This window comes from Trichomycterus rosablanca, chromosome 13, assembly GCF_030014385.1.
Source record: "Trichomycterus rosablanca isolate fTriRos1 chromosome 13, fTriRos1.hap1, whole genome shotgun sequence".
Classification (NCBI taxonomy): domain Eukaryota; kingdom Metazoa; phylum Chordata; class Actinopteri; order Siluriformes; family Trichomycteridae; genus Trichomycterus; species Trichomycterus rosablanca.
Window position 1 is genome coordinate 5,476,953 of NC_086000.1, and position 144,179 is coordinate 5,621,131.

General features: G+C 39.2%; 4 protein-coding genes across 6 annotated transcripts; 3 read left to right on the forward strand and 1 right to left on the reverse strand.

Annotated features, from left to right (window-relative positions):
* The first annotated feature begins 3,157 nt into the window (after window positions 1–3,157).
* Window positions 3,158–26,898, forward strand: prox1a (prospero homeobox 1a). The gene is given in 5 exon segments (XM_063007892.1): window positions 3,158–3,192; window positions 8,506–10,177; window positions 16,542–16,652; window positions 19,614–19,808; window positions 26,361–26,898. Coding segments are annotated over 5 exon segments (2,199 nt in total). The 3' UTR covers window positions 26,547–26,898.
* A 1,715-nt stretch (window positions 26,899–28,613) lies between these two features.
* Window positions 28,614–41,846, forward strand: smyd2a (SET and MYND domain containing 2a). Its single transcript, XM_063007206.1, has 12 exons — window positions 28,614–28,903; window positions 28,991–29,054; window positions 30,227–30,337; window positions 33,335–33,395; window positions 34,480–34,604; window positions 36,238–36,305; window positions 36,404–36,506; window positions 36,792–36,902; window positions 37,702–37,825; window positions 39,641–39,815; window positions 39,912–40,020; window positions 41,651–41,846. The coding sequence occupies exons 1-12, from the start codon at window positions 28,731–28,733 to the stop codon at window positions 41,732–41,734; spliced, it is 1,308 nt and encodes a 435-aa protein (XP_062863276.1). The 5' UTR covers window positions 28,614–28,730; the 3' UTR covers window positions 41,735–41,846.
* A 7,904-nt stretch (window positions 41,847–49,750) lies between these two features.
* LOC134325649 (golgin subfamily A member 6-like protein 2) lies at window positions 49,751–55,092 on the reverse strand. Its single transcript, XM_063007897.1, has 5 exons — window positions 55,021–55,092; window positions 53,532–54,030; window positions 52,834–52,880; window positions 51,592–51,884; window positions 49,751–49,776 (listed from the first exon to the last, which is right to left on the reverse strand). The coding sequence occupies exons 2-5, from the start codon at window positions 53,976–53,978 to the stop codon at window positions 49,751–49,753; spliced, it is 813 nt and encodes a 270-aa protein (XP_062863967.1). The 5' UTR covers window positions 53,979–54,030; window positions 55,021–55,092.
* Window positions 55,093–57,632: 2,540 nt separating this feature from the next.
* Window positions 57,633–63,417, forward strand: eef1akmt2 (EEF1A lysine methyltransferase 2). 3 transcript variants are annotated; one of them, XM_063007463.1, is made up of 6 exons: window positions 57,633–57,728; window positions 59,718–59,783; window positions 60,111–60,225; window positions 60,691–60,798; window positions 61,700–61,916; window positions 62,917–63,417. In XM_063007463.1, exons 3-6 carry the CDS (start codon window positions 60,127–60,129, stop codon window positions 63,012–63,014), a joined length of 522 nt encoding a protein of 173 aa, XP_062863533.1. In that variant the 5' UTR covers window positions 57,633–57,728; window positions 59,718–59,783; window positions 60,111–60,126; the 3' UTR covers window positions 63,015–63,417. The 3 variants fall into 3 exon arrangements, with proteins under 3 accessions (XP_062863533.1, XP_062863532.1, XP_062863531.1); XM_063007462.1 differs by having other exon boundaries at window positions 57,642–57,773; XM_063007461.1 differs by lacking the exons at window positions 57,633–57,728; window positions 59,718–59,783 and having other exon boundaries at window positions 59,824–60,225.
* Window positions 63,418–144,179: the final 80,762 nt, after the last annotated feature.

The following is a 144,179-nucleotide window of genomic DNA, read 5'->3' on the forward strand; positions in this document are numbered from 1 at the left end:
GTCCAACAAGGTTGTTTAAGAAATGAGAAGCTACCCACTGCATTAGTTCAAATTAAAAGATGTGATGCCACCTAAAACATATTAATTACTGCAGTAATTACAGGCTCTTAGACGTTTGATTAATTATATCCAAACTGTACCTTTTTTGACTAGGCAGTGTATAAACACCACGAGAATGCTTCTATTTAGTACTGTTCTTTAGTCTAATACAATGAATTATATTAAATTATTTATTAAATATTTTATTGCAATACACACGCAGTTTGAGTAAATACACATGCACACATTTTTTAAAAAGTCCTAGTATTTGGAACCACATAAAAGCAAGTAAGCACATTTGTGCTGATTTTCCATTGAAGCACATTCTCAGATGACAAGCATGTTGATTTGATCTACTCATGAGAAGCTTAAGTTGATACATGTTTAAACTTTAATCACATATTATAAATACAAAGTAAATACTAAAGAAATGTGATATATACATTTAAATAATTTTCATTTAAATTTCATTTCATGAAAATTCATTTTCATTTATCCTATTCACAATTCACTGGTTGAAAGGTAGGAAGCACCCATACAGGTTGCCAGTCCATCACAGAGCAAATACACATTCACACTTAAGCCAACTTAGTATCTCTAATTAACCTGACTGTATGTATTTGGACTGTTGAAGGAAACCGGAGCTCCCGGAGGAAACCCACGCAGACAGGAGGAGAACATGCAAACTCCACAAAGAAAGGACACAAAGAAAGGATCCAATTGGGAATCAAACCTGGGAGCTTCTTGCTGTGAGGCGACAGTGCTACCCACCGAAGCCACTGTGCTGTCCTTAATATGATGTTGGCAAACAGCAATTTTACTGACAGCAGCAGCATATAATTTGCATAAACAGTAGTAACAAATATATATTTTTATTTATTTGAATGAAACTGTACATAATTTCAACATAAATAAACTGTATTACATAATAACATAATTGTTACACTGATTATAGGATTTGTAATGAAAAACACTGTATTTGACTATTTTAATGTATTGAAAAATTTTCACTGGTGTTATAGAAAAAAGCTACATTTATACAAACATTAAAGGATGGAATATCAGTCACCCTGGAACATCAGTTTAGATAGATAGATAGATAGATAGATAGATAGATAGATAGATAGATAGATAGATAGATAGATAGATAGATAGATAGATAGATAGATAGATAGATAGATAGATAGATAGATAGATAGATAGATAGATAGATAGATAGTTACACTTCAGCAGATAGTATCTACTAAATCAAAGTTCAATTAAATTATTGTAGCAAATGTTTAAAATATATAGACAGTGCAGAAGCATTCTACACGGTAAAAATAGCACTTGGTTGCTCTTTGCTAAAAAATGTAAGGACTTATTTGTAGCTAACAAGTAATACTAAAGTGTATTTATTTACTGACACCTCAGTATTAGAATTGCGTGTTGTGTGCTGTGGCATCACCCAAGTAAGACAATGGAATCTAAGTTTTAAAAAGGCATCTTATGTGGTGTCTCCATGCACTGATTTAAAAGTCTGATCATTTCTTGTGCCTGAATCTCTTCTGATAGCTTCAGAAATACTCATTTATGAGTAGAACTGATGAAGAACCTGATTTAAAATGCACTTAATTATAGTTAAAGAGATAAAAGGTTTAGGATATGAGTATGAGAAATGCAAAGATGTACATAATTCAGTCAAAAGATTGGAAATAGATTGTCTGTCCCCGTTTTAGAGTAAGTTTACTATGGTTACATTTAAGAGAGGGACTGCCAGTAGTTTAAGTCATTTTGTCATCTAGTAACAAGGCAAAAAAAACATCTGGATGTCAAACAGCGAAGCCGGTGTGCTTAACAATTCTAGAGACCTTCATTCCGAAGTCATTTTTATACAGATACTCGCGTCTTAGCACAAACTATCATATCACATGTGCGCTAAATAAGAATTCCATTCAAATCATATAATTGGTCCTGTGTGTTTAAAAACAAGACATGGTCATCTATCATTTAATATCTATCTCGAAATGCTGTTATTATATTCATTTTGCAAAAGACAAAGATTTGGCAAAAGATAGCGGTAAAGCTTGCAAATAATAATAATAATAATAATAATAATAATAATAGTAATAATAATAATAATTATTATTATTATTGTTATTATTATTATTATAATGTGCTTGTAAATTTATTGATTTATATTTTTTTTATAAATATTTTATTATTTTATAATAATAATAATAATTTTTATTATTTAATCATGAGAATAATTAACCCTGATAAATGCGCCGCAAAAACAGCCAAAAACATGCTTTAGAATTAATTCATTTATTATTTAATGTGAAATGAGTATAAAAACGCCTGTATTCAGTAAGAAAAAAAACAAATCAGCCTAATTATTGCATTTTATTTTTAAATTTGTTTGCAAACGTTTAGAAATCCGCTTAATAAAAAAAAATTATAATAATAATAATAAATAAATAGTAAAAATCGTTCTACAGTTACAAATTTATTTTTAAAAAATGTGAAAACACTATGTATGTATTACATTAAATCATAATAAAATCTAATAAGGCCTATAAATAAAATAAACCGCAGAATTCATCTTTACCCGATTAATAACATATTGCGTTTGCATTGCTTAACTGGTCTTAAACCATAGAAGGTAACTAGTATAATTCTAGTCACAAAGATATCTACTAAATAGCATATAATTTACTGTCTAAAATAGTTAAATATAGTTAATATGTATATATATAGTAGGGAGCTTGTGTCGTCGTTTCATAAAGAATGCTCATAAAGGAGGAGAGTTTCTACCTAAAGATTCAGAAGTTTTAGGAACCCAAAAACAGTTGTCACACCATAATTTAAGAACTGATATAATATTTTATATATTTTTAATGCTGGAACATCTGTAGTAGTTATAGCAAAATACATTAAATAACAAGAACAAGAACAAATAGAACAGAAGGAGTTTTTTTTGGTGATCTAATTTTATAGGATATTGGTTGTAAAAAATAAGCCTAATAAAATATACTAAAATTAGTGTGGCTCACACATTTATACATCCCATCTTATAAATAATAGATAAATAACAGGTAGAAATAGTATTAATTCATTCATTCAGTCTGTTGTACCAATGCTTCATCTTATTCACAATTCACCTGTCGAAAGGTAAGCAGCACCCTATACAGGTTGCCATTTCATTACAGAGCAAACACACATTCACACACATGTATTTGGACTGTTGATGGAAACCGGAGCTCCCGAGACGAGAAGAACATGCAAATTCTGACGGATGATATTTTCCCATACTGCTCCACCTGGGGATCGAACCCAGGAGCTTCTTGCTGTGAAAGCCACCGTGGCCACCATGTAGTTTTCGTTAACAGTAGGACAATATTTATTTTAAATGTAGTTCAATAAAACTGTACATAATTCGTACATCAGTAAACTGTATTAAATAATAATACAGTAGAAGTAAAGGGAAGGAGGAGATATTATAAAATAAAGTAGGACAGAAAGGGGAGGTGTTTTAAAAGTTTCTGGTGGTCTAAATATATAGGATTATATGTTTATAATAAAATAGTCCTAATAATGAGTGTGGCTTACATTTTTATACTGTAGAAATAACAGATAAATAACAGGTAGGTTCTGCTGATTAGTTTAGAGTGGTATGGGTCCTTTCGTTGTGGAGTTTGCATGTTCTCCTCGTGTCTGCGTGGGTTTTCCTTCGGGGCTCCAGTTTCCTCCCACAGGCACAGTCCAAATCCATGCAGTCAGGTTAATTTGAGATACTAAGTTGGCTTGTGTGCGATCTGTTCAGGGTGTTTCCTACCTTTCGACAGATGACTTGTGAATAGGATAAAGCACTGGTAAAACAGACATTGAATGAATGAATGAATGAATACTACTGAGTACTGTTCCTACCTGTTATTTATCTATTATTTATGAAACAGGTTGTATAAATGTGTAAGCTACACTAATTTCAGTATATTTTATTAAGCTTTATTTTAAAATAAAGTAAAACACAAGGAGGAGGTGTTTCTGGTGGTCTAGAATATAAGTTAAAGTATAGAATATAAGTTATAATAAAATAGTCCTAATAAAATGATGCTGAAATTAGTGTGGCTTACACATTTATACTGTAGAAATAACAGATAAATAAACAAATCGAACAATATATAAACAAATAGAAACAAATCCCAAGAAAATTTGAGTACAAGTAGATGATCCCCAAGTGGAGCGTTTGCATGTTCTCCTCGTGTCTGCGTGGGTTTTTCTTCCCACAGGAAATTATGTGTTTGCTCTGTAACGACTGTGTTGCTACCTTTCAACAGGTGACTTGTGAATAGGATAAAGCATTAGTATAACAGACATTGAATGAATGAATTAATACTACTGAGTACTGTTCCTACCTGTTATTTATCTATTATTTATAAAACAGGTTGTATAACACTAATTTCAGTATATTTTATTAAGCTTAAGGAGGAGGTGTTTCTGGTGGTCTAAGTATAGAATATAGATTATAATAAAATAGCCCTAATAAAATAATGCTGAAATTAGTGTGGCTTACACATTTATACTGTAAAAAATAACAGGTAAATAACAGGTAGGTTCTGCTGATTAGTTTAAAAAAAAAAAAAAAAAAAAAAATCCCAAGAAAAAGTCAAGTACTTAAACTACAACTCGTTCTTTGGTGCCTTTTCTTGAAGGGGTGTCTTCATCCACAGAGGCCAGGGGTTTTATATTCCCTTAGATCCAACCGACTGTTCTTATTGGTAGGCGAAACCATTACATCACGATGGTTATGACGCTCCGTCTTCTTGCTTCCTTCAGTCGCTTCTTAAAGTCAATCTTGTACGTGCGACCTCATACCATTCTGATTCTGCCAGACGCTCCGTCGGACGATTTCCATTTAGACAGTAGAGCGCCGCCCAAGTGCGTCTCTCTCTCTCTCTCTCTCTTTATCTCTCTCTCTCACACACACTTACACACACACATACACACGGATATATACACACACTCTCTCTCTCCTCCTTCTCGCGATCCAAGAAGTTACAAGGAGCGAATTATTAGGGTGTTTTGTCCTTTGCTATGAGACTCAGTCCACCTTCATCTTCAGAGTAAGTAACGTTATCCTCTTATTATCCTTAATCTTATCCTTATCGTATATGCAGTCTGGGTGTATGCAGACTATATAACTATAGCCAAAGTGTGTTAAATGCATTCTGTTTCTGTTTGTCAGGAATGTTACAATTATTTAGTTACTTTATTGCTAAATAAAATACAGTATGTGTTGCAAAGTGTACTTACTGATGCTGTAATGTCATGCTTTCATTAGGCACCTCGCAATAATAACTGGTTTTATACCAGTGAAACGTTTAATTGTTTAATCTAAAACGTGTCTCTTTTTTTTGGAATCGGATGCAGGGATGCGCCTGTTATTGCCGTTTACTCTGAGCGTTCGTGCATCCCTTGTAGTCTATTGTAGCTTAAACTTCGCATGTATTTGTTGCCTTAATTGTCTCACCAGATGAAAAACGTGCCACCATGTTGGCAAAGCTAACTGACAGCATTTCCTTTTGTTTCTTATGTTAGACTACATGTTTAGACATACAGTTGCATATAACAGTAGTATTCATTCATTCGTGCATAGGGGCTAAGTGGGTAGCACTGTCGCCTCACAGCAAGAAGGTCCTGGGTTCGATCCCCAGGTGGGGCGGTCCGGGTCCGTTCTGTGTGGAGTTTGCGTGTTCTCCCCGTGTCCGCGTGGGTTTCCTCCGGGTGCTCCGGTTTCCTCCGACAGTCCAAAGACATGCAAGTGAGGTGAATTGGAGTGTTTGATGTAACCTTGTGAACTGATAAACCTTGTGTAATGAGTAACCGTTCCTGCCATGAATGTAACCAAAGTGTAAAACATGACATTAAAATCCTAACAAACAAACAAGCATTCGTGCATAGTCTGTTTTACCATGGCTTCATCCTATTCACAATTCACCAGGCGCCAGTCCATCACAGAGCAAACACACATTCACACACAAGCCAACTTAGTATCTCTAATTAACCTGACTGCATGTCTTTGGACTGTGGGAGGACACCGGAGCTCCCGGAGGAAACCCACACAGGCACAGAAAGGACCCATATCGCTCCACCTGGGAATCGAACAATGGAGCTTCTTGCTGTGAGGCGACAGTGCTACCCAGCGAGCGACCATGCCGTCCATGATACAATTTAAAAATAATATTAAAAATCACTTGAATAAAACGGTTCATAATTTCTACATAATTAAACTGTATTATGTAAACACAGCTATGTCTTCTAGGTTATTCTTTTAGGCAACAGTTGTGGTAATGTAATATATACAGTATTTCTTCATACTTAAATTACGTACACATTTATAGAAAATAAAAAATCAAGTGTACATTTGACTTTTGTGTTTGGCTTATTTGATTATTAGGGAGCTGACATCTCTATTGAGAGAGAAAACCTTCAACTGTGATATTAGTGTCTTAACATTTTACGACAGGAGAAAATAAGGGTTTGTTTACTAATTTAATAAGTTGTTTTATTGGTAAGCTGAAGTTGCTTGGTCAAATGAAAAGAAAATTAGAGTATTTAAAAGTATTTATATGTCAAAATATATTGGGTCCAATTCATCACTGATTTGACGTTAATACTCCATGTAGTCATGCCAATGAGTGGAATATTCATGCATTTATTTATTCATTGTCTGTTTTACCACTGCTTTATCCTATTTAAGGTCGCGGTGGGTCTAATCCATTAAGCGAAAATGCAGGAAACACCCAGAAAAGGCTGCCGGTCTATTGGAAGTCTACAGGGAACACACACACATTCACTTGGGTGGTGACTGCATGTCTTTGGACTTGTTGGAGGAAACCAGAGGACCTGCAGGAAACACACAGAAAAGACCCACACCACCTAGTCAAGGAAGCAAATCCAGACCCTTCTTGCTATGAGGTGACAGCCTTACCCTCAGTGCAACCGTGCCACCCCTGGAATGTTATACATATATTATAATCAGATTTATACATAATCAGATTTGATTATTATAATCAAAGTTATATAGAGAGACGATGCAGCTGTATAAGTGGGTACCACATAGCAACATTGTATTGGTAAGGATGAATTGAAGTTGCTTGGTCAAATTACAAGAAAATGCACTGCGCCAAATCACTGCACCGAATCATCATTGATTTGAGGTTAATACTACATGTAGTCATGCCAATGACTGGTATATTAATTAATTCATTTATTCATTGTCTGTTACAGGGTGACACACTCAGTCATTGTGCAATTATTTACACCTTGGGTCAATTTCCATTGCCAGTTTATCTTTTGAATGCTTTTGGGAGGTGGAACAAGGATAGCATACAAAACCTCTCACAAACAGTGACCCAAAGCAAGGATTGAACCTCTGAAATATTGTTGCTGTGTGGCACCCACTTATACAGCTGCATCGTCTTTCCATATAATATTTCAATTCAAGTATATGTATATATCTAATATATGGTGGCACAGTTGTTAGTGCTGTCATCTCACAGCAAGAAGGGTTTGAGTCCTTGACCTGCGGCAAGGATCCTTTCTGTGGGTTTCCTTTAAGTCCTCAGGTTTCCCCCCCACAAGTCCGAAGACATGCAGTCAGGCCCTAAGTGTATGTGTGTTCCTTGTAATAGACTGGCAGCCTTTTCTGGGTGTTTCCTGCCATTTGCCCAATGAATTAGACCCACCGCGACCCTAAATAGATTTGATCCCCAGGTAGGGCGGTCCGGGTCCTTTCTGTGTGGAGTTTGCATGTTCTCCTTGTGTCCGTGTGGGTTTCCTCTGGGTGCTCCAGTTTCCTCCCACAGTCCAAAGACATGCAAGTGAGGTGAATTGGAGACACTAAATTGTCCATGACTGTGTTCGATATAACCTTGTGAAGTGATGAACCTTGTGTAATGAGTAACTACCGTTTCTGCCATGAATGTGACCAAAGTGTAAAACATGACGTTAAAATCCTAATAAACGCCGCTCAGGTGGCACAGCGGTAAAGTACGCTAGCACACCAGAGTTGGGGTTTCGAATACAGCGTATCGAACCTCAGCTCTGCCTTTCCGACTGCATGAACAACGATTGGCTGTTGTTCAGGGTTAAGGGTAAAAAGTCAGATCATAGGTCCTCATAACTGGTGCAACTGATGGCGCCTGCACAGGGCTGAGGAATAATGCTGATGGGGTTGTGGCCCTCTGTACACAGTGCCCGACGGTGTATGAACTTGACTCGTGCAGGTGAAAAATGCAGTATGTACTGACTGTATGTGCCGGAGGGGGCGTATATCAGTTGAGAGGCATCCGCAGTCAGCGGTGAAGGGTCGAATCAGTATAGAGAACGCATTCAGGGTAATTGGAGAAAGTTGGGGGAAAAAATAATAAACAAACAAACAAAATCCAGTAATGACCATATACACACCTCTTTCTCATCTAGACAAACTAAGAGAAGAAGAATTGACATTGGAGTGAAAAGGACTGTAGGTACCATCTCTATAACTTTAAAAGCAAATATTTTATGTCACATGAACCCCTACGATCATTAAAATAATGTAAAATCTTCTGTGGTGCAGCATGAAAACAGTGAAAAGTCCGATGTGCTTCGCAAGCTGCTGAAGCCAGAAATCTCTTATGAAGACACCATGATATCCTTTCCCAGAGCCTCCATAATATCCCAGCTGCTAAAAAACAGCTTGACCAAAAACAGACCCGGCGACTCAGACTTCCAGGGTAACGGCTTCTCCGGGACGGACTCCGAGACCCACCAGGAAGATTCCTGCAGTACCTCGTCACGGTGCAGCCCTCAGGAATGTTTGCCTCCTTTCAAAGGATCGTCATCCATGGCGCAGTTCGATATCGATCGGTTCACAGACGAGCACCTGAGGGCTAAACGCGCCAGGGTGGAGAATATAATCCGTGGGATGTGCCACTCTCCCGATGTCGCCCTGTGCACTGGGGAGAACGAGCGCGAGGCGGCGCATCAGCCGCCCAGCCCACGCGAAGGGTACAGGGAAAACAAGCGCAAGCAGAAACTGCCCCAGCAGCAGCACGGTTTCCAGAGGCTCGTCACGGCCTGCGAGGGGCGTAAGCACGAAGATCGGGAGCATCTTAAACTGCAGCTGGAGGAAATGCAAAGACAGCTCCGCCAGCTGCAAGAGAAGTTCTATCAGATATACGACAGCACCGACTCCGAAAACGACGATGGGAACCTCTCGGAGGACAGTGTGCAATCGGACAGAGTCGACAATATCCCCCCGTACTCGGCTCTATGTTGTTCAGACAACGAGATGTCAGACCCAGATCCGGGACACATCTCGGACAAAGCCCAACTCTTTCACGAACAAACTTCTGTCTCAGAGAGAGAAAATCCAAAGCAGGACAACTCTCAGGGGAAAGGTCAGGGACTGACCGTCTTGCACGCGGAAGGGAAACACCTAGCGGAAAGGCTAAAAAAGGAGCTCAACACTACCATGTCTCAGGTGGTGGATGCAGTGGTAAAGGTCTTTGCGAAGCCACAGTATACACCTCCTCTGGGATTTCCCTCGGTCCAGATGCCCTTGGACCACTTTCCAGTAAATCACGAGAACTTTCACACCAGTAACCAGCACTTGCAGTGTTTTAGTGATCTCATCATTCCTAATCCCATCGATTCGTTCGCCAGCATGCAGGTTCTCGGCTCAAACGACCAAACGGAAGCTCTGCCCCTAGTGGTGAGAAAGAACTCGACCGAAAAAGTGGGCACTCAACACACGACAGGCGGCCACCAACACCCCGCTCTTCACCCATCGCCGTTTTCCACAACTATGCCCTTTAGACCTTCATCCTTCCGCCATCCCTTTCCTCTTCATGTCATGGGTTACCCTTTCCAAAGCCCGCTAGGTGCACCAACCGGGCCTTATCCAGTAAATGAGGGATCCTCCCCTGAATCCATGGACCTTTCTAGAGAAACCAATAGCCTACGGATTAAGATGTCGTCCAAAAGTCTTGGTCATCATCATCCAATCTCGCCAACGCATCCGGGGAATTGTGGCAGCCTTTCTTCATCACTTATTAAGTCTGAATGTGGGGACATTCAAGATCTGTCTGATATTTCTCCATTTTCAGGAAGTACAATATCCTTTTACAAAAGGTGAATAAGGATAAATGTATATACAGTATATATATATATATATATATATATATATATATATATATATACAGTGTATCACAAAAGTGAGTACACCCCTCACATTTCTGCAAATATTTCATTATATCTTTTCATGGGACAACACTAAAGACATGAAACTTGGATATAATTTAGAGTAGTCAGTGTACAACTTGTATAGCAGTGTAGATTTACTGTCTTCTGAAAATAACTCAACACACAGCCATTAATGTCTAAATAGCTGGCAACATAAGTGAGTACACCCCACAGTGAACATGTCCAAATTGTGCCCAAATGTGTCGTTGTCCCTCCCTGGTGTCATGTGTCAAGGTCCCAGGTGTAAATGGGGAGCAGGGCTGTTACATTTGGTGTTTTGGGTACAATTCTCTCATACTGGCCACTGGATATTCAACATGGCACCTCATGGCAAAGAACTCTCTGAGGATGTGAGAAATAGAATTGTTGCTCTCCACAAAGATGGCCTGGGCTATAAGAAGATTGCTAACACCCTGAAACTGAGCTACAGCATGGTGGCCAAGGTCATACAGCGGTTTTCCAGGACAGGTTCCACTCGGAACAGGCTTCGCCAGGGTCGACCAAAGAAGTTGAGTCCACGTGTTCGGCGTCATATCCAGAGGTTGGCTTTAAAAAATAGACACATGAGTGCTGCCAGCATTGCTGCAGAGGTTGAAGACGTGGGAGGTCAGCCTGTCAGTGCTCAGACCATACGCCGCTCACTGCATCAACTCGGTCTGCATGGTCGTCATCCCAGAAGGAAGCTGACGCACAAGAAAGCCAGCAAACAGTTTGCTGAAAACAAGCAGTCCAAGAACATGGATTACTGGAATGCCCTGTGGTCTGACGAGACCAAGATAAACTTGTTTGGCTCAGATGGTGTCCAGCATGTGTGGCGGCGCCCTGGTGAGAAGTACCAAGACAACTGTATCTTGCCTACAGTCAAGCATGGTGGTGGTAGCATCATGGTCTTGGGCTGCATGAGTGTTGCTGGCACTGGGGAGCTGCGGTTCATTGAGGGAAACATGAATTCCAACATGTACTGTGACATTCTGAAACAGAGCATGATCCCCTCCCTTCAAAAACTGGGCCTCATGGCAGTTTTCCAACAGGATAACGACCCCAAACACAACCTCCAAGATGACAACTGCCTTGCTGAGGAAGCTGAAGGTTAAGGTGATGGACTAAACCCAATTGAGCACCTGTGGCACATCCTCAAGTGGAAGGTGGAGGAGTTCAAGGTGTCTAACATCCACCAGCTCCGTGATGTCATCATGGAGGAGTGGAAGAGGATTCCAGTAGCAACCTGTGCAGCTCTGGTGAATTCCATGCCCAGGAGGGTTAAGGCAGTGCTGGATAATAATGGTGGTCACACAAAATATTGACACTTTGGGCACAATTTGGACATGTTCACTGTGGGGTGTACTCACTTATGTTGCCAGCTATTTACACATTAATGGCTGTGTGTTGAGTTATTTTCAGAAGTCAGTAAATCTACACTGCTATACAAGTTGTACACTGACTACTCTAAGTTATATCCAAGTTTCATTTCTATAGTGTTGTCCCATGAAAAGATATAATAAAATATTTGCAGAAATGTGAGGGGTGTACTCACTTTTGTGATACACTGTATATATATATATATATATATATATATATATATATATGTGTGTGTATGTGTGTGTGTGTATACATATATATATTTGGCATCCTTACCTTATGCAGCTTACATTATTAACAAAATAAAGGCAATTTATTGCAAAAGCTGGGATTAAACAACCTAATATATTTTTCAAATGGGCAGTTTTAGCCTAGCGGTTAAGGTACTGGATTCGTAATCAGAAGATCGCTGGTTCAAGCCCCACCAATGCCAGGTTGCTGCTGTTTTGCCCTTGAGCAAGGCCCTTAACCCTTAATTGCTCAGACTGTCATTGCCATAACATTAAAACCACCTCCTTGTTTCTACACTTACTGTCCATTTTATCAGCTCCACTTACCATATAGAAGCACTTTGTAGTTCTATAATTACTGACTGTAGTCCATCCTTTCATGCTGTTTTTCAATGGTCAGGACCCCCACAGGACCACCACAGAGCAGGTATTATTTAGGTGGTGGATCATTCTCAGCACTGCAGTGACACTGACATGGTGGTGGTGTGTTAGTGTGTGTTGTGCTGGTATGAGTGGATCAAACACAACAATGCTGGTGTTTTAAAACACCTCACTGTCACTGCTGGACTGAGAATAGTCCACCAATCAAAAATATCCAGCCAACAGCGCCCCGTGGGCAGCATCCTGTGACCACTGATGAAGGTCTAGAAGATGACCAGCTCAAATAGCAGCAATAGATGAGCGATCGTCTCTGACTTTACGTCTACAAGGTGGACCAGCTAGGTAGGAGTGTCTAATAGAGTGGACAGTGAGTGGACACGGTATTTAAAAACTCCAGCAGCGCTGCTGTGTCTGATCCACTCATACCAGCACAACATACACCAACACACCACCACTATGTCAGTGTCACTGCAGTGCTGAGAATGATCCACCACCTAAATAATACCTGCTCTGTAGTGGTCCTGTGGGGGTCCTGACCATTAAAGAACAGCATGAAAGCAGGCTAAAAAGGTATGTAGAGAAACAGATGGACTACAGTCAGTAATTGTAGAACTACAAAGTGCTTCTATATGGTAAGTAGAGCTGATAAAATGGACAGTGAGTGTAGAAAGAAGGAGGTGGTTTTAATGTTATGGCTGATCAGTGTATACTGTCACACTACTATATATAAGTCGCTGTGGATAAAGGTGTCTGCTAAATGCCGAAAATGTAAATATAATCATATTTTTAATCCTAAATCCATGCTGTTTTTTAAAAATGGTAAAAGATCTTTGTGATCGTGGGGCTTTCAAGTGCACGCCGCAGGCCAAAGTACTAAAAGGCCCCGGCATTTTAAAGACACCTCCTATCTTCTGTGTTCTCACACTATCACAGAGAGACTAACAATACCTCAATCGCTTTTATCACAGAGTACTTTGTACATAAATGCTCAAAGCTAATCGTGTTTCAAAGCCGGGAAGTAGCATGACAAGATCCTTTTTCCAAGAGATTTTGCATCATGTGATCAAAAAGCTAAGAACATACATGTATCAGCATAGGAAATATAATAAGATAAGCAATCAAGCAATACAATTAATATATTGAATTGTTTTTAAAGGAACTCTCTCCATGTGTCTGCCTGTAAATCACATCTAGGAGCATATCAGCGAACGATCTCTACCTTGGTGATCATAAAGAGCTTACTATAGCCGGAAACACGTGCGGCGCTAATGGCCGTTGCCTGGCAGCAGGTCTTTTTTTTCTTCTATTGTTTTTATGTGAACAGGTGTTTGCAGGTAGCTTTTTATCTTTTATTCATTCCCCTCTCACAGCCTTCGACCGAAAAGCTGGTGAATCTCAAGTCTCAGTGACATGCTTTTAATGTCAGCTTTATCTGAGCCGGAGATATATTACGTGACTAAATTATTAAGCTTCAGATTTATTAACACTTGGGGTTTAGGGTGACATTAGTCACAATTAATTTCTCCCCTTTAAAAATATATAAAATAATGGACATACAGTATATATATAAAAGTTATTTGTACTTTGGTCAGTTATATAAAAGTTTAAAAGAATGAACAAATCACTGATTCTTTTTCAAATAAATTGGGTTTAGTATATCAATCCATTCAACAAATGCGTATATCAGAATCAGAATCAGAATCAGAATCAGAATCAGATTTATTGGCCAGGTATGTGGATACACACAAGGAATTTGTTTCCGGCTGATGGTATCTCTCTAGTAATGGTCCGATACAGTGTACAAGCAACGTATACATTAAACATTAAACACAAAATCACAAAATTATCCAAACTATAAGATTATATACACACAATATACAGATATGTAATTTAGCAGCATCTGAAATATTTACAAAACAGTAAAGTGCACAACATGTAGGATGAGTACTACAGTGTAGTCAATTTGGCAGCAGATGAATATTTTTACGCTTACGTGTTATGTATTATCAGTCATTTATTTATTTAGTATATATATGCATAGTGTTGCTCTTAATTCAATAATGAATTATTAAAGAATTGTCAAACAAACAGGCAGTTCATTTCTTTTAACACAGATTGAATGAGCTTTTTGTTTTCTGAGAAAAAAAAACCTTGTTTATTTTTTTTTCTAAGATTTGCATATAGACAAAGCAAACAGCTCTGACATGGTGCGCTTGTCGAAACGCACATGGTCGGGGAGTGTTAAAGGCACTTTGCATGTCTGATGTTTCAGGCTGAAGTCAAATTATGTCTTATAATTATTTAAACCCATTTAAATGACAGTGAAATGAATGTGTGTTTAAGCAGCACTTCATTGTAGTAGTTTTCCTATTTATTTTTATACAAAAAGTATAAACCTGTGTATATGTTAAAACTGATAGTATTTCATAATATCATGTTGTTTTAATGAAATATTAAGCTTATCTGTAGGCTTAGCCGACTGCATTTATCGTCTTCGATGTTCCTGAGCAGATGTCCAGCATTAATTTATGGATTTATCATCCCTATGTTCTCTCTCGTTACACCTGGTGCTTAGATCAGATTTCAGTAGTTATTGTCCCACTTTCATGGAACACATGGAATCTAAAACCAAATTTTAAAAAGGCTAATGGTGCAGAACATCCGTGATACTGCTGTTTATGCAGCATCTTGTTTGCCTGTATACCTTAGCAAAACCCCCACCCCCCTTACCCATACATACACACACACACACTCAGACACACACACCTTTTGAGGAAGACAGACAGACCATGCGACATTCTTGCATGTCACGACAGTGTGGCTCCTTAGTCAAAGAGTGCAGGCAATAGACTGGCCTGCCTGCAGTCTGCTCCAGTGCAGTCCTGTTTCCCTGTAGAACGTTAGCCTTAGTGCTTATACATCTTCAATCTATTGCAATTTCAGATTTCTGTTATTTTAATTGAACATCCCAAATTAATTGGACGTGTGCTAGTATTTTACCAAACCTCAGCATCAACATACACTCTATCCATGGCCCCTACTCTATCCTAAAAAAATCTGTGACTTGCTAATTCTCTTAAACTTTTAACTATTTGATTTACAAGTTGAGCGACTTGTAAATATAAACAAATTAAGAATTTGATGCCTGCGGCACTCTCAAAAAAGTTGTGACCAAGGCATATGGGACTGTTATCACCTTTCCTATTAATTAAAATTACTCTTTTGTTTGGGAACTGAAGATACTAATTATTGCAGTTTTGGAGATGCTCTGACCAGTCGTCTAGCCATCACAATTTGGCCCTTGTCAGACTCGCTCAAATCCTCACAGTTGCCCATTTTTCCTGCTTCTAACATCAACTTTGAGGATAAAATGTTCACATGCTGCCTAATATATCCCCCCCCCCTAACAGGTGCCGTGATGAAGAAATAATTAGCGTTATTCACTTCACCTGTCAGTGGTCATAATGTTATGCCTGGTCAGTGTATATAGACACATTGAGAGCTGGTTGGGGTTCTAGCTGGGATGAGTATATCAACTTTAATCATTTAGGATCAAATGCCTTTTAACTGGCTGGAAATAAAAACAAAGATTGATGGATTTGGGAATTTTTAAATTGATATGTTGTACTGTGACTGTGAACTACACTGTATAGTCAAAAATATGTGGACACTAGCCATAGGCTTGTTCGACATCACATTTTAAAACCAGAGGTACAGCAAGCCGTAGCCTAGAGGTTAAGGTACTGGACTGGTAATCAAAAGGTCGCTGGTTCAATCCCCACCACTTCCAGGTTACTGCTGTTGGGCCCTTAACCCTCAATTGCTCAGACTGTATACTGTAACTGTAATGTAAGAGGTTTGGATAAAGGTGTCTGCTAAATGCAGAAAATGTAAATGTATGAATAATGTCCATCGTTTTGACAAAGCTTTCCACATGATTTTGGAGTTTGTTTGTGGGAAATTTGTGTTGAGGAACACTTGTAAGGTCAGGAATTGATGTTGGACTTGGATTCCGGACTTGAATTCCAATCTACATTTTGTCAAGGCTCTGTGCAGACCACTTGAGTTTTTATTTACCATGCCTTTATGGTCCACGTTTTCCAAACATTTTTCACAACACTTAAGTCAAATAATTGGTTAAACGTAACTGTGAGGAAACTCAATAGGGTTGTACACATACTTTTGGCCATATATTGTACACACTATACTTTACTATGCTATGTGCTATACTATACTATACCAAAGCACTTTCCTTGACCTCTGCAAATTCAAGAAGGACTCTCTCCCAACCATCTAAAGAAAGCCAAGCTGATGTTTTTTTATGCACGTTACCCCAGTTCCAACATGCTGAAGATGTTCTTCTCTGATGTGAAGGTGAGTCTGTTTTTAACCATTAAGCATGTCATAAAAATGGCTGTGGCATATGGGTTCTGACTTTATTCCTTCTTTTTTTTCCTTCTTTTTCTTTCTCCGAACTAAGATAACTCATCTTAATCCCTATAATTATGACAACATAGCTACAATTATTAGCCTTTATTTTCACTATCATAATGTTTGGAGAACACAGACTGAATTGTTGAAACCTGCTGAAAGAGACCACATATATCAGGGAATACCGTTTCCATAAAAGCGTGTACATGGTCTGCAACAATGCTTAGGTAGGTGGTACGTGTCCAAGTAACATCCACATGGATGGCAGGACCCAAGGTTTCAAGCAGAACATTGCCCAAAGCATCACACTGCTTCCGCCGGCTTGCCTTCTACCTACAGTAGTTCATCTGTTGGATCAGACCACACTGGCGAGCCTTAGCTCCCCACGTGCATCAATTAGCCTTGGCTGCCCATGACCCTGTTGCCGGTTTACCACTGTTCCTTCCTTGGACCACCTTTGATAGATACTGACCACTGCAGACCGGGAACACCCCACAAGAGCTGCAGTTTGGAGATGCTCTGACCCAGTCGTCTAACCATCACAATTTGGCCCTTGTCAAACTGGCTCAAATCTTCCTTCCAATCCTTACGCCCATTTTTCCTGCTTCTAACACATCGACTTTGAGGATAAAATGTTCACTTGCTGCCTAATATATCTCAACAACTAACAGGTGCCGTGATGAAGAGATAATCAGTGTTATTCACTTCACCTGTCAGTGGTCGTGATAGAAAGGTGTCAGAATACACAGAGCATCGCAGTTTGTTGCGTATGGGGTAAAAGGGGGCCAACACAATGTAAGAAAGTTGGTCATAATGTTATGCCTCATTGGTGTATATAGCCAAAAGAGAAAACATGCTCCCAACCTAGTCTAAAAGAACAGACTTCCTGTGGATTTAGTGGGCATATTTTGTTTAATACAAGATTTTAAGATTATTTTGTTTTAATAAAAAATGTTTTATTTATTTTATTATACCATTTTAATTATTGTGTGACATTTAAATACATTTAACAGCAGTTTAACAGCTTTTAAAAATCTGTTTTTCATTATGAATTTAGATTTGATTATATTATTTTGTTTTTTTATCCTTAAAAGGGGTCCAAGAGAGTGACCAGTTTGTTTGACAAGTAGATGACACAATCCTTAATTGCTAAATTGTCACATTCCTGCAAAGTGGCTTTTTGTAAACAACAATGCAATTTATTTATTACAACCCCAAATCAGAAAAAGTTGGGACAGCATGGAAAATGCAAATAATAAAAAAGTTTGTTACATTTACATTTACTTTGACTTTTATTTGATGTCAGACAGGATGAACCTGAGATATTTCATGTTCTGCTCAACTTCATTTTATTTATTAATAAACATCCATTCCTGCATTTCAGTCCTGCAACACATTCCAAAAAAAGTTGGGACAGTAAACCATTTGTTTTTGCAGTTATGTTTTTGCATCTTTAATCACCATGAAAAATAGTCGCCTAAAATACACCAAGTGCTTAACTAGAGTTGATTTACAGCCGACGGTGGTAACAGGTGCTCTTTCTAGGAAACAGAATAGATATATTCAAAGTAGTCCAGTGCAGAAAGTATGCAAAGTGCAATGCATCATTCGTACATATGGACAGGTAGTAGAAGGATCCTGGTATTAGAAAGCTCCCAGTTTCCATATGAGGTGTCTTGTGCATTAGTAGCGAAGCAATATAGAAAAAAAGGCATTTATTTTTCATATGTATATACAGTATATATACAGTATATGCCATAACATTAAAACCACCACCATTTTATCAGCTCCACTTACTATATAGAAGCACTTTGTAGTTCTACAATTACTCACTGTCACTGCTGGACTGAGAATATACCAACCAAAAATATACCAGCCAACAGGGCAGCGTCCTGTGACCACTGATGAAGGTCTAGAAGATGACCAACTCAAACAGCAGCAATAGATGAGCGATCGTCTCTGACTTTACATCTACAAGGTGGAACAACAAGGTAGGAGTGTCTAATAGAGTGGAAAGTGAGTGGACACGGTAAAAAACTCCAGCAGCGCTGCTGTGTCTGATCCACTCATACCAGCACAACACACACTAACACACCATCACCATGTCAGTGTCACTGCAGTGCTGAGAATGATCCACCACCTACGTAAATAATACCTGCTCAGTGGTGGTCCTGTGGGGGTCCTGACCATTGAAGAACAGGGTGAAAGCAGGTTAAAAAGGTATGCAAAGAAACAGATGGACTACAGTCAGTAATTGTGCTTCTATATGGTAAGTGGAGCTGATAAAATGGACAGTGAGTGTAGAAACAAGGAGGTGGTTTTAATGTCATGACTGATCAGTGTATATACAGTATGTATAGGCACGGAGGTGTACAGTGTAATTTGTCAATCACTCTTGATTGACAACCACATGTGCTTCATGAATGTGAATTCATTCCAGGTGAAAGTTTACTGTTTATTACAGCTTTTTTTTTAAATCTTTGTTGGAATAATTGCATTTTCTCTGAAGCCATGATGCCAGGATGCTCGGTTACTGGGAACTGTGGGGAAAGGGGTCTTGCAGTGTTTTAAGGCACACTGGAAGAGCAGCTAAAATAACAGCGCTATTAGAGCAGATAGAGTTCTGATAGTTCCCTGTCTGTTCTGCACTATCTCTTTTCTAAACGTTCTCTAATGAGGGTTGTGGAAATTTTCATGTTTTTTTATGTTACTTTGTTTCTAATAATTTAGCCACCATATTCCTTCGCTATTGCCCCCCACACATTTTGTTAGTGTCTTTAAGCCACAGTATCATTCTACCTCGATGAAATATCCGCAAATGGGTTAAATAATATATAAGTCTACATTTTGAGCAAATATTCTTGCAACAAATTAAATCTGGATGTTTCTGTTTCCTTTGCAAAGTTCAACCGCTGCATCACATCTCAGCTAATCAAGTGGTTCAGCAACTTCCGTGAGTTCTACTACATTCAGATGGAGAAGTTTGCTCGGCAGGCCATCAATGACGGCGTAACTGAATCTGAGGAACTGACGGTCAGTCGGGAGTGCGAGCTTTACCGCTCTCTCAACATGCACTACAACAAGGCTAATGATTTTGAGGTAAGATCTTTTGCATTGTTTAGCATGTTTGCTTTTAGGTCAAGTTATAAATTAGTTTAAGTTAATCAGCTATTTAATGACCCAGCTGAGAAATGACATTTAAAAAGAGGTTTAAAAAACCTGAGAATCGCAGCTCTGCAACCGGCAGGCTGGGCGCCTATACATAAGGACAATGATTGGCTCATCCGAGGGGAGGAATGCTGGAGGAAATTTCTGATGACTGCAGCAATTATTACCTCTCCGAAAAGTCAGCCGTAATGAAGTCTCACAACAAGCTGCATCACATTTGGAGATACATGCTAAGCTCTCCAGGAGTCATAAGTTCCTGCTACCGGCAGAAATAAGTACACAATGATTGGGCCGTCCGAGGGTGGGAATGCCAAAGGGAGCAAATATGACCTCTGCTGGCTGATCAATGGCGTCTGCACAGAGACGGCAGATAATGGAGACTTGAATAATATATATAGAATATATATAGACTGGAATATATAAGTAGCCTAATCTCATACTGCTATCACCACCCACACACTGGAAGGTTTAAGACCATCAAGCGCCCTCTCCAAGATGCAAGTCGCTGCTCACATTTGGAGAGACATGCTAAGCTCTCCAGATCTATTACTAGTGCAAGCGCCAAGACCAGCAGCTATGAATTTCTGACCTTTTTCCTCGCTAACAGATGCACAGCATATCATGTCTATGATGGCGCCTGGTTGGCTGAGAGCAAAAGAGTTTGACGTGCCATTGATTCTGAAGCGCCTGCCGATGGTTGCTGCACTGGCATCAAGCACCCCATTGAGACCCCAACCCCTAAACACCGTTTACCAGCTCCAGAACAATAACAATGGTCTCTCTGCTTATAGGCAGAGCCCTCATTTGGGCATCCTTGGTCTGGGTACACTAATCGGCACTAACAACTCACTGTCCATTTTATAAGCTCCATATACCATATAAAAGCACTTTGTAGTTCTACAATTACTGACTGTAGTCCATCTGTTTACCTGCATACTTTTTTAACCTTCTTTCACCCTGTTCTTCAATAGTCAGGACCACCACAGAGTAGGTATTATTTAGGTGGTGGATCATTCCAGCACTGCAGTGACACTGACATGGTGGTGGTGTGTTAGTGTGTGTTGTGCTGGTATGAGTGGATCAGACACAGCAGCGGTGCTGGAGTTTTTAAATACCGTGTCCACTCACTGTCCACTCTATTAGACACTTCTACCTAGCTGGTCCACCTTGTAGATGTAAAGTCAGAGACGATCACTCATCTATTGCTGCTGTTTGAGTTGGTCATCTTCTAGACCTTCATCAGTGGTCACAGGACGCTGCCCATGGGGAGCTGTTGGCTGGATATTTTAGGTTGGTGGACTATTCTCAGTACAGCAGTGACAGTGAGGTGTTTAAAAACTCCATCAGTGCTGCTGTGTCTTATCCACTCATACCAGCACAACACACACTAACACACCACCACCATGTCGGTGTCACTGCAGTGCTGAGACTGATCCACCACCCAAATAATACCTGCTCTGTGGTGGTCCTGTGGGGGTCCTGATCATTGAAGAACAGCATGAAAGGGGGCTAACAAAGCATGCAGAGAAACAGATGGAGTACAGTCAGTAATTGTAGAACTACAAAGTTATATATATATATATATGGTAAGTGGAGCTGATAAAATGGACAGTGAGTGTAAAAACAAAGAGGTGGTTTTAATGTTATGACTGATCAGTGTACTGTAGTGCGAATCATTAGTTCCATGCCTGAGCTGCATAAGAAATGTTATTACCTGCATTACTTAATGAGTTTAATTGATGTTAATGAAGTAAAAGTCACTTTTAATCTTTTGTGTTCTTACGCAGTAATATTAAGCTGCAAACGCAAGTGAAATGTTCTTTTAATGCTTTATTACACTAATTAAGTAGGGTGTGTAATATCTGTGTGAAAACTAAAATGTAAAAATACAAAATGCATTACGTACAACCCCAAATCAGAAAATGTTGGGACAGTACGAAAAAGGCAAATAATTAAAAAACACAGTTTCTTACATTTACTTTGACTTTTATTTCATTGCAGACAGGATGAACCTGAGTTATTTCATGTTTTATCTGCTCAACTTCATTTCATTTATTAATAAACATCCATTCCTGCATTTCGTTTTAAAATTCTCCACACATTCTCTATTGGGGACAGGTCAGGACTGCAGGCAGGTACCCTCTTGTTCCGCAGCCATGCCTTTGTAATGTGTGCAGCATGTGGTTTTGCATTGTCTTGTTGAATAATGCATGGACGTCCCTGGAAAAGATGACGTCTTGAAGGCAGAATATGTTGCTCTAAGATCTCAATGCACTTTTCTGCATTAATGCTGCCATCACAGAAGTGTAAATGACCTTTACCAAGGGCACTGACACAGCCCCATACCATGACAGACCCTGGCTTTTGGACTTGTTCCTGATATTAGTCTGGATGGTCCTTATCGTCTTTGGACCTGGAATGCTGATTCATCTGACTACAATACACGTTTCCACTGTGTGATGGTCCATCCTAGATGCTTCAGAGCCCAGAGAAGTCAACGCTGCTTCTGGACATGGTTAACATAAGGCTTCTTTTTTGCACAGTAAAGATTTAAGTGGCATTTGTTCATGTGACTCTGTATTGCAGTGCTCGACAAAGGTTTGCCAAAGTAATCCCTCACCCATGTGGTTATATCAGCTATTGTTGAGTGGCGGTTCTTGATGCAGTGCCGTCTGAGAGATTGAAGATCACGGACGTTCAGCCAAATTTCCAAACCTGCGTGACCCTAACCACTACAGAGCGATGGCAACACATGAAATCTTTGGTTTGGTTAAAGGAATGTTACCAACATAACTGTGTAACTGTCACTGTACCCCAACGTGCTTATCCCTATACTACTGGGTTAGACATACATACTTCCTATCACTTTTTGTCCCAGACCAAATTCCACCCTGTCCACCCTGCCTGATTTTGGCAGGTCTAGTCTGTAGGTCATTCTGTCTCTTCCTCCCCTGTATTTCCACCCAGTGTAAGCTTTATAGCTGTTTACTAAATGCAAAAATATGCAAATACACACACAAAGAGCACAACCATCATCAGAAATATTACCATATGGTGCCTGGTTAAATAATCAGCTTGCTTTATGGAACAGGGGTGCAGTCATAGTGGAACAGAAAAGAGCCTTTCCAAACTGTTGCCATAGAGTTGAAAGCATGTAATTGTCCAGAAATTATTTAATTTGTAGCATTACCGTTACCTTTTACAGGAACTAAGGGGCCCTGAGAAACAGCCCTAGACCTTAATTTCTGCTCCACCAGACATTAGACACAAGGCAGTATTATGACGAACGGCTTTATTTGTCATATATACCTGTACATATACAGGACAATAAATTAATTTTTCTGCATATCCCAGCTCATTTGGAACCTGGGGTCAGAGTGCATAGTCAGCCATTGTACGGCACCCCTGGAGCAGACAGGGTTAAGGCCTTGCTCAATCTGTACCCACTAGGCTACCACTGTCCAGTATAATGATCTCGGCTTGTGTGTAGCCATGGAAACCCATTTCAGAGGGTTAAGAGCTTGCTGAAGGGCCCAACAGTTGCAGCATGGCAGAGCTGGGATTTGAACCCACAGCCTTCTGGTTGGTAACCCACAATTCTAAACATTAAGCTAACACCATCCCAATATATTTGGAACTTTGTAATGAGTAATTCAACAGTGAAGGCAATTAATGCACCTCTGTAAATTTAGGTAGCTAACCACAGTGCGGCTGAGCTGTTGTTGCTCCTAGACACTTCCATTACACAACAATAGCACTGAGAGATCTAGCACAGGGCGGATTTAACAGGGCTATGTGCTTGATTTTATAGATCTTAAGGAAATGGGTGAAGCTGTAACACTCAAACTCAAAATGAATATAATCGAAAGCATTTTGGGAGTGCATCAGGTGCAGCAGTGTTGTTGGGATGAATCTTTTTCCAGTCTTTTATCAGGGGACACTTTCATATAGGATGCTGTTGGCTTTTGGTTGAGCCAATATTTTTCTCCTTGCATTGACACTAAGGTGTTTCAAAATGCCAACAACATGTACAAGTACTACAGTGATGTGAAATAGTATTGACACATTTGGCAATTACTTCTATTTTTGCTGATTCGACTTTTGTAGACGTACATGTTTCACATCATCAAACTACTTTCAATATTTGACCAAGATAACCCATGAAAACACAAAATGCTCTTTTGAAATGATGATGGCCCTATCTGGCCCTATGTAAATGCTCTATGCCACGTTTTAACATCCAAATAAAGGTATAAAACTAATTCCTTGGAATCTACCAGTCTGGAAAGGGTTACAAATGTATTCTACTTTTATTATACTCCAGTGAGCTTAGTCTTATCCTAAGCTTGGTGGACGTCCAATTTCAAAAACATGGTGTTAGAGTGACCTCTATGGGATCTTTTCAGCTATGACAACAGCCACTCTTCTGAAAGGAGTTTGTGCCCGTTTAGTTGAAAGAGTATTTGTATGGCTGGTCACTGATGTGGGTAAAAAATCCTCAATTGATGTTTCAGTTCGCCCCAAAGCTGTTCAGTGGGGCTAATGCTTTGTGCAGGCCACTGGAGTTCCTTTAAACCAAGCTTTTCTTCATGTCTTTAAAGATCTTTCCCCAAAACGTCCAATATAGTGTACTTGCTAACAGTTTGTGTTTTATGACTTCGATGTATTGTTGGGACAGTGATTTTTGGGAAGTTTTTTTTAAATATACTTCTAGTGCATACAGTGGATTTAAAAAGTATTCAGACCCCCTGACTTACTGTACACTTAACTGTTGTGGATTTAATTTTAAAGAGATTTAATTGCCATTTTTAACGTCAGTCTACACAATCAAAGTGAAAACTTTGTACAACCCCTCTTGGACAGCAAGATAGATTCAGTTATGGATTCAAAAGCTTAGCACACCTTATTTTGTTGTCCTCATTCTTTATGGCAGATTGGATGTTGAGCATCTGTGAACTGCCATCTCCGGGTCTCTCCACAGATGTTCGACAGGGTGTAGATCTGGGTTTTGGCCGGGCCACTCGAGGACATTCAGAGCCTTGCCATAAAGCCACTTCAGTGTTGTTTTTGATGTATGATTTAGACCACTGATTTTTTCAAAGATGAAGTTTTGCCCAATATCCAACCATCAATTTTTAAGGCTCCCTGTTCCTGCCATTTAAATCACACCCATAGCATGATGCTACCTTCATGCTTTACTTTTACCATAGAGATTTTATTAATAACTGTTTTTCATTATGTACCCAGAGATGTTTACATGCTGTCATATGGCTTTTGTTAACAGAGGCATCCGTCCTGCCATTTCTGCCCTAATCTTTTGGAACCATTAGGGTCCTACCAAGGATCTTCTTGTCCAGATGCCCAATTTGGCTGGACGGGCAACTCTAGAAGTGTTTAAGGTTGTTCCAAGATTCTTCCCTTCAATATTATTGAGGTCACTGTGGTACTGGAAACACTTAAAGCCTTCGATGTTGTTTTATATCCTTGACTTAACAGGTGGACTTCAGTTCTAGACACATCTGACAGTTTTATCCATTGTAAATTAAATCCACAACATAATATAACAGAAAATGTACAGAAAGTTAAGAAGTCTGATACTTTCTAAACCCACATACCATTTAAACAACAAGGGTACAGTCAAAGAGCCAACACAGCCTTTCATAGAAAGACCATTGGTGTGGGGTTGCTTTGCTGCATGAGCTGCATCCGAGACAACTTGGCGTTACTAAGAGAAGAATGAATTCCACTATTTATTAGAACTGTTTTGGTGTTTATATTATTATTCTCCATTTTTGCAATCTCCTAATTTGGATAAACTCAATTTATCCAGAGATGTGCTCAGGCGACCTGTCGGCTGCACGAAAACCAAACTGGCTGTGAAGCTCATGCTCATGGGAAATTAAATGATTCCATGATGAGTGTATATTGAAGGTATACACCGATCAACCATAACATTAAAACCACCTCCTTGTTTCTACACTCACTGTCCATTTTATCAGCTCCACTTACCATATAGGAGCACTTTATAGCTCTACAATTACTGACTGTAGTCCATCTGTTTCTCTGCATGCTTTGTTAGCCCCCTTTCATGCTGTTCTTCAATGGTCAGGACCCCCACAGGACCACCACAAAGTTGGTATTATTTGAGTGGTGGATCATTCTCAGCACTGCAGTGACACTAACATGGTGGTGGTGTGTTAGTGTGTGTTGTGCTGGTATGAGTGGATCAGACACAGCAGCGCTGTCATTTTTTTTGCTGCTTCTAACACATCAACTTTGAGGATAAAATTAATTTATTCATTATCTGTTTTACCGCCGCTTTATTCTATTTAGGGTTGCGGTGGGTAAACACATTTATATGACTGCATGTCTTTTGACTGTGGGAAGAAGCATTAGGAATGTTCCTTGCCTACTGGTCCTGCCAGTTGAAAAATACCAATGTTATATTGTTATTAATATTATCGTCTTCTTGTGTGTATACAGGTCCCGGAGCGATTTCTGAAAGTGGCCCAGATTACATTACAGGAGTTTTTCAACGCCATAGTCGCAGGCAAAGATGCCGATCCTTCCTGGAAGAAGGCCATATACAAGGTCATCTGCAAGCTGGACAGTGAGGTCCCGGAAATATTTAAATCTTCAAACTGTCTGCAGGAGCTTCTACATGAGTAGCAACTGCCTACATCTGCGCTCTCTTCTTTTTAGATACAGTATATTTATCATTTTTAAAGATCCAAACTGTTTGTTATTTATTTGTGGTTAATTTGATTTGATCCTTACTGAGTTTCGCTGTGCTGCCTGTAAACAGGGCATTATTTTTATCACAAGATGGATAGATGATAGAGTTGATAGCGAGTGTTGTTATGATTAAACCATTTTATTTTAGCCTGTATTGAACTAATTCAGATAGTTATTATTATAATTGATGTATTATTGATTACAGAACAATTGTTGTATTCTTATTTGTCATGAACGTTCTGCATAAAACACATGAATAAATCGTTTATTATTATTTAAACCAAAATAGCCTCTTGTAACTGATTATCCATACAGACAGTCAGTAAATTGCAGCAAGAACATCTTGGGTTTGATTCCCAGGTATGGTGGTCGGGGTCCTTTCTGTGTGGAGTTTGCATGTTCAACACAGGTTTCCTCCCACAGTCCAAAGACATGCAGGCTGGTTCATTAAAGGTATAAAATTACCCTTGGTGTGAGTCCATGCGTGTGCGAGTGTGTCTGCCCTGTGATGAACTGGCAACCTCTCCAGGGTGAATTGAACCCACCAGGACCCTGAATAGGATAAAGTGGTAATAAAACAGACAATGTATGAACAATCGATTATAAAAGCATTGGGTTTGTAAAAACTTTGGAATAGCCCTATTAGCTGCATTAGAATGAGCTACAATGCAAGTAAGACTTCACAATGCAAAGTAAATAAAATGCCTAAAGGGTCAAGCTCATCATGATCTGTGCTAACTGCTATGCTAAATGCTAATGTAAACACACATGAAACATGACTAAACCATCCTCAAACCTAAGCTACACTTTAAAAGCAAACACAAATGCGAATGCAAAACATGAACTAGGCTATAACAAAACTAGACATGATTCTCTAAACCTACATGGGCAAGAATACAAGACATGATTCTCCATGCAAGACAACCACCAAACAAGAAGACATCAATAAAAGAAGTCACCAAAAAAGTGTCACAAAAAAGTTGCCAAGAAGTGTCACCAAAAAAAGTGTCCCCAAAAGTGTCACCAAAAAGTGTCACTTAAAAAGTAACCAAAAAGTGTCACCAAAAAAGTGTCACCAAAAAGTGTCACCAAAAAGTGTCACCAAAAGTGTTACCAAAAAGTGTCACCAAAAAGTGTCACTTAAGTCACAAAAAAGTGTCACTTAAAAAGTCACCAAAAAGTGTCACCAAAAAAGTGTCACCAAAAGTGTCACCAAAAAGTGTCACCAAAAAGTGTCACCAAAAAGTGTCACCAAAAAGTGTCACTTAAGTCACAAAAAGTGTCATTTAAAAAGTTACCAAAAAGTGTCACTAAAAGTGTTACCAAAAAGGGTCACCAAAAAGGGTCACCAAAAAGTGTCACTTAAGTCACCAAAAAGTGTCATTTTAAAAGTTACCAAAAAGTGTCACCAAAAAGAGACCGAAAAATCACCAAAAACAAAGTTTCACCAAAAATTTGTCACCAAAACAACAGACAAATAAATGATCAAAAACAAAAAAGTGTAACAAAAAACAGTTGTCACCAAAACGAGACCAAAAAATCACCAAAAATAATAATTATAATTATAATGTACATTTTACTTCATATAATAATAATAATAATAATAATAATAATAATAATAATAATAATAATAATTACCATTCATTCTACAGTACAATAATTAATTTAATGCACTAGATATGAATGATGCTATAAGGTATTTTCAATAAACACTGACTGCACATGACTTTGCATACTGCCCAATGACGCTGCATACGCGTTTGTTTGGAGGTGAAATAAAGAAAACTTATTTTTAAATCCAAATCTACAGTATAATTTATATATATGTATTTTTTTTACCTTTTAGTGTGGTAAATGTAGTCAGTTAAGATGAATCAGATCTTAAAATAGCTCGGGAGACGGACTTTAGGACCGCGCGGATCCCCACACCAAATAAGGAGCTAGTTTTGTCTTTCGCTTACCACGTCACGTGACTCAGGGTGAATACACATGGTGCGGTCAGTATCGTGCAGCGCTAACGTAAATGATCACGGTTCGTTTTTAAAGGGACGTTTGTGTCAAACCTGGGAAAGAAACTTAAGGACGCGTGTGTGTGGAGACCCAGTAACGACGACGGAAATGAGGGCTGGGGAAATAGAAGGGTGTGAGAGGTTCGTGAGCCCTGGGAAAGGCCGAGGGATGAGAGCAACCGAACACTTTGAAGTGGGTGACCTGGTGTTCGCCTGTCCGGCGTATTCGTGCGTGTTGACGGTAAATGAGAGAGGAGCGCACTGCGAGTTCTGCTTCAGGAGGTACATTCTGGATTTTGTAGCATGTCCATGATTTACCACGTTTAAGTGAGTCTGTCCTAATGCTGGAATATTTCTCTGTTTTTACAGAAAGGACGGATTGTCGAAGTGTGGAAAATGCAAGCAGGCCTATTACTGTAATGTAGAGTGTCAGGTAAAGTGATCTATCTTTCAGCCATAACATTAAAACCACCTCCTTGTTTCTACACTCACTGTCCATTTGATCAGCTCCACTTACCATGTAGAAGCACTTTGTAGTTCTACAATTACTGACTGTAGTCCATCTGTTTCTCCGCATGCTTTGTTAGCCCCCTTTCATGCTGTTCTTCAATGGTCAGGACTCTCCCAGGACCACCACAGAGCAGGTATTATTTAGGTGGTGGATCATTCTCAGCACTGCAGTGACACTGACATGGTGGTGGTGTGTTAGTGTGTGTTGTGCTGGTATGAGCCTACCTAGTTGGTCCACCTTGTAGATGTAAATTCAGAGATGATCGCTCATCTATTGCTGCTGTTTGCAAGTAAATAAGAACAAGCTTAACTAAAACCTATGCCGTTGCCATCTAACATATGAATCACTGTATTGACGGGTGTGGCAACGGTGTCTTTTGTACTGGAAAGAATAACAAGTCAATCAAACTTTTAACAACAGGTTAGATATGTCTAAATGATTATAAACCAGCCAAAGCGTTTTTTCCCACGCCAATTTCCAACAAAACCCACCCAATCTGGCAACACTGCAGAAAACTCAGGTGAGATCACTTTTAGCTCCACGGACAGAACGAGTCTGACTCAGTTACCGCTCTGTGGTAATAACCAGTTTAATTAAGCCTCCGACCAGTAAGGGAAGCGAGTCACACAAGGTGTTCTGTAGTTGCTGGTGTTTATTTGGAACTGCAGCGTTCATTAATGACAGTAAAAAAAAAATTCAGAAATGACTGAGGAGAGAAACTTACGCTTCACTTAATAGGAATCGACTCCTGATTCACTTAGAGCGATACTGTGAACAGAGCATCTCCCACTATACACCTCACACACGTCCTATAACTGCAGTCACTGTTCATCTTCACTGTTCGCCCTACTTTTAAGTTTAGCTAGCCAACTGTTTTTTAATAACAAAACAAAATTGGTATTTTTTTATCCATCATGATTTAATGCAGTCTTGGAATAATTAAGAGTTTGATTGAAGTGCATTGAATCAAACACTTACACATATGATGAAATAATTGAAGGGTTTTAAGTGATCCTACATATTCATTTATTTATTAAGAGAGAAAATTGTCTATTTTTGTCTGTCTAAAATATATATGTATATTTTTTCTTTAGAAAGGAGATTGGCCCATGCATAAGCTGGAGTGCTTCGCCATTAGTTCATATGGAGAGAACTGGTGTCCCTCAGAAACGGTCAGACTGGTTGCTAGAATCCTCATGAAGCAGGTAAGTTTTACTAGTCAACATTTGGGCTGGAACAACACATGTACACTAATCAGATATAACATTAAAACCACCTCCTTGTTTCTACACTCACTGTTCATTTTATCAGCTTCACTTACCGTATAGGAGCACTTTGTAGTTCTACAATTACTGACTGTAGTCCATCTGTTTCTCTGCATGCTTTGTTAGCCCCCTTTTACCCTGTTCTTTAATAGTCAGGACCCCCACAGGACCACCACAGAGCAGTGACACTGACATGGTGGTGTGAATTAGTGTGCTGCTGGAATTTTTAAATACCGTGTCCACTCACTCTATTAGACACTCCTACCTAGTTGGTCCACCTTGTAGATGTAAAGTCAGAGGCGATCGCTCATCTATTGCTGCTGTTTGAGTTGGTCATATTCTAGACCTTCATCAGTGGTCACAGGACGCTGCCCACAGGGCGCTGTTGGCTGAATATACAGTCGAATCCGGTTAATTGGACCACCGGTTAATCGGACCAGCCGCTTATTCGGACCGAATCCTAAAGTACCGAAACAAATCCTATTATGTACGTGTAATGTTATTCGCTTATTTGGACCAAAATTCCGTTTAATCGGACCAAAGAACGTGAGAGCGAATAAGAAAAAGGAAGCCACAAGTCGCCACTTAGAGCGGATGCAAAGCGGGTCAGCTAGATATGGGAGGATTCCTGGGCTCCCCGGGAGAATTTATGCTTTTATCAAAGGTCAGGAAATCCGAAAAGTTGTGTTGACAAGAGCAAAACCAGCGGGAGGTGAACACGCCCACCACTTTCTTTCCCACAACGAAGCACCCAGTAGCCAGCAGCGTGGTTATTGGATCCATCTGCATCTCCGCTTTTCGGCGAAATGAAGTCAAGCGTAAACAAGAGTGTCCGGCAACACGTGCAAGGAATTCCCTCCTGTCAATCACGATTAAAGTCTACACGAGAAAGCTATCATTCCACTATCATTCCTTGTAACATAGGACATGTTCGTGTAATCGGACCAGCCGGTTATTAGGACCAAAACGATCGCGTCCCGATGTGGTCCGATTAACCGGATTCGACTGTATTTGTTTGGTGGGTGATTCTCAGTGCAGCAGTGACAGTGAGGTGTTTAAAAATTCCAGCAGTGCTGCTGTGTCTGATCCACTCATACCAGCACAACACACACTAACACTAACACACCACCACCATGTCAGTGTCAGAAACGGACAGTAAGTGTAGAAACAAGGCTTGGTTTTATATTCCTTTTGTTGAAATAGTGTGCAACCCCAGATCAGAAAAAGTTGGGACAGTATTAATGAAAATAATAATAATTATTGGAAAATTAATTGTCATTTTAAAAACATTTATTAAAATATGCTTAATCGAAAGAGCCAATCAGAAAGACTATATTTTAAAGACAGCTATAGTGTGCCATCTACCGGCCATTCTTGGTATTACATAAACCTGAAGCCTATTTAAACAACAAAACTTTTAGGCGTTCACCTCAGCAATTGCTCCATTGACAAACATTTGAAATGTAATGTACACCCTTGTCTGCAGTAAAATAAAAGTCAAAGTATATATAAGAAACACTGCAGTTTTTTTTTGCATTTTCCATTCTGTCCCAACTTTTTATGATTTGCGGTAGTATAAAAAAAGAAACACACTGTAACAGACTTGAAATATTAGTATTAAATCCTACACCTTGTCATTTAGATCAGTGGTTCTCAACCTAGGGGGCCTTAGTGAGACGTCATATATATATATAATATATATATGACGTCACAAGATCGAAATCTCCCCTATGCCAGTATTGATTTTATCATCCCATCCTGTTTGATTCTTTTTTACTTTTCTCAGTTAAATGCAACAGGACCCCCTTTAGGCTTACTTAGGCCCCTGGTTGAGAACCAAACCCATCTATACTACACTTGAAATGTCAACATGACAGTTTTTTTTCTTGTTAAATCTGGCTTTAACAAGGTAAAAAATCAAATAGTTTTTTTTATTTGGACTGAAATATATTTTGATTTTATAAATATAAAAAATCTGCAATCAAATGCAAAATACCCATGAACTTTCTGGAAAAAGAAATCCCCTTGATGGCAACATATGTTTCTCTTAAATCCCAGTACACACCTCTGTCAGTGGTACCTTCACACATATGCATGTCATCCATGCCATGACATGTTGACTTTTGCACCTTTAGACATTCAGTACAGTATATTTGTCTTAAAAACAAGCCAAAACATGAAATGGAATTTCTGGTTGCCTTTCTTGGTGAATTGTGTGATAATGAGTTTTGGGAGCACGTTTGGTTATATTTATAGCCAAGGGTTATAAAGGTAGGGGGTAGAAGGTCATGCACAGTAATTTCTGGTCTTGCCTTGCAAGTAATAGGATTTCTCCAAATTCTCGAAATATGTTTACAGTATTATGTGTGGTGGATGGATAAGACCCAAATTATTTGCAATGTTTAGATCTGATTAAGTAAGGTATAACCCATATTGCTTGCAAAGGCTTTGGTGGATTTTCCTTTTAAATCCAGTCATGATATTCTCACCTTTTGCCATTTTATTTGTTTTTGAGTGTGTTGCATTTCGTTTTTTAGAGTAGTACCATAGCAAACCATAATTGCTGACCATAATAGTATTTCTGAGTACAGATCAGATTACATAGTAGAAGTCACATTTTTCTATTTATAACAGAGACGTACTAAGAGAATGTTATTTTACCAAAAGCAAAATCACATTAGTGGATGTCAGTTAGCAAGCCGGTATACCATCAGTTCATTGGGAGCTGCGAGTCCAAATCAATTTTCATTTTACAAAATACCTCAATTTGGAAATGGGGATGGGTAGTTTTACCTTCTTAATGTTTTTCCCATTACTACAAAAAAACCCAGTTGAATCGACCAATGTTTAAATTATTTTACTTAATGTTCTGAAGACTATGACATGTGAGAACACTTGCATCTGTAATTAATATATACATATTTTTTCTTCTGACAGAAATTCCAGACAGAGAGTACGCAGTCAGAAAGATTGCTAGCCCTCAAAGAATTTGAATCACGTAAGTAAGGCTTCTTACGGTATTATAACCACACGGCTATAGTTCAGTATAATACCATATTCCTGTTTGTTATATGTAAGGCCAAACCTAATTTACGGCTGTGAAAATCGCATCATGAGTGCGAAAACTTTTTGAAGAACCCTTGTGTGTGTGTGTGTATATATATACTGTATATACACCGATCAGCCATAACATTAAAACCACCTCATTGTTTCTACACTCACTGTCCATTTTATCAGCTCCACTTACCATATAGAAGCACTTTGTAGTTCTACAATTACTGACTGTAGTCCATCTGTCCATCTGTTGTTAGCCTCCCTTCATGCTGTTTTTCAATGGTCAGGACTCTCCCAGGACCACTACAGAGCAGGTATTATTTAGGTGGTGGATCATTCTCAGCACTGCAGTGACACTGACATGGTGGTGGTGTGTTAGTGTGTGTTGTGCTGGTATGAGTGGATCAGACACAGCAGCGCTGCTGGAGTTTTTAAACACCTCTCTATCACTGCTGGACTGAGAATAGTCCATCAACCTCAAATATATCCAGCCAACAGCGCCCTGTGGGCAGCGTCCTGTGACCACTGATGAAGGTCTAGAAGATGACCAACTCAAACAGCAGCAAAAGACGAGCGATCGTCTCTGACTTTACATCTGCAAGGTGGACCAACTAGGTAGGAGTGTCTAATATAGTGGACAGTGAGTGGACACAGTATTTAAAAACTCCAGCAGCGCTGCTGTGTCTGATCCACTCATACCAGCACAACACACACTAACGCACCACCATGTCAGTGTCACTGCAGTGCTGAGAATGATCCACCACACAAATAATACCTGCTCTGTAGTGGTCCTGTGGGGGTCCTGACCATTGAAGAACAGCATGAAAGGGGACTAACAAAGCATGCAGAGAAACAGATGGACTACAGTCAGTAATTGTAGAACTACAAAGTGCTTTTATGTGGTAAGTGGAGCTGATAAAATGGAGTGAGTGAGTGAGTATATATACATATATTACATACAATATGCACATTTTTAATTCTTTATTCTTTTTAGATGTGTAATAATAGTTTCTCTATTATTTTGTCAGACTTGGACAAGTTGGACACAGAGAAGAACGAGATGTACCAAGTTGATATTTGTGCACTTCATCACTTTTACTCTCGTTATCTGGATTTCCCTGATGATGCTGCTCTTGCAGAACTCTTTGCCCAGGTAAGGATCACGTTTCTCATATTTTTTTTCTTTTAGGATTTTTATATTTCCTTTTTTTTGGATTTTTAAAATAGCATTTAAATACCTTGACCAAAACAACCACATGGGCTCAGGAATACTTGGGCAGTTACAACATCTATAAACACCATTTTCGGAAAAGTTGGGGCATTTTGTAGAATCAGTACATTTTAGGGATGTAACTATGTACCACAAACAGCAGAGGGCACCGGCGCTGTTCACCTCGTCTGGTTGACATCACTAAATGTATTTATGTGAGGATACTTTCTTTATTTGTATTATTCATTTATTTATTTTATGTGGGATTTATTTTAAAATGTCATTTCAGTTTTTTTTACACATAAAGGGGAATGTGCAGCATTGTTTTGCATAGTTTGTACCTACCTCAGAAATAAAAGGGTGATCATTATTTAGATAAATTAAAGATAAGCACAAATATGGTATTTTATTTTTAAAGAGAAATAATAAAAAGAAACAAATCATATTGTGAAGCCAGTATCGTGAATCGCATCGCATCGTGGGTGGAGTGTATCATTACATCCCTAGTACATTTACATTTCCACCATTTAGCAGACGCTTTTATCCAAGGCGACTTACAATAATACTGTGGCAGTATATTGTCTAAGCAATTGAGGGTCAGACACTGATGTTGGACGAGAAGGCCTGACTCGCAGTCTCCGCTCTAATTCATCCCAAAGCTGTTCTGTCGGGTTGAGGTCAGGACTCTGTGCAGGCCGGTCAAGTTCTTCCACACCAAACTCTCTCATCCATGTCTTTTATGGACCTTGCTTTGTGCACTGGTGTGCAGTCCTGTTGGAACAGGAAGGGGCCATCCCCAAACTGTTCCCACAAAATCTCTTGGTATGCTGAAGCATCAAGAGTTCCTTTCACTGGTACTAAGGGGCCGAGCCCAACTCCTGAAAAACAACCCCACACCATAATCCCCCTTTCACCAAACTTTACACTGAACACGTCTCCACTGCTCTAGAGTCTTTAGAGTTCAGTGGCGGTGTGCTTTACACCACTGCATCCGACGTTTTGCATTGCGCTTGGTGATGTAAGGCTTGGATGCAGCTGCTCGGCCATGGAAACCCATTCCATGAAGCTCTACACACTGTTCTTGAGCTAATCTGAAGGCCACATGAAGTTTGGAAGTCTGTAGCGATTGACTCTGCAGAACCCCTGACTCCGCACTGTTATTTTACATGGCTAACACTTCATGGCTGAGATGCTGTCGTTTCCAGTCGCTTCAACTTTGTTATAATAGCACTGGCAGTTGACTGTGGAATATTTAGTAGCAAGGAAATTTCACGAATGGACTTGTTGCACAGGTGGCATCCTATCACGGTACCACGCCGGAATTCACTGAGCTCCTAAGAGCGACCCATTCTTTCACTAATGTTTGTAGAAGCAGTCTGCATGACTAGGTGCTTGGTTTTATACACCTGTGACCATGGAAGTGATTGAAACACCTGAATTCAATGATTTGGATGGGTGAGTGAATACATTTGGCAATATAGCATCCCTGTGCACAAAGTAAGCTAGTAGTTGACTTTTATGTACATGAGAAATGTGCTTAGAGATATTCAGCTCAGATTATTTTGCTTTATCACAGGTAAACTGTAATGGATTTACCATCGAAGATGAGGAATTGTCTCATTTAGGCTCTGCAGTCTTTCCAGAGTAAGCATATAGTTAAATTTTACTACATTTATGTTGATATTTCAATGTTTTTATTTAGAACTTGTTAACACTCCTACTAATTTTTTATTTTATCGCAGTGTTGCTTTGATGAACCATAGCTGTATCCCAAATGTAATAGTGACCTATAAGGGCACAGTAGCTGAGGTCCGTGCTGTTCAGGAAATCAGCCCTGGAGAGGAGGTGAGACTGTTAAAGCTTTTACACATGAAAGCAGTTAGGATTACCAGGCACACCTGAATACTAAGCAGATGTATAAACAGGTGTCAGTAGTGCTGGGTGATAAACCTGTTGCATTTTTCATGGGTGTTCAGCTTAAGCTTGCGCCATTGGCCTTTACTATCATGATAACTTTTTTGGTCGCATCGCCCAGCTCTATGTGTAAGCATATCTACCAATAGTACCATAGGTATATATATTATTATTACATTAATTGTCTGTAATTAACCCCTTTCCTTTTCCTTCTAGATTTTCAACAGTTATATTGACCTCCTTTATCCAACTGAGGACAGAAACGAGAGGCTAATTGATTCATACTTCTTCAGCTGTGATTGCAAAGAATGCACCACCAAATCAAAGGTAATTTTAATGATTTTTTTTATTGCTTCCATCCCTTTAAAGCCGGTGTCAAACTCATTTTCACTGAGGGCCACATCTGCATTATGGTGGCCCTCAAAGGGCCGATTGTAACGTATCCTGCTGTGATTGCAGTCTGCCTTATAAGTCTTGGACAATTTGTGGTTTTTCTTGGAGGCAAAATTTTGTGTTTGGTGTCAAAATGCCAAATTGATACTAGGGATGTAACGATGCACCACAAGACAGTTAATAACCGATTCAAAAATTCCACGATTCAAATCGATTTGACATGTGAAATGAATCGATATTCACTTTAGGGCACTGGCACTATACACCTCACCTGGTTGACGTTTAAAATTGTTTTGCATAGTTTGTACCAACCTCAGAAATAAAAGGACATTCATTATTTAGATAAATTAAAGATAAGCACAAATACAGTATTTTATTTTCTTTTCTTTTGTTAAGAGAAATAATAAAAGGAAATTTTGTCATCATTTGTCTTCAATTTCATTTTGTTTTAAAAAATCAGGGAAGAAAACGTATCGTGAACCCAGTAACGTGAATCGCATCGTGGGTAGAGTGTATCGTTACATCCCTACTTACTAATGCTCTTATTCATTTCTTGCACCAAAAAAGGGTTTTTAGCTGATTTGTATTGTTTGACTGTTGTCTACTTAAACTAGAGTAAGGTCAGGTTCACTATGGAAGCACTTCTGTTAGTCTATCCAATAGCTACCTGTCGGGTCATGAATGTAACCAACCATTGTGTGTAATTTTAATATATTAAAATATGACTTTATAGGACAAGAGCAAAATGGAGATTCGCCAGAAGCTAAGTACATCCCCAGGGCCTGAAGAAATTTCTAAGATGGTGGGGTATGCCAAGAATGTCATTGAGGAATTCAGGAGAGCGAAGCACTACAAGAATATCCTTTATTAGAAATTTCTTTTCTGTTGTCATTTGTTAATGTGTCTGTGTGTGTTGTTATGGTAAGAGCCACACAGTGCCTGGGTTCCGGTGGTTCGAATCCCAAGCTGGGCTCACAAATATACAAGGTGCACGGTGTTACATAAACATACTGCCGGTTACATGCTGTTAAGCAAGCCCCAACTTCACAGTTGCTTCCATCCTGCCAATCGTTTATAAAGGCTCGATTTATGGAGTGCTGCAGAGACAACTGTCCATCCAACTGGGTTACAATCTTTTGGAACCTCTTTTAGAGGTTTAGCCTGCAACACATTTTAGAAAAAGTTGGGACAATTTAGGGCTAGTAATGAGTAAAAAAAATAATTATGTGATTTCAGACAGGTGATTGTAATTGTGATTTAGTACAAAAGCATACACCAATCAGCCATAACATTAAAACCACCTCCTTGTTTCTACACTCCACTTACCATATAGAAGCACTTTGTAGTTCTACAATTACTGACACAGCACTGCAGTGACAATGACATGGTGGTAGTGTGTTAGTGTGTGTTGTGCTGGTATGAGTGGATCAGACACAGCAGCGCTGCTAGAGTTTTTAAATACCTTGTCCACTCACTGTCCACTCTATACCGAGCTGGTCATCTTCTTGACCTCCATGTGGTCACAGGACGCTGCCCACGGGGCACTGTTGGCTGGATATTTTTGGTTGGTGGACTATTCTTAGTCCAGCAGTGACAGTGAGGTGGTTAAAAACTTCACCAGCATTGCTGTGTCTTATCCACTAATACTAGCACAACACACACTAACACGCCACCACCATGTCAGTGTCAATGCAGTGCTGAGAATGATCCACCAACCAAATAATACCTGCTCTGTAGTGGTCCTGTGGGGGTCCTGACCATTAAAGAACAGGGTGAAAGCAGGCTAAAAGGTATATAGAGAAACAGATGGACTACAGTCAGTAATTGTAGAACTACAAAGTGCTTCTATATGGTAAGTAGAACTGATAAAATGGACAGTGAGTGTAGAAACAAGGTGGTGGTCATAATGTTATGGCTAATCGGTGTATATAGAACCAAAGATTGGCAGAGGATCTTCAGTTTGTCAACAAATGCTTGAGAAAATTGGACCATGACAGAGCCTGGCTTTTGGTCTTGTTGCTGATAACAGTCTGGATGGTCTTTTTTGTCTTTGTTCTGGAATACTGATTCATCTGATCACAATAAACGTTTCCACTGTGTGATGGTCCATCCTAGATGCCTCCAAGTCTACGCCACTTCTGGACATGGTTAACATAAGGCTTCTTTTTTGCACAGTAAAGTTTTAAGTGGATCTGTATTGTAGTGCTTGACAAAGGTTTGCCAAAGTAATGTGGTAATGTGGTTATATCAGCTATTGTTGAGTGGCGGTTCTTGATGCAGTGCCGTCTGAGGGATCAAGGATCACGGGCGTTCAGCTTAGGTGGGATACATGCAGCGCTGATTTTAAATCTGACTGAAGTGTGCATATTGTCCCTGAAATGGGTATTCTAGCAAATAAATAAATAGTTCCGCTAGCGCACCAGCGCTGAGATTCTGAATTCGCCAGTTTGAATCTCAGCTCTGCCACCGGTCAGCTGGACGCACTCTAATGGGCACAATTGGCAGTGCCTGCAGCAGACAAGTCTGATTAGTGGGTGGGATCGCCAAACGCCGTGTTAGGACCCTGGTTGCCAGCCCGAGGCGCCTGTGCAGAGGTGGAAAGGCGAAAAAGAAGGGGTCAAAGGACTGTGCACGAGTCGGAGAAATAACGTTAAACCTTAACTCCGCTGCACCACCCAACGAGTTGCTAGAGATCTGCGAGTTGAGCCTGGAGAAAATGGGATCCATTTTTGAGGAGACCAACGTGTACATGCTTCACATGATGTACCAAGCCATGGGTGTCTGCCTCTACATGCAGGATTGGGACGGAGCCATGAAATATGGAGAGAAAATAGTGGAACCTTATAGGTACAGTCGATTATACGATTAAATCGATTATATTATAAAGCCATTGATTGAATCTGTTGTATGTTTAATAGTTTTTATTTTTACCTTTTTTGCTAGTGTGCATTACCCTCCTTACTCTCTTAATGTGGCCTCCATGTACCTGAAGCTTGGAAGACTTTACTTGGGACTTGAGAAGAAGCAGGAAGGAGTTAAAGCTTTAAAGAAGGTATTGCTGTTTAGCATTATTAATTTAATCTGCTTAAAATTATTTAATTATTTAAATTACTGTAATATATAATATGTTTTTAATAGTCTGGGATTGCAAAATTAACAGTTACATTTATTTTCAGTAGTTGTTAATCTATGCATTTCTGGAAAAGCCAGATGTTTTATAACATGCAGTAAAAACAAGGATCTGATTGGTTCATTCAGCTGACCAACCTGATTCTACTTTGTAAACGTAATCACATTTAGAATTTGATGCTTGTAACACTCAAAAAAACGTTATGATTGGGTTAAGATTAATGAGTAAATAGAGCAATCAGAAAAATTTGGGACAGTGTGGAAAATGTAAATGAAATAAAAACACAGTGTTCCTTACATTGCTCAAATTCATTTCATTTATTTATAAACATCCGTTCCTGCAATTTAGGCCTGCAACACATTCCAAAAAAAGTTGTGATGATGTGATTCCAAACAGGTGATTATAATTATGGTTTGGTACAAAAGCAGCATCCAGGAAAGGCTGAGTCCTTGATGAGCAAAGATGATCAGAGGATCTCCAGTTTGTCCACAAATGTGTGAGAAAATTATTGAATTGTTTTAAAACAATAAACCTCAAAGAAAGATTGAAAGGGATTTGCATATTTCTCCCTCTACAGTGCACAATATCATTAAATGATTCAAGGAATCGGGAGGAATTTCAGTGCGTAAAACCCAAGGGCGCAAGCTTAACCTGAACACCCGTGATCTTCGATCCCTCAGACGGCACTGCATCAAAAACCGCCACTCAACAATAGCTGATATAACCACATGGGTGAGGGATTACTTTAGCAAACCTTTGTCCACCACTACAATACAGAGTTACATGCACAAATGATACTTAAAACTTGACTGTGCAAAAAGAAGCCTTATATTAACCATGTCCAGAAGTGGCGTCGACTTCTCTGGGCTCTGAGGCATCTAGGATGGACCATCACACAGTGGAAACGTGTATTGTGGTCAGATGAATCGGCATTCCAGGTCTTTTTTGGGAAAAATGGACCCCGTGTGCTCCGGACCAAAGACAAAACGGACAATCCAGACTGTTATCAGGAAGAAGTCCAAAAGCCAGGGTCTGTCATGGTATGGGGGTGTGTCAGTGCCCTTGGTTAAGGTCATTTCCACTTCTGTGATGGCAGCATTAATGCAGAAAAGTACATTGAGATCTTAGAGCAACATGTGCTTCCTTCAAGAAGTCATCTTTTCAAGGGACGTTCATGCATTATTCAACAAGACGATGCAAAACCACATGCTGCACACATTACACAGACATGGCTGCGGAAGAAGAGGGTACATGTACTGGAGTGGCCTACCTGCAGTCCTGACCTCTCCCCAATTAAAGCTGAAACACTAAATCACTTGGTCTCCTCGGTGCCAAAACGTCTTTTAAGTGTGGTGAAAGGGAACTGCAACATTACAAAGTGGTAAATGCTTTACAGTCCCAACTTCTTTTGGAATGTGTTGCAGGCCTGAAATGCAGGATTGGATGTTTATTAATAAATGAAATGAAGTCGACCATTCGATTCGAGGTTGTATATTCTTATTTGAACTTTTACCATCTTGTTTCTTTGTGTAATGTGTGTTTCATTCTTTAGGCTCTTTCTATTATGAATATTGTCTTCGGAAAGGAGCATCATTACATCGCTGAGATTAGGAAGGAGATGGAAGAACAGAAGTAATGGACCTCTGTAAATGCACCTGGTTTACTGTTAAATGGCTTTATTATTACAAAGGAACGTGTGAATGTAGGCAGAATTTAAGATCAAATAAAATAACCTTGAAAAAATACAATGATGCAGTGTTCGTGAAGATACAGGCTGGTATTCGCCATATTGTAGCCACCAACAGAACAGTCCAAAAATATACTAGCTCTATGTACAAGCTCCATTAATGCACACGTCAGAGGGGACACCAACCAGGCATAACATTATGACCACTGACAGGTAAAGTGAATAACACTGATTATCTCCATCACGGGGCCTGTTAGTGGGTGGGATATATTACGCACCAAGGTTGATGTGTTAGAAGCAGGAAAAATAAGCGTAAGTGTAAGGATTTGAGCGAGTTTGACAAGGGCCAAATCGTGATGGCTAGACGACTGGGTCAGAGCATCTCCAAAACTGCAGCTCTTGTGGGGTGTTCCTGGTCTGCAGTGGTCATTGATGCACGTAGGGAGCGAAGGCTTCAACAGACAAGCTGTAATGTAGCTCAAATTGCTGAAGAAGTTAATGCTGGTTCTGATAGAAAGGTGTCAGAATACACAGCACATCGTAGTTTGTTGCGTATAGGCCTGCATAGCCGCAGACCAGTCAGGGTGCCATGCTGACCCCTGTCCACCACTGAAAGCGCCAACAATGAGCACATAAGCATGGGAACTGGACCATGGAGCAATGGAAGAAGGTGGCCTGGTCTGATCAATCATGTTTTCTTGACCGGGTGCAGGTGCGTCACTTACCTGGGGAACACATGGCACCAGGATGCACTATGGGAAGATGTGATGTGGGCAGTGTGATGCTTTGGGCGATGTTCTGCTGGAAAACCTTGGGTCCTGCCATCCGTGTGGATGTTACGTTGACACGTACCACCTACCTAAGCATTGTTGCAGACCATGTTCACCCTTTTATGGAAACAATATTCCCTGATATCACATGGTTCAGGAACGGTTTGAGGAGCACAACAACCAGTTTGAGGTGTTGACTTGGCCTCCAAATACAGATCTCAATTTAATCGAGCGTCTGTGGGACGTGCTGGACAAACAAGTCCGATCCAACTTACAACTTAGATGAGTTAAAGGATCTGCTGCTGACATCATGGTGCTAGATACCACAGCACTCTAGCCTTGACGGGTCAGGGCTGTTTTGGCAGCAAAAGGGGGACCAACACATACATTATTAGGAAGGTGGCCATAATGTTATGCCTGATCTGTGTACACAGTTAGAGAGCCAACAATTCTCCAGAATATCACAGCATTTTGAGGTTCTAAAGTTTTCAAATACACTGTTAGATGCTGCCTTTATGCCAACAGAACATCTTTACTTTTATCTAACCATAAATAAGTGCCTGCAGTTCGCACCCATTCTTACCAAAGGTAAAACCAAGGTAGATCTAGAGTTTAATCTGGAGTCATACTTGTTTTTTTTTTTATGTTTGGTCATTTTTTATTATATTCTAACAGTATGCAAGCTTGCACTTGTTACGTTTTAAACCTGCCTGTAATTACCTGGATCTTGGTCTGCTCTCGAATTTCTGGCCTCACTGTAAATGACTAACGAGTTCAGTGTTTCTGATTGTTCCCCTTCTTTACCGTACTGAACTATGTGCTACAAAGTATACACCAGAGATGTATACACACAGCGACTTCAGACTCGACTCGGACTCGTTTCAAATGACTCGGACTCGACTCATGACTCGCAAAAAAATGACTCGTGAACAACAAAAGTCGCTAGCTTCAGCATGTGTTAACATTAGTTACGTGTGACAATTATATTAACATTAAAACCACCTCCTTGTTTCTACACTCACTGTCCATTTTATCAGCTCCACTTACCATATAGAAGCAATTTGTATTTCTACAATTACTAACTGTAGTCCATCTGTTTCTCTACAAACCTTTACTCCTGCTTACACCCAATTCTTCAATGGTCATGACCACTACAGAGCAGGTATTATTTGGGTGGTGGATCATTCTCAGCACTGCAGTGACACTGACATGGTGGTGGTGTGTTAGTGTGTGTTGTGCTGGTATGAGTGGCTCAGACACAGCAGCACTGCTGGAGTTACCTAGTTGGTCCACCTTGTAGATGTAAAGTCGGAGATGGTCGCTCATCTATTGCTGCTGTTTGAGTTGGTCATCTTCTTCATCAGCGGTCACAGGACGCTGCCCATGGGACGCTGTTGGATGGATATTTTTGGTTGGTGGACTATTCTCAGTCCAGCAGTGACAGTGAGGTGTTTAAAAACTCCAGCAGCGCTGCTGTGTCTTATTCACTCATACCAGCACAACACACACTAACACACCACCACCATGTCAGTGTCACTGCAGTGCTGAGAACGACCCACCACCCAAATAATTCCTACTCTGTGGTGGTCCTGGGAGAGTCCTGACCATTGAAAAACAGGGTGAAAGCAGGCTAAAAAAGTATGTAGAGAAACAAATGGACTACAGTCAGTAATTGTAGAACTACAAAGTGCTTCTGTATGGTAAGTGGAGCTGATAAAATAGACAGTGAGTGTAGAAACAAGGAGGTGGTTTTAATGTTATGCCTGATTGGTGTATATCTAATTATTATAAATATTCTGCTCTCTAATAATGTTCCGCCACCTTAACCCGCAACACACGCTCCGGCGTGGTGATGTAGCATCGCTCCCTACTCCCTACACAGTTTAAAGTTCACTTAATTTGAACATTTTCGTCACCTTTGGATTGGAATCTCACTTAAAATGGTGGAATACCAATACGTAGTGCACTTCACAGGAACAACTGGGGTGAATGGAACGCTCCTACAGAATTGGCGCTAATGGTTGGAAGACTTTGGCTTTCTGAACCAATCAGACTTTCTGATTTAAATTTTTTGTAAGAAATGCTGTTATTTGCATTTATTCAGTTTGCGTCACACAGATGATTGTCAATGAAACGCTTGATCGGCTTTCTAAGGAGTTCGTGTTTTACTTCACAACCGGGAAAAGTTTGGAGGTTTTTAATTATAAGCACATTAACAAAATACCGGATTCTATTCCTAATGGGACACACGGTTATGAATTTAATAGCATCTGGAAGAACATAAGCTAAGGTAAGCAGTGGTTATGATTTTTTTTGGCCGCTGTGCCGTGATTTATCGCGCGCTATTTCTACGCTATATTTCCAATATACAGTATGTTTTGTGTATATTATATTGACTCGTGACTTGACTCGGACTCTAGCCTAAAGACTCATGACTCGACTCTGACTCGCATTTTGTGACTTGTGAACATCTCTGGTTTACACTGGCTTGTCGATCACATAGATAACACAAAATAGTGTATTTGCCAGCACCATGTATGCATGTGGTTGTTTTATGTGCTTTGTATTGTTAACAATATTGTCAATAACATCTATCATTACGTTTATGAATTAAAAATACACTAGTTTGACACACCTTGATTAGGGTAGGGGTGTTTCAGTCAATAGAGAAGTTCCAGTTTTTTTAAATTGGAATTGACGCTTCACTTTTTCCACATTTTGTATTCACAGCCTTTGCTCAATACTTTACAGCAATTACAGCCTCAAGTCTTTTTGAGCATGATGCTACAAGCTTGGCACACCTATTTTTGGCCAGTTTCTCCCGTTCTTCTTTGCAGAACCTCTCAAGCTCCATCAGGTTGGATGGGGAGTGTCTGTGCACAGCCATTTTTAGATCTTTCCAGAGATGTTCAACCAGGTTCAAGTCTGGGCTCTGGGTGGTTCCAAACTACTTAAATTTATGAATGATGGTGGCCACTGTGCTCATTGGGACCTTCAGTGACCTTCAGATCTGTGTCTCGATACAATCCTGTCGGAGGACAGTTTCTCAGACTTTATGGCTTGGTTTGTGCTTTGACATGCACTGTCTAGTATGGGACCTTATATAAACAGGGATGTGCCTTTCCAAATCATGTCCAATCAACTGGATTTACCACAGATGGACTCCAATCAAGTTGTAGAAACACCTTAAGAAGAAGAAGGCTGTGAATACTTATGTATGTACATGTTATATTTTTGGCGGTAACATAACGAAATATGGAAGAAGTGAAGTGCTGTGAATACTTTCTGGATGCACCGTAGTAATCATGTCCAGTTCTAAATCGACAACTGCACTACCCCCAGCCTGACCAAAGAGATTCTTCAAAGTGGTGTACTTTTAATTTGTTAATGTAATGACATAAACAAATGCAAAAGAAAAATGGTGCATTAAACTTTTAAGCTCTTTTAAGTTGATTTACAATGATAATGCAGTAATTGTGGTTTGTAGTTGGGTTGGATGCTGTTGTATCATGTCTGATAATTTACACAATAAAATGGAATGAATTTTTGTAGTGTCATTTACTGTACACAGCAGTGCAATAACACTTGCTTGTACGTCCTACATTTGCACATTAACGTTATTATACATTTGTCGGAACGGTCGACCTGCTCTTACTGTAAAATAGGAGCTTAAATTCAGGCTTAGTAAGGATCCACTTATAACAAAATGGGTTTGTGTGGTATATAAAATTCAGAGAGCTCAAGTCAAGTCTATTTTATTTATATAGAGCTTTTTACAATAGACATTGTCTAAAAGCAACTTTACAGAATCCTGGACCAACGGACAAAAAAAACCCTGTTGAGCAAGCCGAGGGCGACGGTGGTAAGAAAAAAACTCCTTTAAAATTACAGGAAGATGCCGCTCAGGTGGCGCAGCGGTAAAGTACGCTAGCACACCATAGTTGGGGTTTCGAATACATCGTATCGAATCTCAGCTCTGCCTTTCAACTGGGCTGGGCGGCTGCATGAACAATGATTGGCTGTTGTTCATAGGGTTAGGGGTAAAGATGGATCATAGATCCTCATAACCGGTGCAACTGTGGCCCCTGCTGGCTGATTGATGGCGCCTGCACAGGGCTAAGGGTCGAATCAGTATAGAGGACGCAATCGGGGTGATTGGACACGACTTGATTAGGGAAGAAAATTGGGGGGAAAAGCTGAAAATTCGAGAAACCTTGAGAGGAACCAGACTCAGCAGGGATCCCCATCCTCCTTGGGTGGCCTGGAGGATACTTTAAATAAGTACCTACACAAATCATACAAACACAAAATTACTTTGAACTGAAAGTCCTTCATTGTTCAGTCCAGTCTGGGATAAAGTCCGTTGTAAGTTCTGGACATTTTCGTTGCAAGCACGCCAGGTTTCCATCCCATCTAGTAGGAGCAGCATTGTTGGCACTGCAGTCTCTAAAGTAGCTCTATGTAATAAGTATGCTGAGGTTTACTCGCACCTTGTTTTATGTAATATGTTTGTATGACTCGAGTAGCTCAGCTTAGGCTTGTTTAAATGAAAAATTAATTTAGCTGTTCAGTACACAGTTAAGCCGGAACACGCCTTTAACCTTCTCCATGTTTTATTACATTACGGACTCATTCTAGAATAGATTAAGTGAGCTAAGGTGCATTTTGTTGTCACTGATCATCCTTCAGATGTCACTGATCATCCAATTCCTACAACTGAATTGGAGTCCACCTGTGGTAAATTCACTCGATTGGACATGATTGAGGATTGCCAACACCTGCCTATATAAGGTCCCACACTTGACGACAGTGCATATCAGAGCAAACTTCAAGCCATGGGGTCAAAGGAATTATCTGCAGACCTTAGAAACAGGATCATCATTCATAAATGGAAGAAGTTTGGAAGCACCAAATGTGTGGTAAAGGACAACAATATAAATATATTATATTATAATATAATATATTATAAATATACAGAATAAATTTGCCATTTTTACACCAAACACAGAATTTAGCCTCCAAGAAAAACAACAAATTGCCCAAGACTTAAAAGACGACTGCAGTCACAGCAGGATACGTTACAATCGGCCCTTTGAGGGCCACCATAATGCAGATGTGGCCCTCGGTGAAAATGAGTTTGACACCCCTGGTGTAGAGGTTTGAATGCTTTCACGATACATTATAACATTAGATAGAATTTAAAACACTTTCATATTTTAAAGTCACCTGATTAAATTTTGTCAGTTTGTTGCTGATATTCGCTGATATTTTCATAGCGATGAACTGTGTGATATGACGTGGTAAAAGTGACCCGGACAGTACGAACAACATTTACTCGGCTTGTTGTACTAAAACACTGAGGGATGAATTTGGGCAGCACAGAGCGCTTATAACCAGTAATAACGGAGAGTAGTGTCGTACTTTTAGTACATTAAGCCACGTTACACTTTATTTATTACACAGCTTTTTGCGGAATCAGAACCCCGACCTGCATAAACACCATACGTGAAGTTAATACGGCTAAACACAGACACATGTGGAGCTTTTAGACTGGATTCGATGGTTATTTTACACTAATGTTTGTTCATGTTGTGGAACTTTAGTGATGTTTTATCACTCAAGTCGAGCGTTGAGCAAAAACGTCTTCTTATCACCAATAGCTGAGCACTGCTTTTTGCATAAGAACGAACATCTGTAACAACTGCACAAACACTTCCAGGTGATCTACACGCCCCGCCATCATGATACTACTCTTTACTTTTGTTGTGTAACGCCCACCGTTGATGACGCAGCTTGGTTCCCAAAAACTGGTGGAAACGTGGGTCGGTTCTCTAGAAAACACCAAGGTTCCAAGAAATCTGGTTTCAAGGTTCCAAGAAATCTGAAAAGAACCGGTTCAAGAACCAGTGTTCTTCTGGTGGAAAAGCAAACAAATCCAGATACAGATCCGCTCTTAGTGATGATCACCTCTCCGCCATCTTTTGTTCAAGCCCTACACAGGGATCAAAGCACAGGGTCAGCCTGGAGCTGAGAGTGTAAAGAGCCAAACAAGGGTTTCTTGGTAAAGCTGGGAATTCGAACCCCCAACTTTCTGGTCGATAGCCCAGAAGTTAGGATCGTGAACCCCTGTCCTAAGGTTAAAAGTGTTATATGATCTGAGGTTTCTGAAATCTGAGATTTCTCCCTGATAATGGTGGTAAAGGGTAGTTATTTTAGTTAGTGGGATTGTTTTAGCTTTAAATCATTCTGGATTCCGTTGAACTGCCAATCACTGGATGTTAACAATTTGTCCCTCTACTATTCTTTGGACATGTTGAACTATACCAGCATAAAAATCCCAGGAACTTATTTTTACACCATCAGAGTTAGTTTGTTTGTTTATTAGGATTTTAACGTCATATTTTACACTTTGTTTACATTCATGACAGGAACGGTAGTTATTACACAAGATTCATCAGTTCACTAGATCATATCAAACACAGTCATGGACAATTTAGTGTCTCTAGTTCACCTTGCTTGCACATCTTTGGACTGTGGGAGGAAACCCACGCGGGCACGGGGAGAACATGCAAACTCCACACAGAAAAGACCCGGACTGCCCCACCTGGGGATCAAACCCAGGACCTTCTTGCTGTGAGGTGACAGTGCTACCCACTTAGCCACTGTGCCGCCCCAATAACGGATAGATGGATGGATACTTTATTAATCCCAAAGTAAATTAAGGCCTCAGTAGCAAGTTACATTAATCAAAAGGTAAAAGTAATAGTACACACTACAGAGACTCACATTATACAAACAAGTATCTGTATAAGCACAGCAAAACTCAGACAACACACTACAACAGGACCTGAGGGTACATGTGGAGGTGTTAGTTCGGTTTACATCGTAAGGCTGGTATAGATTGTGAGTAAAAGCTGTAAAATATCAATTATAAAGTAAATTATAAAGTGAACCACGGTTCAAATCTAAGTAAATGTGCAGATCAATGTACAAAAGGTGCGGATGTGCCTGACATGGATGGATGAATGGATGGATGAGTAGCAGAGTAGCAGAAAGAACAAGACCCAGACACAAACTATATATAGATTGTACTGACCTTTTATTTGAATAACAATTGAACAAAACTGATATTTATGGTACAATCTATTAACAATAGATTAACAATATGAATTTACTTAACAAAAAATATATATATTCAAGGGGCTCTGGGCTTAGGTGGTGCTAAAGCAAAGACAAGAATATAACACAATGAATCTTCCCTGCTCTGCACACCAACATTTCTAACCCCCTAACAAACAAAAGGCAAAACAAAATCTAACTACACTAGAATTACCTGTCTTAACAAAAATACATGGGGTGGCACACACTTCTTACCTAATGTATCTACACAGATGGCTTCCTACGTGTGGCAATATGTATGACCGTGCCCTTATTTACCTGCCCAGGCCCCGAAATACAGTCACATATATATTTATTATTTATTATAATTAATAATAAAAATTATTTTTTTAATGAAAAAAAAAAAGATTGTTCAATACATTCATCAGAGGATTATTTCTAATAAACACATTTATAAAATGTTTCATCCAGTATATCAACTCCAGACCAGCATTATATTTATTCCAAATTACCTTGATATTTAGAAACAATCCAGTGAAAAAAACAAATTCAGAATTTCTCCTAAATGCACAATTGAGAGGGAAGGGTTTATTCCCTGGTCCTCCATGTACAAAACATGTGTTTGTTTTTTAATCTCATCACTCACATGTTTATTAAAGGACTGGTTTAGAAGTTTAGTGAACTTCTGTATAAAATTTGATTTAATATTAGATTGAATGTTATATAAACCTTTAGAAGCACAAGGTTTAAGTTTTTCATTTATTTCAGTTTGAAGTGATTCTGTTTTACTGGCTCTAATATCTTCGAATTCTTTATAAGTGTGAGCAGTGTTTGGTAGATCTATTGATATATTATCTTGGAAATTTTTCTTTGAATATTGGATCTTGGAACTTGGGGGTAATGTAAATTTTAAATGAGGTTTAAATGATGCTTTCACCTCGTTAAATACCTGATTGTTTGATTCAGATTTGTTTAAATTGGTTTCGATGGATCCTGTGCACCCAAAATAATCTGTGAAACCGATGTGCAGTTCAATATTATACAGTGAATGTAAAATGAGTGACAGAATCTCTAAGAGGTACCTGCAGGGTACAGGATGTTTTTCTCTCCCCATACAAGGAGACTTTGTGGTGTAAATATAAATTTGTTTGTAATCTTTAATTTCTTTAGTTTGTGCTAATTGTAGAATAACAGCAAAGATTTTTTCTTCACTGTGGATCTTTGGTCCTGATTCATAGTTCTCTTGATAAAATGGACCCATTATCTCAAGAGTTCCATCATTCTTTACAAGAAATAAAACCCCAAATTGATTGTTTTTATTTTCAATTTTTACTAGCCTGTAAAAAATTTTCATCAAATTCTCAAACTTAATCTTAATATTGTTGTTACTTTTTATATTAGGGCTCATTAGGGGCTCATTTCTGATTCGATTTAGAATGAACTGAGTAGAATTTTGGCGATTGGACAGACTCGGGTATTTTAAACTCTGTGTGTCAGGACAATAATAAGAAGTCAATTTTGATCCTTTTGTTGATTTCCACTTTTCTATATTAACCTTGGTAAAAGGTGGAAATCCTGATTTTTTTAATCGAATATAGAGTACATTGTCTTTCTGATATGGACTAGTAAGGTCATTCAATATATTTTGAACATCCTCAGATAAGCTGCAGTTTAGATCCTTAAGAAATTCAGCAGTATTTGTTATTTTGGACAGACTGTTATAATCAGGACAATCAGAATCAGTTATATAGAATTTCCATTCTGTTTCCGTTATACATTCCCACCATGTTTTACACTGATTAAAAAATTCTGAATTACTACAGTTTAAATCATTATGAATTACTGACACAGGGATTGTATTTATGATAAAGTTATAAATCTGATTGTTATGATTCGGAGTGATCAGAGATATTTTACATGTTTCACTGTCATACACAGCTGAGCTTGGAAGTGCAAAATAATACATTGAATGATTGACATTTTTTCCCTTTTTAACTGTTTTCGGTTCAAAATTTATTTGTAAATATTCAAAAAATGAATCTTTTTGATTTTCTAGGATTTGAAATATATTACTACAATTTATCTCACTGGGTTGATCAGGATCATCCAGAATGTCTTTGTTGTTTCTGTGCTGGGAGTCTTCATTACTGTTTGGTTTTATGTTCTCTTCTTCTGAATGTCTGACAGGCTGCATGACTGTGTCTACAGATCTGTAACACAAACACAACTTACAATAATCAATAAAATCCTGAAAAACTTTACTTATAACCAGTTTAATAACCAGTTTTACATGTTTTCCCAAAAGGACTTTAAGCTCATCTATGTGTTCCCATTGTTGTTGTTTTTTAGTTTGGAGAATCTGTGATGATTAAATATAATTTTAACTGACATCTGCAGGCTAAAAATACCACACGGTAACAGAAAATGAGAATTCATAGCTGCACTGAAATTCTTTTCAGTGAAAGCATTTCTAATGCGTGAAAATTCCTCTTATTGAGTATCTCTAGTGTTATTTTAAAAGAGACATCAGAAGGTTTATTGGTAATTGTTAACAAGCCAACATTATTTATTCCATAGATGTTTGTTACAGACTTTTTTTTGTCATTTCTACTGATTTGGATGTACAAATTATATCCCAAAGACAATAATGCCACAAAACTCTGAGCAATAATTAACTCTCTGTAATCGCCATTGGACGTCACCTACAATGTTTAAATCCCAAACTATTAAAACTGTGTCTCAAAAAGCATGTACTAACCTAATTAATATTAATCTAAATGAAACTCATAGAAACAATAATAAAGTCAGATTAAAGTTAGCACTACTAAACATTAAACGAAATGATCACAGATCATTGACAAGTCCTGAAGAGTATCAGGGTTTAAATGAAGCAGCTCCTCCTGCATACAGTTTTAAACATAAGCCACGTCTCAATGGTCGTGGAGGAGGAGTAGCCACAATTTATGAGAAAGGTATGGGCCTTTCGAGATTTCACACTTTAAATTAGTACATTAAGTGTCTATATGTGACTAATATTTTTTTAGATTTGCTTTTGTAAATACAAATAAAAATTTTATACTTCTGTAACTTTCCAAGTCTGGGGTGTGATTCACTGTTTAGCCATAAAAATGATACTTTACACACTTAATTTGTACTTACCCCTGTCCTCCTGTTGGTGGAAGGGCTGAACCGTCGCTTGTGGAGTCCTAAGATCCGGAGAGAGAAACAACATGTATTTTCATAATCATTTTATTATTAATATTATTACTACTTACTTTCTAAACATTCAATTCCAGTACAGACAGACAAAACTCTCACTGTGTAACAGCGATTTTTATGGTAAAATGCAGGAAAATGATTAAATATCAGTATGTTGGTCTGAATTTGATAATTTTCCATGTGAATAGCAGGTTACCTTTCAGAATAGAATAGAATAGAATATTTTTGTCACTCCTGAATTGTGGCTCTGTGCATGCTCAGTCTCCAGCCAATGCCCATTTTGTGATTGTTTAAGCTGAGGGCATTTAAGGAGACTGGTGGAACAGTCAAGCGGAGACTATTTTGCCTTGTACTCTGTCATGCTGGTTTAGATTTTGATTTGGTTTGACTGTCGGTTTGATTCTAGCTTCTGTTTGTTTGGCTTGATTTTGATGTGACTCTGTTCTGTCTGTCTGAATTCATTTGATTAGACTCTGTCCTGTTATTACACTCAAAATAATCCGATTTACTATAGCCTGGCTTTTAAAACATAATATTTCTGTCATGTTTCAAAACAGGCTGGCACGTAGGGTAGAGTTTGATAGGGAGCTGTTAGAAAACATAATATTAGTCTGCTTCTCCACCTTTGACTGCCTCACCTCCTGCTGCTCCATCGTCACCACCTCACTTCCTGAACCACCGTCGGCTGCTCCACCTTCGCCTGCATCACCTTCTGCACCACCGTCGGGTGCTCCACCTTCGCCTGCATCACCTTCTGCACCACCGTCGGCTGCCCCACCTTCACCTGCCTTGACTTCTCCACCACCCTTCACTGCTCCATTTTTAACTGCTTTACTTTCTGTACCACCCTCAGCTGCTCCACATATACCTACCTCGACTTCTCTGCCACCCTTGGCTGCTCTATTTTTAATTGCTTCATTTTCTGTACCACCCTCAGCTGCTTCACCTTCACCTACCTCGACTTCTCTGCCACCCTTGGCTGCTCCATTTTTAACTGCTCTACTTTCTGCACCACCCTCAGCTGCTCCACCTGCCCCTGCTCCACCTTCCCCTGCACCATCTTCTATTCCACGATTGTCAAACATGGTACAGCAGCTAAAAGCAGGAACCAAGGCACCCAGGAGAAACCTAGACAAACTGAAAGCAAGTTTTGTCAATCATAAGTGTTCAATTCTACATCTGTAATAATTATAAAGCAATTTTAAAGTCAATCCGAATATTAACATTCAATTGTCCATATACAGTAAGTTTACCCTGTTAAAAGCCCTAATTTTCACTCTTTATGCTCCCTAGACATGCCAAAACCTGGATGGAAAACAAGGTACAGAGCTCTACACACTAAAACTCTGCTTTTTCTGTTCTTTGCTCAAGATTTCCTTTTTAATGTTTGTTTGATTCTCCACAATAGCTTGAAATTTACCCAGGGTCAGAAGTGTATGTCCTAAAAAAACATGAGGTGGTTAGCCAGTAATACAAACCATGGCACGGGTGCTCCTGCTTGGAGTGTTCAACATTGAAAATTAGGCTTTTACTAATTCTGGACTAATTACATGAATGCAGTATTGTGTTAGGCTAAAACCTGTTGCTAAAATTGTAACATTGGTAAATTCATTTTTCCAGAGAGTTCTGGATGTCAAAAAATGTACTCCATTAACTACAGTAAATCTTCTTGTGACCAAATTCACCACTAGAACTTTTGTAACTGTACCATGCTTTCATGGGTATAAATATGACAGTTTTCGTCACTGCTACAACACTGTGGAATATTTATCCTCCTTTTAATGGCAGATGCAGTAGACACTCTTTGGAAATCACAATTAAAAACAGTTTTATTGCTATGCACATTGACATCTTTGGTGTTTAAAAGCAGCACTATATAAATAAAGACTTAACTTGAATATATGAAATAGATTTCACGCTTTAAATTAGTACATGAAGTGTCTATATGTGACTAATATTTTTTTAGATATGCTTTTGTAAATACAAATATTTTTTTTATCCTACTGTAGCTTTCTTAGTAAGTCTGTGATTCACTGTTAAGCCATAAAAACTGATACTATATACACTTTATACTCATATAACTATCAGTATGTTGGTCTGAATTATATTTAATGTTTGCTTTCTTACCTTTTGTGAAGGTGAGGCCAGACCGACGGTGTGCATACACTGCCAATATTACAGAAGTACTATGTTTTTTACCTATATCTCAGGTTAGAAGTTAGGCAAGTTTGTACAAGATTATATACTGTATGGGTGTGTCAGTTCTTGCACCTGCTGAGCAGGAATGCTGACATAATGAAAGCAGAAATCGCGACCACGCCTGTTACTCAGGTAACAAAACATAAAGTAACAAAAGTGCAAGTACAGACAAGAACAACCGTGGCCATATTTACAAGAAATGTCAAAGTGAAAGATTCTTCGTCTCATATGAAGCACCTTTAATGTTTACCCAAATATACAGAAATATCAGCATTTCAGAACTCCCTCATCCAACCTCAAGAAACACACTGATGTTAGTTAAGAATGATTAACAAAGTAAAGCCGCAGCACCATAGTTTTTTATTTTTAATAATTAGCATTAAGATTAAATGTATTCAATCATTTGCTAAATAATTTAACAGAATGGAGGAGGACAATCTGTACTTGGCCTTTGCTGACCTCATGGCCAGGGTAAGAACTGAATAAAAGTCTCGTCCCCATGTCGGATTCCAATCAGTCTGTGCAAACTGAAATTAGCAGTGTGTGCATGTGGCTGCTTCTACTTCTGAACCACCTTTATGGAACACACACCAGCTTTCAGTCAGAAAAGCCCCTGTACAACAAATGAAACTCACCCTACTATCCCTGCTAACCCACACACACACAAAGACCATGTTGATCTTGTTCCACCAAAATAAATGTGTGTTTTGATGTAGAGCTGTCACGCTAAGGATGAAGACGGTAGTGGTGTAGAGGTAAAAACAAATGTCAAACACAAACACAAAAGTCACAGCCAATTTTGAATCTTCAGTTCACCTAACTTGCAGGTCTTTGTACTGTGGGAGGAAACCCGAGCTCCCACAAACCCACACAGATAAAGACCCAGAACAACCCAGACCACTCCACCTGGGAATCAAACCCAGGACCTTCTTGTTATGAGATGACAGTGCTACCCAATGAGCCACTGTGACACCCTACACTAACACTAACCAATTACAAGCGTCCTAGCTCACTGACTTGTGAGATAGATAAAAACTGTTTCCTTTGTTTCTGCTCCATATAATTTATAAATTGTTGTGCTATTGGATGGATTGTAATGGGGATTGATTAATTGATTGATCGATTGATTGCAGAAGAAGGAACTTGAAAAGCAATGACTCTTGTATCAGCAGGAGTCGCTGAGATGGTTCTCCAGAAGCTCAGTACCAGTACTTCCATCTAAGCTTGGTGAAAAAATGTTTATTTATTAGTTTTTGTTTCTTTGGCCCCATCATGTTTATCCAAAAACTCGGTAACATTAATTATGGTGTACGTTTTAAATTAGTTTTATGTGATAGTGACAATCAAAGGCCAGCTTTAATTTTATTTCTAAAATACCTCACGAATCGTTTTAAAAATGATAATGGGCTGCAGTTTGGACATCCCTGAATTAGGTGCAGTGAGACTCATTCTGACAGCCACTCTTGAACTTGACATCGCCCTCCTGAGTGGGGAAAACATGGCTGTACAGCAGGTAAGGCTTTAGTAATATGATATAATTAAAGCTTAATTATCTTGTTTTTCTGTTTGAGATTAGTGTACGTTATTAGATTTATCTGATATGGTGTAGTAACTTTCAGTATTATGGAAGTGCCACACTGTACAGGTGTGTGGGTGTGTGTAGACAGTTCTTTCACCTGCTCACAATGAGCAGGTACCAAAAAATGTTTGATACATTTTAATTTCCACCCAACTTGATGGAATCAGAAATAGTGACTACGCCTGTTACTCAGGTGACAAAATATGGTAGTGACAGATAAGAACACCCATGGCCATATTTACAAGAAATGTCGGAGTGAAAGTGAAAAAATCTTTTAATCATATGAAGCGCATTATTCACAAGAAAAGTTTTCATATGTCAGAGTGAAAAATTCTTCATATCATATGAGGCGCCTCTTATGTTCACCCAAAGATACAGAAATATCAGCATCTCAGAACTCCACCATCCAACCTCAAGAAACACACTGATGTTAGTTAAGAATGATTAACAAAGTACATTCGAATTACAGATATTTAACATTCCACTAAATTTTGTTGTAATTAAAGAATGTATGACCCAAATCAGAAAAAGTTGGGACAGTATAGAAAAAAATAAATAAAAAAGACACAGTGTATCTTACATTTACACAAACTCTTATTCCATTGCAGATGTGAACTCTTAAAATTTCATGTTTGTCTGGTCAACTTCATTTAAACTTTTAACACCAAGCTAACACCAAGGTTCTAAGAAACCGGAACAGAACCGGTTCAAGAACCAGGGTTCTTTTGGTGGAAAAGCGCTATTAGATAACAACATTAAATAAATAAATGTAGTAATAAAAAGTGGTAATATGTACTATTAAATAATAAAATAATGAATGTTTCGTTTATGAATGAGTCATGTCTCATGTTCTGTGCTGGTTATATGTAGATCATGTTAGACAAGTTCACGTGGAGATTTTACTTTTATTTTGGAAGTAGGTGTGTTTAAAGCGCCATGTTTACTGTTTCTGTAGTGCCATGGCGGCAGTAGAGGACTCACATGGGGAAGAGAAGTCTTCAGCATCATGTATCGTGTCTGGAGAAGATTTTGCACCATCAAAACTGGGAACAAAACAGTAGTGAGCACGTTTCCCAACCTGGTTTCTATCGGTAAAAATAAGGTGTGACGCTGAAGTGATCTGAGCTGGTTTGCAGGACAGAAACGGGCTCTTGTGTTAATCTGTGCTTGTTCAGAAAGATCACTTCTAATAACTCTTAATGACATTCATCATTAATATTAGGAAGTTTTTTAAACGCAACATTAGGTAAATAAAGTGTAACAGTCTGCGTTCTTGGTATTAATCCAAATCACATCATATCATCAAGATTTTCTCACTGTCCCCCCCAAGCAACGCAGTCCAGAACCTGGGCTGTATAATCATGCATTATTAACAGAACTGTCATTTTTATTATTTTGGTACCAACTAACAACTGAATTCTCTCAAAACATGATTTTATTTATAATTGAATCAGGTCATTTGTTTCTGTAATGAAACTGTAAGGAAATGTACTGTAGGTGAGAGATCACATTCAAAACACAGCTGGATTCAAGAATGGATCTTTTTTAAACAACTCCTTTAAATGATTCAAGTAAATCATTTAAAGAACTACATCGATTTAAAAATGTAAAAATATTTTATTATGCGGTTTATCCTGAGCCTAAACAAAACTATATGTAATATAGGGTGACCATATTTTGTTTTAAATAGTTGACAAATGAGTCAATAACCATCCAGCTGTGTTACTGAACTGTAATACATGTACAGCTGCTCTTTAACAAGGGCCTTTATGGTCAGATAATCTTATTCCTTCACATTCAGTGTTAAGCCCTAAACAATAATAACAACAAATTTAAAAACAGTTGTCACCTATAAATAAAAATCCCTTATTTTTTAGTTTCTTTGATGTATTGTACAATCGTATCAGCCGACCTATTAGGAGTGTTTTTGACTTTAATTTGATTCACTTCAATTACTTGCTCCCATCAGTAGAAACCCAGCAGTAAAATGTGTCTTATGGTGCTTGCTGAGCAATTTCCACAGAATGCAGGGCCATCACGGTGTTGACAAGAGCCTCTGTGTTAGTACGTGCATGTGAAAATCAGACTTATTTTAACAAAACAGATGCACTCCTAAAAAGACCTAAAAACAAACCAATGCAAAAACATACACACAGAATATCGAGTGCAGACTAGAAAAGCCGAATCCCGGACATTTTTGGTGATTTAAAAATCTCGACCGGACACATTTTTTAGGTCTCAAAAAGAGGACATGTCTGGGAAAAAGAGGACGTATGGTCACCCTATATTTGTAACTCAGGCATTAGTTGAGCTTTTATCACACAGGCTACGGTGGCCACTGTCGCCTCACAGCAGTCCTGGGTTCGATCCCGAGGTGGGACGGTCTGGGTCCACGGGTCCTTTCTGTGTGAAGTTTGCATGTTCTCCCCGTATCTGTGTGGGTTTTCTTCTGGGCGCTCCGGTTTCCTCCCTCAAATACATGCAAGTCAGGTGAATTGGAGATTTGGCCATGACAGTGTTTGACATTACACTTGTGAACTGATGAGTCTTGTGTAAACAGTAATTACCTTCCCTGTCATTAATGTCATCAAGGGGCAAGCCCAAAGTGTAAAGCGTGACATTATAAATCCTAATAAACAAAACTTTAAAACATTATAAACTGTTTTATTTAATGATAGAATTTGCGCTGTGATATTTATTTTCAAGTTGTATGTATATAATCAATACAGAAGGCAAGGCATGCAATGTGGTTTTGAGATTTTGTTTGATTTATTACTCTACCCCATTTGCATCCATTTATTTGTAAAGTATGAATTTTAAAGATAAAGTGGCTTGAACCCATTTAGACCAATATTTCATGTCCTCTATGTGTACATACCTCCAGATTATGTTAATATTATGTTAACAATGAGTTCTTTGTGTTTTTTATGATTCACACTGTGTAGCTCCACTGTTTTATAAATTTAAACTCTTTTCTTTCTTTATTTCTGAGTTTTGCTGAAAACTGTATGCTCTGCCTCTCTGACTTATGTTGATTGTATTTTAGCTGGGATGATGCTTACAGCAGAGAGCTTCACACTTATAAAGACATTGGCGATGTTGGAGAAATATGGTAATATCATTTTAATAAATTGTATTAAATTTGTTTTACTTACAATATTTGGTTTGTGTTCATAGATATTCCAAGCTTTAAAGATAGAAATGGTTGCAGAACATTAAGTAGTGATAATGACTATACCTGACTTCTCCAACTTCTCTGTAGTAAGGACATTGTTTTTTTAGTGTGGGAAAAGCCCATTTCACTGGCACTTTAGATTTATTTGTTCTGAAAAAGAAAAATGCAAAGTTGAAAGGTAAAGCCATGCAATCAAGTAGTAATACGTAATCCTGATGTAGATAACTGGCACTTCAGCATGCTTTTCATATTTTCTGTTTTCAGGTTTGGAGAGGCGAGTATGAACCGAGTGATCAGGTGGATGGAAAAAGTGAATATACCTGAAGATGCTGCTATTTTGGATATTGGTACAGGAAATGCAGCTTTTCTTGTAGAACTGGTAAGTCTTATGATTTCAGCACACTGTTTTTCATGAATAGTTTTTTTTTTTTTTATTTCCTTTTGGGCGGCACGGTGGCTCAGTGGGTAGCACTGTTGGCTCAGGGGCCCTGGGTTCGATCCCCAGGTGGGGCGGTCCGGGTCCTTTCTGTGTGGGGTTTTTATGTTTTCCCCGTTTCTGTGTGGGTTTCCTCCGGGAGCTCTGGTTTCCTCCCACAGTCCAAAGACATGCAAGTGAGGTGAACTGGATATACTAAATTACCCATGACTGCGTTTGACATTAAACTTGTGAACTCACGAATGTTGTGTAACGAGTAACTACTGTTTCTGTCATGAATGTAACCAATGTGTGTAAAACATGACGTTAAAATCCTAATAAATAATAATAATAATTTCCTTTCTGTGCTGAAAGCAAATAAAATTAGTATTTTTTTTCTTTAAATTTGTAATTCTTTTTTTCTTTAAGGCAAAAGAGGGATTTAAGAATCTAACTGGGATTGATTATTCCAGTGCCTCAGTAGAACTTGCATTAAATGTTCTGGAAGATGAAGGCTTAATAAATATCAAGGTTCAGGTAAGAAGTTTATAATTATTTAAGTATCATACAGTAAAGTTTTAGTACATTCTCTGTGGTTCAACTGTCTGAATGTAACAAACCTAAGAATACATGTTTTTAAAATGTGATCTATCAGAAGGAATTCTTTGTTAAAAATGTTAAGAAATTGTGCCTTGCATGTTATATTTGGAAGTCATTTTCGTTCTTGCTAACATTGATGATGTTCAAAAAATTGATGACATGCAAATACACCGATCAGGCATAACATTATGACCACCTTCCTAATATTGTGTTGATCCCCCTTTTGCTGCCAAAACAGCCCTGCAACTGTGCACTGTGTATTCCGAGACCATTCTATCAGAACCAGCGTTAAACTTCATCAGCAAGTTGTGCTACAGTAGCACGGCAAGCCTTTGCCTTTCCCCACGTGCATCAATGAGCCTTGGCCGCCCATGACCCTGTCGCCGGTTTACCACTGTTCCTTCCTTGGACCACTTTTGATAGATACTGACCACTGCAGACCGGGAACACCCCACAAGAGCTGCAGTTTTGGAGATACTCTGACCCAGTTGTCTAGCCATCACAATTTGGCCCTTGTCAAACTCACTCAAATCCTTACACTCGCCCATTTTTCCTGCTTCTAACATCAACTTTGAGGATAAAATGTTCACTTGCTGCCTAATATATCCCACCCACTAACAGGTGCCGTGATGAAGAGATAATCAGTGTTATTCACTTCACCTGTCAGTGGTCATAATGTTATGCCTTGTCATGTATACCTTAATATAAATAAATATGTTTTTAGACACTAAATTACTTGAACTCTCCTGTTCACTCCTGGTGACTTAGTGCACATTTTCTCTGTTGCAGCACTGACACAGTTTATAAAACAAGTGTTTGTTTTATTCTGAATGAACAGGAGCAGGACTTTCTGAACCCCAGCACAGAGTTAAAAGAGTTTGACTTGTGTATAGACAAGGGCACCTTTGATGCCATTAGTTTAAACCCTGATGGCAGAGACATGGTGAAGCTGCAGTACGTGACTTCACTGAGAGCTGTACTGAAACCGCACGGCCACTTTGTCATCACTTCCTGCAACTGGACCAAAGAGCAGCTGCTGCAGATCTTCAGCCCAGGTAAAGCAGCTAAATCCACTACTGTAAACTAATAAGCACCAGGTCACAAATGACTAAAAAAAGATTTCTGGAATTGCTATGGGTATGATAACCATTTAAACTAATTTATATCAAAATATGACTGATCATACCAGATCATTAAAACCATACATGCAAGAATAAAACACACATTCTGACATGTACTTAAGTATATACACCGATCAACCATAACATTAAAACCACCTCCTTGTTTCTACACTCACTGTCCATTTTATCAGCTCCACTTACCATATAGGAGCACTTTGTAGTTCTACAATTACTGACTGTAGTCCATCTGTTTCTCTGCATGCTTTGTTAGTCCTTTTTCATGCTGTTCTTCAATGGTCAGGACTCTCCCAGGACCACTACAGATCATTCTCAGCACTGCAGTGACACTGACATGATGGTGGTGGTGTGTTAGTGTGTGTTGTGCTGGTATGAGTGGATAAGACACAGCAGCGCTGATGAAGTTTTTTAAACAGCTCACTGTCCCTGCTGGACTGAGAAAGGTCCACCAACCTAAAATATCCAGCCAACAGCGTCCCGTAGACAGCGTCCTGTGACCACTGATGAAGATTTCAAAGATGACCAACTCAAACAGCAGCAATAGATGAGCGATCGACTTTACATCTACAAGGTGGTCTAACTCGGTAGGAGTGTCTAATAGAGTGGACAGTGAGTGGACACAGTATTTAAAAACTCCAGCAGCGCTGCTGTGTCTGATCCACTCATACCAGCACAACACACACTAACACACCACCACCATGTCAGTGTCACTGCAGTGCTGAGAATGATCCACCACTCAGGTCCTGTGGGGGTCCTGACCATTGAAGAACAGCATGAAAGCAGGCTAAAAAGTATGTAGAGAAACAGATAGACTACAGTCTGTAATTGTAGAACTACAAAGTGCTTCTATATGGTAAGTGGAGCTGATAAAATGTTTAATGTTATGGCTGATCGGTGTATGTATATTATCCTGCAGGTTTTGAGTTGCTGCAAGAGCTGCCTACTCCACATTTCCAGTTTGGTGGGATGACTGGTAACAGCGTCACAGCTTTGGTATTCAGACGACTCAGCTGACCTCTGTTTTTATATGATTTTAAGAAGCTCAAATGCAGCCATTAAATGAATTCATTTGTAATGTACCAATTGTTCTCTTCATACTTAAAATAGTAAAAATGCAATTCAGTCCTGTGGACCTGTATTAACGACGTTTTCAGTTTTGTCTCCGTTTTTACTATTTACAAATTAATGTCAGAAGCCTGAAATACTCCTGATGTAAGCAACATAATAATAAAGTGTGCTTTATGGACATAGTCCTGCTTTTTGTATTGGAAAGCTAAAATGCAGCCTTATTTTATTGATAAAAACACTCAGCTGTCTTATGTATTAATAATGGCATTACAGATGTTTTAAATTGAAAGGTAATCATGCTTCATCAATGCTATTGAAATGTCAGGCAACACTTTCAGATAAAGTTATAATAAAGTCAGAATCTTATAAGCCATGATCTTGACCAACTGCTTTTGGTCACGTATGTTCTGTAACTACTTTATCCTGACCACCTGAAAACTTTGTTGATGCCTCACGAAGGCTTGGCATTCAGTTCAGGGTATATTCCTTTGCATCCATACTCACTCATTCAGTTACTCACACACCTAAGGGCACTGTAAAATGCCTAGTATCCACCTGGACTAGCACTAGCTGATGATTGAATTGAAGTCCTCAGGACCTGTGGTGCAAATATGCAGCTATGAGTATTAAATGTGTAATACCACAAGAGGGCAGTATTGATCTTAATTCAGTAATATTTTATAGAATAAATTAACATTCATTCATAGTCTGTTTACCACCGTTTAATCCTGGTCAGGGTGGCGGTGGGTCTGATTCATTGGGTTGCTAGTCCATCACAGGTCAGAAACACCAATTAACCTGACTATGTTTCTGGACATGCACCCAGAGGAAACTCCACACATAAAGGACCCTGGCCAGAATCAAACCTCAGCCCTACTGTGCCACTTTCATAAATGTATTAATTCTAATTAACCACTTTATCCTGGCTGTGTGTCCGGCACCATCAAGAAACACTGTGCAAGGAAGCTATACATGATGGACCAGTCCATTGCAAAGCATCACACACTCACATTCACTTATTCCCACTCACTGGGGTGGCACAATATCCGACTATATTTATTTATTTAATTCAGATTTTAACATCATGTTTTACACACTTTGGTTACATTCATGACAGGACAGGTAGTTACTGGTTACACAAGATTCTGTAATGTCAAACACTGTCACAGACTATTTTGTATCTCCAACTCACCTCACTTGCATGTCTTTGGACTGTGGGAGGAAACCGGAGCTCCTGGAGGAAACGCACACAGACATGTGGAGAACATGAAAACTCCACACAGAAAGAACCTTAATCGCTTCACCTGGGAACCCAGGACCTTCTTGCTGTGAGGTGACAGTGCTACCCACTGAGCCACCGTGCCACCCCAATACCAGACTTTAGTCTTGTCTAGTTTTGTAATATTTAATCAAATGCATGTCTAACCAAATAAATCTTTCATACCTGCCAATTCAATTTGTGCCAAAGTGTAAATGGTTAGATTAAAGAGGCCATTTATAAATTAGATGATTGCTTGATATTAAATAGTAAGTGTTTCTGAAAGGCCAATCACATTCTCCCTCTATATGGACAGGCTTTGTTATCGGACACAGAGGGCAGCTGGGAAGCCAGGTTCCTGGGTAACTACGTTCGATCCTTGCTTCCATTTAATGTATGTAAATGATTTTGTGGGCAATGATGAACACATGGCACTGTGCTTGGCTTTATGCACTTTTTTGGCTAAATTGACAAATTTACTAGTTTGTTTAATTAGCAGAAAGTCACCACTTGGTCAAGCAGTTGATCTAGATGGTGAATGTAGTTAATCACAATTCACAAAGGTAGTCGGGGCAGTGATGAGCTGTTTTAAGTCTTTTTTAGACTCCTATATGTACATCGGCAGAAATATCATCTCTTATAACTTTTCATTATCATGATTGCAGCAGGAAGGTTCAGTTAGCTTTTTTCCATTAATAGGTGATGGACGTATTTCAAAACACATCCTGTCTGATAATTAGATTAGACTTCTATCAGGCTCTGATTTTCTAAAAGGTGTAGTTGCAGCAATCATGCAAACAGTCCTTATTACTTTTTAAGAAAAAGAAGAGTTCCTATGGGGCTTTTTATTGAAATTGTAGAAATCTGAATTATGCAGTAATGAGCCAGTATACTGTATGTGTTCAAGAGATACTGCAGAATCACAGAACAAGAACAGATCATTTTTATTTCTGTTCGAGGTACACTCAGGTGGTGCAGTGGTAAATTGGCTTCTAAATTGGCAGACATGATTGGCTATGTCTGAGGGTGGGGAATGGTTGATGAACTGGTGTCCTGTCCTGGGTATTGTATTGCATTGCACCCAGTGATCCCAAGGAAGCCGGACACAGCGCATACTGACCAGGATAAAAAGGCTGAGGTAAACATATTAATGTATACAGTCAAGCTGGAAAGTCTGCACATCCCATTCACTCTTTCCACGTTTTATTACAGTACAGACTCAGATTGAGTTCATTTTTTTGTCACAAAATTCTACACAAAATAGCCACAATGACAAAGTTAAAGCAGGTTTTTAGACATTTGTGTCTAAATGTAAAATATCATATGTACACAAGTGTGCACACCCTTTGATATGACACCCAAAAATGAGCTGAGGTGCATTTTCTTGTCGCTGATACTGCTTGAGATGTTTTTACAATTGAATTGGAGTCTACCTGTGGTAAATTCAATTGATTGGACATGATTATTGATTGCCAACACCTGCCTGTATAAGGTCCCACAGTTGACAGTGCATATCAGAGCAAACTCCAAGCCATGGGGTCAAAGGAATTATCTGCAGAACTCAGAAACAGGATTGTGTCAGGGCATAGATCTGGAGAAGGGTACAGAAAAATTGCTGCAGCTTTACACGTCCCAAGGAGCACAGTGGCCACCATCATTCGTAAATGGAAGAAGTTTGGAACCACCAAAAATCTTCCTAGACCTGGCAGCCTGGCCAAACTGAGTGATCGGGGAAGACGGATCTTGGCCAGGGAGGTGAGCAGGAATCTGAGGAAGACAAAGGATGATTTCAACCCATAACCCAATGTCCACTTTTCCGTGCAGTGGGGAATCCATAATAGAACAGACAGCCAGTGGGTTGATTATCAGACTAATTTTAAGATGCCTTGAGCTGGACTTGGGTCCCATTCAGGGTTCGTTTCCAGCATTGTGCTTTTTGTATCTGGGTATGCTCTGGGCCCACCACAACCTTGATCAGAATTAAGTGTTTAACTTGCACAAGCTGCATATAACATAGTTTCAGGCAAACTAATAACTTTCTTTTTCCAAGTGCCTTTAAAAGATATTCACAAAACAGCTTTATAGACATCTGGATTCTTACCTCTAATGAGCAAGCGTGGGTGTACATTATATAGTAAGTGAGAAAGAAATCTCAAATGAAATTAAAAAGACCCCAAGGGGGTTCTAAAAGAAAGGAGAGTTATAATTAAAACTGAAGGCAGAATAAAAAAAAACACTAAGATTTTATGGTAAAAGATCCCAGAACTGCATTATCTTTCACCTTATTCAGGACATTTATCCTGACTGAGACCGCCTGTAGACTAGCACATGCCCCTACTGTCAAATGTGAAGCCTTTAAGCTCTTCTTTTCACCAGCCTGCAGCAGACTCCCACACAGAGTCGCAACATACACAGTGAAACACACTGTACTCGAGTATTCCTCTGCCAACACTTGTGATGGCATCTTGACCAGACAATAGGAATCACTGTTGCAGCAGCAGTGAGGTGATACACTAACCAGCTTTCCCATACTCAGACATGTCCCAACTTTTTTGGAATGTGTTGCAGGCCTGAAATGCAGGAATGGATGTTTATTAATAATTGAAATGAAGTTGAGCAGATAAAACATGAAATATCTCAGGTTCATCCTGTCTGCAATGAAATAAAAGTCAAAGTAAATGTAAGAAACTCTGTGTTTTTTTTTATTATTTGCATTTTCCATCCTGTCCCAACTTTTTCTGATTTGGGGTTGTATATGTGTTTCATTTTCATATTTTGCCACAATTTATCCGGAATCACTGGACGTAATGCAGTAACATACCCCGGAGAGGACGCCACTATATCAATGGGGCCTTAGCACCCCCCAAGACATAGCGCGTCATCTCTGACTAGCTGATTTAACTGCTGAGGATTCAAATCCTGGATCCCAATGGTAGTTTGCTAGTGTCCCCTGAGCGCCCAACAATGTTAATGTTTTACACTGCACACATTTAAAACAGAGAATCTTGACATTTCTCTTATGTTTTTATTCTACTGGTGTAGTTTTCAAGCTGCAGTTTTTTCACAGCATCACTGATAAGACCAAGCATCTGAAAGACTGCTACCATAGCAACGGAGAATAAGCAATAAAAGAGTGGCTCTGGGCAAAATGGGAAGAATTCCTTCACATTTGTAAGGTTATTATACTGTCCCCTGCCAGCAGGTAAATGAAATAACAAGAAAGCACCTAAAATGTCTAAATTTGCCTTTCTGTCCAGGAGCATAATAACACTGAATGGGGAAAACTGAACTATTTCATGTACCAACCTATTGTATTTTTGTCCAACACATGTGAAGTCCATGTTTGTAACATCCCTACTTGTCATGCTCAGTTTGGCCTGGCAGGTAGAGGAGAAGCAGTTGGATGGAAAGTTGGACTTTTTGGAGCTACACTTCAAAGCATTCCCTTCACCTCATCAAACATTAGTTACTACCCCTGGGAGCAATGCTTTAAAAGCATACCTGGGACAGACCTTCGTCTTCTGATTTTCTGACACACTCTCAGCCTCTTACTCTGGTACCCTTACTGGCTGTTTCAGGCTTTTGTGTCTGGGATCTCTGTTGGTGAATGGTAGCGTTTTGGTTATATATATATATATATATAAATATTTTAGAAAATTAACAAATCACAGATCCTTCTTTTTACACGATACATTTTTTAGATGTTACACTATTACTTGTAACATGTTTAGTTTAATAATTAGAAATCATTCAATATATGTCAAAAATATGCATTACAGGCACCAGACAGGGAGCTAAATTAGGTACAAATACTGTCTATGATTCTGATGATTCTGTCTAAAAATATTCTGTTTGTTGTGTAGCTGGACTTCAAGTATGTGAGGTGTGCACCATACTGCTCAACAGATAGCTGAGGACGCAGAGCTAGCTAATGCATTTCTGTCCATTATGAGGTGTCATGTACCATGAGCGCATTGATTGTAGCTCTCTTATTGAATAACGGAAAAGGCTTGAAATTCTGAAACCTTTAGTTTATTAATCCCCTGCTGTTTTAGAAAAATACAGTGAGGGTCAAAAGTCTGAGACCCACAAGTAAAAATGTTTCTATTTTCAAGTCTTTAACTACTATAATTTAGTTTTTGCTGTACTGGCATTGTATGTAGTGATGATAAACCACAATGTTGTATGTATTTTAAGCATAAACAATGATATATTTAAAATAAAGAATTAATGGGGATCAATGTGCAAATATTATAATAAAACATACAGTACATACTGTACATTATATGGCTTTTGTGGAGCAGTTGTGGTCTAGTGGTTAAGGTACTGGACTAGTAACCAAAAGGTCTCTGGTTTAAGCCTTCACCACTGCCAGGTTGTCAGTGTTGGGCCCTTGAGCAAGACCCTTAACCCTCAATTGCTTAGACAATATACTGTCACAGAACTGTAAGTAATTTAGTAAAAGTGTCTGCTAAATCCTGAACATGTAAATGGCCAAGAGTATGTGGACAACCCTTCTAATTCTTGAGTACAGGTGTTTCAACCACACCCATTGTTAACAGGTCTATAGAAACAATTATATTATGATATTATTTTTATAAAATAAATTATATGCAGCCAATACTGCTGGGATCCAAGATTTAAATCCCCAGTGGTGCTGTCAGCTAGATAGGTGTCTACATACAGACATAATTGGCTAAGTCTGGGGGTAGGGGGTTGGCTAAGGATCCTCAATGGATTGGCATTGTGTCTGGGGTGTGTTGCTTCATAGTGATTCTGGAAAAGCTGGACTCATCACAGTCATGACCAAGATAAATTGGTGGTAATACAGTAGCTGTAAAGGATGTGCAATTGCCTCAGAGCCCTTACCTCAACCCCTTTGGGCACCACTGGGATTAATTGGAACATAGAGTGCAGGCCATGCCTTCATGTTCAACATCAATGTCTGATTCACAGATGCACTTTTCAGTGAATAGCCAAAGTTCACACAGTCCCATGTTCACACTTCTCATGAAGAGTCTTTCTTAAAGACTGGAGACTAGGGTTCAAAGGAGGGTAGGTTTATATTAATGTTTCTGATGACAGAAAGTAAATTCGGTAGTTGAAGAGTTTGAAGTTATCTTAAATATTTAAGGACAGTCATTAAAAAAACACTTGATTAGTAAAAGCTACAGAGCCCTACTAAACAAGTGTACCAGGTTCACCAATCAGGCTCTCAGTGTAATATTAAAGTTTTGTTCCTAGTTTGTACGGTATTTAGCTGTTTCCTCATATTTTTATTTGGAAGAGTTTATATGTTTACCAGAGCACTGTAGCAAACAGACAAACTGTAGCCATTCTTTTAGATCCATTAAAACGTAGAATAAAATTAATAAATTCGGGGTGTGGCGGCACAGTGGCTCGATGGGTAGCACTGCCTCACAGCAAGAAGGTCCTGGGTTCGATCCCCAGGCGGGGCAGTCCTGTGGGTTTCCTCCGGGAGCTCCGGTTTCCTCCCACAGTCCAAAAACATGCAGTCAGGTTAATTCTCACTCACTCACTCACTCACTCACTCACTGTCTTAACTGCTTATCCAATTAGGGTGGTGGGGGTGGGGTGTTGGCGTTGTGTGCTGGAGCCTATCCCAGCTTTTCAATGGGCACAAGGCACACAGTAACACCCTAGACGGGGCGCCAGTCCATTGCAGGGCAGACACACATACACGCACACACACATTCACACACCCATTCTCCTATAGGGCAATTCAGTGTTTCCAATTCACCTCACTTGCATGTTTTTGGACTGTGGGAGGAAACCGGAGCCCCCAGAGGAAACCCACACGGGAACACAGGGACACAGGGAGAACAGGCAAACTCCGACAGAAAGGACCCGGACCACCCCGCCTGGGGATCGAACCCAGGACCTTCTTGCTGTGAGGCGACAGTGCTACCCACTTAGCCACCGTGCATTTTTTTTCCTGCACGAGATGAGTTTATATGTGGATCAGCTTTGTCTATGGAGAGCCACACCCTGATCCTCATTATCCTTCAATGGTGCAGGTACCATCAATCAGCCAGCAGAGGTTAAAATTGCATCAGTTATGAGGTCCCATCCACACACCCCCTAAAACAACAGCCAATCGTTGTTCATGTAGGTCCAGAGCTGAGTTTCGAACCGACAAGTTCGAAATGTCAGCTCTGGTAAGCTGGTGTGTTTTACCGCTGCGCCACCTGAGCACCTCCAGGGTGTATTCTAACCAGGATAAAGCTTGGTTAGTAAAATGAGCTGAACTGTATGTTGTGCTAAATAAATGTATTAAATTCTGTATAGAGATCTTTATAATCAGTCAGTTAAAACCACCACTTTGATGAGGCCTCCACACACCCTTATTGCAGACAACATGAAATAGTTTAAGCAATATGAACATTTTAGAAGTGTAGAAGTGTAGGCCTACTATAAAATGCAGGCCTGTCAATTAGATAAGTAAGACTTAACAGATCTATGTCTGTGTGATCAAGAAAAGTAATCTACATTGCATGCCTTCCTCCTTAATGAGGAATCCATTACAAAGTCATTACACAATTGCATCCGGCTCATTACCTGGGTCTTATTGTGGCTCTGGTCCACTTTATTCAGATTATCATATTCCTGCAGAATGACATTCAGTTCACTTTCAAAGTCAGTGAATTTACTAAAAGGGGACATGTCACTTAATATTTCTGTATTTCTTATATATAATGTTTTAGTTTTTAATGAAAAAGCAAAAGTGGTGTAAAAATTTACTTGCAATGCAAACATTTGATCAGTAAAAGCACAATTTTGTTTCAGTGAAGCTAGTAAATAAAACACAATGTATACATGTTAATCTACATTTGATTATCAATAGAAACATTTTTGATATTTCATTTTAGAAGAGCTTCAAAAAGTCACTCTAATAGAGCTTCAAAAGTCCTGTTTAAAACCTGTTGTGATTCTCCCATCAACCATCTATGTGTGTGTTTGTGTGTGTACACCAATTAACCATAACATTAAAACCACCTCCTTGTTTCTACACTCACTGTCCATTTTATCAGCTCCACTTACCATATAGAAGCACTTTGTAGTTCTACAGTTACTGACTGTAGTCTGTCTGTTTTTCTGCATGCTTTGTTAGCCCCCTTTCATGCTGTTCTTCAATGGTCAGGACCCCCACAAGACCACTACAGAGTAGCTTTATTTAGATGGTGGATCATTCTCAGCACTGCAGTGACACTGACATGGTGGTGGTGTGTTAGTGTGTGTTGTGCTGGTATGAGTGGATCAGACACAGCAGCACTGATAGAGTTTTTAAACACCTCACTGTCACTGCTGGACTGAGAATAGTCCACCAACCAAAAATATATCCAGCCAACAGCACCCCGTGGGCAGCGTCCTGTGTCCACTGATGAAGGTCTAGAAGATGACCAACTCAAACAGCAGCAATAGATGAGCGATCGTCTCTGACTTTACATCTACAAGATGGACCAACTAGGTAGGAGTGTCTAATAGAGTGGACAGTGAGTGGACATGGAATTTAAAAACTCCAGCAGTGCTGCTGTGTCTGATCCACTCATACCAGCACAACACACACAAACACACCACCACCGTGTCAGTGTCACTGCAGTGCTGAGAATGATCCACCATCTAAATAATACCTGCTCTGTAGTGGTCCTGTGGGGGTCCTGACCATTGAAGAACAGGGTGAAAGCAGGCTAAAAAAAAGGTATGTAGAGAAACAGATGGACTACAGTCAGTAATTGTAGAACTACAACGTGCTTCTATATGGAGCTCATAAAATGAACAATGTGTGTAGAAACAAAGAGGTGGTTTTAATGTTATGGCTGATCAGTATGTATAACTGTGAAATACCAAAAATATCGTCTAATGAATTTTAGTATAATTTGCATTTATTTGAACATTTATATTTTAGTATTACAATATTAACATGTTTATTTAGATCAAATAATATTTTTTTTACATTTCATTTTGACAGCATTATCCTGTACAGGGTAGTAGCTGGTCCGGTTCCATTGCAAAACACTGAGCAAGAGGGAGGATTATCCTAAACAGGGCAGGAATCCATTGCAGGGCTTCACGATTGATTGCTTAAAATGTATTTATTTATTTATTTATTTTTGATACTGGAATAATGCAGGATAGTTGTGCTTTAGGTATTAAATCAGTAACTGCATGGAATGGAATACAATGCAGTGATCTACTCTTCTCATTAACATTCATTTTCTGTGTGTCTTTATGCCTTATTGCACACATATAGTCAGTTATAGCCATGCTGTCTTAATATAAATGATTATATACGCTACTTATACAGAAGCACATGCAGCATTACTTTGATTAATTATTCTTTGAGGTGCTACTTTAATGGAGCAATGGAAGATCATCACTTTAGGTTATGCACTAGTGACTACAAGGTTGTTCAACTCCCAGAAACTGGTTGAGATCCACTGCTGAGTGCTTGGACTGGTTTCCTCCTCACTGGATAACAGTGTCGAATAAAGAAATGTGACTGTCACTGATTCATCAGACAACATAAAGAGAAAATGAGCCCCATCCAGATGTTGATATTGTAGTACTTATTTATTATGCATGTATTCATTGTGACTGACACAAAAACAATAAATCATTAACATGGAGGAATTTTCTGTGACATACTGTACAATGCTCTATCTGTCCAGTCTAAATATTAATTAGTAGAATAAATACCAGTATACCAGTGCGTTTTACCTCCACTGGAGTTCCTATAGAATAAAGCAAATGTTAAAACTGAGCACAAACAATCACACAGGAAAATGAAAAATCACATCAGACAGTGGTATACCATGGTAATATTAAAAAAGAACCTCATTATTAGTCATGTTTCCACTTTGCGCGTCATGGGATTGAACACAGCGATGTGTCACACATTTCAAAATTATGCTTTTGCATAAACAAATGGATGTGCGAATTTGTGGATTGTTATTTGGCATTTCTCACTAATCCCAAGTTAGAAGTGGATAGTGTGTTTAGAATTAATGCAAAAGAAAATGACTTGCATACTCAAAAATCACAGCATTTCTGCTTCCACAATAATTGGGGTTAAGTATTAATTATTGATAAAATCTAACATAAAAAGTGTTCATTATTTTTTACAAATAAAAGTAAATATATTTACCTATATTAAAATTCATTCTTGTAATAAAAATACATGATGCTCTCAAGGAATAAAAACAAGATAAAAATAATTATCAAATGTATGGCAATTATGTTTCCTCTTTTTAAACTCTTATTAATTCAGGTGATAAAAAAACAGGTCTGTTTTAAAAAATTTAAAAATGTTGGCTTGGTTGACCAGCACAAAATAGGAGACCAACATTTCCCCCTTCCCTTACAGTCTTTTTTCTTTTTTAGCATCTTCCCAATTTTCCTCCCAATCTAGTCATATCCAATTACCCGATTGCATTACGCTTCCTCTCTACTAGCTGATGATCACAGTTTAGACACTCCTCAAAATCCATGTTTGTTCGCCCAGCTTTTATGTGCGCGACAAGGCGAGCGAAGCCTCTGCGTGACGTCTGTGGTTGTTCGCTTTCTCCGCAGTTACGTCACATTGGTCGCTGAAGCCAGGCGAATGACGTCTCCACATGAAGTATGCTGAGGCCTTTATTCCCCTGACCAATGACTGGACACTTCTAGGAAGGTTCTAGCTTGTGCCATGCTTTCTTTATCATTTAGACAGATATCATTCATGTAGGCCTATAAACAGATTAATTGGTGTTACCAAATAATCAATACCATATGTATTCAGAATGATAAGTCCTTAGTGCCATAATTATTTACAAAGAGCCACAATTCTTATTTTGTGTACAACATTTGCACAGGTGTTTTACATATAAATATAAGATCTGTTTATCTATCTCAGTTTGGCTCTGTGCATTTCAGTCATTTAAAATTGTCTTTTTTAAGCAAGACAGATGGTCAAATTATGTGTTTAAATGGCTAAATGGTTTGGACTGTGCTGACGGCACACACAGAAGAGCTGTGAATGTTTTAGCGTTTGCTTTTGACTTGTGATATGCCTCTAGAGCCACATAAACCAAACAAAAAGCATGTTACTGTCTAAAAGGCCAACAAAACTAATTTGGATCTTTAAAATCAGTCAGATTAATAACAAACATTTAGGGACAGAACAAGTACTATTATTCACAAAAAAAGCTGTTAATCTGATTTGAAAGCACACGTTTTTTTAATAAGATAACAACAGACAATATCTATACTTGGAATGTATTTTAATTACTGTGGATTTCATAGCTAAAAGGTAACTTAAGCCAGTTTCAAAACAAAGACAAAAATAAAAAAAGAAAGTAGCTCAACATTTAAGCTCCGTTTCCTTTAAGCTCCACAATAATAAAACAATCATGTCCAATATTCACATTATTAGAAGATATCAAAATGTCTATAAATGGCAGTTTAGCTATTTTGCTGGCTTATTTTTATTATTACTTCATATTTTGGTCATAGTAATCATATAATGATGCTGATATGGAAATTATACTTTTTGTGCAGTCTTGTGACCAGTAAGAGCTTTTATTAGCTGTTAGATATCCATGTCCGCTTGTGTCCCACCAGTCATCAGCCTTCTAGCAGGTATTTTGTTACATAAATAATGAGTAATAATATTATGCAATACAGCATATACATTTATTAAATGCAATTATAAAGCCTTACAAGATTAAATGTTTAAAAATGGTCAAATATGCTGCTTAGGTGGCGCAGCAGTAAAACACGCTAGCACACCAGAGCTGGGATTTTGAACACATCATATTGAATCTCAGCTCTGGGCTGGGTGGCTGCATGAACAATGGTTGGCTATTGTTCATAGGGTAGGACAAGCCGAATAGGGACTACTCATAACTGAGCGAATTACGACCTCTGCTGGCTGCATAGAGTCGAAAAATAATGCTGATCAGGGTGTGGCTCTCCGTGCACAAAGCTGATCGGCATATGAACTCGCCTCGTGCAGGTAAAAAGATGCAGTCGGCTACTGCACACGTGTCAGAGGGGGCGTGTGACAGTCTCACTCTCCTCAACTGGGGTGAAAAAAAGGGGAGAAAATGCATTAAAAAATGCTCAAATACTACAATTTAGCAACTGGCCACTATTGTGATCAAATATATTTGGTGAAAATCTGAAACAAAAACAACCCAAGTTTTCCCAAATAATGTTGAAATATACAGCAGCATGGGAAAACAGTATTGTTCAAACATAAAAAGCAAATGTTTTATAAAAGCAATAAAAAGCAATGAAAGCAAATGTATTATAAGACTGAGAAAACAATGTTAAAAAATGCAGAGCTAGACTGGTATGTAGATTTTCTTGCTAGTCATAAGTGACAGACTCTGTTTCTAAGGGCCCAGAAATGTATGATACTATGGTGGGTTGAAAAGAAAACTGTCACTGTGTCACTGTTTGTCCTGTTACCACTAAAGCCAGGATTTTACCTGTAATATATTAAAAGTAACTTATATAGTAAAATAACTTTTGTTCTGATCATATGCATCACTTTATTATAGGCATTACTTTATACGTTCATATTTAAATAATTCTTATTGTTACAGTGTATCACAAAAGTGAGTACACCCCTCACATTTCTGCAGATATTTAAGTATATCTTTTCATGGGACAACACTGACAAAATGACACTCTGACACAATGAAAAGTAGTCTGTGTGCAGCTTATATAACAGTGTAAATTTATTCTTCCCTCAAAATAACTCAATATACAGCCATTAATGTCTAAACCACCGGCAACAAAAGTGAGTACACCCCTTAGTGAAAGTTCCTGAAGTGTCAATATTTTGTGTGGCCACCATTATTTCCCAGAACTGCCTTAACTCTCCTGGGCATGGAGTTTACCAGAGCTTCACAGGTTGCCACTGGAATGCTTTTCCACTCCTCCATGACGACATCACGGAGCTGGCGGATATTCGAGACTTTGCACTCCTCCACCTTCCGCTTGAGGATGCCCCAAAGATGTTCTATTGGGTTTAAGTCTGGAGACATGCTTGGCCAGTCCATCACCTTTACCCTCAGCCTCTTCAATAAAGCAGTGGTCGTCTTAGAGGTGTGTTTGGGGTCATTATCATGCTGGAACACTGCCCTGCGACCCAGTTTCCGGAGGGAGGGGATCATGCTCTGCTTCAGTATTTCACAGTACATATTGGAGTTCATGTGTCCCTCAATGAAATGTAACTCCCCAACACCTGCTGCACTCATGCAGCCCCAGACCATGGCATTCCCACCACCATGCTTGATTGTAGGCATGACACACTTATCTTTGTACTCCTCACCTGATTGCCGCCACACATGCTTGAGACCATCTGAACCAAACAAATTAATCTTGGTCTCATCAGACCATAGGACATGGTTCCAGTAATCCATGTCCTTTGTTGACATGTCTTCAGCAAACTGTTTGCGGGCTTTCTTGTGTAGAGACTTCAGAAGAGGCTTCCTTCTGGGGTGACAGCCATGCAGACCAATTTGATGTAGTGTGCGGCGTATGGTCTGAGCACTGACAGGCTGACCCCCCACCTTTTCAATCTCTGCAGCAATGCTGACAGCACTCCTGCACCTATCTTTCAAAGACAGCAGTTGGATGTGACGCTGAGCACGTGCACTCAGGTTCTTTGGACGACCAACGCGAGGTCTGTTCTGAGTGGAACCTGCTCTTTTAAAACGCTGGATGATCTTGGCCACTGTGCTGCAGCTCAGTTTCAGGGTGTTGGCAATCTTCTTGTAGCCTTTGCCATCTTCATGTAGCGCAACAATTCATCTTTTAAGATCCTCAGAGAGTTCTTTGCCATGAGGTGCCATGTTGGAACTTTCAGTGACCAGTATGAGAGAGTGTGAGAGCTGTACTACTAAATTGAACACACCTGCTCCCTATGCACACCTGAGACCTAGTAACACTAACAAATCACATTACATTTTGGAGGGAAAATGACAAGCAGTGCTCAATTTGGACATTTAGGGGTGTAGTCTCTTAGGGGTGTACTCACTTTTGTTGCCGGTGGTTTAGACATTAATGGCTGTATATTGAGTTATTTTGAGGGAAGAATAAATGTACACTGTTATATAAGCTGCACACAGACTACTTTTCATTGTGTCAAAGTGTCATTTTGTCAGTGTTGTCCCATGAAAAGATATACTTAAATATCTGCAGAAATGTGAGGGGTGTACTCACTTTTGTGATACACTGTATATGGTGTGTTTGTAATGCTTTTTGTGCAAACCTTTGAAAAAGAGTAGAAAACTGAACCAGTTCACTTTTAAGAGTTTCAGAAATTCACTGTACAATTAGTAAGAAATTATTCCTTGGCAAACTGTAGCCACAGATGCATAACAATCTTTATAGCTGTCTTTAAAAAAACGATTAAAAACCCACCTCTTTACTAAGCCCTTATGCTGAGAACTGACATGTACAATCCCCAATCAGAAAAAGTTGGGACAGTATGGAAAATGCAAATAAAATAAAAATGCAGTGTTCCTTACATTTACTTTGACTTTTATTTAATTGCAGACAGTTTAAACCCAAAATATGTCATGTTTTGTCTGATTAACTTCATTTAATTTGTTACTATATATTCATTCCTGCATTTCAGACCTGCAACACATTCCAAAAAAGGTTGGGACGAGGGCAATTTAGGGCTAGTAATGGGGTGAAAAAACTAAATAATGATGTGATTCCAAACAGGTGATGTCAACAGGTGATTGTAATCATGGTTTGGTACAAAAGCAACATCCAGGAAAGGCTGAGTCTTTGATGAGCAAAGATGATCAGAGGATCTCCAGTTTGTCAACAAATGCGTGAGAAAATGATTGACATGTTTAAAAACAATGAACCTCAGAGAAAGATTGGAAGGGATTTGCATATTTGTCCCTCTACAGTGCACAATATAATTAAACCATTCAAGGAATCAAGAGGAATTTCAGTGTGTTGAGGCCAAGGGCGCAAGCTTAAGCTGAACGCCCATGATCTTTAATCCCTCAGACGACACTGCATCAAGAACCGCCACTCAACAATAGCTGATATAACCACATGGGTGAGGGATTACTTTGGCAAACCTTTGTCAAGCACTACAATACAGAGTTACATGCACAAACACCACTTAAAACTTTACTGTGCAAAAAACAAGCCTTATGTTCATCATGTCCAGAAATGATGTCGACTTCTCTGGGCTCGGAGGCATCTAGGATGGACCATCACACTGTGGAAATGTGTATTGTGGTCAGATGAATCAGCATTCCAGGTCTTTTTTGAGAAAAAATGAAATGAAGTTGACCAGACAAAAATAAAAAGTCAAAGTAAATGTAAGAAAATGATTTGTTTTTTCCATGCTGTCCTAACTTTTTTCAAATTTGGGGTTGTACATGGTTAAATGTAAATGGTTTATTTTGGCATTCGTGTTAATACTGTATGTTTTACTTTTTGTGTTCAGGACTCATAGACAAGAGAGTTACTAACAGTAACTGGGCTTCAAACTGCTTACCTATAAACTAAATACACAACACTCCCTTTTACTGCAGGTATAAAATATTGTAAACACTATTAAATATTTATATGTAGTATGTGGTTTGTGATGTGAGTTTCCCAGGGATGTAATAAAATTTCTATTCACAAGCACACTCCTCTAACAATCCACTAATGCAGCTGCAGCATTTTTGTCCAAAACATCAGAGCAGATTGTCTGTAATCCTGTCAGATAAATATTGCTCTCACAGCCTGAATCCAGTAGCTTGCATTAAAATCCTGTTGTATGCCTCTGAAATCTATATTTAGTAAAGCTTAGCCGACCATAATCTGAAACTATCTGTATTTTACTGTGTATGACCTACCTTTCCGAGTTGCCATCAAGGGTTAGTGAAAACCAGGAAACCATTAACACAAAAGTGTTAATTTACTTGAACCTTTATTTAACAGACAAAAGGCCAATGAAGATATTTCCAATACTTTCAATGACAATCTTAAATCTATTTGTTAAATATAAAGAAATTGAGATATTGTTGCAGTTTTGCAGATGGACTTTCTGCTCATTCTTTCTGTATACAAGACTTGAGCTGGTTGCTCTTGTCTGATTCTCCTCTTCATGATGCGCCATACATTTTTAATAGGAGACTGATCTGGACTGCAGGCAAGTCGGTCAAGCACACGCACTCTACGTCTACAAAGCCACACTGTTGTTACTCAGAATGAGACCTGTCAGAATGAGGCCTGGCATCGTCCTGCTGAAATAGACATGGAGATCCTGGTAAAAGACGTCATCCTGTGGCATCTTTTATTCTTTGCTGCTGAGAAGATTTTTGCTGTGGAAGTGAAGTTGAGCTGGGATTGGTTTGATTTGATAGAGCAGAACTGGATTCAGCTCTCCAAAATACCATATATTTGTTTATCTAAGCTTCTACATCAATGGTACTTTCACATATAGGCAGATCATTTACACCACGTGTCAAACTCAAGGCCCGCTTAAAAGATGTATGATTGTCTTAAAATACACTGTAAAATCGTACATAAACTGCATCTCCCACAATGCATGCCGATTTTGTGACCCGCAAAGTGACCGCATCCCGCCACTAGATGGCAGTGTTTCTACATCAGCGTTTAACTGAGGCGGTTTTCCAACAAGTGATGTTGAGAAATACTTACAAATAATCCCAAAATGTACAAGAAGAAAAAATTGAAGCAGAAGGAAGAGAATTTAATAAAAGATGGGAAAGGGAATACAAGTTTGTGCTTCAAGAAGAGAAACCGTTACGTCTCTTGTGTTATGAGGCCGTGTCTGTGGTAAAGGAGAACAATATAAATGTAGATATACATTATAAATATACAGTATAAATTTGGCATTTTGACACCAAACAGAATAAAACCAACGATTGGCCTGTTGTTCAGATAGGGGTGAGAAATTAAAAAACCGAATAGTGTCACTCTAATAACTAATGCAATTACGACTCTGCTGGCTGATTGATGGTGCCTGCACAGAGATAGGAAAAGAGTGCTGTCAGGGTGTGTCTCTCCGTACACAGTGCTGATCTGCACTGCACTCGTCAAGGGTAGGTGACAAGATGCATACGACATGCTGCCCATGTGTCGGAGGGGGTGTGGGTTAGCTTTGTTCTCCTCAATCAGAGTGGGGATCGGCATTGATGGAGAGGAAGCACGATGCAATCGGGCAATTGGACATGCTAAAAGGGAGAAAATGGGAGAAAATACATAAACAAAATATAAAATAATAATAATAATAATAATATGTGGACACATTAGATAAGAATTCATGCTTATCTAATAAAAAACAAACACTTCCAAAATGCTATTTAAATGACACTGTGACACATTGTGGGATGAGTTGTATTTCCTTTTCTCCTTTTCAGACACATGCTAAAGACATTTAAATATACGAAATTCATTTAAATATACCAGTCTGGAAATGGTGTATAGCCATTGCTAATGCTCTTGGACTTCACTACACTACAGTAAGAGCCATTATTCATCATAAAAATATCATACCAACTGTCAAACATGTTAGTGGTAGCGTGATGGTCCGGGACTACATGACATGCAAGGCTTTTCATGATTAATGGTACCATGAATTCTGCTCTGTCAGAAAATCCTGAAGGAAGAATGTCCACTTGTCAGTTGACCAAAGCTCAAATCAATGCATTATCCAAAGCACACAAGCAAGTCCACTTCTAAATGGCTCAAAAGATACAAAATAAAGTGTCTGGAGTGGCTGAGTCAAAGTCCTGACTTGTTGCACAGTGAGACGTTAAGGCAAGACTTTAAACATGCAGGTAATACTTAAAATCCCTTTAATAATTTTGCAGAGAATAGTGGGCCAAATTCCTCCACAGTAATGGTAAAGTCTTTACAAATGTTTGATTACAGTTGTTACAGCCAATGGTGGCACAACCAGTTATTAGGGGGCAATTTTTAACTTTACATGGGTGAAATACATTCTAAATAACTCTGTCAATAAATGGAAGGTTTTATTTAAAAGCTGCATTTTGTGTTTGTGCTATATTAAATACACACTGTAGAAAGCTTTTAAATGACTGTGCTGGTTTAACTAGGATTTCGACTCTGGGTTCAATACCCTATAAATCTGTTTTACATTCCTAAGTACAGCACTTTTCTGAAAGGGTTTACAGATGTATAGTGCAATGTTGAGCCTCAAAAGATTAAAAGACTAAAAGCCTAGCCTAGGTGAATACCCACAGTTTGGTTGCCAAGTATTGTAATAAACTAGATCAAATGTAATTTTACGTAATGTGGTTTTACCTGAATGTCTGAAGTGCTATTTAGCAAATCAAAAAAATGAACTATTAGCGTTCAAAATACAGTGTAGATTTAAAGACAAATGGAGCAGCTTTCTCCTCTAATTAACAGATGTGAGTGTGGAAGAGGGAGGGCTGAAATCTTGCCAGCTCAGACACAAAATCCTCTTGTCCTGGTCTCCCAAGATTGGGTTTTGTCAAAGTCTAATCCATTTCTTTGTGCTTTCATTTCTACCCTATACATGCAGGCCTGGCATATGGCTCTGTAATTACAGTGAAGAACCTGGAGATAGCTGGAGGGTATCTCCATTCCCACTGGCATCTTTGGAGCCCAACAGCAGCAGTTCAGTAGTCCCTTACAGTTTTTACACTGATACATTTACACACAACTCATCATCCTGTTTGTGCAATTACAAGTAATAAATGTAGGATTACTGATGCCTTTAAAACCTGTCAAAAATCTTAATTAATATACACTGATCAGCCACCTCCTTTTCTAAACTCACTGTCCATTTTATCAGCTCCACTTACCATATAGAAGCACTCTGTAGTTCTACAATTACTGACTGTAGTCCATCTTTTTCTCTGCATGCTTTGTTAGCCCCCTTTCACCCTGTTCTTCAATGGTCAGGACTCTCCCAGGACCACCACAGAGCAGGTATTATTTGGGTGGTGGATCATTCTCAGCACTGCAGACACGGTGGTGGTGTGTTAGTGTGTGTTGTGCTGGTATGAGTGGATAAGTCACAGCAATGCTGATGGAGTTTTTAAACACCTCACTGTCACTGCTGGACTGAGAATAGTACCTATGGAAATTAACTTTTTTTTAATGTCAACAAATGCTGTATTCCAATGGCCGGACAGTGATTGGCTAGTCCAATGGAGAGAAGCCCTGGAGGCATGGCTGGAATACTGACCGGGCCAGTGGGGCCAGCGCCCAGGGGCCCTTGAGGTCAGGGGGCCCCGGGGGGGCCCTGGCCCAAAACATTTTGCGATGCCTATCAACATTTATGATACAATATATTTTTATTTCCGAGGGCGCTCCATTTTAAGGATCCTCTGACTATTAGGGACTTTGACCCCGGGGCCTCTTGGGGGCCCTAGCCATGCTTTTGGGGCCCCTAGCCATGCTTTTGGGGCCCTTAGCCATGCTTTTGGGCCCTAGCCAAAATACTTCTCTGTTATAGTTGACTCCACTCCAGACCTTGCTCATGTGGACCAACTTACTTTTATTTTCAGGTTTGTTAATAATGACGGACATGTAGTTGAGCGTTTTCTAGCTTTTAAGCCTATTGAAAACCATAGTGGGGACAGTTTGGCAGAGTGTGTCGTTGCTATGGTGGAGAATCTGGGCCTAGACTTATCCAACTGTAGGGGCCAGTCATATGATAATGCAAGTAACATGTCGGGAAAGTACAATGGAGTCCAAGCTCATCTTAAACAAAGAAACCCTTTGATTTGTTATGTCCCCTGTGCAGCACATTCACTGAATTTAGTTGGTGTCAATGCTGTTGACAGTAGCCCAGAAGCTGGACGTTTTTTTGACTTTGTACAGGCAATGTACACATTTTGTGCATCATCTACACACAGGTGGGGAAAGGTTTTCCGTGATACTGATATCAAACTCACACTGAAATCACTGTCAGGTACTCGATGGAGCGCACGAGCTGAGTCAACTAAGGCTCTTTGGAAATATTATGCACAACTGAGAGAGGCATTGAATGATATGTCTAAAGATATGGAGTAGAAATGTGTAACTCGAAGTGAAGCCTCTGCACTCTGTGACAAATTGGACACGTTGGAGATGGCCTTCATGGCATACTTCTGGGACACAATACTACAGAGGTTCCAAGCCACAAGCCTGCAGCTGCAGAAGCATGATATTGACATATGTACAGCTACACAACTTCTCTTGTCTTTACGAGACTTTGTGGCAGCACAGAGAGATAACTTTGAGGTGTTTGAAGGGGCAGCTTTAAATGTCACCACTGCTGTCTCCCAAGAGTACAGGCATGACCTCCAGCGTACAAAGAAGCGCAAAATTATGTCTGATGATAGTGCAGAGCCAGGTGTAGCATTTAACGGAAAGGACAAGTTTCGGATCGAAACTTTCAATGTTGTCATTGACAAACTTGTGTCCTGTCTCAACCACCGTTTGAATGCATACACACACTTAACTGAGCTATTTGATGTTCTTTTCATGCCTGACAATATGTCCAACAGTGAGCTCACTTTAAAGGCTAACTCACTCGCTGCAGCATATCCTTCAGATCTGAACATGAACCTGGCAGATGAATTGATACAATACAAATCATTCATAACAGAAAAAGAAAAATGTCCTAGTAAAATGCTCAAAACCATGATAAATTTGAATTTACAGTCAACCTTTCCAAATGTCTACATAGCACTTAGACTTTTTTTGACTGTGCCTATCACAAATTGTGAAGGGGAGCGTTCATTCTCCAAACTGGCTCATATTAAGAATGAACTCAGGATTAGGATGCGCCAAAACCGCCTGAACTCACTGTCACTTCTGGCCATTGAATCAGATTTGGTCAGACAGCTTAATTTTGATGAATTAGTGGATGACTTTGCAAGAAAGAAGAGTAGAAAGAAACTTATATAAAATAGATTCTTGTGTTAGGGTTAGTTATTGACAGGTTTGGAGGGGGGGGGGGGGGGGGGGCGCGCTTTGGGGCCTATCCTTAATCCGTCCTTGCCTGGAGGTTCCTCATAACTGCTGGAATTGCGACTTCTGAGGACAATCGAGATCAGTGTGTGATACAAATGCCCGTATAAAGCCGCCTAATGCACGAGAAAAGAAGGAGCTGGATACTGCACATGTCAGAGGGAGCAATGGGGGAAAGCGCATAAAATGCTCCTTTTTACATTTTGATTACTTTTTAGGCATTGTAGATTACTCTTGAGATATTTTAATGATATATTTTGGCATTTTTAAGACTTATCTATATCATTCCATTATTTAATATACTTTATTTCCTGCCACATTAAGAGCTTTTTATCTACCTTTAGACAAAAAAAGTCCAAATCAATTTTATGCGGTAATTCTTTTGGCAGTCACGGTGATGAACTGTTTCCACTGTGCCTTTTCATGTGCAGTGGTCCAGGAGATGGATTCTTCAGCTCTGCTTTCCAGTCTCGTCTGATGAGAAACAACCTGCACAATGCCACCATGCCATGTGAGTGGACTTTTCACATTTTTGTCCAGTGATGATCTAGTTTGTCCTTAAAACAATGTGTTTAAAGGAACAGAAAACCAAAACTTTAATTTACAGAATATTTACTTACCCCAAATACCCAACATATTTGGTGGCAGAAATTTGCAGGTTTGTTTTGCATTAAAAAACTAATGTTGCTAAATATTCTCTAATGTACATTTGCTTCTAAGATGCTGCTATACAAATTGTTTCATGTTTTTAAATCATAATGGGTGCATTCATCAATTAAATTCTCTTATACACTCACTAAGCACTATTAGGTACACATGTCATTTATTGATAATTTTATAACCTGCATCTACCAAACAGATTAAGTTTGTAAATACACTGATCAGCCATAACATTAAAACCACCTCTTTGTTTCTACACTCACTGTCCAATTTATCAGCTCCACTTACCATATAGGAGCACTTTGTAGTTCTACAATTACTGACTGTAGTCCATCTGTCTCTCTGCATGCTTTGTTAGCCCCTTTTCATGCTGTTCTTCAATGGTCAGGACCCCCACAGGACCACTACAGAGTAGGTATTATTTGGGTGGTGGATCATTTTCAGCACTGCAGTGACACTGACATGGTGGTGGTGTGTTAGTGTGTGTTGTGCTGGTATGAGTGGATAAGACACCTCACTGTCACTGCTGGACTGAGAAAAGTCCACCAACCAAAATACCCAGCCAACAGCGCCCCGTGGGAAGCATCCTGTGACCACTGATGAAGGTTGTAACAGAATAGACTCTGTCACAGTAGTATTCTGTTACAAGATCTAGAAGATGACCAACTCAAACAGCAGCAATAGATGAGTGATCGTCTCTGACTTTACATCTACAAGGTGGACCAGCTAGGTAGGAGTGTCTAATAGAGTGGACAGTGGATGGACATGGTATTTAAAAACTCCAGCAGCGCTGCTGTGTCTGATCCACTCATACCAGCACAACACACACTAACACACCACCACCATGTCACTGTCACTGCAGTGCTGAGAATGATCCACCACCCAAATAATACCTGCTCTGTGGACCTGGGAGAGTCCTGACCATTGAAGAACAGGGTGAAAGCAAGCTAAAAAAAGTATTATAATAGCAGTCCTATTAAATTACTGCATTAATTTGCCTGGGTTTTTGATTTTGGGATTTATTCACACTTACATTCTTGGGTAAAAGTCCTTGTTAAAAGGCTTACAACCAGATTGCAAGTAGAGAGCACCAGAAACACTCTACATTTGACTGTTTTTTATATTCCTGAATGTTAGGTAAGGTTCAATGCAGGACAGTTAGTGTTGTTCTAAAATAATTAAGTAATAGTGTAATGCAATGTTTGGTTTTTCAGCACCATTCACCAGAGTGCTTAATTCCAATTATAGCAAAGAAACGTCAACAATCAAACCTTATTCTTTGTTACAGATTTTTCTTTTTATAGTTACATTTAATGACGTGAAGCATTACTTGCAGTTTTGTTACAGTAGCAGTGGACCTCCTGCACCTTTTCTTTTTTATTTTCTGTGCACAAACACCTAAAACAAGAAGAAGAAGAAGAAGAAGAAGAAGAAGAAGAACAACAACAACATAATAATAATAATAGATTAGAAAGAAGAAGAGGAATCATCCTCCTCCTCTGTATTGTTTTAATATTACAACCCCAAATTAGAAAAAGTTGGGACAGCATGGAAAATGTAAATAATATGTTGCTCTAAGATCTCAATGTACTTTTCTGCATTAATGCTGCCATCACAGAAGTGTAAATAACCTTTGCCAAAAGCACTGACACAGCCCCATACCATGACAGACCTTGGCTTTTGGACTTGTTGCTGATAACAGTCTGGATGGTCCTTTTCGTCTTTGATCTGGAGCACACAGCGTCCACTTTTTCAAAAAAAAAACCTGGAATGCTGATTCATCTGACCACAATACACCTTTCCACTGTATGATGGTCCATCCTAGATGCCTCCGAGCCCAGAGAAGTTGATGCCGCTTCTGGACATGGTTAACATAAGGCTTCTTTTTTGCAAAGTAAAGTTTCCCACAGAACTGGAAATATTTTAGGCTAATTTAAAATAATGGGGATGTTTTTGACACTTATACACTGACAATAACACAAATATAAAAAACACTGAAATACAATTGAAAACAGTTAAAAATGAATAAAAAATACATTAAAATCTGCACTTTACCTTTACTTCTTTATTGTTTCCTTATGTTTCTTAATTGTGGAGATGCTTGATCTTTGAATACTGTATTCTGTTCAGTAAAGGCGCATTCACATGAGAAGCAGCACAATAGCTTTTGCGCTGGCTGTGCTGTTATTTCCTATGAAGTGTAGCGGTGCACAAAGCTTAACGTGACATTGTACTAAAACAACGAGTGAGGAATTTCATTAGTGGAGAGAACTTATGAGCAGTAATAATTAAGAGAGGTTTAATGTTTCTATGTCATTCTTTTAATGCATTAAGTCACATCAAGCTTTTTTTTTTTAACAATACGCATTTTAGACTCTCTCGGAAAAGCTGATTCTTACAATTTCTCAGCACCCCGAGCTGTAACACAAGTTTAAAAGTGAAACAGTGAGGAAAATCCAGCAAAACACAGATACACGTGGAGCTTTCAGAGTGAATTTGACGGATCTTCCACACAAATGCAGATTCATCTCATATTCGCACTTTAATGGCGTCTTACTGCACCGCTCAAGCCAAGCGCTGAACAAAGCGACAGGCGCACACACGCCCAGGTTAAGGTAAACGTTGAGTTTAAGGGTACACATTTCTCGACGAAGGTTGTCGAGTTTCAAAGATTTAGAGTTTAGGGAACATCGAGTAACAAGGTACTACTGTAAATGCTTTTAAAAGATACAGTTTGGTGTATGTATTGGTTTAAAAGCCTACAGATTGAGCTCTCAATCCCAGCTTATGACCCACACTGCTAACCGCTTTTAGAAGCTTTCTAAAAAGTTTCTAAAAAGCTAAAGCTATCAGATTTCCTGTGTACCTGCCTGAATTAGCAAATTTAGACATGCTATTGACAGGATCATTTGGTAAAAAGATTGTGTGGGGGGTATGAATGAGGATCAAGTCAAAATGGAAGGTAAGATGTGACTGCAGATATAAAAATATATAAAAAGGTGCTTTTAGACTCAATTGCTGTGACCTAGTCGTACCTCTTTCAATCTAATCTGAGAGTCCAAAAGAACATGTGGCTATGCTTTTATAAGGTTAGAAGAGCAGCATACTTCCTTTTTTCCCTGTTGAGTGATACTAGGCAATCGAGTCTTTTACTTTACAAGGAAGTGAGTTGTTAATGTGCTTTTCACTGCACACTGAACTCGCATAAAGATAAAAGTTAAAAAGATGCAAAAGCTAGATTCTGTATTTGAGGAGGTTTGGCTTTTACTCCAGCACATGTATTTGAAATGAAGGATGTACAGTGGAATGAAAGCTTTACTCTGAATAGGGTGAATCACAACAAAATAAACCTCTCTATTTAGGGAAACTAAACAAGTGGTCATATAAAATGTTTGTTTACAACATTGTCTGGTGACGATCTGCTACAATGCTGTAATGTTTCAGTTTTAGTTATTTGTTCAAAAACGTTTACATTTTCAGCAGATGCTTTTATCCAAAGCGACTTACACAATGAGCAATTGAGGGTTAAGGGCCTTGCTCAGGGACCCAACAGTGGCAACTTGGTGGTGGCGGGGCTTGAACCGGCAACCTTCTGTTTACTAGTACCAGTACCTTAACCACTGAGCTATCACTGGCCCTTTGAAAAACGTTCAAAAGGGATCCAGGTGAAGTGATTGTTTTGCTCATTAACACCATTTCACCTTTCTTCTTTCAGCAGTATTTTTGGCAAAATCATAATTTAAATGATTTTCAACCAATTTCAAAGGGCACTATTGGACTTTTGTCCTCACAAGTACAACGTCTGTATAATCTGTAAGTTAATTGTGGCTGAAAGAGGGTGAGAAACAAAGACTGATGGGCACCAGATACTATGTGGTGCGCATTAGCTACTAAGTGATGGGTACCAGATACTAAGTGGTGAGCACCAGATACTATGTGGTGCGCATTAGATACTAAGTGATGGGTACCAGATACTAAGTGATGGGCACCAGATGCTAAGTGGTGAGCACCAGATACTATGTGGTGCGCATTAGATACTAAGTGATGCGCACCAGATACTAAGTGATGGGCACCAGATACTAAGTGGTGAGCACCAGATACTAAGTGATGTGCATTACATACTAAGTGATGCGCACCAGATACTACGTGGTGGAATACTAAGTGGAATTGTGCTCATCACATAGTATCTGGTGCACACCACTTTAGTATCTGATGATAATGATCATCATTTTCCTCTGTAGATTGAAACCCGGTCATTTACTGAAATAGAAACAGCTGTCTAAGTGGCTTAAAACTGGCGAGGAACAGCCAAACTCTGAAACAAAGGTGAGGATGTGGAAGACAGTTTCATGTTTTCAGCACTTCTATTTTTTAAAGCATTCTTTGCAGCAGTTTTTCACACCTGCTTTATATATATATCACTGTTAATATCAAACAACATCAATTAACATAGAGTTTTGCAATTAAATGCATGTTCCATGGCAGTGAATTTAAGTGCTTAATCAGATGTAGCCCCATTTGCATATTAATGGGGTCCTGAGTACTGCATAAAGATTTAAAAACAAATTATATTTGTAAAAAGACAAATTATATGATTATGATTATTGATTTAATGTTATTGGAATTTTAGCAGTAATTAAGCAGAAGGCAAATTTGTCATGTTTGTGTTGTTTAAATGATCTATGATAATAATGTAAAGAAGGGTGTAAAGCACTGTTGAACTATGACAAAAGTAATACATTAAGAAGTGCTCCTTGCAGAACTGATTACATGTAGCTAAATACAAACCACGTGCAAAAGAAAAGGTAACAATGGGAGCTGACCTTGACAGTGGTAGTAATTACTCATGTGGAGGTGCTTTATTGCCATAGAGATAAGTGTACTTCATATATTTGGTAGCTTTTCCACAAGGTCAGGTCAATGCGGACTTTGTCCCAGATGAAAAATATGTAGAAATAGAAGCAATTGCAATGGGTGAAAATGGGTGGACAGTGAATTAGAAAGAAATCCAATTCCTTCTCCCTAATTTAGCTCTAGGGACTACACCATTGCAATGTACACAGCTTTAAACTGTTTTGAGGCCTCTGTTCGATTAGGTAGAACCATGCTGCCATAGGGCCAGCTTAGTATATCCCGGAAATTACAAAACAGAGTACTTTTCATGGCATTACATCTTCTTAAATTACAGCCGCAGGGTGTGTTTCTGTTGTGCAGGGTTGCTTAATTTCAAATACAATAATAAGTAAAAGGTACATTAGCAGTTTATGGTACATTTAAAGAATAGCAGTGTCAGTGTGGTCCAGCAGATTGGTTTTTGTTGGCCTCTAGGGTTCTTGGGTCCCATTCTTGCGTTCGGGGAATGTTCTGACTTAGTGTTTCCGAAAGATGCTCCAGATATACAGTAATCTGTTTTTCTTCCACCTTTTTATACTGGGCCCACCTTCTGTGAATATCAGCAGGGTGGCAGGTTGGAGGCTAGGGGATTTGAAGTTGGAGTGGCACAAGTTACAGAATCATGCCCAGCTACTATGTTATTTAGAGTCAGCATATTGGGCAAGGAGGGTGGCACGGTGGCTCGGTGGATAGCACTATCGCCTCACAGCAAGAAGGTCCTGGGTTCTATCCCCAGGCGGGGCGGCCCGGATCCTTTCTGTGTGGAGTTTGAATGTTCTCCCCGTGTCTGTGTGGGTTTCCTCCGGGAGCTTCAGTTTCAGTCCAAAAACATGCAGCCAGGTTAATTGGAGACACTAAATTGCCTTATAGGTGAATGGGTGTGTGTATGTATGTGTGTCTGCCCTGCGATGGACTGGCGCCCCATCCAGTGTGTTACTGTGTGCCTTGCACCCATTGAAAAGCTAGGATAGGCTCCAGCACCCGCGCTCTGCTACAGTCTGTGGATGTTTTGTGCCTTTCATTTGTGTTTCTGTTATTTTGACCACTTTCTTTATTTTTGTTTGTAGCTTTTAGCCACAGTATTATTCTACCTTGGCTAAGTATCCTGCAGATTGGGTTTATTATCAGTTTTTTCAGGTGCAGGACTACACCTAGCACCTCAGTGGTGAGGCACGACCCTCCCCCTTACACTCCCAAAAACATGTAACAAGTGTAAATGACTAAGCAGTTTGTGTTGCTCTGTTCACCACATGTTTCTGTCTTGCACTCAGCATTCCTGAGTTCCTATTCAAATCCTGGCTAGGAAACAGAAAAAAAAAGTTACAGAAAATGAATAAATGAAACAATCTTTTACTGCATAAAGGGCTGTGGTGTCTAAAAAGGATTTGAAAAATTACACATTATGAAATGTGTTATTACACTGTATGAAATCAGTATGACTTCTGGACAGATTTAGCTCTTCTCAGCCCTTTTGTCTTTTTAATCTGAAACACCATGCTGTTTAGAACCTAGAAAACATGACTTAAATTAGCATGCCTACACTCTATAATTAATTTTAAATATATATAAATAAATAAAATGAGCTCTGCCGAAGCTAAAGCAGTTTTTATTTTCAGGTGATAACATCACTAGAGATCATTTCAAAAGGAAAACCTTCCTAACCACCTTCCTAATATTGTGTTGGTCCCCCTTTTGCTGCCAAAACAGCCCTGACCCATTGAGGCATGGACTCCACTAGACCCCTGAAGGTGTGCTGTGGTATCTGGCACCAAGATGTTACCAGCAGGTCCTTTAACTCCTCTAAGTTGTGAGGTGTGGCCTCCATGGATCGGACTTGTTTGTCCAGCACATCCCACAGATGCTCGATTGAATTGAGATCTGGAAAATTTGGAGGTCAAGTTAAAACCTCAAACTCGTTGTTGTGCTCCTCAAACCATTCTTGAACTATTTTTGCTTTGTGGCAGGGCGCATCATCCTGCTGAAAGAGGCCACAGATATCAGGGAATAGCGTTTCCATCAAAGGATGGTCTGCAACAATGCTTAGGTAGGTGGTACGTGTCAAAGAAACATCCACAAGGATGGCAGGACCCAAGGTTTCCCAGCAGAACATTACCCAAAGTATCACGCTGCCTCCACCGGCTTGCCTTCTTTCCATAGGGCATCCTGGTCCATGTGTTCCCCAGGTAAGCGATGCACATGCACGCACCCGGGCCATCCACGTGATGTAAGAGAAAATGTGATTCATTCATTCAGACCAGGCCACCTTTTTCCACTGCTCCATGGTCCAGTTCCGATGCTCACATGCCCATTGTTGGCGCTTTCAGTGGTGGACAGGGGTCAGCATGGGCACCCTGACTGGTCTGCGGCTATGCAGCCCCATATACAACAAACTGTGATGCACTGTGTATTCTGACACCTTTCTATCAGAATCAGCATTAACTTCTACAGCAATTTAAGCTACAGTAGCTTGTCTGCCCACGAGGGCCAGCCTTTGCTCCCCACAAGCATCAGTGAACCTTGGCCCCCCATGATTCTGTCGCCGGTTTACCGCTGTTCCTTTCTTAAGTATTTGGACACCTGACCATGATCCTGTAAAACATCCCATTTCAAAATCATAAATCAATTAATGACTCCTTTTTTGATTTTAACAACCTTCACTCTTCAACTCAAGATTCTGGTTTATGTTTGTTGGAAGCTGCCCAATCACTGAAAAAAGCATTTGTCAGGTCAGGTATTGATATCAGACTAAGTAGGCCTGGCTGAAATCTACATTTATTTTTATTCCAGTGGTTTTCAGTGGGGTTAAAATCAGGGCTATGTGAAACCAAATGTCAAACTGTGCATTGGACAGTGGACAATGGACCCTTTTTGTTGTTGTTACTCACTTTATTTCTGCTAAGTATGCACAGTGTTTGTCCGACATATGCCTTCACCCTCCATATTATCTCCAGAGAATTATTATCAAAGTGATTATTATTATTATTAATCAATTAATCAGTTGTCAGTTCCATCTCCCAGCAGCTGTATGAATTTTTTTGCTACAAAACAGTTTCCTGTTTGGGTCAGCTAATATTACTAACTTAACAAAAATCTTAAATTAGGGTTTAAATGATAGCATGTTACTATAGACTGCTGTAAAAACCTTCACGCTGTGCATAGGAGGCTGTTTCATAAAAAATACATATAAACGTTTGTTGGTGGCTGAATTAGTAAAGTGTATGCATTTGCCATTAAGCTAAGGGCTTTGGGTAAACACAGTTACATGTGGAACTTTTGGAGTGAATTTGACGGTTATTCCAGACAAATGCAGATTCGTCTTATAGTCGCACTTTCATTACGTTTTACTTCACTGCTCAAGTCAAGCTCTGAACAAAACGGCAGTCACACACACATTAAGTTTAAGGTAAAAACTAGTTTAAGGGTACAAATTTATTGATGAAGGGCGTAGACGTGTAATTAGTATAGCCACATAGCATGATTTTCTTATTTGCTTAACTAGTTGGTAGGGACTATAAGGGTCATTTGAGGATGATTATCGGGAAGATACTTGTTCATAAAACAGAATACAATAAATGACCTTAGTTGACCTGCTTTTTAGTTGCTATTAAGACAACTCTGTTGTGCCTTAATTGAATAAATGGTCTGCTTTACTGCTACTCTGGTTGTTTGGTGTTGCTTTATTATTGGACACAGCTGAAGATTTTACATTTACAGCTTTTGGCAGTTACTTTTATCCAAAATAACTTACAATTGTGACTGTCTACAATGCAATCAACTGACAGTTAAGGGCCTTGCTCAGGAGCCCAACAGTGGCAACTTGGCCATGGTGGGGCTTAAACCAGCAACCTTCTGATCACTAGACCACCTTAACCATTAAGCTACATCTTACATCGTAAGGCTGGTATAGATTGTGAGTAACAGCTATAAAATATAAATTATAAAGTGAACCACAGTGCAAATAGAGCTCTTAGCCCATTGTCTGGTGAATAAGCTTTACTAAATTAGACCAATAATGACAGTAAGTGATTACATAGCTCAGTTTTACCACTTATTTACCTATTTTTAAAGCTATGCAAGGCATGAAGAAATACATAAATGTTTCTTGGTCATTTTAGTGCTCTTTAAAAGAAACTAGATACACTAAATATGTTGTTTTCACATAAATGATTTCAATGGCTAAAATAGTCTGAAAAGGACAGTAATACTGAAAAAATAGCAGTTGATTTTTTAAAGGTTTTTTAAAAGGTATATTAATCCTTAATTAAAATGTTTTACTATTTTGTGTGTGTTGTGCACCACCATTGATTAATACTAAAAACCATAATGATTTCAATCCCTAGTCACCCTTAAAACTTATTTATTCGACAAGTGTGCATCCCACAGTCTCATCCGCGGTCGCTATGAAACTCGAGCACAGTATAATAAGTCAGTTTGCGTCTCTTGCTGTGTAGGAACTGATGCTGAATAATAAGCGGCATGTTCTAATGAGGCCTCTGATTAAACTCAAACTGCATCATCAATCATCAATAATAGCTGTGCTGTAGGAGTGTTAGGCACATAAAGGATAAAATTGAGATCTGCTTGAGTACGAGGACACCCAGCTGTGAACAAAAATTCTGAAACGTTAATAGGAGTTGTTTATGTTATTACACCAAGTAATAAGATAAAATATATGAGGAAAATGTTAATTTTCTGTAGAGCTGAACGGATTCCTCTTACCATTTACTGGGCTAATGAAGATTTATTAATGTGGTGCATTGCTTATAGCTGAACAGAATAATTTATACGTTCTTTATATACATTGTGGGATGTTGGAACTATTATTTTGCCATAATAGTTCTATTTCAGCATTACAATCATTATTTGACTAGGAAAGCAGAGGGTGTCCCAAGTGTTAATGGTGTTAGAAATTAGATTTTGTTTTCACATGTCACTTAGTAATTAATATTGGGCACTCACAAGTGTAAATCTCTTTGGTAAAAAGTGTCAGCCTAGATATAAATGTTAATTAAACAGGCAGTTGTTGTTTGTTGATTATGGGAGTTGACTGTTTATTATCACGTCCAGTGTTCAAGCCCTTTCTCTGCATGTCTTGGCCACTGAGCACTTCCCTCAACTTTTTTTTTCTCATTTTCTCCCCTAATCTAGTCGTATCCAATTTCCCTGGTTGTGTTACGCTTTACCTCTACTGATACAACCCTCCACTGCTGACTGAGGAGCTTTGCAACTGACACACGCCCCCTCTGACACATGCGCAGTACCTACTGCCTCTTTTTCACCTGCATGAGGCGAGTTCATATGCAGATCAGCCTTGTGTACGGAGAGCCATAGTGAACATTACCTTACTCTAGTTTAAGTAAACAACAGTCCAAGAATACCAATCTGCTGAAACCCTGTTAGAATCAAAGCTTTTTTTATGCAAGAAATAAGTAATTAGTAAGTTCATGTCAGCTTAAGTGCTTGGTAAAGATGTGGGTTTTTTAATTCTCTTTTAAAGACAGTGAGAAACTCAGATGTTTGGACAGACAGAGGAAGCTCGTTCCACCACTTGGATCCAAGTACAGAGAAGAGCCTTGATGCTTGTGTTCCTCGAGTTCTGGGTGGAGGATCAAGTCGAGAGAGACTAAAGGCTCAGAGGTTGTGTGGTACAGAGTAGGGTTTTATTAGACCTGGGTCTGGGTCTGGTCCATTTTTGTTCATTATTGTTTTAAACTGAATGTGTGCAGCTACAGGAAGCCAGTGAAGAGAACGCAGCAGTGGGGTGATGTGGCAGTGTTTAGTTGGTTGAAAACCAGACGAGCAGCTGCATTTTGGATGAGTTTCAAGGGTTTAATAGTGGACATGGGAGCACCTGCCAGGAGGGAGTTGCAGTAGTCCAACCGTGAGATTACAAGTGACTGGACAAGAATCACAAGAGTGACTTCCTTAGAGAGAAATGGCCGAATGTTGTGAGTAGGAACAAGCATGATCTTGTCATGTTGGCTACATGAGGAGAGAAGGTCAGCTGGTTATCCAGGACAACGCCAAGGTTTCGTACATTATCAGTTGGTCTGATCTGAGAGTCATCAAGAGAGATGACTAGGTCTTGGGTTAGAGATTGAATTCCAGGAATAAGTATCAGCTCTGTTTTGCTGGGATTAAGTTTTAGATGATGAGCTGACATCCATAGTGAGATATCTCGCAGACATGCTCAGATACGAGCTGAGACTTGTGTGTCTGAAGGAGGAAATGATCTGACTGATAGCCCAAAGATCTACCCACTAGGTTACCACTATCGCTTTTTGGAACACATGGGTCCTGTTACATTGGATGTAAAGCTTGCACTACATTCAATCATAAAAATATCATACCAACAGTTCAACATGGTGGTGGTAGTGTGATGGTTCACTTTGCTTCCAAGGGACCTTGAATTTTTATAATTGATGGAACCATGAATTTTGCTTACTATAAGCAAATCCTACAGGAGAATGTTTACCCATCAGTTTGTGTCATAAAGCTCAACTGCAGTTGGGTTATGCAGCAGGATAATGATCAGAAGCACACAAGTATGTAAAACTGCAGCACTAATCATTAATAAATGAGAACAAGGGGAATATTTGTCTAAATCTTCCAAGATCTCCTTTATATGAGGTATTTGATTTCTAATCTGACCGTCGCTATTAAGGGATCTATCTCAAATAGGTGGAAAACACTCCAGAATCACTCAGGTAACCATGGAGATAGTGCTCTTTAAGCAACCATGAGGATTATGGGAATGTTGTCTGTACACTACTGTGTGTAAAGAGGGGGTGGTGAAAAAACCAAGACTGCTTGTTCACCAGCCAAATGAATAGGACCAACTGCAGAAATAAAATTTTGAAGAAAGTACACCAAAAATGCCAGCAAGAAGACTTCAATCACCCAGCACAGGGATCAAACCAGCAATGTAGAACATCAAAGACTAACACTCTAGTGACTTTGCTAAACCACTGGGTGATTGGCACAAAAAAGAAAGAAACGAATCCTCTTTTTATTCGTGAACATGATGAGCCCTTGGTGAGCTGACAACACTGACTAGTTGTTAATAAATGGAGGTAATAATTTACACCAATGTACGCAATCAGGCCCTAGTACTCTGACAATGCTGAACGATTCAATTGGGTAATTTGCTCAGCATTATATTACATATTTATTGTAATATATTATGTATATTATTAATATCTATTAGATGTGATCAGCCCTCTGTTATCTAACAACACAAGCGATCACTTCAAATCTACAGTCTACCTTACTGGCAGCATCCATGTGAGATGAAAACTCAGCACTGTGTTGATCCAAGATCACACAGTACAGGTAAATCGAATGCACACTGATGATCATTGGAAAAAGACACAGCCTGTTTAACAGCGGGGAATCCTTGACGATAAACATAAATGACTTTGACTAGAATTATATGATTAATAATTGCAATCTAAGTGATATGAATAGCTTTATTGCCTAATTATATAATAAAGCTGTTTAAAAGCTCACTGTTTGGCCAACAGTATGTGGATACCATTCCTAATTATTGTGTTCAGGTGTTTAGCCACACCCATTGCTAACATACACTGATCAGCCATAACATTAAAACCACCTCCTTGTTTCTACACTCACTGTCCATTTTATCAGCTCCACTTACCATATTGAAGCACTTTGTAGTTCTACAATTACTGACTGTAGTCCATCTGATTCTCTGCATGCGTTGTTAGCCCCCTTTCATGCTGTTCTTCAATGGTCAGGACCCCCACAGGACCACTATAGAGTAGGTATTATTTGGGTGGTGGGTCATTCTCAGCACTGCAGTGACACTGACATGGTGGTGGTGTGTTAGTGTGTGTTGTGCTGGTATAAGTGGATCAGACACAGCAGTACTGCTGGAGTTTCACTGCTGGACTGAGAATAGTCCACTAACCTAAAATATCCAGCCAACAGCACCCCGTGGGCAGCGTCCTGTGACCAATGATGAAGGTCTAGAAGATGACCAACTCAAACAGCAGCAATAGATGAGCGATTGTCTCTGACTTTACATCTACAAGGTGGACCAACTAGGTAGGAGTGTCTATTAGAGTGGACAGTGAGTGGACACGGTAATTAAAAACTCCAGCAGTGTTGCTGTGTCTGATCCACTCATACCAGCACAACACACACTAACACACCACCACCATGTCACTGTCACTGCAGTGCTGAGAATCATCCACCACCTAAATAATACATACAATGTAGTGGTCCTGAGGGGGTCCTGATCAATAAAGAACAGGTGAAAGCAGGTTAAAAAAGTACGCAGAGAAATAGATGGACTACAGTCAGTAATTGTAGAACTACAAAGTGCTTCTATATTATAAGTGGAGCTGATAAAATGGACAGTGAGTGTAGAAACAAGGAGGTGGTTTTAATGTTATGGCTGATCAGTGTACATAAAACATTTAACTGTGAATCTATGTAATACAGCGTAGAGCATGATACTATATCCACCACATTCAGAAGCATGAGGCAGGTCATTCACCTTCTGACTTCAATTTTCAGTTCATGGCTTTCTATAAGATCTACAGTTGCTTCTGAAGCAGTAGTAGTGAAGAATGGGAAGATAGCTCAGAGCGGAACCTTTATATCCATCATTCTGATGTTTATGGTTCGGCAATTCAAAAAACAAGTGGCTCAGTCAGCTAAGATCAGATACATGATTCTCATTTCCAACAAGAAATAGATTGTACAAACCTAACAGAATAGAAAAAGTTATAAGACATATGGGTTGTGCGTGGCCCTAGTACATTTGGTACGCATGACTGAAGGCCACAATTTCTGCTGTAACACCACTTAAATTAATTCATTAATTTCACAGTTTACCTCTATTATAAGAATGGATGGCTTACATTTACTGTAGGTACCACACAACAACAAGGGCCCTTTGAACTTGGGTTTAAATCTTGTCTGTGGTCTGGCATGTTATCCTTTAGTCAGAGTTGGTAACTCTCCAATCTCTTTACAACACGCAGAATGTGAAATAACACACCCCATGCTACGACAGACACTGAGATTTAAACTTTGCATTGGTACCAGTTTATTTAGTCCCTTTTCTCTTTGGCCTGGAAAAATAAATGTTATTATTTTTAATAACAACTTGGAAATATGGCTCGTTTCCATTCGCTTCCATCTACGTTTATAGATTTGGTCTTCGACTGGTCTACTTAAGGACATCAATTCATGTTAAGCCAACCTATTATTGATCTGGCAATTTATTCAAGGCCATATTCTTGCTTCCAACTTCTATCTAAGTGTTGGTGGAAGGGGGGGGGGGGAGTCTTTGCTCAGTCATTTCCCCATCAATAATGACCAAACAGTATTTTTTAAAGTAGGTTTAAAGAATAAGAAGAAAAATAGTGTTATATAATATTTTTTTTATCCTGAAAGATGTGTGGCTGTATCTGTAATACATTCATATGTAACCCATTATTTTCTGGCTGCTCTCGTCTATAGTGGTTCAGGCTTCTTATTTAGGCTTGGGACTGGCGTTAACTGGCACTCCCAACAGCTAGGCTTTTTTGACCACCCCTCTTGGACACTAGCCAATCATTTCCATGCAGATAACTGCCCGGCCAATACCACAGCTGATATTCAAACCCTGAATTCCCAGATCTCAGCAGTAGCGGGCTAACATACTTTACAGCTGCGTCACCTGAGTGGCCATTCATATGTAACCCATATTTCATGTGTTAACAGTATCTATCACACCTCTACCATTTATTGTTAATAACAAATGGTGTACAGTTGGTAATAAACAATTTTGCACACTCTTTTTCATTGATCATACCATACCATTGAATTCAGGATCACCCATCCTTCAGTTTTATTAAGTCATCTATCTTCTGTGGTCTACCACTTTCACACAGGGTCAATTCTAGGAAATGTCTTCAAGGTTCAAGGCTGTTGGCAATGATATATATTATTATAGTCTTTATTTAGAGTTCCCTTTCAGAAATACTGAAAATAGTCTGTTCACTGTCTTCTTTGTTAGACATACTCTCACACAATGCTCTTCGAATAAGAGCTTTTGAAATTGTATAAGATTAGCCTTACATAAAAACATTACCTTAACATTAACATTAACATTAGCACCTTAACATTATTATCATTTTAGTCAGACTTTAACACCACACAACGGCGGGGATGTTAAACTAAAACTAAACTCAAACTAGGACACACATTTGCACCACCATATCCAAGCCTATATATTTTTCTTTATATTATATTATATATTATATTATATACACCAGTGTTGCTGTACTTATTTCCCATATGATGTTTTGATGGGTAATATTTGTGTAATACTTGCAATCAAACATAGAGACACAGGCTTGGAGAAGTATACATCTCGTACACATGGCCTACAGCTTAGTTCAGACCAATGTAACAAGAGTGTAAAAGAAGGTAGAGGGTAAAAATAACTTCTCACCGACAGGGGTGTCTGTCAATCCATTCACATGTCACTCACCAACTACAGGGCAACATCAAGTGACCTACAAAAAGGATAACAAACAGCAATGGGGCAAAGTGCACAAAAACAGGCTGCTAGGGACAGGGCTGAAGTCATGCAAAGCTGGAAAAAAATCACTTCATTAATGACACACAGAGTGCCAGACACTGTTGAGGGCTGGAATAGGGTCATCTTCTCTGATTAGTCCAGTCAGCTTTGCCTAACACCAGGTTGTCTAACAGTTACACAGAGACCTGGAGCAACACCCACTATGAAATTTGCTGAAGGATTGGAAATGTTCTGTGGGTACCTGAATCAAGCAGATTGGACTTTGTGAAAGATGCATGAATTAAGTCATGTGAAATTGCTTTCTTCTGCTCTGACAATGCTCCTCAACTCTAATGCTTCATCTTACACAGCCAGGTTAATCAAGTTTTGGATGGAGGGCCACCAGATCAAAACCCTGTCATGGCCAACGCAAGCTCAAGATCTGAACCACAGTGAAAACCTCTGGAATGTCATTAAGAGGAAGATGGATGGTCACATGCCATCAGAGTGAATTGAGTTTTAGTTCCAGAGGTGGCACAAAGTCACTCAACAGCAATATGAAAGACTGCTGGAAAGCATGAAGACACATAAAAACTGTGATTGAAAACTCCTAATTTAAAATATTAGCATTGTGTTCGTAAATGGATATAGGCTTGATTTCATTGCATTATTTAAGGCTCTGAAAAAACACAAGTTGGGTTACGACATTAATAATAAAAAGACTTAATAATGACCCTTCATTTGCTTCAGCTGTGATGTGTTATATAACCACCACCCAGAGATTCAAGTGTTCAAAGTGTACTGCGACAATGCTAAAAAGTAAGGCTATCACAAAAGCAGAGAGGAGATAATTATATTATACCAAAGGGGCAATGGGTATAATGGGAAATATTATAAAAAGATAAAAAGACCTTGAACAACCTTTAAGACACTATTAAGAGTAGTGTCCATAAGTCCAAACTTAAGGCAGAGCAATGAAGCCCGACATTTAATCCAGAGGCCTTGAAGATCTCTAAGACTTGAAGCATAACCTGATGGAGGCTGGGACAAATGTGTCAGTAGCAACTATAGGATGATCACTAAAGAACCAAGGTCTTTATGGCCAGACTCCATGACTCATGCCACTGACCAACAATTACAGGAAGAATTGACTTTAATATACCAGAAGGAATTTGGAAAGGCCTGCAGACTTTTGGGACACACATTTATGGATTAAAGAGTCAAAACTGGAACTGTTTAGCCATACGGCTCAGTGGTGTTCCTGGCAAGGTTTAGGAAAGGCTCAGTTTATACAGACAGACAGACAGATAGACAGATACAGAAAGAGATATTCCTTATACACCTGGTACTTGGCATATAAATTCTAGATAGATTTTAGATAGACAGTCAGACAGATATGGACGTACGGACGGGCGGCCAAACAAGCTGACAGACAGACAGATATAGTAGATAGATAGACAGACAGACAGACAGATAGATAGACAGACAGACAGACAGACAGACAGACAGACAGACAGACAGACAGACAGACAGACAGACAGACAGACAGATAGATAGATAGATTGACATGCATGATTGTGTAAGATATATTTTTTGTGTGCTTGAATTTTAAGTATACAAAGTCAAGATCAGTTATTACAGTACCTACTGACCCTAAGACAACTTTAAACAGTGCTTAAATTTTTTTTTATTGTTTAATTAAAATACAGAAAGAAGGTAGATATAATGCTATGGTTATAAGGAAATGTCACTGAATGAATTTTATATTGTGAACTTACACATAAAAAATACAAATGTATATTTCACATCTGTTATGAGGACCATTTTTAATATACACATCTTACAAAACTCTTCTTTGTCTGATCTTGTTTTATCAAATAGACAGCCTTCAGGAACTCCGCTCTGCTTCCTGTGCTGCTGGACCCTAGAAGACCCTTATTGGTGTGCACTTAAGCTGAAACAGGAATGGATTGAGATAAAGGAAATTGAGGTATTAAAAATGTATTGAGGTTCCTGGGGTAAAGGTGTTGTTAGTAAGTACTACATAAGACCTTGTGGGGGATGTGTATGAAATGTTGCACCAAAAATGCAGTATATAACTATATATTAACATTACATTTTGCTGTGTTTTTATGAACAATAATTAATAAGCAGTTTTGGTTTGTTTGTTAGCTTCTTCATTTAATGCATTCAAAATATTGATATATTGTATGGCCAAACTATAACAACCAGGGGTTTTCAACCTTTTTGGACATGCGCCCCCTTCCGTGTGCCGACCTTGAACTCGCGCCTCCCAACCCAAAACCCCCACCCCGCTGTGCACATCATTCATACGATGCAATTTTGCTGATTTACATATTTACTTCAAAAAGATAAAACAGCCCGATCTTATTCAATGTGATGGCTGAGCGACGGCTGTGAGCACGTTATAGAAATTCGTGGTTCAATATCAGTTACAGCTAGTTGTAAATCGTAAGCGGTACTTGCTTTTGATTTAGATGAGAGCAAAAAATGATACTTCACAGAGCCAAGTAGAGGCAAAAGTACATCAGTTGGTCAGTTCACTAGTTCAGGATACTCTGCTTTGACTGACAGAAAACTTTTAGCTGCACGGGCAGAACGAGGCTGACATGGCTAAAGCTCTGGGTAATAGCCAGTTTAATTAAGCCTTCAACCTGTAAGGAAAGTGAGTCACACAAGATGTTCTATAGTAGCTGGTGATTATTTAAAACCACAGCTTTCATTAATAACAGTAAAAATGGAGAAATGGCTAAGGAGAGAAACTCATGCACAAGCTTTGCTTCATACGAATCAACTCCTGAATCACTTATAGCAATATTGTGAACAGAGCATCTCCCACTATACACACACATAACCACATGATTCTGCTTTGCTCATGTGATCAGCAGAATTTTTTAAATGTGTCAGTTTTGGAACAGAGGGTTTCTTTCTTACACAAAAACATCGAAGGTCATGAACTGTAAAGCTCACTCAATGGTGTTTTCAGCTTCTAATGCACGACAGACCTGTTTTGGACTACATTTGACCACAGTTGCATGTCTTTTCAAATTTAGCAAGAGACCCCTGCACTTTTTAGTAGATGCAGTCAAAGCCTTAATTATAAAGGCCAGCAGCCATAAGCAGTTATGATCACTGACAAGGAGTTCAAAGGCCATACCGTAGAGGTAATGAAATGATTGAACTTCATGAAATCCCAAGACTGCCATGACATAAATGACTTTTAGAAGAGTACTTATTTAATATTTAACAAATGATTATGAATGATATTACAACCCCAAATCAGAAAAAGTTTGGACAGCATAGAAAATGCAAGTAATAATAAAAAAAACCACAGAGTTTCTTTTTTTCCACAGCAATGCCTTTAAAATGTGTGCAGCATGTGGTTTTGCATTGTCTTTGTGATAAATGTATGGCTGTCCCTGGAAAAGATGACGTCTTGAAGGCAGCACATGTTGTTATAACATCTCAATGTACTTTTCTGCATTAATGCTGCCATTACAAAAGTGTAAATAACCTTTGTCAAGGACACTGACACAGCCCCATACCACGACAGACCCTGGCTTTTGGACTTGTTGCTGATAACAGTCTGGATGGTCCTTTTTCTCTTTGGCCTGGAGTCCATAAAAGACCTGGGATGCTGATTCATCTGACCACAATACACGTTTCCACTGTGTGATGGTCCACCCTAGATGCCTCCCAGCCCAGAGAAATTGACGCCGCCTCTGGACATGGTAAACATAAGGCTTCATTTTTGCACAGTAAAGTTTTAAGTGGCATTTGTGCATGTAACTCTGTATTGTAGTGCTGGACAAAGGTTTGCTAAAGTAATCCCTCACCCATGTGGTTATATCAGCTATTGTTGAGTGACGGTTCTTGATGCAGTGCCGTCTGAGGGATCGAAGATCACAGGGGTTCAGCTTAAATTTGCGCTCTTGGTCTTTACACACTGACATTCCTCCCAATTCTTTTTCCAATTATGCACTGTAGGGGGAGAAATATGCAACTCCCTTCCAATCTTTCTTTGGGGTACATTGTTTTTAAACATTTTAATATGTTTCTCACCCATTTGTTGGTGGATACTTTGGCCATCTTTGCTCATCAAAGGCTGCTTTTGTACCAAACCATGATTACAATCACCTGTTGAAATCACCTGTTTGGAATCATATCATTATTTAGTTTTTTCACCTCATTACTAGCCCTAAATTGCTCCTGTCCCACCTTTTTTTGGTATGTGTTGTAGGCCTGAAATGCTGGAATGGAGGTATATTAACAAATGAAATGAAATTGAGCAGAAAAACATGAAATATCTCAGGTTCAAACTGCAATCAGATAAAAGTCAAAGTAAATGAAGGAACACTGCATTTTTATTTCATTAGCATTTTCCATACTGTCCCAACTTTTGAGGTTGTAGATAAATATATACATAGCTATAAAATCAGTTGAGAAAATATAGCATGTTTGGAAAGGAAACTGTTTGTGGGTGTACTTTCATGCTGAAACTTGACAGATGGTCCAATGTGGAATACTGGACAAAGTGTGTTTCTAAGTAAAGACTCCCTTTGTTTTGTGTTTGACAAGTATGTCTTTATTAACCAGGACTGCCTGGTCTTTTTCCCAAAATAATCTTTACATCTCATGGCAAACTGTTAGATTAAAGATAGTGTTTATCTTATTTTGGTAGGCTAACTGATATTTATCTATATTTTTCTGTCACCACTGTCAAGCTGGTCCTGTTCAGCCATAAGAAAACCATTTATCTGTAATTGTATAGAGCGTATTCTGTCTCAAATTGAAGTCCATTTGAAAAAAAAATGTTATTTAAAAATAAAATATGATTATGCAGAATGTCAGAGTTTAAGTAAATTATACAAGCCTGTTGATATCCAGCTGTATTATCCACGGTGTTTTGTTGTTACAGAGAGTAACAAAAGAGAGTGATCCAGGGCAAATCATTCATTACCTGTAACTAGAAAGTTAAAAATAACGCAAAGAAAAATGTTGTGGAAACAAGTTGTCATTAAACCTAAAGGGCAGGAACTGGCCACGTCTAAGAAACGTGTTCTCCAAACAGTTTTATCCATTTGGAAAGCACAGCTTTTAGAGTTTGGTGTCTCTGGAGTCCCAGAGTATTAGGAATAGCTGTGTTACACTTTCCAGACTAATATTTTGCAGTGAATGTCTAAGGACTTTTTTAGATTTTTGTTATTGCAGCATGTTGAGCTGTTTAAGACCTTTTCACTAGCAAAAAAAAGAGTTTATTCAGGTGATGGTAACACTTGTCCTTTTAATATTTAGGATGTATGTTATAGGGTTGTCTTTTTCTTTTACTACAGTTTGCTGGAAAAAGTGGGACAAATATAAAAAAAAGTCTGACAGACATTGGCAATCATGATCTAATTAGCAATGTTTGACCTGGGTCTCAAATCTGGGTCTCAGTGGTGGTTGGCTAGATTACAAGGCTGTTGTGTCTTATATCCTCATAAATACATGAAAAACCCAACCACCACTGAACAAAATAGGCCTTGACAGACTCTTTAGGTATATACTGTGTTTTCTTATAGTATTTGATATCAGAGTACTTTTTATACTTAGGTACAGAAAATATAAATACTTTAATGTTTTTACTAGAGTAAAATTCTCATGAGTTATTACAATGTTCACGTTTAATGTTATCATTAAATTAAGTACAGTGGTACCTTGTAACTCAACATCCCCTAAACTCAAAATCTTTGAAACTCAATGTCCTTCATCGAGAAATTTGTACCCCTAAACTTAACATTTCCTTCAAACTCAACATGTTCAGTTTATTTAAAAAAAATATATTTATTTAATTTCAAATTAACAATGAACAGTCGCTTTGTTCAGTGCTCGGCTTGAGCGGTTCAGTAAAACGTCATCAAACTGCGATTATGAGACAAATGTGCATTTGTGTGGAATAACCATCAAATTATCTCTGAAAGTGTACACATGCATCTGTGTTTAGCTGGATGTTCCTCCCTGTTTCACTTTTAAAGTTGTGTTATAGCTCAAGGTTCTGAAATTTTAAGAATCAGCTTTTTATCTCAGTGTTTTTTTTTAAATTGTATTTGTGTTATTTTCAGTGTATAAGTGTCAAAAACAACCCCATTATTTTACATAAGTCTAAAATAAATGTTCACAGGACCATTGAATGCATTAACAGGTTTCCCGTACATCCTTATGGGAAAAAATTGAAACTCAATGTCTTTTAAACTCAATGCCACTCCCAGAACCAATTGATGTTGAGTTTCAAGGTACCACTGTATAATGGTAGACTGAAACACATTGATAGAACTGAATACAATGGTAGGACTTGGTGGACTTACATAATTAAGATAGAGTTTTGCTCTAACTATAGATTAAACTGATTAAACAGATATTAGAAAGTAGGTCTTAGAAATTTTTTGCCAGCCATGCACATTTTAGTGCTGTTCATAACCAGTTTTGGAATGCCTTTCACCAGACATATCAGATCTCATTAGAGAAGATGGTTGGCTTCAAAAGACTCCATAGTTTGATCCATATCTGGCAAAAAAGCCTTACGCATTTGTGTTAAAAATAGCTCCAAGTAAACCTCACCACACTTACTTAATCCTTATTGTCAGTCCACATTTTCTGTGGAACTGCTAAATAATTAAACCATATCTGCTCTTGATTTAATCCATTTTGAGCACTAAAGAAAAGCTGGATCTGTGACAGTTGTTCATTGGATTGGAGTGGAATCTTGCTGGCTTAAACGCAAGTGTGCAATTATGTCTAAAAACTCTTGGCTAACAGCCCTGAAATGCTGCGTTCTTTACTGTTGACGCATATAAGCTGACTAGCTGATGAATTAATGGTCTTTACTACATTAGAGGAAGAAGAAGTAGCCTACATCAGTATGAATTTTAGGGGCATTACAACGTTTTAAATTCATTTTTATTACATGACTTAACAATACCTGCTTTATGTTATCGCATATTCAGTGCATAAAAGTTATGTGATGTAACAATTTAAACATCATTTTAATGCAAACAAACTATGAAAAGATTAAATATATATTTGCTTTTTATTATTAAGCAGCAGTTGTAGCCTACGATTAAGGTACTGGACTGGTACTGGTTGGCATCCTGTTCTAAATATATATATATATATATATACACACACACTGATCAGGTATAACATTATGACCACCTCCTTGTTTCTACACTTACTGTCCATTTTATCAGCTCCACTTGCCATATAGAAGCACTCTGTAGTCCTACAATTACTGACTGTAGTCATCTGATTCTCTGCTTGCTTTGTTAGCCCCCTTTCATGCTGTTCTTCAATAGTCAGGACCCCCACAGAACCACTACAGAGCAGGTATTATTTGGGTGGTGGGTCATTCTCAGCACTGCAGTGACACTGACATGGTGGTGGTGTGTTAGTGTGTGTTGTGCTGGTATGAGTGGATAAGACACAGCAATGCTGATGTAGTTTTTAAACACCTTACTGTCACTGCTGGACTGAGAATTGTCCACCAACCAAAAACTTCACTTCAACGGGACTGCATGGAACGTTTTTTTTCATTGCTCCGAAACTCACCGGTCATTGGATAAATGCCACGATTTTGTCCCGCCCCCGGACGCTGAGCGTCTCTGGGAGTGAATGGAGCTGTGGGCGGGTCTGGACGCGGAGCTTCTGCAAGATGATTGGAGGATCAGTCGAAAGGCTGAATCCCGTTTTGATTGACAGCTATTTGCTGGCCATTGAGAGGACACTGGTCAAGTCCCTGGAAAATACGCCTACTTGGTACGATAGGATCACAGGCCATTTTCTTGAAAAGGAACGGAGGGCAGAATTTATGTATAAATAAATTGACAAATTTTATGATGTAAGCCGACAATGAGCTTCCCCTCTTTGAAAGACCAGCAGCCACCATTGATATATACTATACCAGTTTAGGAAAGGCTGCTTGTGTTCCAGCATAAATTTACACAAGTCAATTTCCAAAAATACATGGTATGAGTTTTCTGTGACCATTACCTCAATGAACACCTTTGAAATAAATTGAAACATCAATTGTGAGCTAGGCTTTCTTGATCAACATCAGTGTCTGACTCTGCAAATGCATGTGGGGGTGGGGCAACTCCACAATAATGCCGATGATTTATCCAACAAGCCTGCGATCAGATGTCCACATACTTAAATGACTACAAAAATGCATAACATCCTTTTCAACCCTATTGCTCATATACAGTATATGTCTTACATGTAGCTTTTTACTTAAAATATTTGCACTATAGCTTAGGACTGCAGCATTCTCAGCCAATTCCACTTCCAGGAGATCTCGGGTAACCCAAACCGATGTATTCCCCCATATAGAAATGTAAACTGCAGAGGCAGATAAACCTTTGACGGACCTTCGATCAGTCTCCATGGTGATCAATTCTCCTGGGTAACCAGGTTACCTGCTTGTGCTGCTCTTCTTTCTTGTCTAAAGCAGAGATCTGTAGCTTCTTATAGATTCAAACACAGTCATGGGCAATTTTGTATCTCCAATTCACCTCACTTGCATGTCTTTGGACTGTGGGAGGAAACCGAAGCTCCCGGAAGAAACCCACACAGACACGGGGAGAAAATGCAAACTCCACACTGAAAGGACCCGGACCACCCCACCTTGGGGATTGAACCCAGGACCTTCTTGCTGCGAGGCTACATTGCTACCCACTGAGCCACAGTGCCACCCTTTGTTTTAAATATGGCATCATTTATTTGTTTTTCTTGCAGACACCCACGCTCATGGCTAGCACACGCCTCTTTCAACTTGCATAGCAGAGACATGGAAGTGACCTCCCAGCATGTGTTCCCCTTCTTCAGACATGACTGACAACACCACACCACATAATTATGGGATTTACTGGTTAAAGAACAACAACAATAATAAAATAATAATAATAAACAGCAAGCAACTTATTTCCAGCATCACTTATAACATAACTTATAAAACATGTCTCTGTCTGATAGGTGAGAATAAACATACAGTAAATCTACAGGTTTCAATTCATTAAGCTTTAACTGTCAAGAAGGAAAAAGTTATACAATCTAGTCCTACAAATACAGTTACTTTATGCATTGTCAGGTCAGCATTACTTTTAAATTTAAGTCTTTATTATTAACTTGTAAATATAGTTTAATACATTATGTTTAGCTTGCTTTAATATCTTTTGCTCTGCTTCACACAGTGGAAACAGATGCAACACTAGATAAATAGCATTATCAGAAAACATGCCTGTGGAATTAAAAGAATACACAACATTGTTGAAAAATCGGCTCCAAAAACCCATTTTACACCCACAACCATTAAACCCTTCACTGGATATTTTATATTAATAAAAAAGTCTTGAAAGTTCTTAGTTTATTGCCTGTATCGTACTTCATAGTTGACAAATAAAAGGCTTGAGCTGCAGTTCTTTATGCACTGGCACTTATTCTCTCTAACAGCCTCTTGTCCTTGAGAGTTCCTACATTATTCTGTCAGTGTCTTAGGAAAGAACGCATGTAGCAGAAGGGGAAAAGTGAAGCAGATTACAACATAGCTCTACAAGACATTTATCTAGGGCAGATGTTTTATCCACAAGAGTGACAGCACGTTTATCGCCACGTGCTAAGAATGATATCATAGTCAGCCCACGGATTGACTGGTAACATTTACTGATCACCAGGACATTAGGTCCATCAACACATACCACCTACTGTCTACAGAACAGTGAGGAGCATGCAATGTTTCCAGAATCACACTCTTTATTTTACAACCCCAAATCAGAAAAAGTTGGGACAGCATGGAAAATGCAAATAATTAAAAACACAGAGTTTCTTACATTTACTTTGACTTTTATTTCATTGCAGACAGGACGGACCTGAGATATTTCATGTTTTGTCCGATCAACCACTGTGTGATGGTCCATCCTAGATGCCTCCAAGCCCAGAGAAGTCGACGCCGCTTCTGGACATGGTTAACACAAGGCTTCTTTTTTGTACAGTAAAGTTTTAAGTGGCATTTGTGCATGTAACTCTGTATTGTAGTGCTTGACAAAGGTTTGCCAAAGTAATCCCTCACCCATGTGGTTATATCAGCTATTGTTAAGTGGTGGTTCTTGATGCTGTGCCGTCTGAGGGATCGAAGATCACAGGCGTTCAGCTTAAGCTTGCGCCCTTGGCTTTTACGAACTGAAATTCCTCCCGATTCCTTGAATTGTTAATGATGTTGTGCACTGTAGAGGGATCCAATCTATCTTTGAGGTACATTGTTTTAAAACATTTCAATAATTTTCTCACACATTTGTTGACAAACTGGAGATCCTCTGATCATCTTTGCTCAACAAAGACTCAGCCTTTCCTGGATGCTGCTTCTGTACCAAACCATGATTACAATCACCTGTTGACATCACAAAGTAAATGTAAGGAACACTGCATTTTTATTTTATTTGCATTTTCCATGCTGTCCCAACTTTTTCTGATTTGGGTTTGTACTTTTACAGCAAAACTTGTGAGAGTTCATGTTGGCTTTGGCCTAAAAATTCTTACTCCATTCATGAATAATAAATGAGGTGCTGAGATTGTGGTTATTGAAGCACCCATTCATTTTTAAATTCAGAAGACCTGCAGTTATAACTGCTGCCCAAGGGGCTTCTAAAAATACTGAGTATAGGGTCTGAATACATTTGTAATTTCAGGTTTTTATTTTAAAAAAGCCCTAAAAACATGTTTTCACATCATTATAATTGGTGGCAAATAAATCAAATTAAAATCATATCCAATTAGCAGTGCACAAAATTTGCAGTTCATAGGGCATCATGAATATTTAATAAGGATTTGACTGTGAGATGGAATTGCTTCAAGATTGTGTCACTTCTTTAGTATTCTTTGTTATTGTAAAGCCCCACCTTTAAAAACTTCTTTAAAAATTTCTTCATATTCCAGTATAGTGTTCCTTTAGAAACTTTGATGACAAGGTTTACAATAAATGAAATGTATGTTTTACGCAGATGGATAAAAGCCTGGCTGGCTGGTAGAGGAGAAAAAATTTGAAAATTATAGTAAATAATAGCACGTAGTCTTTTTCAGATACAGTCATCCATGCGTGAATCTTAACCAGGTCACTGAAAGCTGGCCCAGTATCCATTAATGCAAAAGATTATAGTTATTATAGATTATCAAAGACAGATTTTGCTTTTATACATATTCAGAATGGATATGTGAAAATGAGCCTTGTAAACACAATTGACAACTGCTAAAATAACTTTAGCCATCATTAACTGACAAATTCATGTTGTTGACCAGTAGCATAACTGCTTTGCTGTCTTGTCCTTAAAAAAGGTTCTTTAGGTGGTTAAACTGTAGATAGAATTACCAAAATAAAGAAAGCGCCATCAATTTTGAAGGTTGGTAAAAAGTACTGTTCCCAGAAAGTAAAACATGCCAAAGTGTTGATAGACAGTAACCAGAGGCATGGTTTTATCCCAGGTCTTGATGCTGTGTGACACCCCTACTAATGATTGTGCGTGAAAAAACAAATAAACTACAACCCCAAATCAGAAAAAGTTGGGACAGCATGGAAAATGCAAATAATAAAAAAAAAAAAAACAGTTTCTTACATTTACTTTGACTTTTATTTGATTGCAGACAGGATGAACCTGAGACATTTCATGTTTTATTTGCTCAACTTCATTTCATTTATTAATAAACATCCATTCCTGCAGTTGGGACAGTAAAGCATTTACCACTTTGTAACGTTGCCATTCCTTTTCACTTAAAAAAAACGTTTTGGCACTGAGGAGACCAAGTGATTTAGTGTTTCAGCTTTTATTTTGTCCCATTCTTCCTCTAAACACGTCTTAAGATGTGCAACAGTACGGGGTCATCGTTGTCGCATTTTTCCTTTCAAAATTCTCCACACATTCTCTATTGGGGACAGGTCAGGACTGCAGGCAGGCCAGTCCAGTACCCGTACCCTCTTCTTCCTCAGCCATGCCTTTGTAATGTGTGCAGCATGTGGTTTTGCATCGTCTTGTTGAATAATGCATGGACGTCCCAGGTAAAAACGACGTCTTGAAGGCAGCATATGTTGCTCTAAGATCTCAATGTACTTTTCTGCAATAATGCTGCCATCACAGAAGTGTAATTGACCTTTGCCAAGGGCACTGACACAGCCCCATACCATGACAGACCCTGGCATTTGGACTTGTTGCTGATAACAGTCTGGTTCGTCTTTGGTCCGGCGCACACGGCGTCCATTTTTTTTCCAAAACAGACCTGGAATGCTGATTCATCTGACAACAATACATGTTTCCACTGTGTGATGGTCCATCCTAGATGCCTCAGAGCCCAAAGAAGTTGACACCACTTCTGGACATGGTTAACCTAAGGTTTCTTTTTTGCACAGTAAAGTTTAAGTGGCATTTGTGCATGTAACTCTGTATTGTAGTGCTTGACAAAGGTTTGCCAAAGTAATCCCTCACCCATGTGGTTATATCAGCTAGTGTTAAGTGGCGGTTCTTGATGCAGTGCCGTCAAATCTCCTCCAATTTTTCTTTGAGGTACAGCCTGTCCAGTCTCTTGTCAACCCCATGTTACAATATAAATATTAATAAATTACAGAAGTAAATAATTATTCTACAAAAGTATTTTATTGACTTAACATTACATATTTAGGGGTCCTTAAAATATTAAAAGTTACACACATCCTACACAAGTGTAAGTGAAAAATTCCTGTTCAGTTAGGTGGCTCATCTCATGCCCACTTCACTCACAGCAGTGATGTTAAAACACTAAATGTCACTTTTGGAGGGCGTGATCACTGTCTTATTGTTATTCAAGCTGGCATAAAACACCAGACTACTGGAGTTATTTAAGGAAACGCGACTCACATCAGGACAGACATTATGACAGATGACTAGAGCTTGTCATCAAGCTCTTAAATTCACCTCCCTCTTTTTATTTTACACATATACACACATTACACTGATCTTGGAGAATGTATTAAATGAAGGTATTAAAAATATTAAGTTCCAGTATTATAATGATCTGCAATTTGCACAACAGTAGCCCTTTTGTTGTTCCATTACCTTCATGTCCTCTAGAATCAAACCTGTTGGTTCATGGTTGTCCCTACTTGGATCACTGTTGGTGGGTCCTCACTACGACTACCTGTAATTTAAACCCAATTTACAATGTTTCACTGTAGGGATGGTATTAGCCAGTTATGAGCTGTGACTGTTTTTCACCAAATATAGTACTTGCTGTTCTACCTAAAATAAGTTCAGGATGGCCACTTTCATCTTAATGTTAATGAGGTCAGTACTGACCTAGGAACACTTAAATCATACACCGATCAACCATAACATTAAAACCAGCTCCTTGTTTCTACACTTATTGTTCATTTGATCAAGTCAAGTCAAGTCAAGTCAAGGACTCTCCCAGGACCACTACAGAGCAGGTATTATTTAGGTGGTGGATCATTCTCAGCACTGCATTGACACTGACATGGTGGTGGTTTGTTAGTGTGTGTTGTGCTGGTATGAGTGGATCAGACACAGCAGCGTTGATGGAGTTTTTAAACACCTCACTGTCACTGCTGGACTGAGAATAGTCCATCAACCAAAAATATCCAGCCAACAGCGCCCTGTGGGCAGCGTCCTGTGACCACTGATGAAGGTCTAGAAGATGACCAACACAAACAGCAGCAAAAGATGAGCGATCGTCTCTGACTTTACATCTACAAGGTGGACCAACTAGGTAGGAGTGTCTAATAGAGTGAACAGTGAGTGGACAGGCATTTAAAAACTCCAGCAGCGCTGCTGTGTCTGATCCACTCATACCAGCACAACACACACTAACACACCACCACCATGTCAGTGTCACTGCAGTGCTAAGAATGACCCACCACTCAAATAATACCTGCTCTGTGGTGGTCCTGTGGGGGTCCTGACCATATGAACTACAGTCAGTTATTGTAGAACTACAAAGTGCTTCTATATGGTAAGTGGAGCTGATAAAATGGACAGTGAGTGTAGAAACAAGGAGGTGGTTTTAATGTTATGGCTGATCAGTGTATACATAGGATGATAGATAAATACAAGACATAAATGAATACTATGCCAAAAATGGACAAAAACTTGAGTCCCGGGTAAAGATGTCTTTGCTGCATTGTAATGGAGGAGGGCATTATGCTGCAATGGTTAATGGTTATCTTGGTGTGAATAGAAGAATGGAAATTCCCAATCCACAGAATAAAACTGGACATTAAGTGGCTTGATGGGTAAGAAAATTTTGCAACACATCTGCTATAGCCTTCACAATCAGCTGATCTCATCCCCAGGGGCTGTATAATTTGACCAAAATAAATCTTACATAAAGGTTGTTTTGCTTTTTAGAGCAGCCACTCTGCTTTAGGTAACAAACCCCCACTTCTCCCTACTCCAGCAGATCAAATTAAGGTTGTTTTCCAAGTGTTTTTTTTTATCGTAGCTTTAGGTTATCATACAGAAAATGCTAGATTGTAGATATTAGAGGTAGGCATTACTTATATTACTATGATGTGGTATGATTGCTCACTGTATAGATGGGGTTTTAAATGAGATTTTTTACCCTTTGAGCTCATTATCAAACAATTCCCATGGTTCCAACTGCCTAACACAATACCAGAGACTTGCAGAATCTATGCCAAGGCGCATTAAAAGAAGTTTTGGTAACTCATTGGGGTCCGGCAAGAAGGTCCTGGGTGCGATCCCCAGGTGGGGCGGTCTGCCATAGTACTGTAGGTTGCTTTGGAAAAAAGCGCCTGCTAAATGGCAAAAATGTAAATGTAAATGACTGAGTTGGATAAACTGCTATAGGCTATATAGTTAACAATAACACCCCTGTTGTATAGTGACACATCAAGCAAGACAGTTTTATAACAAGTTGGTTTGAGATACAATCCTGAAACAGTTAATTATTATTATTATTAATATTATTATTATATGTGTAGAGTACGGAGAGCCACACCCCGATCAATATTATTCCTCGACATTGCACAGGCACCATCAATCAGCCAGCAAAGGTCGTAGCTGCATCAGTTATGAGGAACCAATCGTTGTTCATGTAGCCGCCCAGCCCAGCCGGATGGCAAAGCTGAGATTCAAAACGATGTGTTCAAAATCCCAGCTCTGATGTGTTTTACTGCTGTGCCACCTGAGTGGCCTTTTCAGGTACTTTAGTTACCTCTTAGTATTTGGTACCAAAGACACACCAATGGATTGTTTACTTTAAACTGATGTGAGTGTAAATAAAAGTTTCTCCCAGAGTTTCTAGGATAGGATTCAATCACTCACTTTGGTTAAAATGGTTGATGAGGATGAATGAATTACAGACTGTTTTCTATTAGTTTAAAGTCATTGTGACCTTTACTGTATGAGAAAAAAAGGAAGAGCAAATAATTGTTGGACATATTTAATTGTGAAAATTCTTTTTCTCCGATTTACCCCCCAATTTTCTCCCCTAATCTAGTCGTATCCAATTTCCCTGGTTGTGTTCACCTCTACAGATACAACCCTCCACTGCTTACTAAGGAGCTCTGCAACTGACACATGCCCCCTCCGACACGTGAGCAGTACCGACTGCCTCTTTTCACCTGCACGAGGCGAGCTCATATGCGGATCAGCCTTGTGAACAGAAAGCCACACCCTGATCGGCATTATTCCCCAACTCTGCACAGTCACCATCAATCAGCTAGCAGAGGTCGCAATTGCACCAGTCATGGGGAACCCTGGTCTGGCTCATCCCATCCCTGAACAACAGCCAAATCATTGGTCATGTAGCCGCCCAGCTAAGTTGGAAGGCAGAGCTGAGATTTGATATGATGCATTCGAAATCCCAGCTCTGGTGTGCTAGCGTATTTTACCGCTGCGCCACCTGAGCGGCCAGGCTTATTTCATTTAAATGAAACCAATCTTATTTTTTTTTATCAAAGAATTGTTTATGATAATAAGCTAACATCATTGCAAAAGCACTTGGCACTTTTGTACCACTGTATACAAAAACAAACTGTCAAGGCCTGACAATAACGTGCCGGTTCTAGCTATCTCATCCTAACTCATTATCATATACAGTGGATTCAAAGAGAATTCAGAGAATTTTTGATAACTTTATTGTGGATTGGATTTGATTTTAAATGGATATAATTGCCATTTTACCCATCTTAATCACTCCTAATGAAATATCTTATTCACAAAAGTATTTAGACCGTCTATTTAATACTCTGACCTTTGACATCAATTACAGTTGCGATTCTTCATGGATTAATCTCTAAAAGATTTGCACAACAGGCTTTGCACAGTTTATTCCATTCTTCACAGCAGATCTTTTAAAGCTTTGTCAGATTGGATGCTGATTGTATGTGAACTGACATTTCCAGGTCTCTCCACAGATGTTCGATAGGATTCATGTTGGGGCTTTTTCTGGGCCACTGTTTTTAAAGATATTCCCATCTCCTCCTCCCTGCCTCTGAAATACACTCCCACAGCTTAATGCTGCCGCTACCATGTGTCACCTTAGGGATGTATTAGCCAGGTGATGGGCAGTGCCTGTTTTTCAACAGATACAGTGCCTGCTATTCTGACTGAAGAGTTAAGTTTTGCTTTTCTCACGAGTCCTTTACATGCCATTTAGCAAACTCTAAGCATGCTTTTAGATGCCTTTTATTTAACAAATAAACCACTCACACATTTACACTTGTGTGATGGCAGCATTAATGCAGAAAAGTACATTGAGATGTTAGACCAACATATACTGCCTTCAAGTCGTCATCTTTTCCGGGGACGTTCATGCATTTTCATGGCCTGCAGTCCTGACCTGTCCCCAATAGAGAATTTTGAAAGGAAAAATGCGACAACATGCAATGATCATGTAATAAAAAAGAAAAGGATAAAGCGCCTAGGTGGTGCAGCAGGAAATTCTGCTAGCACACCAGCGCAGAGATTCTGAACTTCTCGGTTTGAAACTCGGCGTTGCCACCGGTTGGCTGGGCGCCATCTAGCGGGCATAATTGGCAGAGCAGACACGGTTCTGCTAGGGTGGGATGACCGGACTATGTGGGTGGGGTTATCAAACACTGTGTAAGGACCCTCATTGGCAGATAGAGAGGCGCCTGTGCAGAGTGCATAGGTAAAAAAAGGGTTCCGCTAAGGGCTGCGCACGGGTCGGAGGAGGTGTGAGCAGAAATATACCCACCTCGACTGCAATCAGGGATCCACCAGCAGCGGAAGACAAACTGACTACGCTAAATTGGGAGAAAGTGCATAAATAAAATAGAAAAAAAAGTGTACAATTGGATCCAAAACCTCAAAATTAAACTAAAACACCCCCAGTCCAAACCAGATGTCAGTATCATTTGGGTAAAAACTATGTTCTCCAGGCATGTCCACATTATATTTGAAATGGTAAAAGCAATTGGATTTACCCAGTGCATATATACTAGACCGTACTCAATGTCAAACATTAATGAATCTATTGAGGAATCACATTATTTGGAGCCCAAACAAACTGAGCCTGACAGAACACTCAGAAGCATTTGTGCCAGACCCCATAAAAATAACTAGTCAAATACACCGTAAATCATTAGCACTGATGTATTCAGTGCAAAACATTTTTTAATGGGACGTGACATCATTTTATGTATGTCCCAACAAACTAAGCCAGACAGAGCATTTGTAGACCTTTGTATGTGCACGTTGTTAAATACAGAGCTGTACTGTGTGTTAATAAAAACAAGCCTAAGAAAGTTCAAGTGGATGAGTGCAGGCTAGCGGTGAGGTTAATGCGCTGTCTGTTTTCTGTGATCATTGTGAAAATGCACTGATTGTAATTGCAGAGCTCGAATAATGAGGAGGTGCTCTGGTGCTAATTAACTTTCTGATAAAGATTACAGGAGGAGAGGCGAGAGGAAAACAGTGAGGAGGCCTCTCTCCACTTTACACAGCAGGAGCGTACACCCACACCACACACACCCACACCACTGAGAAAATACTGGGCTACCTAAACCTGTAATAACACATCTTTGATGTGACATTACAAGACATATCTTGATACCAGTTTACTGTCTATTATCTAAATGGTTCACTCATGATTTACATGCAAATGATATCTTTTTTGGGGCGGCACGGTGGCTCGGTGGGTAGCACTGTCGCCTCACAGCAAGAAGGTCCTTGGTTAGATCCCCAGGTGGGGCAGTCTGGGTTTTTTCTGTGTGGAGTGTGCATGTTCTCCCCGTGTCTGCGTGGGTTTCCCCCCACAGTCCAAAAACATGCAGTCAGGTTAATTGGAGACACTGAATTGCCCTACAGGTGAATGGGTGTGTGTATGTGTGTGTGTCATGTTTGTATGATTTGTGTAAATCCTTTTTATTTAAAGTATCCTCCAGGCCACCCAAAGAGGGTGGGTCCCTGCTGAGTCTGGTTCCTCTCAAGGTTTCTTCCTGTAATTTTAAGAGAGTTTTTCCTTGCCACTGTCACCCTCGGCTTGCTCAATAGGGGCTTTTGGTCTGTTTGTCCTGGATTCTGTAAAGTTGCTTTGCGACAATGTCCATTGTAAAAAGCACTATATAAATGAATTTGACTTGACTTGACCTGTGTGTATATGTGTCTGCCCTGCGATGGACTGGCTCCTCATCCAGGGTGTTACTGTGTGCCTTGCACCCATTGAAAAGCTGAACCCTGATTGGATAAGCAGTTAAGAAAGTGAGTGAGTGAGAGTGATTTCTTATTATTATTACTATGCCTCCAACAGCACTTTCATTTATGAGAGAGGGATGGCTGAAGCCCTGTAATGGCTTGGTGCCCAGTCCAGGGTATTTCTGTCTTGCGCCTAATGTTTCTTGGTAAAACCTGACCTGCTTTGACTTTTGTCCTGCATCAACTGGTTTATCCTGGTCAAACTACAGGATTTCAACATGTATATATTGTCAAAGAAAGGTAAGCAGGCAACCCGCCTGCTTACGTCATCGGCAGTGGGAACACTGTATTCAAAGAGGGTCATAAGGGTTAAAATGGGATAAATGGTTGAATTGTTTTAGGGGTAGAGGGAGATGTGTTCAAAGTCGAGTAGCGCATAGTGCATTTTGTGTTCGAGTTGTAATGAGTTGTTCATAGTGACCTATGTGTTCATTTTCACTTGTTCAATGAGTGGGAGGGATCTGCTGTAACCATCCTGATGATGAGCAAGGACATGTGATACTGCTGCTCATGTGATGTGTGTACAGATGGACTGTCTTACTATTGTCTCCATCATGTCTTTACCGTGTCTCCATCATGTCCCTGTCATGTCCCTGCCATGTCCCCCTGATGTGTCTCCATCATGTCCCTATCATGTCCGCATCATGTCACTGTCATGTCTCGATCATGTCCTCACCCTGTCTCCATCATGTCTTCTGGACTAGTAATCAGAAGATTCGTGGTTCAATCCCCACCACTGGCACGTTACTGTTGTTGGGCCCTTGAGCAAGGCCCTTAACCCTTAATTGCTCAGAATGTATACTCTAACTGTAACGTAAGTCGCTTTGGATAAAGGCGTCTGCTAAATGCTGAAAATGTAAATGCTGTACTTCAGATCTGGCCTCTCTTTCCACACCCTTTTAATTCAAACAAGAGCTATTTTTCCTAAATAAAAGGGCTATTTTCCTAGGAGCAAGAGCATTATGTTTCATTATGTCTTGCCAGCGCTACTATACTATACTGTACTGTACTGTACTATACTATACTATACTATACTGGAGCAAGTACAAAAACCATCCAGTTAAAAAGATAATTTCAATTCCTCCTTCCTGTTGTCTGTTTGTTGTGTTATGTATTATTCTTACATTAGCACATGCCTAAGCATGTATTTATCAGATTATTGTACTAGGTTTTGACTGTAAACAGCTCTAGTTTGGCTTCACACACATCGAGTGTATGGTAAATAATAAATTAACACGTGTGGTTAAGTGTGCATGTGAGAAGAGGGTTTTAGTGAGATTTGCATGGCTACCCCAAGCAAATCATGGCCTGTATAAAACTGTATGTGAAATAGTATGTCCATAGAATTGCATCTCTGCTTCTATCAGCCTCAGCAAGCTGTACAATCACTCAGTTATAGTTGTTTACTCTGACATTTCGGACAGAAGAAAACCAACCCCCTCCTCCCAACAAACAAACAATAAAATCGAATGCAATTCCAGTTACATAAAGCTTAGTGCACACTACATGATTAACACATTATATATATATATATATGCAGGCCCGATTGCGTCGTCTCCTCTCCACCAATGCCGATCCCTTATCTGATTGAGGAGATCGAAGCTAACCCATGCCCCCTCCAACACGTGGGCAGCATGCTGTATGCATCTTATCTGCCTAGGTGGTAGGCAGTGCTGAGATTTGATACAATGTATTCGAGATCCCAGCTCTGGTTCCAGCATGTGTTTTTACTGCTGTGCCACCTGAGCGGCCTATGTGCTACTTTTTGAGACCCTCTAGTCTGTTTCACATTGTCAAACAGATACTTTTTAACATGGGGCCAGGTAGGACTAAACAGCATTTTTCCTTCAATAAATGAAATTATTATTTAAAAAAAAAACAAAGGAAAGGGGTGAATATATATTATTTTTCACAGCACTGTAAATGGTTTCTATAGTAACAAAGAACTTGTAATGCTTCAGCTATGTATTTGTCAATGGCTGCTTGCCGCTTTTCAAAAGAATTATTCACATTGATTAGTGCCAATGGCCACACTTTTACCATGAAACACGCATAAAAAGACCTCTCTTAAAAAAGAAATCATCTGAACTTCTTTTTATATGGACTCTTTAAGAGGGTTTTTTAGTATTTTAATTGCCTGTCTATCTATTGACATTGTCATTCATTTTCAGTAAACACTTCAATGAAGTTGTTACGATTACTGGGAGTCCAAATCTATTGCAGAAACCCCGTGACCAAGACATGAACATCATCACTTATTACTCTCACTTTAATGTATTTGCATTTTAGAGCAGCCTGTTCACCTACAGATAGGTTTTTGGCATGCAGCGATGCATATGAGAGGAAGCCAAATTCTGTGACCATAACTGATGTGTGGATCGTATCTGGGTTTCTGGAACTGAGACACTGATACCAGACTACAAACCCCATTTCCAGGAAAGTTAAGACATTTTGTAAAATGCAATAAAAAAAAAGAATTTGTTAATTCTCTTAAATCTTTATTTTACTGTCAAAAAGTAAAAAAAAAAAACATTTTCCAATGTTTTACTGATTAGCTTCATAGGTGTGTTCGAAAACCTAGTGAGCTGCCTTGCTGTCTTTCTGCCTACATAGTCAGCTGCCTAAGTAGCGAGGATTCTAATAAGTCATCGACAAGTCAGGTTATTTGAACACACTACTAAGACAGCAATTCCATCAGTTTACACTTACTAAGCTAACACAGTTAGCCTCATGCCATTCAAACCAATGGGATGAGGTGGCACAACGCGTTAGCATGTCAACTAACATCTCTCTCTGTGTACCAAAAATGGTTAAGTTTGCTGACAAGCCCAAATTTGCAAATAAACGACACTTGTGCACCTTTATACAAATTAAATATCAATGATAATTTATTTACATTTGAAAATGACTCATTTCTCCGTATCAGTCCGTCAGCATTGGATGCTCCCTATGCTGCCTATGTAGAGAGCTCACTAGGTTTTCGAACACACCCATTGTAATTTGTAAATATAAGCACATTTAGAATTTGATGCCAGCAATACACTCCAAAAAGTTGAGATGGAGAGGCTCAAAAGGCTCAGACTGTATGAGCAATAATGGATCATAGAATAATGTCTGCAACAAGACAAGGTCTTCATACCACATGCACTACAACAATGTGTCATCCCATAGATAGAATGCATGTGCTTGACTGGCCTGCCTGCAGTCCAGATCTGTCTCCTTTTGAACAGATATGGTGCATCATGAAGTGGAGAATCAGACAATGGTGACCACAGACTGTTGAACAGTTTAAGTCTCGTATTAAGCAAATGTCCTCTGTCCCTTTTTGGAGTGGGTTACCGGCATCAGATTCTAAAAGTGTTCATATTTACAAAAATACAATTAAGTTGATTAGTGAAAATACTGGAAATCTTTTCTTTCTACCTTTGTCTGTTACACTAAGATTCAGGAGACTTAACAAACCATGGATTCTTCTTTTTATTGGGTTTACAAAATGCCCCAACAATGCCCCAACTGTTGTACCAATAATACTATAATATGCTATAAACATTTTCCAGATACATGTGGTACATGTCATATACGTAAGGGTGCACAGACATTTTGCTTGCCTTTTTTAAAATGCAAAATCCTTCGGTATTCTATCAGTTTCCTAGTCTGTCCAGTCAATATTAGCTATGCTAAGATAATACATTTTGTCTCGATTAAAAAGTCTTAGCAACAAGCACATCTTATGGCTACTAAAAGAAACTAATGCAGGCATGAGGAAAACCTCCAGACAGCCATTAACTGGAGGTGTGGGTCTAACCCGAGGTCATTCTATTGAGGCTCCCAGTTGCACGTCAAATCGACCCAAACCCCTTGTCATTCCAGACTCTAAAGGACTTTTCAGCACACTACATCTGCCTTGTTTCAAAACTACGTGCCCAGGTTACCTGACACAAATGTCTCTGAAATCCAAGGGGGGTTGTAAGGAACCTTACTAAATACTAAATGCTGAGCCACCATGTGACCCTGTGATAGTACAAACCAAATTATGTTCCCATGTATTAGAGCATACTGCTTTAAAATGTTTATATTTGGTTAGAAAAAGGAGCATTGTCTAAAACGATACTGCATGTTTTGGATCTATGTTGTCATTTTAGGCAATAACTATAAGGGATTGGTTGAAAACTGAATGTACGGCTACTATTTATTTATTTATTTATTAAGTTAATGCGCCAGTTCCGACACATTAGGCCTGATCTAGTATACAAGAAATACAAGCCTAGGGCATAAAAGCTAACACATGCTTTCTCCAGGACATTTGTTTTGCATTTGTGAAGGACATTTGTAAGGTATTTAAACTTTAATTTGCTTGTAACTTCAGAATGCAAGTATACATGTTAGGCGATGTCACTTACTTTCTTAACCGCTTATCCAATCAGGGTTGCGGGGAGTGGGGGGGATGGTGCTGGAGCCTATCCCAGCTTTTCAATGGGCGCAAGGCACACAGTAACACCCTGGACGGGGCGCGAGTCCATCTCAGGTCAGACACACATACACACATACACACACAAATACCCATTCACCCATAGGGCAACTTAGTGTCTCCAATTAACCTGACTGCATGTTTTTTGGACTGTGGGAGGAAACCGGAGCCCACGGAGGAAACCCACGCAGACACAGGGAGAACATGCAAACTCCACACAGAAAGGACCCGGAACGCCCCGCCCCACCCCATGTTAGGCGATGTCTCTTTTGGTTAATAGTATTTCAATTTTAACCTCATAGACACTCTATAAATTCTTGTAAATATCCTTTTCAAAGAGTAGAGGCTATTTTAGACTCAAAAAGGTGCTCAGCTCTCCAAAGTGAATGCCTATAGTTCTGGAATAGTAACTTTTTAAATTTTGAATGGTATTAGCTTAGGCAACTCAACTCAAACCAGTTACATGTATACTGCTTGACTAACAGTTTGTGTCCACTTAGATAAAATACAATAGTAAAGAAACTGATTTGTTATGATTATCAAATTTACTCGTAGGGAAAGACAATGGGGCAAAATGTAGATTGTGGTAGACTTGTGAAAACTGTAAGCATTAAAAATGTTTTAACTTGGAAGTCAAACTGTCATCTTGACTGAGAAGCACTAACCTACCTATTTCCTAAGAACCTCTCAATGCTGGACTGGTCAATTACCAATGACATTTTGACAGTCCATGTCACACACACACACACAGCAGGAAAACCTTAAGCTGATCCTTGAAAACAAGCTTAGTTTTTTTTTTTGTGTCATCTACAGATAGTGTAGATTTGCCCTTCTTGGCAGCAGAACCTGCCAAAATTCTCATTCAAGCTTTTGCCATTTAAAGACCTGTTACTTGGTGTTCATCTTTCATATTCTATGCATTCACTACAAAGTTTCTTCTCAACTGGTTTTAGTTTTCTTATGTGATATCCTGACTGAGGTTGTTTTGATTTTCACTCATCACTTCTTAGTTCCAGCATTAATCAACCCAAACATACTGCCCTTGTATTCCAGACTTCAAAAGTAACTTTACACACTAAACATTGTATGTGCTTTGAGTTATATATCCACTATATAGCAGTTGTAGCCTAGTGGTTAAGGTACTGGTCCAGTAATTAGAAGGTTGCCGGTTCAAGCCTCACCACTGCCAGGTTGCCACTGTTGGGCCCTTGAGCAAGGTCCTTAACCCTCAATTGCTTACATTGTATACTGTCACAGTCGCTTTGGATAAAAGCGTCTGCTAAATGCCGAAAATGTAAATGTAAATATACTGTATATAGCCACATGCCAAGTCGGATTCTCAACTTCATGGAGATTAAATAGCTCTCAAAATGATTAAACTATGCTTGTGAAGCAGGATTTCATTGGTTTCTTCTACAGACAATGAATGAGTTTGCTCTCAGATCTAAATTACCTCTATTTATTAGTGTACTGTTTTGTCCTCAGATGTATGAAGTATGAAAATGTATGACTTTTTTTTTGTAGTTATGAAATAGTTATTTTCTTCTAGCATTGATTTTACACAGCTGCCTAGGTTTCCTTACTAATTAAGAAATTAATTAACTACTAAAACATGTGTACATAGCAGTAGTAGTCAGCTGTTGCTCAAAAACAAACCAGAAACTACAAAGATCACAATAATCCTCTACACCTTCATTTGTGACTGCACTATTTTTTTAATGCATTTTCTCCCTTTTTCTCCCGATTTATACATATTACAATTTATACCCAATTGCGTTATGCTTCCTCTCTACTGGAGCTCACCCCCGCCCCTGATTAAGGAGAGCGAGACACGTGTGCAGTAGCCGACTGCATTTTTTCACCTGCACGAGGCGAGTTCACATGCGAATCAGCCCTGTGCACGGAGAGACACACCCTGATCAGCATTATTCCTCTACTCTCTGCAGACGCCATCAGTCCGCCAGCAGAGGTCGTAATTGCATCAGGTATGAGGTCCCTATCCGACATTTTCCTCCCTGGATAAACAACAGCCAAACGTTGTTCATATAGCCGCCCAGCCCAGCCGGGTGGCAGAGCTAAAATTCAAATGTATTCAAAATCCCAGCTCTGGTGTGCTAGCGTATTTTACCGCTGCGCCACCTGAGCGACTCCAACCAGTTCCTGAAGAGTAATACAAGGATACAAGGTTGCTTATTGTTTTCATTGGTTCAGGCTCAGTTTAGTTGGATTCACTTGTCGGAACAACCTGTTAAATTAATTATATCTCCAAACAGCATAACCACTCAGAGTTAGAATTGTACTATGTGTTTTTTTCTCTAGGATTTCCCTCAGGTTTAGAAATGCATTATGCATGTAGGCTTGGTAATTAGGTATGGGAGACAGAAACAGTTAAGAGTAATCTTCCAGCTGAAACATAGTGGGAGAATCTGTTGCATGAACACCCATGGCACTCAGCACCATGCTTTAATATTTAGCTAAAATGGAGTTGACATCTATGCATTCCCAGAGCATCTGCAGAGTCATAGCCTAACACCTGTTTCAGAGTTACGAATCCGACAGTGCGGCTCTTGTTGGATGCACATGAAACATGCAAAAGAGGTGCCAGGGAACTTATTATGGGACTGCTGCTTTCTCATGCTTGTAGGGCATTTGCCCTATGGGTGTACAGCCCTAACTCATATACTATAGGCCTTTTATTATATTATATGAAGCCTTTTCTAATTCATGCAACCAGTAGGGAAAAATAAAAAAAAAATAATAAAAAGGTCTAAAAAGACTGCACATATTGCTAACAATATTTACATGTACATTTTCAGCATTTAGCAGACGCTCTTATCCAGAGCAACTTACAGAAGTGCTTCCATAGTGAACATTACCTTACTCTAGTTTAAGTAGACAACAGTCCAAGTATACAAATCTGCTGAAACCCTGTTAGAACCAAATGTTTTTTTTGCAAGAAAGTCAGCTTAAGTGCTTAGTAAAGAGGTGGGTTTTTAATCGTCTTTTGAAGACAGCGAAAAAACTCAGACAAGGGTAGCTCGTTCCACCACTTGGGTGCAAGTACAGAGAAGAGCCTTGATGCTTGTTCTGGGTGGAGGATCAAGTCGAGCGAGACTAGTGGCTCGAAGGTTGCGTGGTACAGAGCGCAACCCCAAATCAGAAAAATTTGGGACAGCATAGAAAATGCAGATAATAAAAAAAAAAAATTCTCCACACATTCTCTATTGGGGACAGGTCAGGACTGCAGGCAGGCCAGTCCAGTACCCGTACCCTCTTCTTCCGCAGCCATGCCTTTGTAATGTGTGCAGCATGTGGTTTTGCATCGTCTTGTTAAAAAATGCATGGACGTCCGTGGAAAAGATGATGTCTTGAAGGCAGCACATGTTGCTCTAAGATCTCAGTTTACTTTTCTGCATTAATGCTGCCATCACAGAAGTGTAAATTACCTTTGCCAAGGGCACTGACACACCCCCATACCATGACAGACCCTGGCTTTTGGACTCGTAGCTGATAACAGTCTGGATGGTCCTTTTTGTCTTTGGTAAATTTTTTCCAAAACAAACCTGGAATGCTGATTCATCTGACCACAAAACACGTTTCCACTGTGTGATAGTCCATCCTAGATGCCTCCAAGCCCGGAGAAGTCGACGCCGCTTCTGGACATGGTTAACATAAGGCTTTTTTTTTTGCACAGTAAAGTTTTAAGTGGCATTTGTGCATGTAACTCTGTATTGTAGTGCTTGACAAAGGTTTGCCAAAGTAATCCCTCACCCATGTGGTTATATCAGCTATTGTTGAGTGGCGGTTTTTGATGCAGTGCCATCTGAGGGATCGAAGATCACAGGTGTTCAGCTTAAGCTTGCGCCCTTGGCTTTTACGCACTGAAATTCCTCCCGATTCCTTGAATCGTTTAATGATATTATGCACTGTAGAGGGAGAAATATGCAAATCCCCTTTGATCTTTCTTTGAGGTTCATTGTTTTAAAACATTTCAATCATTTTCTCACACATTTGTTGACAAACTGGAGATCCTGTGACCATCTTTGCTCATCAGAGACTCAGCCTTTCCTGGATGCTGCTTTTGTACCAAACCATGATTACAATCACCTGTTGACATCACCTGTTTTATATCACATCATTATTTAGTTTTTTTTTACCTCATTACTAGCCCTAAATTGCCCCTTTGGAATGTGTTGCAGGCCTAAAATGTAGGAATGAAGGTATATTAACAAATGAACTAAGGTTGATCAGACAAAACATGAAATATCTCAGGTTCAAACTGTCTGCAGTCAAATTAAAGTCAAAGTAAATGTAAGAAACACTGTATTTTTATTTTATTTGCATTTTTCATACTGTCCCAACTTTTTCTGGTTTGGGGTTGTATAAAACTGTGAGTGGGTGCTCGGCTGATGTAAACATCCAAACCTGTCACTCTGTCACTGTATGTCTTTCCTTGGGTGCCTCAAGAAAATTCTTAAGCCTGTGCACCAATGTCATCCTCAACCTTGTCTCAACATTCATATCATTCTTGCACTATCCTTGCAAGCTTTAATTACATCTCCATTCAGTTTCAGCATGCTTCAATAACATTTCCACTCTTTCCATTTGTGCCCTGATAGCCTATTCTTCTCGATAATAACCTCACCCTCATATTCTCCAACACCACGCTCACCCTTTCCACACCAAGCCCATCACCACCCTGTCACTGTGTGCCCCAGTTTAACTCTGTACACCATGGACTGCTAATTATATAGGTGGCGAAAAAGTACTGCATTAATGGGATTAAGACACAGAATAGAGTATATGTATACTTGAAAAGGACATGTTGGTCCACTTTTTTTTACATAATCATCAGCTTTAAAATAGAATATGTGCTCTTTTTCTTGCATGACGTCTTCTAAACACATAACAATGTAAAGTTTGCTTGCCTGTGGACAGTTCCAGCTGGGTTTTTTTTTATGCCAGACCTAGTGGACTTTACTGTATGACATCAGACCTTTCAGACTAGGTTGGCATCACACTACCAGCTTTAATCAGTGAATCACTAAAAAGGAATTAGAAGGCCATGACACAAAAGTAAATTACATTATATTATTTCACACCATGACACCACAATATATATATATATATATTATATACTGTCACTGACATGACATGATGGTGGTGTGTTAGTGTGTGTTGTGCTGGTATGAGTGGATCTGTTGTGCTGATGGAGTTTTTAAACACCTTACTGTCACTGCTGGACTGAGAATAGTCCACCATTCAAAAACATCCAGCCAACAGCGAGGTGAAACAAGGAGGTGGTTTTAATGTTATGGCTGATCAGTATACAGTGTATCACAAAAGTGAGTACACCCCTCACATTTCTGCAGATATTTCATTATATCTTTTCATGGGACAACACTATAGACATGACACTTGGATATAACTTAGAGTAGTCAGTGTACAACTTGTATAGCAGTGTAGATTTACTGTCTTCTGAAAATAACTCAACACACAGCCATTAATGTCTAAATAGCTGGCAACATAAGTGAGTACACCCCACAGTGAACATGTCCAAATTGTGCCCAAATGTGTCGTTGTCCCTCCCTGGTGTCATGTGTCAAGGTCCCAGGTGTAAATGGGGAGCAGGGCTGTTAAATTTGGTGTTTTGGGTACAATTCTCTCATACTGGCCACTGGATATTCAACATGGCACCTCATGGCAAAGAACTCTCTGAGGATGTGAGAAATAGAATTGTTGCTCTCCACAAAGATGGCCTGGGCTATAAGAAGATTGCTAACACCCTGAAACTGAGCTACAGCATGGTGGCCAAGGTCATACAGCGGTTTTCCAGGACAGGTTCCACTCGGAACAGGCTTCGCCAGGGTCGACCAAAGAAGTTGAGTCCACGTGTTCGGCGTCATATCCAGAGGTTGGCTTTAAAAAATAGACACATGAGTGCTGCCAGCATTGCTGCAGAGGTTGAAGACGTGGGAGGTCAGCCTGTCAGTGCTCAGACCATACGCCGCACACTGCATCAACTCGGTCTGCATGGTCGTCATCCCAGAAGGAAGCTGACGCACAAGAAAGCCCGCAAACAGTTTGCTGAAGACAAGCAGTCCAAGAACATGGATTACTGGAATGCCCTGTGGTCTGACGAGACCAAGATAAACTTGTTTGGCTCAGATGGTGTCCAGCATGTGTGGCGGCGCCCTGGTGAGAAGTACCAAGACAACTGTATCTTGCCTACAGTCAAGCATGGTGGTGGTAGCATCATGGTCTTGGGCTACATGAGTGTTGCTGGCACTGGGGAGCTGCAGTTCATTGAGGGAAACATGAATTCCAACATGTACTGTGACATTCTGAAACAGAGCATGATCCCCTCCCTTCGAAAACTGGGCCTCATGGCAGTTTTCCAACAGGATAACGACCCCAAACACAACCTCCAAGATGACAACTGCCTTGCTGAGGAAGCTGAAGGTAAAGGTGATGGACTAAACCCAATTGAGCACCTGTGGCGCATCCTCAAGTGGAAGGTGGAGGAGTTCAAGGTGTCTAACATCCACCAGCTCCGTGATGTCATGGAGGAGTGGAAGAGGATTCCAGTAGCAACCTGTGCAGCTCTGGTGAATTCCATGCCCAGGAGGGTTAAGGCAGTGCTGGATAATAATGGTGGTCACACAAAATATTGACACTTTGGGCACAATTTGGACATGTTCACTGTGGGGTGTACTCACTTATGTTGCCAGCTATTTAGACATTAATGGCTGTGTGTTGAGTTATTTTCAGAAGACAGTAAATTTACACTGCTATACAAGCTGTACACTGACTACTCTAACTTATATCCAAGTTTTATTTCTATAGTGTTGTCCCATGAAAAGATATAATAAAATATTTGCAGAAATGTGAGGGGTGTACTCACTTTTGTGATACACTGTATATATATATATACTTTTTTTTTTTTCTTTACAAGAACACCATTAATCAAAGCTGAAAGCAGAGTCAATTAAACTCCTGTAAATGTACTTCTACATGTAGCCATAATGTAGCTTGATGGAATTCTAACTAATGACTTCCTTAGTGTGCAATTTGGTCAAGGTCAGAGCTCTGGCCACTGGAGTTTTTTTACACTAGACTCATCAAATTATGGACCTCGCTGGAACAAGGCAGAACCATTCATAAATTGTTACCTCTGAGCTATAAACATATAATTCATTTTATATCATTGATTTTATATCTCTGTTAGTAATGCTAAAACACATCAGAGTGGCGAGGCCGCTAACAAAAATAAATTCATAAATTAAGCATCCTAAGTGTGCTTCAAAAGAACTCTCACTTCACATCAGAGGAAACTCCACAACGCCCACATCTCAATCAGCTTCTGTCGCGAGGCTTATTAAAGAATCATGTGTACTCTCAGCTAAAATAAACACATATTTGAAGAAGGAATCACACAATGCTCTGACCGTGTTTGCCTGTAATTGCTAGAGTATATTTAGTTAATCTCACTTAATGAAGTCATCTCCTGACACATCAAATCTAATTTAAGAGTCTAGAATTACATTTAAACAAACCTAGCGGCAGGATAACTGCACTAGATTTAATTATTAAGTAATATGTTATGGATATTGGTGCCACACCTTATATAGATGTGTTTCTCATTTTTAAGTAAATAGCACTGGCTGTGACTGCTAATTATACTAAGAGAACTCTGTCATCCTACCTGGTGTTGGTTTTACATGAATTGATGTGTGTTTATCCTCTTAGTTTATTTCTAATATTTTAGACATACACCTACTTCAGTCACACACAATAATAGTATTCACATACACTGAGGATCGTGAAGATCGACAAACAAGCAGACAAAACCAAAAGACGAAGGCAAAACGGTATATGGAAGGCAAAAAAGGTCATACACTGTAATGGCAATAATCAGTAATAAAGAACGCTCGGTATGCAAAACTAAGTTGGCAATACTTCGCGACAAGGCAAACAAACCAGAGTGTTTGAAAAAAGTTCATGTAATTACACGCAGCTGCAGCGAATCAAAACTCCGATGATGGTAAGCGAAAAGACCGATTCGGATTGGCTGCCTAATGACGTGACGGTCATGTGAGAGTCCGTGGGATTATGGGAAATGGAGTCCATATTGTTGGAAGCAGGGAGAGAATTAGTACTCGTGACAATACTCTGTACTTTTGTTGTGTAAAGCCCACCGTTGATGATGTTCCCAAAAACTGGTGGAAACGCGGGTCGGTTCTCTAAAAAACACCAAAGTTCGAAGAAACTCGAACAGAACCAGTTCAAGAACCAGAGTTCTTTTGGGGGAAAAGTGCTATGAGAGCGACTGAGAAATGTAGTCTTGCTAATAAATAAGAAATAACTGCTTACAAATGCTACATTCCGGACTGTTGCCAGTATTCAAATGTCAAATAAAGAAATAAGTGTGTATTAATGTACCATTTAAAGCTGAAAAGTGCACTACTCATGAATTTCTGGGAAAGCACTTTAAACACACCTGCTTTAATCAATTTTTTTTTCTTTTGTGCAGCAAACATACTTTATATTAAATGCTTTATGTGAAAAAATCCCACAATTTTGTCCATAAAAATCCAAGTAAAAAGACTAATTTGTATGATTAATGCATTTTTTACTGTACCATTAATATGTGGAACACCATGTTCAGAAAAAACCCCACACAACAGTTATTCACAGCACCCTGGTGCCTTGTGTCCTCCAAAATGACTAAATACATATTCATACAAACCCCAATGTCAGAAAGAGCTCTGATCCTACTGCAAAGACTGAGTTGTGATTTAAACAATCAGCAGTAATGGTGCTAATCACAGCCCATCTGCTACCCATAGCCTGATCACTGCATCGTGGAGAGCATTGAATATTGCCAGTTCCTCAGGTGCCATAACATCTGCTTAAACCGTTGTTAAATACTCAGCACAGCGGTTATATTTCACTTGGGCATAACACTACACACAGCCAAGTAAACTTTTTAAAAAATATTATGCTGAAACTGACATTTATGGTTTTTTTGGACAACCCCAAACCAGAAAAAGTTGGGACAGCATAGAAAAAGGAAATAATAAAAAAATACAGAGCTTCTTACATTTACTTTGACTTTTATTTGATTGCAGACAGGATGAACCTGAGATATTTTATGTTTTATCTGCTTAGCTTTATTTCATTTATTAATAAACATCCATTTCTGCGTTTCAGGCCTGCACGTCTTAAGCAACAGTACGGGGTCGTCATTGTTGCATTTTTCGTTTCAAAATTCTCCACACATTCTCTATTGGGGACAGGTCAGGACTGCAGACAGACCAGTCCAGTACCCATACCCTCTTCTTTCACAGCCATGCCTTTGTAATGTGTGCAGCATGTGGTTTTGCATCGTGTTGTTGAAAAATGCATGGCCGTCCCTGGAAAAGATGACGTCTTGAAGGCAGCAAGTGTTGCTCTAAGATCTCAATGTACTTTTCTGCATTGATGCTGCCATCACAGAAGTGTAAATTACCTTTGCCAAGGGCACTGACACAGCCCCATACCATGACAGACCTTGGCTTTTGGACTCGTAGCTGATAACAGTCTGGATGGTCCTTTTTGTCTTTGGTCCAGAGCACACAGCGTCTATTTTTTTCAAAAAAGACCTGGAATGCTGATTCATCTGACCACAATACACATTTCCACTGTGTGATGGTCCATCCTAGATGCCTCCGAGCCCAGGGAAGTTGACACCGCTTCTAGACATGGTTAACATAAGGCTTCTTTTTTGCACAGTAAAGTTTTAAGTGGCATTTGTGCATGTAACTCTGTATTGTAGTGCTCGACAAAGGTTTGCCAAAGTAATCCCTCACCCATGTGGTTATATCAGCTATTGTTGAGTGGCGGTTCTTGATGCAGTGCCGTCTGAGGGATCACAAGTGTTCAGCTTAGGCTTGCGCCCTTGGCCTTTACGCATAGTAACTCCCGATTCTTTGAATCGTTTAATGATATGATGCCCTGATGGGAAAAATATGCAAATTCATTTTGATCTTTCTTTGAGGTACATTCTTTTTAAACACTTCAATCATTTTCTCATGCATTTGTAGACAAACTGGATTCTCTGATCATCTTTGCTTAATATAGACTCAGCCTTTCCTGAATGCTGCTTTTGTACCAAACCATGATTACAATCACCTGTTGACATCACCTGTTTGGAATCACATTATTATTTAGTTTTTTCACCTCATTACTAGCCCTAAATCCAACTTTTTTTGGAATGTGTTGCAGGCCTGAAATGCAGGAATGGACAAATTAATAAATGAAATGAAGTTGAGCAGATAAAACATGAAATATCTTGGGTTCAAACTGTCTGCAATCAAATAAAAGTTACAGTAAATGTAAGAAACACTGTGTTTTTATTTTATTTGCATTTTCCATTCTATCCCAACTTTTTCCTATTTGGGGTTGTACATGTTGACATTATTGCATCACATTATTGCTGCAGATTTGTCAGCTACACATGTATGGTTACAAACAGACTGGTAGATTAAAATCTGTTGACTGTGAAACCTGCTGAAAATCTCTTTTGTTTGTAACATGGTGCATTATCATGCTGAAAGAAGCCTTTATACAATAGGTAAAATGTGTCCACATAGTGAGGATAGGCTGTAGCATTTAAACAATGTCTAATTAGTATTAGCCCCTGCCCACACACTTTTATGTAAACTCTAGGTAAAAGATAAAGATGTGCAAGGAAATCCCAGGAGATCAGCAGCATTTGTCATTCATAAATCAGCCCGTATGGCAACAACAACAATGCTGTCAAGAGTGATAATAATTAATTAACTGAAGCACTTGAGCTTTGTCTGTATGATTTAATGCATTGTGCTGTTGCCACATAGCAGTACAATATGAAAAACTTCCACTACACAGTTTATTTAATCTGGTGCTGGGTTGGTGTCTCGGCTTTCTTGCCCCCCCCCCCCCCCCCTCCCCCCCCCCAACACACACTAACACACCACCACCATGTCATTGTCACTGCAGTGCTGAGAATGATCCACCACCTAAATAATACCTGCTCTGTGGTGGTCCTGTGGGGGTCCTGATCATTAAAGAACAGGGTGAAGAACCTAACTGATAATTAAACTCATAGATTATTTTATGAGCTACACCTACAGCACAGATTAACTTTAGGGTATACTATTAGTGACTGCAGCTCATTTGTTGCATTGTACACCATATATATTGTATATTGTACACTTATTTTGTTTCTTTTATTTATATTTTTAGTTATAGTTAGTTTTTAAACTGGTAATAAAAATTTAATAACATAGTAATAATCACAGTTGAACTCATTTATGATTCTTACTGGTTGTAAATGAGAGTAAGATATTAGCTGATTTCTTATTGACTCAGATCTCACTGGGGTGGAGGATGAAAATGAGAGAATTTTAGACTAGAGATTTTATACACAGTTTAGGCAAAACTTAAGATTATTTCTTACAACATTTGTTTTGACTGTTTTTTTTAACTTATTTTTTATTACAAATGAATAATGTCATGGGCTGATTATGTAATTACTCAATATAACCTGTTGTCTGTTATTATCTGTCAGTGACTTTATAGCTTTGCATCAACTGTTTGTGCTCCAGAGTCTAAAGCTGGACCATAGGGGGAGTTAAAGTGCACCAGATGCCATGCCGATGCAGCTATATAGAGCAATTTAAATAATCTGACATGTGTGCAGTAGCCGACTGCATCTTTTCACCTGAACAAGGCGAGTTCATATGTTCATCAGCATTGTGTACAGAGAAACACACTCTGATCTTTATTGTCCCTCATCGTTGTGTAAGTACCATCAATCAGCCAGCAGAGGTCGTAATTGTATCCTGTCATAAGGTCCTGTCTGGCACCCTTCCTTTAAACCACAGCCAATCGTTGTTTGTGTAGGTGCCCAGCCCCCCAGATGGCAGAGCTGAGTTTTTAACCGACAAGTTTGAAATCTCAGCACTGGTGTGCATGTTTTAAGCTCTTTTGACATTAGAAAAAAAGGGTGTAATGTGGTCACTATGTGGGGCTTTTCCTGGAAGCATTATGCTCTTTATTTCTAAAATGTAAAATGTGACAAATTGTTTAATATTACTTATTACAAATGCTATTATTAGTTTTTGTGGATAATTATAGTGTAACCATTGATTTTCTATTTTATTAGAGACTTGTTACAGCCGGATTTCATAACAATTTAAGAGCAAATACACATTTAACAGTTATAGACAATATCATATTATTACAATTATTATTAGTCTATAATCTGCTACCATTTTTTAGTCTTCTATCATTTTTAAATACATATAATTGGCTGATGGGAATTAGCGTGATATATTCCCTTCTCTATCACAGGCAGTTACAGAAGAAAGGATTGCACCAAAACTCTAGACAGTTTCTTCCTGAAGAGCTCCTGCACAGTTGCTGTGTAACCTCCAGAGGGACAGGGATATGGTGAACATTGTGCTTTTTTTGAGAATGAACTCTGGAGGACTCGATTATGGAGTTGCGCATATCCCATAGCTGAGCTGCTGAGACTGTGTTCACACCAGCTGAGAGACAGTGAGCGGCAGCAAAACCTCTTCCTCCACCTCCAGCTCTCACTAATAAGGCCCTCAGAGACACCTGATAGACAGCATTGCTCAAAATCTCAAAAGTGTCTTTACATTTTTTTGGTTACCTAATATAAGGTCCAGAGATCAATCAATATTTTAATTATTAATAGTGTTTATTTGATCCTAATATAAGATGTACTTCAGACATTTTTGGGGTATAAAGTTCTAAGTTTATTGTGCGATTTCTCAAAATGTGTTAGGTCAAAAAGATAAATAGAGCAGATTGTTTACTTAATTGCGTATAAAGTTTCACAATGCCATGGAATTTGTGGCATGGTCTTCTAATTCCTCATTAGCAATTATAACTTAAAAAGAGAAGCCTCTGCTCATGCTTTTTCTTCATCCATATAACTGGCCACATACTTTGGTTTAGCTTTGAGGTGATGGTGTGTAGGAATCTGGCTCAGGCTTGAAAAACAAAAAAGCCAGATGGCTTCACATGTTGACAGGGGTTAGTCAGCAGTCCTCTGGACAGCATGGACGTTATGCATGAGGCCTTCAAACTGCTTTATATTATTTACATTTGTGGCATCTAGCATTTAGCTGACACTTTTATCCAAACAGACTATTGAGGCAATTAAGGGTTAAGGGCCTAGCTCCGGCGCCCATCAGTGGCAACTTGGTGATGATAGGGCTTAAACCAGCAATCTTTTGGTCACTAGTCCATTACCCTAACTAGTGAGCTACCTCTGAAGGTTGACTTTTGTGTGGAATTGCTGGTAACACATTCATTTCATGGTAGTTTATCTGTTAGTAATAACTGTGTAGTTACATAGCAGAAAATTAGTAACATGTGGTACTAGTACTAAAAACCGATTATGTAGCCTTTGGTTGATCCTCCTTTTGTACCCAATTGTAATATCCTTACTTCCTACCAATATACCTGTTATTATGGAATGTTTTAAAACTGTGTAACTTAAATATTGTTTAAAAAATTCACAATTATTTTGCTCTTTGCTCCAATCTTTTAAATGGCATACAGGCCAAATTTAAAACTGATAGTTACAAAATACAACCAAAAGTTTCAACCAGTTCGTCAGCCAAAACAATGAAAATGACCTCTTTGTACTTTTGACAGTTAAATTAAGATTCTAAAGCAGCAATCACCAACCTTTTTGCAGCACGGACCGGTTTCATATAAGATATAATTTCATGGACCGACGGGGGCAGGAGGATTTAAAAAAGAATAACTATAGAATGGAAAATCAATGTAAATCCGGAGCTTTTTTTGATGCAATGAGACGCTGCTCCCACCTAGTAGTGATTGGAGACAATAACACCCGAACAGTTTTGGAAATTAATTGCTCTTGTAGCGATCTCTAATTATTTATTTCTTCTGTGCGACCAGGTAATAAATGACCCACAGACCGGTACTGGTCCGTGACCCAGTGGTTGGGGACCAAGGTTCTAGAGAATTAACAAATCAAAGATTCTTCTTATTATTACATATTACAAAATGTCCCAACTTTTCAGAAATATGTTTTTAAATAATTTTTGATAAACACCTGTGTATGAAATTTGTGAATTATTTTTTTAAAATAAACAAACACGTCTTAAGGTGTGCAACAGTACGGGTTGTTGCATTTTTTGTTTGTCCACACATTCTCTATTGGAGTAAGGTCAGGACTGCAGGCAGACCAGTCAAGTACCCATACCCTCTTCTTATGCAGCCATGCCTCTGTAATGGGTGCAGCATGTGGTTTTGCTGTACACATTCATGTTCAGAAAAAAAACATTTGTCATTCTGTTCCAACTTTTTCTGATATGTGCTATAAAGGGTGTAAAATGTCAATGTGTGTTATTTCAGAAGCAGTGTTAGAGAAGAGTGTTGATCCAGTCCCAGAGGAATGCTGTTAATTACCAGCTACAGAGTTGACAATCATTCATTAACAATCCAATTACTTCCACATCTACCTTTTTTATCTATTGACATTTTTATCTCTTGCATTGCATAACAAGCTAGAATAGATAGATAGATGGATGGATGGATGGATCAGTTAAAAATATTACGTAAGTAAAAGGCTCAAGGTACGTTAGAAATATTAAGTAAGTATTACAGTACACTGCTGGTAATAAATATATATGCAATATGTGATATAATAGACAAGATATAAAAGTGTCCTGTGCATTAAAGGAGACAATAGAAATCACATATACACACATTACTCTCGTCCTCCTTTACTGGTTATATAACTGTTCTGTGATCAGTGCATGCTGACTGGAATGACGCTGGACTTCTCTCTTTCATACGCACCTCTGCGCAGCCTTTTCACACTACCCTTCTCTCTCTCTCTCTCTCTCTCTCTCTCTCTCTCTCTCTCTCTCTCTCTCTCTCTTTCTGCTTACCATTTCCAACTCTATCTCCTGCTCTGCCTGCCTGTCCACCACTCCCCCACCCTTTTTACCTCTCCTCCTTCCATACACATCCACAAGCACAGTGAGACTGCAGCAGAGACGGAGCACATCCTGTGTATTCATGTAGGAGCGTGTGTACCCCGATACATGAAGCTGACAGTGATACCCTGGACTTTTCTGGAATGTGAACAGACCTGTCTCGTATACTGTGGATGTGGAACACTATTTGTCTCTGTGAACACACACTCGTAGCACTGCATGTGTATGTATGTGTATGTGTGTGAGCTACAGTTCTGGCATCGCCTCAAACAACACGGCCAGCGTCTCAGCCTCTCGAGCCTCCCCTGTGATGCGCTGAGTGAATGGAGATGTCCCAGCGCAACGGGAGGCTGCAGCTCTCGCTCTGCTCTCATGCTTCTCCCAGGGTGAGTGTGCCCTCGTTCCTCTCAGTTCTCAGGTCAGATCTGATGCAGGATGTAAGGTGCATGCGGAAAAAGTGATGACTGGAGATTTGCTCGGGTGAAGGCTATTTACAATGCTGCGGCTTAGCAAGTTGGTACAAAATTATCATTAAGATCTTGGTATGCTTAAAGGCAGTGTCTGGTGCTACTTTTTGACCATCAGGAATGATATACAGAAGGAGGCTTGATCTTCATTTTACTATGATTAACACTGCATTGAGATATTTTCATGGTTTAAGATATAAAAGTCATAAGAATTGTTTTTACAGCTCAAATGTATATAACGATAAAAAGGATCTTATATCACTAAAGCATGTTTATAAAAGTGACTAGATCTTAACCAGTAGATCAGATTTATTTATTTTGATCACGTACTGCATTTTGATTACCGTCATGCAGGTTGTAATCCAACAGGCTGCATTGCTAAACAACATGAGCACGACTTAAAAGAAAAGTAAATCCTGTTTTATAGACAAGGAGTTGGTTTTTGGAAAATAACTTACATTACAGTGATTGACTAGTTGATCCATTTTCTCCAAGATCTCTAAATCATGAGTGTGAGTATGAGTATGAGTGGATCAGACACAGCAGCGCTGCTGGAGTTTTTAAATACTGTGTCCACTCACTGTCCACTCTATTAGACACTCCTACCTAGTTGGTCCACCTTGTAGATGTAATGTCAGAGACGATCGCTCATCTATTGCTGCTGTTTGAGTTGGTCATCTTCTAGACCTTCATCAGTGGTCACAGGACGCTGCCCACGGGGCACTGTTGGCTGGATGTTTTTGGTTGGTGGACTATTCTCAGTCCAGCAGTGACAGTGACAGTCCATCAGCGCTGCTGTGTCTGATCCACTCATACCAGCACAACACACACTAACATACCACCACCATGTCAGTGTCACTGCAGTGCTGAGAATGACCCACCACACAAATAATACCTGCTCTGTGGTGGTCAAGGGAGAGTCCTGACCATTGAAGAACAGCATGAAAGGGGGCTAACAAAGCATGCAGAGAAACAGATGGACTACAGTCAGTAATTGTAGAAGTACAAAGTGCTTCTATATGGTAAGTGGAGCTGATAAAATGGACAGTGAGTGTAGAAACAAGGAGGTGGTTTTAATGTTATGGCTGATCAGTGTATATATATTCTGTATTATGCAAGTACAATTAATTGACCTTTTCTAGCAGGTGAAACTGCCTGTGCTCATCATGTGTACTTAATGAGAAGGCTTTCATTTTGTGACCTGCATCATGCAAAATTACACTTGAGCTGATTAATGGTGAAATCGCATAAAAAGCAGGAAAATTCTCATCTGCTGCAGAGATTAAACTATGTGAGAGTGCTTGAACTATATTCAGAATTACATGAATTATGGGTTATTGAGGCCAAAGTAATGGGAACCTTGCTGAATTCTTCATCTTTGCAGAAAATATGATATTTCAGATCCATTTATTAACAGCAATATTGATATATTTTTTTCTGTTAGCCAAGCATTTGTCCAAATATGGGGGAGTTCAGAGCCAGTTGACTGTTTAATGGTCTGACAATTTTTACACTCATCATCAAGTGCATGTAAATGCTTTCATTTTGTGACCTGCATCATGCAAAATTATATTCAGGCCCATTTCGGTTGCATTATGTTATTTGTCATACTGGCTGTACTTCAACAGGCTGTGTTATTAATCAATCTGTATAAGCCACAATCTCATATACCTCAAAACCATTCTAGATAGACAGAATAAACTACAACCCCAAATCAGAATAAAAAACAGAGTTTCTTACATTGACTTTGACTTTTATTTCACTGCAGACAGGATGAACCTGAGATATTTCATGTTTTATCTGCTCAACTTCATTTCATTTATTAATAAACATCCATTCCTGCATTTCAGGCCTGCAACACATTCCAAAAAAAGGTGGGACAGTAAAGCATTTACCACTTTGTAATGTTGCTATTCCTTTTCACCACACTTAAAAGACGTTTTGGGACCGAGGAGACCAAGTGATTTAACGTTTCAGCTTTTATTTTGTCCCATTCTTCCTGCAAACACGTCTTAAGCTGTGCAACAGTACGGGGTCGTCACACATTCTCTATTGGGGACAGGTCAGGACTGCAGGCAGTCCAGTCCAGTACCCGTACCCTCTTCTTCCGCAGCCATGCCTTTGTAATGTGTGCAGCATGTGGTTTTGCATTGTCTTGTTGAAAAATGCATGGACGTCCCTGAAAAAGATGACGTCTTGAAGGCAGCAAGTGTTGCTCTAAGATCTCAATGTACTTTTCTGCATTAATGCTGCCATCACAGAAGTGTAAATTACCTTTGCCAAGGGCACTGACACACCCCCATACCATGACAGACCCTGGCTTTTGGACTTGTTGCTAATAACAGTCTGGATGGTCCTTTTCGTCATTGGTCCAGAGCACACAGCGTCAATTTTTTCCAAAAAAAGACCTGGAATGCTGATTCATCTGACCACAATACACGTTTTCACTGTGTGATGGTCCATCCTAGATGCCTCCGAGCCCAAAAAGTAGATGTCATTTCTGGACATGGTTAACATAAGGCTTCTTTCTTGCACAGTAAAGTTTTAAGTATCATTTGTGCATGTAACTCTGTATTGTAGTGCTTGACAAAGGTTTGCCAAAGTAATCCCTCACCCATGTGGTTATATCAGCTATTGTTGAGTGGCAGTTCTTAATGCAGTGCCGTCTGAGGGATCCAAGATCACGGGCGTTCAGCTTAAGCTTGTGCCCTTGGCCTTGCGCACTGAAATTCCTTCTAATTCCTTGAATCATTTAATGATATTATGTACTGTAGAGGGAGAAATATGCAAATCCCCTCCAATCTTTCCTTGAGGTTCATTGTTTTTAAACATTTCAATAATTTTCTCACACATTTGTTGACAAACTGGAGATCCTCTGATCATCTTTGCTAATCAAAGACTCAGCCTTTCCCTGATGCTGCTTTTGTACCAAACCATGATTACAATCACCTGTTTGGAATCCCATCATTATTTAGTTTTTTTCACCTCATTACTAGCCCTAAATTGCCTCTGTCCAAACTTTTTTTGGAACGTGTTGCAGGCCTGAAATGCAGAAATGAAGGTATATTAACCACTGAAATAAAGTTAAGCAGACAAAACATGAAATAGCTTGGGTTTAAATTGTCTGCAATCAAATTAAAGTAAAAGTAAATGTAAGGAACACTGCATTTTTATTTTATTTGTATTTTCCTTACTGTCCCAACTTATTCTGATTTGGGGTTGTATAAAATGTATTAAATAAAACAATATTATTTATTTGCTGTTTACATCCCACATAAACAGATGGTTAATGACCACAATGTAAATTATTTATTTTTCATCTATCATAAAGAACTGTTTACAGCCCAATGGGAGATAGACCTGGACTGCAGACAGGCCAGTTTAGCACCTGCATTCTCTTACTATGGAGCCACGCTGTTGTAACACATGCAGAATGTGGTATGGCAGTTTCTAGCTGAAACAATCAAGGGTGTCTATGAAAAAGACATTGCTTAAATGGCAGGATATCTTGTTTCAAAGTGCATATGTACCCCTCAGCATCAAAGCTGCCTTTACAGATAAGCAAATTACCCATGCCATTGGCATTTACGCACCCACATGACATAAAAGAAGCTGTCTTTGGATTTTGCATAATAATCAGTGTGGTCCTCTACGCTTTGGTCCAGAAAACACAGTGTCTATTAAAACAGTTTTAAAGATGGACTTGTCAGACCTTGTCAGACCACAATACATGTTTCCACTTTGCATCCACTCATTCCTGAGCTATGTGATTATATTCATTACAGTGTTGTCTGAGTAATCAAGGGTCAAATACATTTTAGTATTGGTTTCAGGTCTTGCCCTTTATTTAATGAACTTATATTCAGGACTGTAAATGGTATAATCCCTAAACTCCTTGCAATCATCCATTTAGAAATGTTGTTGTTAAAGTGTTGGACTACTCGGTCACACAGTGAACTGGAGATCATCCTTGTTTGTAAATGGCTTAATCTTTGTGCTCCTTTTATATCTGATGTTTTATATCAGAAAGCATCACCTGTTACCTACACCGATCAGATAACATTAAAACCACCCCCTTATGTCCATTTTATCTGCTTCACTTACCATATAGAAGCACTTTGTAGTTGTACAATTACTGACTGTAGTCCATTTATTTCTCTGCATGCTTTGTTAGCCCCATTTCATGCTGTTCTTCAATGGTCAGGACTCTCCCAGGACCACCAAAGAGTAGGTATTATTTGGGTGGTGGATCATTCTCAGCACTGCAGTGACACTGACATGGTGGTGGTGTGTTAGTGTGTGTTGTGCTGGTATGAGTGGATCAGACACAGCAATGCTGATGGAGTTTTTAAACACCTCACTGTCACTGCTGGACTGAGAATAGTCCACCAACCAAAAATATATCCAATCAACAGCGCCCCGTAGGCAGCATCCTGTGACCACTGATGAAGGTCTAGAAGATGACCGACTCAAACAGCAGCAAAAGATGAGTGATTGTCTCTGACTTTACATCTACAAGGTGGACCAACTAGGTAGGAGTGTCTAACAGAGTGGACAGTGAGTGGACATGGTATTTAAAAAGTCCAGCAGCGCTGCTGTGTCTGATCCACTCATACCAGCACAACACACACTAACACACCACCACCATGTCAGTGTCACTGCAGTCACTGCTGGTTACCTGTGAAAAGGTGTTTTTAATATTTCCATAAATCACCCACTTCTATATTGCCCTTGTTCCAATGTGTGTTAAATTTTGCAGGAATTAATTTAAAAAATAGCATTTATTTAAAAAAAATCAGTAGAACATTTTGTTCAGTGATCCTTTATTTGCATTTGATTGTATTCTGTTGTACCATAAATTACATTTAAAATAGATTTAATTTATGGTACAATAACATACAGATTTGAATGTTGCAGGACATTTTCCCGTGTAGCACCTGTCTGTTATAGAAGTACAATCCCTATTTGGCACATTATGGATTTTAGAGAGACATATGCTGCCATCAAGGCAACATCTAT

What these genes read in the sequence shown, in the direction of transcription:
- smyd2a (XM_063007206.1), top strand. Translation starts at nt 28,731, where the DNA reads ATGAGGGCTGGGGAAATAGAAGGGTGTGAGAGGTTCGTGAGCCCTGGG. An exon ending in TGCGAGTTCTGCTTCAGGAG is followed by an intron (nt 28,904 to 28,990) that starts GTACATTCTGGA and finishes CTGTTTTTACAG; the next exon opens with AAAGGACGGATTGTCGAAGT. An exon ending in AATGCACCACCAAATCAAAG is followed by an intron (nt 36,903 to 37,701) that starts GTAATTTTAATG and finishes ATGACTTTATAG; the next exon opens with GACAAGAGCAAAATGGAGAT.
- eef1akmt2 (XM_063007461.1), top strand. Translation starts at nt 60,085, where the DNA reads ATGCTTTTCATATTTTCTGTTTTCAGGTTTGGAGAGGCGAGTATGAAC. An exon ending in CAGCTTTTCTTGTAGAACTG is followed by an intron (nt 60,226 to 60,690) that starts GTAAGTCTTATG and finishes TTTTTCTTTAAG; the next exon opens with GCAAAAGAGGGATTTAAGAA. An exon ending in TAATAAATATCAAGGTTCAG is followed by an intron (nt 60,799 to 61,699) that starts GTAAGAAGTTTA and finishes CTGAATGAACAG; the next exon opens with GAGCAGGACTTTCTGAACCC.
- LOC134325649 (XM_063007897.1), bottom strand. Translation starts at nt 53,978, where the DNA reads ATGTTTGACAATCGTGGAATAGAAGATGGTGCAGGGGAAGGTGGAGCA. An exon ending in TGACGATGGAGCAGCAGGAG is followed by an intron (nt 52,881 to 53,531) that starts GTGAGGCAGTCA and finishes TCCGGATCTTAG; the next exon opens with GACTCCACAAGCGACGGTTC. An exon ending in TGTGTATGACAGTGAAACAT is followed by an intron (nt 49,777 to 51,591) that starts GTAAAATATCTC and finishes TCTTTGCTTTAG; the next exon opens with CACCACCTAAGCCCAGAGCC.